At 42.5% G+C, this 144,179-nt stretch overlaps 6 protein-coding genes and 1 non-coding gene across 12 annotated transcripts in view; 2 read left to right on the top strand and 5 right to left on the bottom strand.

Annotated features, from left to right (window-relative positions):
* grb7 (growth factor receptor bound protein 7) overlaps positions 1–16,623 on the bottom strand; it is a 17,860-nt gene extending 1,237 nt beyond the window's left edge. Inside the window, exons 1-14 of one of the 2 annotated variants that reach the window (XM_014179126.2) lie at positions 16,402–16,623; positions 11,324–11,506; positions 10,881–11,001; positions 8,174–8,330; positions 7,777–7,898; positions 7,074–7,148; positions 6,592–6,729; positions 5,938–6,048; positions 5,747–5,845; positions 5,354–5,545; positions 4,773–4,830; positions 4,563–4,650; positions 4,319–4,412; positions 1–702 (exon numbers count right to left, since the gene is read on the bottom strand). The exon at positions 1–702 is cut by the window's left edge and continues 1,237 nt beyond it. In XM_014179126.2, coding sequence (XP_014034601.2) covers positions 556–702; positions 4,319–4,412; positions 4,563–4,650; positions 4,773–4,830; positions 5,354–5,545; positions 5,747–5,845; positions 5,938–6,048; positions 6,592–6,729; positions 7,074–7,148; positions 7,777–7,898; positions 8,174–8,330; positions 10,881–11,001; positions 11,324–11,496 — 1,575 coding nt within the window. In that variant the 5' untranslated portion in view covers positions 11,497–11,506; positions 16,402–16,623 and the 3' untranslated portion in view covers positions 1–555. Of the gene's footprint in view, positions 703–4,318; positions 4,413–4,562; positions 4,651–4,772; positions 4,831–5,353; positions 5,546–5,746; positions 5,846–5,937; positions 6,049–6,591; positions 6,730–7,073; positions 7,149–7,776; positions 7,899–8,173; positions 8,331–10,880; positions 11,002–11,323; positions 11,511–16,401 lie in introns of both variants that reach the window. The other variant, XM_014179127.2, reaches the window with a different exon arrangement.
* A 15,535-nt stretch (positions 16,624–32,158) lies between these two features.
* Positions 32,159–38,597, bottom strand: arf2b (ARF GTPase 2b). Its single transcript, XM_014179128.2, has 5 exons — positions 38,483–38,597; positions 34,594–34,746; positions 34,360–34,470; positions 34,104–34,228; positions 32,159–33,870 (listed from the first exon to the last, which is right to left on the bottom strand). The coding sequence occupies exons 2-5, from the start codon at positions 34,739–34,741 to the stop codon at positions 33,709–33,711; spliced, it is 546 nt and encodes a 181-aa protein (XP_014034603.1). The 5' UTR covers positions 34,742–34,746; positions 38,483–38,597; the 3' UTR covers positions 32,159–33,708.
* Positions 38,598–50,766: 12,169 nt separating this feature from the next.
* grnb (granulin b) lies at positions 50,767–78,748 on the bottom strand. 2 transcript variants are annotated; one of them, XM_014178869.2, is made up of 17 exons: positions 78,603–78,748; positions 78,327–78,428; positions 75,500–75,631; positions 75,033–75,170; positions 74,722–74,835; positions 67,924–68,059; positions 67,553–67,647; positions 67,182–67,311; positions 58,562–58,653; positions 58,302–58,449; positions 58,049–58,146; positions 57,554–57,805; positions 56,947–57,183; positions 56,180–56,449; positions 55,698–55,931; positions 53,806–54,063; positions 50,767–52,241 (listed from the first exon to the last, which is right to left on the bottom strand). In XM_014178869.2, the coding sequence occupies exons 2-17, from the start codon at positions 78,327–78,329 to the stop codon at positions 52,098–52,100; spliced, it is 2,481 nt and encodes an 826-aa protein (XP_014034344.2). In that variant the 5' UTR covers positions 78,330–78,428; positions 78,603–78,748; the 3' UTR covers positions 50,767–52,097.
* Positions 78,749–81,774: 3,026 nt separating this feature from the next.
* Positions 81,775–91,850, top strand: LOC106589322 (delta-1-pyrroline-5-carboxylate synthase). 4 transcript variants are annotated; one of them, XM_014179130.2, is made up of 18 exons: positions 81,775–81,959; positions 82,712–82,837; positions 83,724–83,875; positions 84,043–84,192; positions 84,435–84,539; positions 84,648–84,806; positions 85,369–85,459; positions 86,072–86,196; positions 86,451–86,595; positions 86,822–86,895; positions 86,985–87,084; positions 87,317–87,537; positions 87,650–87,787; positions 88,084–88,279; positions 88,382–88,503; positions 89,529–89,715; positions 90,305–90,400; positions 90,480–91,850. In XM_014179130.2, exons 2-18 carry the CDS (start codon positions 82,738–82,740, stop codon positions 90,683–90,685), a joined length of 2,367 nt encoding a protein of 788 aa, XP_014034605.1. In that variant the 5' UTR covers positions 81,775–81,959; positions 82,712–82,737; the 3' UTR covers positions 90,686–91,850. The 4 variants fall into 4 exon arrangements, with proteins under 4 accessions (XP_014034605.1, XP_045566166.1, XP_014034604.1 ...); XM_014179129.2 differs by lacking the exon at positions 81,775–81,959 and adding an exon at positions 82,011–82,460; XM_014179131.2 differs by lacking the exon at positions 81,775–81,959 and adding an exon at positions 82,011–82,460 and having other exon boundaries at positions 84,648–84,800.
* On the top strand, positions 87,882–88,012 carry LOC123731490 (small nucleolar RNA SNORA15). The gene has a single exon (XR_006762643.1). It is a non-coding gene; the product is annotated as a small nucleolar RNA SNORA15 (small nucleolar RNA).
* Positions 91,851–94,199: 2,349 nt separating the features above from the next.
* Positions 94,200–97,607, bottom strand: LOC106589323 (gamma-crystallin M2-like). The gene is made up of 3 exons (XM_014179132.2): positions 97,383–97,607; positions 95,168–95,410; positions 94,200–94,821 (listed from the first exon to the last, which is right to left on the bottom strand). The coding sequence occupies exons 1-3, from the start codon at positions 97,389–97,391 to the stop codon at positions 94,546–94,548; spliced, it is 528 nt and encodes a 175-aa protein (XP_014034607.1). The 5' UTR covers positions 97,392–97,607; the 3' UTR covers positions 94,200–94,545.
* A 448-nt stretch (positions 97,608–98,055) lies between these two features.
* On the bottom strand, positions 98,056–102,337 carry LOC106589324 (gamma-crystallin M2). Its single transcript, XM_014179133.2, has 3 exons — positions 102,278–102,337; positions 98,785–99,027; positions 98,056–98,382 (listed from the first exon to the last, which is right to left on the bottom strand). Exons 1-3 carry the CDS (start codon positions 102,329–102,331, stop codon positions 98,107–98,109), a joined length of 573 nt encoding a protein of 190 aa, XP_014034608.1. The 5' UTR covers positions 102,332–102,337; the 3' UTR covers positions 98,056–98,106.
* Between the last annotated feature and the right edge of the window lie 41,842 nt (positions 102,338–144,179).

Here is a 144,179-nt window from a genome sequence, read left to right on the forward strand (position 1 = left end):
GTTACTGCATGTGACTTCAAGCTGCAATTTGTAACTTTTCAAGTGTGCAACTGCAGCTCACAATTAAGGGTGTTCGCACCTCGAGCATCCCATTGGTTCCTGCATGAATGCCCGACAGGCGGGGGCGAAGGACACTGTCTACCGGTCGTCCCCGCCTCCTGCTAGCATAGCAGACGGGCGGCTAGAGCAATACCGTGTACTAGCTAACTTGATAGTTAACGACACAGCGTGCTAGCTAGCTTGTTAGTTAGCTAGCAAACAGTGTTGCTCCCGCCTCCCATGTACCGGAGTCGTCCTCAGGATTAGCTGGCTAAGCTAGCACACAGTGTCGTTCGCTCCCGCCTACCAAACACCTGCCCTCGCCATCTGGAAAACAGTGCCCGAAACACAGGGGCGAAGGACACGGTCTACCAGCGTACGGCTAGCTAGCTACAGTGAAACTGACAGCGTTTGAACTACTTTGCATATATACCTAGCCCAGTGGTGATGTGAGGTGTCCCTGGGGTCATAATGAGGTGTCCCTGGGGTCATAATGAGGTGTTCCTAACCAAGAGGTCAGAGGGCGACACAGACACAGGGGTGTTTGAGGCAGACAGGGAGGATGCCTTTGTTGATCTGGTGAAACTCCACCAGCTGCAGTAGGTCAATGAAGAGGGTGAGGCCATCGTCCATGGTGTAGTACTTCCTACCGCCCTCCTCACACTGCACAGAGAAATAAGAGTTTTATTGTGAAACCATCTATATGCTCATCTGTCAGGATCAAACAATTAGCGCAAAAACATACGAGTTAGATAACTAGCTGTAATCTGCATACCTGTCTGTACAACAACAACAAAAAAACTCAACTATCATTTTTATTATTTAACTAGGCAAATTCTTATTTACAAATGGACAGCCTACCAAAAGGCCTCCTGCGGGGACGGGGACTGGGATTAAAAATGCAGGACAAAAACAAACATCACGACAAGAGACACCACAACACTACATAAAGAGAGAACTAAGACAACAACATAGCACAGCAGCAACACAAAATGACAACATGGTAGCAACACAACATGGCAGCAGCACAGCATAGTAGCAGCACAAAACATGGTACAAACATTATTGGGCACAGACAACAGCACAACGGGCAAGAAGGTAGAGACAATACATCAGGCAAAGCAGCCACAACTGTCAGTAGGAGTGTCCATGTTCGAGTCTGAATGAAGAGATGGAGATAAAACTGCAGTTTTAATGTTTTTTTTCAGCTCGTTCCAGTCGCTAGCTGCAGCGAACTGAAAAGAGGAGCGACAAAAGATGTGCACGCTTTGGGGACCTTTAACAGAATGTGACAGGCAGAATTGGTGTTGTAGGTGGAGGATAAGGGCTGCAGTAGGCATCTCAGATAGAGGGGAGTGAGGCCTAAGAGGGTTTTATAAATAGGCATCAACCTGTGTGTCTTGAGACAGGTATACAGAGATGACCAGTTTACAGAGGAGTATAGAGACTATTATAAGACTATCATCTGCATACAAAATGGAGGAGAGCACTTCCTACTACCTACGACTTCATACACTGCACTCTGAGGTAGTTAGCAAACCAGGCCAAAGACCCCTCAGAGACACCAATACTCCTTAGCCGGCCCACAAGAATGGAATGGTCTACCGTATCAAAAGCTTTGGCCAAGTCAATAAAAATAGCAGCACAACATTGCTTAAAATCAAGGGCAATGGTGACATCATTTAGGACCTTTAAGGTTGCAGTGACACATCCATAACCTGAGTAGAAACCAGAATGCATACAATAGACATCAAGAAAGCCAGTCAGTTGATTATTGACATGTTTTTCCAACACTTTTGATAAACAGGGCAAAATAAAATTGGCCTATAACAGTTAGGATCAGCTTGATCTCCCCCTTTAAATAAAGGACACACCGTGGCTGCCTTCCAAGCAATGGGAACCTCCCCAGAGAGGAGAGACAGGTTAAAAAAGGTCAGAGATAGGCTTGGCGATGATAGGGGCAGTACCCTTAAAGAAGATAAGGTCTAAACCATCTGACCCAAATGTTTTTTGGGGGTCAAGTTTAAGGAGCTCCTTTAGCACCTCGGACTCAGTGACTGCCTGCAGGGGAAAACTTGGTAGCAGGGCAGGTGGAAAAAGAGGGAGACGCATCAGGGCTAGTCACATTAGACGAGGTGGGAGATGAGGAAATGTTGGATGGGCAAGGAGTCAAATAGGAATCCTGACTTAATGAAGTGGTGATTAAAGAGCTCAGCCATGTGTTCCTTGTCAGTAACAACCACATCATCAAGATTAAGGGATGTGAGAGCAAAATTGTGTTATAATGTTGTAATTGCATCAAAGGGTTATTTTATGCAACAGAATAAAGGGTTCTTATAACTCTTTTGTGTCTGTGTGAAAGTGGGCCTCTGGGAGATTTTAACACTGACAGGAGATTTACGATGTCTTTGGGTGATACAGCATTCCAGAGCATGAGTTAATGTTTCTGCACTTGGGTACTGGGGTGAGATGGCTCCAGTATGGAGTTGGGGGGGCCAGACCCTGGTCTCTACACAATGAGGACATTTTTTTACAGCAGATACTGTCTGCTGTGAATTATAAGTATATTTCATACAAATCTTAACCATGTGACCCATCCCATACATCTGTTGTAAAGTAGACTGAAGAAGGATGGACTTTGCTATAAAAATGCTGTGGCTCAAACCAGCTGGTTGAGTTCTCAGTGATCACCTCCAGGGGTGGTTACCGACCAGCTCTTTTACTGCACTAATTAAATAATAAAGTTTGATTGTTTTGAAGAACTCTAAAAGTCTCTCCTTTTGATTACAATAATTCCACCAGAGGGACATGGGCAGCTGTGAGGAGGAGGGTTCATTCTCCAGGTCTTTAACCGTTTTCCAGAACTTCTTGTGGTGTGTGAGAGAGAGTGAGAGAGTGAGTGAGAGAGAGAGAGAGAGAGAGAGAGAGAGAGAGAGAACTGCTCCTTAAAGTAACTAACTTTGGCCTTCCGGATAGTCTAAGTGCTATTATTTGTCATTTGCCTGAACGAGACTCATTCAGCATGAGTATGCGTGTGCCGAGCCTGTCGCTAAATGAAATTCTTGGAGGTGGAGTAACTCTGCAACATCGCGTTGAAACCTGGGGTGGAACCTGTTTTTAAATTCTAATTTTCTTGGTATGTTTGTTAACAATACCACTAATAATATTAAAAAAAGGTTCAAACGTCTTCGACAGAGGGGTTCAAGATGATTCTATACCAATTTACAGAGGCCAGTTCATGAAGGAAGGCTTACTCATTAAAGTTTTTTAGCAAGCATCTATGACAAATCTGGACATGTCGTTTCACTGAGCAGCCATTACGAATGCAGGCTGTAAAACAGTGATCACTAAGGTCATTACAGAAAACACCAGACTGATACCTATCAGGATTCGTTATGAGGATAACACTAAGGAGAGTAGCTTTCCTGGGTGTTTGGAGTCATACCTTGTAGGATTGGTAATAATCTGAGTAAGATTTAGGGATTCCCATTGCTTTAGGTCTTGGTCAGGTGGTTTAAGCATGTCCCAGTTTAGGTCACCTAGCAGGACAAATTCAGACTTAGTGTAAGGGGCCAGAAGAGAGCTTAGGGCAGGTAGGGTACAGGCCGGTGCTGATGGAGGACGATAACACCGAAGCAAAGAGCTATTTGAAAGTTTAACGCTTAAAACCAAATTTACTCTAACTTTTGATATTTAAGTATATTGCAGCAATTCCATTTACTTTTGATACTTAAGTATATTTAAAACCAAATACTTTTAGACTTCTACTTAAGTAGTATTTTACTGGGTGACTTTCACTTCGGTAAATTTCTATTAAGGGATCTTTATTTCTACTTAAGTATGACAATTGGGTACTTTTTTCACCACTGGTTATAATAGGATAGGAGGCCAAGAGTCTGTGTAACCAATAGAGAGCCAGAGTCCCGAGTGTGGGAACAAACAGTCTGTCCCACAATCGGGTAAACATGTGAGTTCATAGTCAACAAAGCACGCAGGAGTTATGAGGTAATGGGCTAGCCATTGTAAGTTCAGAGTCACTCGCCCCAACTGTGCATGTGTGCTGGAGGTTAGGGGGAAACAGGCCAGTGCAGATGGTGAACAGATCTCCAGGTGGAATCCAAGCAGCAGTGAAGCAGGCAACGGGAGTAGGTGTCACACCCACTTGGGATACAGTTTTATTTCATGTCTACCTAGTACAATTATGACTAGACTGTCCTTATAGCCTTGCTATCTCATAAGGGCAAGGTTCACATGATGGGGGAGAGGAAAGTCCACTCACAGGGATGACGAGGTAGTGTTTGGTCTTCAGCTTGTAACACAACGAGAGGACAAAACACTGGGCATGCTGCTGGCTCTCACGAATCAGGAACATCCTACACACACACACACACACACACACACACACAATGTGGTAGATGTCATCCAAGGTGAGCATGTTGTTTACAAACTAAGCTACATGCAAAGGAGCTACATTCAAAGGAGCTACATGCAAAGATGTGCCCACAACAAGCACACATACATACCCATCCACCAATCCCTGTTCCTCGATCAGCCTCTGGGCCTGCTTTCGCGACACACCACCGTGGAACCAGAGCTGGGTCCGGTGTATGGCTGTGTAACACACAAACCCACTCATTTACCATTTAGATCAATGATCTGAACAAATATATTCTGTTTGGGAAAAACTGTGAATGTGAACCAATTTGACACAGTATTTGTTTGACTGGACTCACAAGAGGGCCGAGATCCCGGGGTAAGGTTGGGTAGGCTGCACCTCAAGGCTTCTCTCCTCTGAGAGACAAGAGAGGTCATACGCACTAGTAACTCCAGACTGCTACACACAAATCCAACAACAACTTTGTTCTGTTTGGCTTGTCGTTATTCCTCCTGTGACCCTCTTAACCCAATCCCTATTTTTCTTCTCCTCGTCACCGCACCTCTCTTTTTCCATCTTGGAACGTCGCAGAATGACTTAAAATTCGATGATTGTATTCTGATTGAGGATTTTAAATCCCGGATTGGAGGGCTGCTGACCGCAGACTGTGCATGTTTTTAAACATGTTCTTTTATGCCCTCTTATGCACGGTTTTAACTTCCATTCATTGTTACGTTTTATGTGGTGTTGTGTTTCATGTGGAACTATATGTATGCTGCACTCTTGGCCAGGGCTCACTTGAAAAAGAGATGTAAATCTAAATGCGACTGTTCAGGTTAAATAAAGGATAAAATAATTTTTACAAATAAAAATACTACAACACGTCACCTATCTGTATCGTCACCTATCCAGTCGCATTCTCCACCCCACCATCCTCACCCTCCATGCCTGTCCCTCCTCCTTCTCCGCGCTCTGGGCCTCCCAGGCATTCTGGATGACCCGGCCCCCCGCCTTCCCTGAAAAGTCCATGGCGACCAGGCTGGCCTCCGACTCACACCGCTGAGACACAACCTCCTGTAGACGAGGTGCTGACTGGGACAGCTGGTAGTTACAATGCAGCTGCCTCCCATACTGCTCCGGCAGACACAGGAGGAAAAAGTAAAGGGTAAGCATGTGTATCTGTCACATTTTTATTATTTATCCACCATCTTATCCAGTAAGGGTATGCCACATTTTGTATGTTTTTATTTGTGTTTGTTTTGGCATGAATCTGCTTCCATAATAAAGTTCGGGTCATGATGCAATGATAGCCAAGTATTGGGTTCTCCTCACCTTGAATAGTCGAAATGCAGAGGTCCAGCAGGTGCGCGTTTGTTCGTTCTCCGCACACAGCAGCTTCAAGTCCTGCGCACGAATACGGTCTTTGCTGGGCTACACACAAAGAAACGTGTATGCAGCCTATTTCAGAACAATTTCGAAACATTGCTCTCTTGAATGAAGCCCTGGACGGTTGTAATGGTTACCTTGATGCAGAAGGTGAAGTCCACAGGGGCACCGTAGAGCTTGCGGCTGTTGGTGATACTGTAGACGTTCAGGTCTTCCAGGTCAGCCACGTACTGGAGGTGACGGGGCTCCTAGGACACACAGACCATCAGAGACAGACAATCAGACCGTCACACCGACCAAGCTATCCGTCGATGGGGCATATTGAAACAATATACTACAAATATCTTCATACCTGTACAGTAACTATGCCGCCCCAAGTCGTTTAACCATTGATTTAAAATGGAAAGCGTAAAACTAAATTAAATGGCCGTTAAATAGTGGAGGTTAATAAAAATGGTGGATCCCATACACTTACCACAAAGGCCTCGTGTGCTAAGTTTGACGTATTGTACATTACTCTCCGTTACCCTTTTTTGGTGTCGTCATTAGCACAGTATACATGATCCCAATTTTAGCTCCAAGACTTCACCAATTTGAAAAAACTAAAAAAGTAGATTGTGCTTATTTATTGAACCATGACACACACCGTAGTTTAGAAACTGTGCATAGTGCTAAAACAATGAAGTCATTTCTGAAATCCACCATCTTCATGTACCTTTGCCATTTCTTGTAAATTACTTTCAGTTCCTGGATGTTCTATTTCTGTCAAAATCTGGTGCTCCATGGCTGACCTTTGATGAGCCTTTGGTGGAGCAGTAGAGGCCTGAACGTCGGAGGAAGAAGTAGACCTTCTTCCAGGCTTTGCGGCTGGGCTCTCTGACGTGGAGGAAGCCCTGGATCTCAGGACATGTCCCCGACTGCAGCAGATTCTGGATAGAGGCAAGGAAACAACATCTGGGTCAAATCCAATGCACCTTTGTCTAAACCGAAGAAAAGCATAGAAAAATCAACAAGGTTAAAAATGTAATCACTTCAACTACTGAACTAAAAACCATTCCAAAAGACTGTTTCTGTACATCCTCTGACATAATGGAAATGTCATTCTCAATATCTGCCAATTCAATTTGTTTCCTGATACACTTCCCTGGCAACCTGATATAGGGGTTCACATCTAGTTTCTCCTCAGCTAGAGTGAAACCTAACATACACAACAAAGGAGAAGCTATACCAGAGCAGTAGGCCTTGCTCTATTTCCCTACAATAGGCTGCTTACCTGGATGAGTTCTGCTGAGGTCATTCCCTTGGTGACATCAGCACTGTCTGAGATCATGTGCTTGGGGAAGAACAGCTGTAACAGGAAGCTACAGTTGTAAACCAAAGGGCTATTTCAATAACATAAGGCCTCTCTAGAGCCTGTATGGAGGGTTATGAGCAATGGCTTGAGTCTTGATAGCAGTGTTTCAAGGGGGTTAAGGCAAGACGTCACGCAAACAAAAGCAAATGTTTAAAGCCTGACAAAAAACGTTTATTTTGCCCACTGTCTGTTAAGAGACGCACACCTGTGCGAATCAACCTGCCTACCATGCTTAGAAGTAAAGAAATAAAAAATGTTTCTAAAATATTGTGTGTGTGCGTGCGTGGGTGTATGAAGTCAGCCGTGTTAACGAACAGGATGAGCAACGTGAATGTGATAAGAACACAACGTTAACACCGATTCTACTAGGACATCCAGATGCCGGTGATTATTAACATACTAACCCGTTGCTCACACGTCTGACTAACATCTGGCATAACATAAGATCCTATCAGAATCATTGTACAGAATGCATGTTAGAGCATCTTGTATGCTATACTATTCATCACCATCCCTTTCCAGCCATCTAAGCTGATCTCTGTGTGACCATGCATTTGGCTTGGAAATGGCTTCTCTTCCTAGACAAAATGGTGGAGGATGCAGAAGAGCTCAGCAGGCCTACCACAGGTGTCCTGAAGAACTCATATTTGGCGTAGTTCTTGCGGAACAGAAGCTTGGTGTCGCTCTCGGAGGGCCAGGCAGCCTGCACCTCCACCACCACCTCGTGGTCCTCCAGAACTCGCTCTGGGGGGGGGGGAGAGAAATACTTCACACAGTGTAGGACAGCTACACTGGAGAGCTACTTGGTATGCAGGCTCTCAAGTCAGAGTGAGTCTGAAACCAAACCAACTGAGGCTGTCCGAATATGGACACCGTACTCCAGTTGTCTCATCTTGTCAAAACTTTGATGTCGACTCGCCTTTAGACAACCCACGAGCATTCCAAAAACAATTGCAAATAATTGGAATGCCAATGGCATTTGCTGGGCAATGTTTGGACAGTGTGCAGTCCAGTCTTACCCAGGCCCAAGGCTGAATGCAGCTCGATCAGAGCCCAGTTCTCCTGGTCGCTACAGTGGGTTGTCTGCACCAACAAATGGCACACGTCCCTGGCTGTGGCCCTGGGTATCACCCACAGGGACCGACTGTGACTGTCCTCGCCGAACACCTTGATCAGCTAGACCAGAGAAGCAGACAGAGAGACACTACATTGAGAAAACAGAGTACATTGCGTAATATTCAACGAACATACACATGCATACCAAGACAAACACAAAAGAAAACAAATCCAAAATCAAGGCAAAAATTACATAATGAAAAGAAATTAGAAGGATTAAAAGAGATCATAGATGAACTATAGGAACGCACAGCAATAGGCCAATTCTGGAACTGTCACATTATAAAGCTTAACCAGGGTGAGAGACTGGGTTTCTGATGGCCAGAATCAGTCAACAGCTTTTATAGTGACAGCCAATAATAATCCTTTATTTAACTCCCTTGACACTTCACCCTCCCCTTGAACTTGTCTTGTTCAATCTCTCCCGCTCCCGCTCTCTTATTTACAAGAACTCACACCTCCTCTGTCCCTCCTATCATGTTCCAGAACCGGTCTGATGGGATTGGCACACGGCCTAGCCCGAGCCCCCAAGGCCTGAGAGGAGAGCCAGGTACAGGTTAAATTGAGGACTTGTGACACCCCGACGCAGCCTCTAGCTCAGTCTCTCTCCTCAGCCAACTCCAAAACCAGTACCAAAACCAGTACAACCGGATTTAAACTTCACCTGTTATTTAGCGAAAGCAGACTCCTTCCCGCAAGAGACGAAGACAGGCCAGACAATGGACAAATGCTTGGAGTCTCGTGGGCAGTGTTAAGTAACGCGTTAGAGTACTCAGATTACTTTTTGGTGGTAACGAGTAACTTAAAGCGTTCATTTTTTTATTTAAGTAATCAGTTACTTTTACAATATTTCCTTTGTTGGCGCAAATTTAAAAAAATGAAATCCCTCTACCTAGGCTGTTGATCACACTCTCTTCCTGTTTCTGCACAAACGTTGTGGTGGGTTTCTGGCATGGTAGCCAGCAGATAGATAGCTAGCGAGATGGCAGAGACAATCGCTGTTATCGTGGCAGTATTCACATTACTTTGAATTGGTAGAAGAAAAGGACAGACGTGACTCCTCGAATCTTGACTGACGCTACTTGCAGGATTCACACGCAAACACAGGATCATCGGGTTCAGGCGACTGCCCCATTTATTGCCTGGTAATAAAGCAAACAGTGTAGCTAGATAATCAAGTAGGGCTCAGTTGATAAGAATTTAAATTTCTCCTGCTCCGTCTTCGCCATAAACAGAAAGGAAAGGGAACAACAATTACACAGTTCACAGACCAGTACATATCGGTGGGTAAAACAGCTTGGTAGCCAGTTGTTCTTGTATTTGAACTCTCATTTTACTTTGCCCAGTTGGTTTTATACAGTATACGCATTTACATATGTATAAATAATTCAACAAAATAATTTATTTAAAGTATTGTAAAGGAGAGATTGCGTCTGTCATTATTAGTTGAGTTGGTATAGTCCAGAGCTATAGATTAGGCTGCGGAGGATTTAGGCCAGGGGGGCAACTTTGGTTTTAGAAGTGGGGGGGCGTAATTATTATATATTCTTTTTTTTTCAGTCAGATAAACACTCCAAACAGCCTACCCGACCACTCGAAGGTGGCCCCATGGTCCTAAAGCACACACCGTTGCCTCGTTAATATTATCATTGGAATGTGATACAATGGGAGACAAAAATGCAATTTCAGAATGTGGGGGGGAGACATGTCCCCGTCGAAAGTTGCACCCTTGGTTTAGGCTACGCAAGCCATTCAAAGGTAGTGTGCACCTTTTACTGGCCATAGGAATGAATGACTAACACGCGTAAGGCATCTTCAGAGGGTTTTCTGTTTTTGGTAACGCAAAAGTAATATAACAAGTTACTTTTCATAGTCAGTAACGTTGTAGCATAAGTTCCTTTTTTAAATGATGTTCTCCAACACTGCTCGTGGGGGATGTTTGCACATTCTTTCCGAGCAAGGTATCAATATCCGCTGAATTCATCCTTTCAGCAAAATAGCTTAGTTAAATGTTGAACATTTTTGCTCTGATGTTTGCAATAGCCATGGGGCAAAACAAAACCAACCTGTACCTAGTAGCTAGGTACATACAGTACATTAAACACATAAGTATGGCATTTTAAACAAACAAATAAGTCATCCAGACAATGATGGATGGTGTCACAACATGGTGGAATTTGTCTGTGCAACTATACCACAAGTAAAGATGCTGTGGCAGTAATTGGAGGAACAAGGTGTGTTTTTGTTTGTCTTTATGTGTGTGTGTGTGTGTGTATTAGAATGTGCTTGTGGCACGCTTGTATGTGGTGAGTGTCATGCCCTGGAGCATCTATTGCATTGTGACAGTCTGTCGCCTAGCGTTAAATACGCACAAGCATACCCAGGGGACTCTGCCAATCAAATTAACCCCTGCGAACCACTCAGTCAATAACATGAATCCATTCTATCCCCTCTGGAGGCCCCTCTGTCAGACCAGTCAAATGAACTTATACTGTATTCCAAAGAGGCAATGTTATCAATGTGACAGTTCTACCTACCCATTGCCAATCAAATTAATTCAGAACAATATCCCTGAAGATTGCATAGCCAATTACGAGCCCTTGATCTTACATGCGTGTCACTTCTCGGCGGTGAGAGAGAGCCAATCAGGACTGGGGATTGAGAGGGGCTGCACAGCTCTGGAAAGGGATTGGGTATAGAAGGAACAGAGAACCGTTCCACGGTATTCATTCTGGAAAAATGTGAAGAAAAAAAAACGTTTTAAATGGAATAAGTCAATCGCAAATACAATACAAATGGATACAACAATGTATAAAAAGAATAACATTCACACAATATAACCAATACATTTCAATTAAAAAGGGTCTGTCTATTTTAAGGAGTCTTTTGTAACCTTCATAAACAACAGGATGTGACATATGACTCAATATCCGAACATGACTCATTGACTTCTGTGCCGGTAGCAAGTATAAGACGTGTCAAATGCTATTGAGTCAGTCACTGTCAACCAATGGAGTCATGGCCATTGTGTAAGTTAAGTCAGGTAGCCCTACCTGCTTCTGTGGATGACGAGGGGCTGGGAGCGGCGAATGGGGGGAGGAGGAGGGTTGGCCACCAGAGGAGCCAAGGTGATTGTGGAGCTACCCAGCAGCTCACCCTCCCCACCAGAGTCCTCTTGTCTGTCAGAGCCCTCGAAGACCTCCGCCCATTGCCCTTGGACCTCCATTAAAAATGACCTGGCTCAGTAAGTGAGTGAGAAAGTATCTTAGTTATCACATGCAGTATTTTCAAGAGTTAAGCCAGAGTTTTGTGACCAAAAAAAAAACATTTACAGCCAATGAGCCATGTGCCTAAAATAAACAAGGAAACCAGTATTTCTATAGTGCGTGACAGATTTCACAACATGTATTAATGTCTAACACCTTCTTGCTCGGTTTCAGTGTTATGACAATGTATTAGTCACAGAAGCAACAGTTGAGAATGAAAACGTCACACCTGCTCCCAACTCCGTGGCATCCTCAACCACAAAGCTCTCTCTCTCGTTCAAATTGACAAGCTATATCCTTTGCTTAGTGTTGCTATGCAGAACATAGCGCTTATAATGATCAGAAGAATGCTGGCAGACATTCAGTTTTGAAAGGAACAAATTGCCTGAATCAGGCAGGCAGACTAGACTGGGTGAGGTGCAGCAATTGTTTCAGTGGAAGGCAGAGTTACAGGGCTCCCGCTGAGTGGACAAAGGGCCATTGTATGGAGAAGATGTACAATGTGTATCAGGTGAAGCCTGCTGCTTCTCTTTATTTGAGCGCCAATTATCAAATTACATTTTATTGGTCACATACACATGTTTATCAGATGTTATTGCGGGTGTAGCGAAATGCTTGTGTTTCTAACTCCAACAGTGCAGTAGTATCTAACAATACACCCAAATCTAAGCAAAGGAATGGAATTAAGAATATATAAATATATGGACGAGCAATGTCAGAGTGGCATAGACTACGATACAGTAGAATAGAATACAATATATTCATATGAGATGAGTAATGCAAAATATGTCAACATTAAAGTGACTAGTGTTCCATTAATTAAAGTGGCCGGTGATTCCTAGTCTATGTATATAGGCAGCAGCCTCTAATAAGCTACTGATGGCTGTTTAACAGTCTGATGGCCTTGAGATAAGTTATTTTTCAGTCTTTCGGTCCCAGCGTTGATGCCTCTGTACTGACCTCGCCTTCTGGATGATAGCCGGGTGAACAGGCAGTGCCTCGGGTGGTTTTTGTCCTTAATAATCTTTTTGGCCTTCCTGTGATGTCAGGTGCCGTAGGTGTCCTGGAGGGCAGATAGTTTGCCCCCGGTGATGCGTTGGGCAGACCGCACCACCCTCTGGAGAGCCCTGCGGTTGTGAGCGGAGCAGTTGCCGTACCAGGCGATGACACAGCCCGACAGGATGCTCTCAATTGTGCATCTGTAAAAGTTAGTGAGGGTTTTAGGTGACAAGCCAAATTTCTTCAGCCTCCTGAGGTTGAAGAGGCGCTGTTACGCCTTCTTCACCACACTGTCTGTGTGGGTGGACCATTTCAGTTTGTCAGTGATGTGTACCCAGAGGAACTTGAAGCGTTTCACCGCCTCTCCACTACGGTCCCGTTGATGTGCATAGGGGGGTGCTCCCTCTGCTGTTTCCTGAAGTCCACAATCATCTCGTTTGTTTTGTTGACGTTGAGTGAGAGGTTATTTTCCTGGCACCACACTCCCAGAGCCCTCACCTCCTGTAGGCCGTCTCGTCATCGTTGACAGCCCATCAGGAAGTACAGGACCCAGTTGCACAGGGCGTGCTTCAGACCCAGGGCCTCGAGCTTAATGATGAGAATGGAGGGTACTATGGGGCTGAATACTTAACTATAGTCAATGAACAGTATTCTTACATTGGTATTCCTCTTGTCCAGATGGGATAGGGCAGTGTGATGGTGTGTTTGTGTGTGTATATATGTTCTTAAATACACCAGCAAATAGTATTACATAATTAGGTCACAAGACTTAATAAAAAAATAATCCTCCGAAAAACATACTGTTACTCCTGATACTGACTCAAGGGTGGACAAATACTTGGAAACTGATTAGTTGGCCATCAATCAACAAAGAGATAAGCAAACAGTGATGAGATCACCCACACAAGAGAGCAATAAAGTTAGCTGCCACTTCACCTGTGCACCCTGCCAGAAAGGTTCAGTACATAGAGTCCAGACAGACAGAAACTCCAGACAATTGTCTGTGGCACTGGCATGTACTGACTGTGTCAACAACACATACTGATACTCAGACACATGTCCTCATCCTGTCTATGGTAAATAAAGGAAAAGAGAAAGAAAAAAAGAAAGACATTTTGAAATGTAAAATCGGTAGGCAGGTAGACTAGCCCAGCGATTCCTTTTGAGATAGCGAATTCATCAGAGGCAGCAGAGACAGCGTCAAAATCTGAACACAACTATGACTTTAGAGTGCGATAAAAATAGCACACAAGTTATTTTACTATGACTGCTGCAGCGCATGGCTGGACTAACTACATCTCGGGCCCAGGGAAATTCCCCACATTTTGCCATGGGACAGAGAGAACATTTTGCAATTTAAATCTTAAATGACAGTGTAAAACTTTTTTTTTGGGGGGGGGAATACAAGTATTGAGTTGAATACTGGATCAGTGAATCGAGTAATGTGGATCCCTGTGAATCGCCCAGGCCCTATCGTGCATCAAGGGTAGCCTATTGTACTATTACGTTGGATTTTAATTGTACCACCTAAATTTGTTTGACATAAGTACTTTACACCACTGCCAAGAGTTAAGTAAAAATACTTTAAAGTACTACTTACGCTGTTTTTTGGGGTATCTGTACTTTACTATTTATAATTTTTGCCAACTTTTACTTCACTACATTCCTAAAGAAAATAATGTACTTTTTACTCCATACATTTTCCTTGACAAAAGTACTCCTTACATTTGGACAGGAAAATGGTCCAATTCACACACTTATTAAGAGAACATCCCTGGTCATCCCTACTGCGTCTGATCTGGCAGACTCACTAAACACAAATAATTAATTTGTAAATTATGTCTAAGTGTTGGAGTGTGCCATTTGGCTATTCGTCAATAAAAAATTAAATAAACAGGAAAATTGTGCAGTTTCGTTTGCTTAATAAGGAATTTGAAATGGTTTATACTTTTACATTTGATACTTAAGTACATTTTCACAAAACCATTTACTTTTGATACTTAAGTATATTTAAAACCAAATTCTTTTACTGAAGTAGTATTTTACTGGGTGACTTTCACTTTTACTTGAGTCATTTTCTATTAAGGCAACTTCACTTTAACTCAAGTATGACAATTGAGTACTTTTTCCCACCACTACCCCTTGGCCAAATTCATTTAACATCCCACTGGGAACACCACGTCATTTCAACATGGAAATGTGGGTCATATTTGGTTGACGTTGATCAATGAGATTTCCACCTTTATTCACCCGCTCAAAAAGTGCCAGAAGTTTGTTGAATTCCCAATGTAATATCACTATGCTTACAACCATCTACACTGAACAAAAGTATAAAACACAACATATAAAAAGTGTTGGTCCCATGTTTCATGAGCTGAATTAAAAACTCCCAGAAATGTTCCATACACACAAAAAGCTTATTTCTCTAAAATTTTGGGCACAAATTTGTTTACATCCCTGTTACAGAGCATTTCTCCTTTGCCAAGATAACCCATCCAACTGACAGGTGTGGCATATCAAGAACCTGATTAAACAGCATGATCATTACACAAGTGCACCTTGTGCTGGGGACAATAAAATGCCACTAAAATGTGCAGTTGTGTCACACAACACAATGCCACAGATGTCTAAAGTTGAGGGAGCATGCAATTGGCATGCTGACTGCTGGAATGTCCAACAGAGCTGTTTCCAGATAATTGAATGTTAATTTCTCTACCATAAACTGCCTCCAATGCTGTTTTACAGAATTTGGCAGTACGCACGCCAGCCCAGGATTTCCACATCCGGCTTCTTCACATGCGGGATTGTCTGAGGGGTAGTGGGGGGTGCTGAGGAGTATTTCTGTCTGTAATACAGCCCTTTTGTGGGAATAGCTAATTCTGATTGTTTGGGCCTGGCTGCCCTCCCAGGCCCACCTCTCAGCCTATGCCCTGCCAGGCCCACCCATGGCTGCAGTCATGTTAAATCCATAGATTAGGACCTAATGAATTTATTTCAATTGACTGACTTCCTTATATGAACCGTAACTCAGTAAAATCTTAGAAATTGTTGCGTTTATATGTGTTAAGTATAAAAGCACAACCAAATTCTAATGGAAAAACAATGTCAGATTTTTGGTTTAGTTGTCATCTAAGTGTGTTATCACTGCGCGTTCAACCATTTAAAAGGAGAATGTTAGACGTTAAATGTTTTGTATGTATGCAACAACTTCATGCGTTATCACTGTGCCTCATCTAATAGCACAACCAAATAGCCTGGATTGCAGTTGAGTTCACTTCTAAAATTACATATCGCAAGTGATCAATGCTGTTCGAGATTCTGGCAGATTTTTATAGTAATTGTTAAGACCTGCAACTTTTGCATGCGATCTTGAACATACACGCTTTTTATGATTACATAAGACATGTGGAGTTGCATTAGGCTAACCTCAAAATGTAGACACAGATGTTACTCATTTTTAAGGTTGACTAAATACTGTTACATTCGTTTGCAAGATAACTTTACGCTATGGCTATTTACTGTATGACACAAGTCATATTTAATTGTGTTTGGTTGACAACGCAACTAAATATCAACATTTAAAGCATATGTAGAATAGCTTATGCTCAACCTCAAATGAAGCTGTACTGGGATACATTTTCCTATCCTACTAGGAATTTCATTGCACGGTGGAGAAAAACGGGTAGTTGTCTTTCATGTTGAGAACACTACTGTCAAACTATATATAATTTGCACCTCAGCCGTCAACAACAGGGCTGTGTTACCAGTGCAACTTTAGATCACGCATCGCTCGCATATTCTAATATGAAGCGCTTCCTCGCCATATCTGGTCCAGATACTGCGCCATTTCAATCCAATAAATTTACCTTATAATTGGGTTTGGCGAGATGTCAGCTGCCGGGCATATTGAACAACCACTACCAGCGAATTTCAGCCACCTCTTCCTTCGGACGTAGTAATGTTTTCAGCTTCCCCGCAACCGTAACTTCACTTGTGCCCTTACCACACACACTTGGGAGGAGCGTGTCGTGCAAGGTGGTAGGTAAACTACACACACCCCTTTCTTCTAAGGTAAAGTAGGCTAAATGTCCTTCCTCGCCTATTGGGAAAAGTTCCAGAAAGTAGGACATATTGTTCAAATAATGACAGATTCACAGATAGGATTGGTCACATTGAATATTTTTGTAACCTTGTGTGTAACCCTTCACAATTATTTCAAATCAAATCAAATTTGATTGGTCACATACACGTGATTAGCAGATGTTATTGCGGTGTAGCGAAAGGCTTGTGCTTCTAGCTCCAGCAGTGCAGTAATATCTAACAAGTAATATCTAACAAATTACACAACATATACCCAATACACACAAATCTAAGTAGGAATGAATTAAGACTATATACATATGGATGAGCGATGTCAAAGCAGAATGGACTAAGATACAGTAGAATAGTATAGAATGCAGTATATACATATGAGATGAGTAATGCCAGATATGTAAACATTAAGTGACTAAGATACCGTAGAATAGTATAGAAAACAGTATATACATATGAGATGAGTAATGCAAGATCTATAAATATTATTAAGTGACTAAGATACTGTAGAATAGCATAGAATACCGTGTATACATATGAGATGAGTAATGCCAGATATGTAAACATTATTAAAGTGACTAGTGTTCCATTCCTTAAAGTGGCCAGTGATTTCTAGTCTATGCCTATAGGCAGCAGCCTCTAATGTGCTAGTGATGGTTGTTTAACAGTCTGATGGCCTTGAGATAGAAGCTGTTTTTCAGTCTCTCGGTCCCAGCTTTGATGCACCTGTACTGACCTCGCCTTCTGGATGATAGCCAGGTGAACAGGCAGTGCCTCGGGTGGTGTCCTTGAAGATCTTTTTGGCCATCCTGTGACATCGGGTGCTGTAGGTGTCCTGGAGGGCTGGTAGTTTGCCTCCAATAATGCGTTGGGCAGACCGCACCACCCTCTGGAGAGCCTTGCGGTTGCGGGCATTGCAGTTGCCATACCAGGCGGTGATACAGCACGAAAGGATGCTTTCAATTGTGCATCTGTAAAAGTTTGTGAGGGTTTTATGTGACAAGCCAAATTTCTTTAGCCTGCTGAGGTTGAAGAGGCTCTGTTGTGCCTTCTTCACCACACTGTCTGTGTGGGTGGTCCATTTCAGTTTGTCAGTGATGTGTACGCCAAGGAACTTGAAGCTTTCCACCATCTCTACTGCGGTCCTGTCTATGTAGATAGGGGGGTGATCCCTCTGCTGTTTTCAGGCACCACAGTCCCAGAGCCCTCACTTCCTTCCTGTAGGCTGTCTCGTTATCGTTGGTAATCAAGCCTACTACTGTTGTGTCGTCGGCAAACTTGAGGATTGAGTTGGAGGCGTGCGTGGCCATGCCGTCATGGGTGAACAGGGAGTACAGGAGGGGGCTGAGCACGCACCCATGTGGGGCCCCAGTGTTGAGGATCAGCGGAGTGGAGGTGATGTTTCCTACCTTCACCACCTGGTGGCGGCCCCTCAGGAAGTCCAGGACCCAGTTTCACAGGACGGGGTTCAGACCCAGGGCCTTGAGCTTAATGATGAGCTTGGAGGGTACTATAGTGTTGAATGCTGAGCTATGGTCAATAAACAGCATTCTTACATAGGTATTCCTCTTCTCCAGATGGGATAGGACAGTGTGCAGAGTGATGGAAATTGCATTGTCTGTGGATCTATTGTGGCGGTAAGCAAATTGAAGTGGGTCTAGGGTGGCAGGTAAGGTAGAGGTGATTTGATCCTTGACTAGTCTGGCAGCAGAGCACACTGTTAGCCACCCTGCCAGCTTAGTGGAGTCTGCCACTAGCATAGTCAGTGTAGTCAGCTCAGCTATCCCCATTGGGACCGTGTCTGTTCCTCGATCTAGGTTGGGCAAATCTAAACATGGCGGTGTTCGCCTTAGCAATCTCACTGGAATAAAGACTTCCTCTGTTCCTGTCATTATTGAAAGAGACTGTGATATCTCACATCTCAAAATAGGGCTACTTAATGTTAGATCCCTCACTTCCAAGGCAATTATAGTCAATGAACTAATCACTGATCATAATCTTGACATACGATGTGATTGGCCTGACTGAAACATGACTTAAGCCTGATGAATTTACTGTGTTAAATGAGGCCTCTCCTCCTTGTTACACTAGTGACCATATCCCCTGCGCATCCCGCAAAGGCGGAGGCGTTGGTAACATTTACGATAGCAAATAAAAATGTACCCCCAAAAAATAGCTGCTTTTTCATCTTTTGAGCTTCTAGTCATGAAATCTATGCAGCCTACTCAATCACTTTTCATAGCTACTGTTTACAGGCCTCCTGGGCCATATACAGCGTTCTTCACTGAGTTCCCTGAATTCCTATCGGAGCTTGTTGTCATGGCAGATAATATTCCAATTTTTGGTGACTTTAATATTCACATGGAAAAGTCCACAGACCCACTCCAAAAGGCTTTTGGAGCCATCATCGACTCAGTGGGTTTTGTCCAACATGTCTCCGGACCTACTCACCGCCACAGTCATACTCTGGACCTAGTTTTGTCCTGTGGAATAAATATTGTGGATCTTAATGTTTTTCCTCATAATCCTGGACTATTGGACCACCATTTTATTACGTTTGCAATCGCAACAAATAATCTGCTCAGACCCCAACCAAGGATCATCAAAAGCCGTGCTATAAATTCTCGTACAACCCAAAGATTCCTAGATGCCTTCCAGACTCCCTCCACCTACCCAAGGCTGTCAGAGTACAAAAATCGGTTCCACCTAACTGAGGAACTAAATTTAACCTAGCAGAATACCCTAGATGCTGTAGCACCCCTAAAAACCAAAAACATTTGTCATAAGAAACTAGATCGCTGGTATAAAGATAATACCAGAGGCCTGAAGCAAGCTTACAGAAAATTGGAACGGAAATGGCGCTATACCAAACTGGAAGTCTTCCGACTAGCTTGGAAAGACAGTACTGTGCAGTATCGAAGAGCCTTCACTGCTGCTCGACCATCCTATTTTTCCAACTTAAGTGAGGAGATTAAGAACAATCCCAAATTTATTTTTGATACTGTTGCAAAGCTAACTAAAAAGCAGCATTCCCCAAGAGAGGATGGCTTTCACTTCAGCAGCGATAAATTCATGAACTTCTTTGATGAAAATATCATGATCATTAGAAAGTAAATTACAGACTCCTCTTTAAATCTGCGTATTTCTCCAAAGCTCAGTTGTCCTGAGTCTGCACAACACTGCCAGGACCTAGGATCAAGAGAGACACTCAAGTTTTTTAATACTATATCTCTGTACACATTGATGAAAATAGTCTTGGCCTCTAAACCTTCAAGCTGCATACTGGACACTATTCCAACTAAACTACTGAAAGAGCTGCTTCCTGTGCTTGGCCCTCCTATGTTGAATATAATAAACGGCTCCCTATCCACCGGTTGTGTACCAAACTCACTAAAAGTGGCAGCAATAAAGCCTCTCTTGAAAAAGCCAAACCTTGACCAAGAAAATATTTAAAAACTATTGGCCTAAATCGAATCTCCCATTCCTTTCAAAAGATTTTGGAAAAAGCTGTTGCGCAGCAACTCACTGTCTTCCTTAAGACAAACAATGTATACGAAATGCTTCAGTCTGGTTTTAGACCCCATCATAGCACTGAAACTGCACTCGTGAAGGTGGTAAATTACATTTTAATGGCGTCAGACCAAGGCACTGCATCTGTCCTCCTGCTCCTAGACCTTAGTGCTGCTTTTGATACCATCGGTCACCACATTCTTTTGGAGTTATTGGAAACCCAAATTGGTATACATGGACAAGTTCTGGCCTGGTTTAGATCTTATCTGTCAGAAAGATATCCGTTTGTCTCTGTGGATGGTTTGTCTTCTGACAAATCAACTGTAAATTTCAGTGTTCCTCAAGGTTCCGTTTTAGGACCACTATTGTTTTCACTATATATTTTACCTCTTGGTGATGTCATTCAGATACATAATGTTAACTTTCACATTTATGCGGACGATACACAGCTGTACATTTTGATGAAACATGATGAAGCCCCAAAATTGCCCTCCCTTGGAAGCCTGTGTTTCAGACATAAGGAAGTGGATGGCGGCAAATGTTTTACTTTTAAACTCGGACAAAACAGAGATGCTAGTTCTAGGTCCCAAGAAACAAAGAGATCTTCTGTTGGATCTGACAATGAATCTTGATGGTTGTGCAGTCATCTCAAATAAAACTGTGAAGGACCTCGGCGTTACTCTGGACCCTGATCTGTCTTTTGACGAGCATATCAAGAATATTTCAAGGACAGCTTTTTTCAAACTACGTAATATTGCAAAAATCCAAAACTTTCCGTCCAAAAATTATGCAGAAAAATGAATCCATGCTTTTGTCACTTCTAGATTAGACAACTGCAATGTTCTACTTTCCGGCTACCCGGAAAAAGCACTAAATAAAACTTCAGTTAGTGCTAAACACGGCTGCTAGAATCTTGACTAGAACCCCCCAAAAATATTATATTACTCCAGCGCTAGCCTCTCGACACTGGCTTCCTGTTAAGGCTAGGGCTGATTTCAAGGTTTTACTGCTAACCTACAAAGCATTACATGGGTTTGCTCCTACCTACAGTGAGGGAAAAAAGTATTTGATCCCCTGCTGATTTTGTACGTTTTCCCACTGACAAAGAAATGTATAAATTGATTTGCATTTTAATGAGGGAAATAAGTATTTGACCCCCTCTCAACCACAAAGATTTCTGGCTCCCAGGTGTCTTTTATACAGGTAACGAGCTGAGATTAGGAGCACACTCTTAAAGGGAGTGCTCCTAATCTCAGCTTGTTACCTGTATAATAGACACCTGTCCACAGAAGCAATCAATCAGATTCCAAACTCTCCACCATGGCCAAGACCAAAGAGCTCTCCAAGGATGTCAGGGACAAGATTGTAGACCTACACAAGGCTGGAATGGGCTACAAGACCATCGCCAAGCAGCTTGGTTAGAAGGTGACAACAGTTGGTGCGATTATTCGCAAAAGGAAGAAACACAAAAGAACTGTCAATCTCCCTCGGCCTGGGGCTCCATGCAAGATCTCACGTCGTGGAGTTGCAATGATCATGAGAACGGTGAGGAATCAGCCCAGAACTACACGGGAGGATCTTGTCAATGATCTCAAGGCAGCTGGGACCATCGTCACCAAGAAAACTATTGGTAACACACTACGCCGTGAAGGACTGAAATCCTGCAGCGCCCGCAAGGTCCCCCTGCTCAAGAAAGCACATATACATGCCCGTCTGAAGTTTGCCAATGAACATCTGAATGATTCAGAGGACAACTGGGTGAAAGTGTTGTGGTCAGATGAGACCAAAATGGAGCTCTTTGGCCTCAACTCAATTCGCCGTGTTTGGAGGAGGAGGAATGCTGCCTATGACCCCAAGAACACCATCCCCACCGTCAAACATGGAGGTGGAAACATTATGCTTTGGGGGTGTTTTTCTGCTAAGGGGACAGGACAACTTCACCGCATCAAAGGGACGATGGACGGGGCCATGTACCGTCAAATCTTGGGTGAGAACCTCCTTCCCTCAGCCAGGGCATTGAAAATGGGTCGTGGATGGGTATTCCAGCATGACAATGACCCAAAACACACGGCCAAGGCAACAAAGGAGTGGCTCAAGAAGAAGCACATTAAGGTCCTGGAGTGGCCTAGCCAGGAGCTGAAGGTTCGAGTTGCCAAACGTCAGCCTCGAAACCTTAATGACTTGGAGAAGATCTGCAAAGAGGAGTGGGACAAAATCCCTCCTGAGATGTGTGCAAACCTGGTGGCCAACTACAAGAAACGTCTGACCTCTGTGATTGCCAACAAGGGTTTTGCCACCATGTACTAAGTCATGTTTTGCAGAGGGGTGAAATACTTATTTCCCTCATTAAAAGGCAAATCATTTTATAACATTTTTGACATGCGTTTTTCTGGATTTTTTTGTTGTTATTCTATCTCTCACTGTTCAAATAATCCTACCATTAAAATGATAGAATGATCATTTATTTGTCAGTGGGCAAACGTACAAAATCAGCAGGGGATCAAATACTTTTTTCCCTCACTGTATCTTTCCGATTTGGTCCTGCCGTACATACCTACGCATACACTACGGTCACAACACACAGACCTCTTTACTGTCCCTAGAATTTCTAAGCAAACAGCTGGAGGCAGGGCTTTCTCCTATAGAGCTCAATTTTTATGGAATGGTCTGCCTATCCATGTGAGAGACGCAGACTCGGTCTCGACCATTAAGTCTTTATTGAAGACTCATCTCTTCAGTAGGTCCTATGACTGAGTGTAGTCTGGCCCAGGGGTGTGAAGGTGAACGGAAAGGCACTGGAGCGACAACCGCCTTTGCTGTCTCTGCCTGGCTGGTTCCCCTCTCTCCAATGGGATTCTCTGCCTCTATCCCTATTACGGGGGCTGAGTCACTTGCTTACTGGTGCTCTTCCATGCTGTCCCTAGGAGGGGTGCGTCACTTGAGTGGGTTGAGTCACTGACGTGATCTTCCTGTCAGGGTTGGTGCCCCCCTCGGGTTCGTGCCGTGGGGGAGATCTTCATGGGCTATACTCGGCCTTGTCTCAGGGTAGTAGGTTGGTGGTTGAAGATATCCCTCTGGTGGTGTGGGGGCTGTGCTTTGGCAAATTGGGTGGGGTAACTGTATATCCTGCCTGTTTGGCCCTGTCTGGTGCTATCGTCGTGTCTCTCGACCCCTCCTGATTCAGCCTCCAGTATTTATGCTGCAATAGTTTGTGTCGGGGGGCTAGGGTCAGTCTGTTATATCTGGAGTATTTTTCCTGTCTTATCCGGTGTCCTGTGTGAATTTAAGTATGCTCACTAATTCTCTCTCTCTTTTTCTCTCTCTCCTTCTCTTTATCCTTCTCTCTCTCTCTCTCCTATCACTCTTTCACTCTCTCTCTCTCTCTCTTTCTCTCTCTCTTCTCTCGGAGGACCTGGGCCTAGGACCATGCCTCAGGACTACTTGGCCTGATCACTCCATGCTGTCCCCAGTCCACCTGGTCATGCTGCTGCTCCAGTTTCAAATGTTCTACCTGCGGCTATGGAACCCTGACCTGTTCACTGGACGTGCTACCTTGTCCCGGACCTGCTGTTTTGGACTCCCTCTCTACCACACCTGCTGTCTCTAACTCTGAATGATTGGCTGTGAAAAGCCAACTGATATTTACTCCAGAGGTGCTGACCTGTTGCACCCTCTACAACCACTGTGATTATTATCTGACCCTGCTGGTCATCTATGAACATTTGAACATCTTGGTCATGTTCTGTTATAATCTCCGCCCGGCACAGCCATAAGAGGACTGGCCATCCCTCAGAGCCTGGTTCCTCTCTAGGTTTCTTCCTAGGTTCAGGTCTTTCTATGGAGTTTTTCATAGCCACCGTGCTTCTACATCTGCATTGCTTGCTGTTTGGGGTTTTAGGCTGGGTTTCTGTTCAGCACTTTGTGACATCGGCTGATGTAAAAAGGGCTTTATAAATAAATTTGATTGATTGATTGTCTCTCAAAGCACTTCATGATGACAGAGGTGAGTGCTACGGGGCGATAGTCATTAAGTTCAGTCACCTTTGCCTTCTTGGGTACAGGAACAATGGTGGCCATCTTGAAGCATGTGCGGACAGCAGACTGGGATAGGGAGAGATTGAATATGCCCGTAAACACACCAGCCAGCTGGTCTGCGCATGCTTTGAGGACGTGGCTAGGGATACCGTCTGGGCCGGCAGCCTTGCGAGGGTTAACACCTTTAAATGTTTTACTCACGTCGGCCACGGAGAAGGAGAGCCCACAGTCCTTGGTAGCGGGTCGCGTCGGTGGCACTGTGTTATCCTCAAAGTGTGCGAAAATGTGTTTAGCCTGTCCGGAAGCAAGACGTTGGTCTCTGCGATGTGGCTGGGTTTCCTTTTGTAGTCCGTGATTGTCTATAGTCCCTGCCACAAACGTCTTGTGTCTGAGCCATTGAATTGCGACTCCACTTTCTCTATACTGACGTTTAGCTTGTTTCATTGCCTTGTGGAGTGAATAACTACACTGTTTATATTCTGCCATATTACCAGTCACCTTGCCATGGTTTAATGCGGTGGTTCGCGCTTTCAGTTTGCGTGAATGCTACCATCTATCCACAGTTTCTGGTTAGGGTAGGTTTTAATAGTCACAGTGGGTACTACATCTCCTTTACACTTCCTTATAAAAACTCAGTCACCGTATCTGTGTATGCGTCTAGATAATTTTTTCGCAAGCTACCCAGAACATATCCCAGTCCATGGGATCAAAACAATCCTGAAATGTGGATTCCGATTGGGCACTTCCTGTTTGAGTTTCTGCCTATTGGACGGGAGGAGCAAGATGGAGTCGTGGTCAGATTTGCCGAAAGGAGGGCGGGCCTTGTAAGTATTCCGGAAGTATAAATAGCATTGGTCGAGAGTCTTAGCAGCACAGTTGTACAGTCGATATGTTGATATAACTTCGGCAGCTTAATCCTTAGATCTGCTTTGTTAAAATCCCCAGCTACAATAAATGCAGCCTCAGGATATGTTGTTTTCAGTTTGCATAAAGTCCAGTGAAGTTCTTTGAGGGCCGTCAAGGTTTCGGCTTGAAGTGGGATGTAAATGGCCTTGGCGATGACGGAGGAGAATTGTCTTGGGAGATAATATAGTCGGTATTTAATTGTGAGGTATTCTAGGTCGGGTGAACAAAATGACTTGAGTTCCTGAATGTTCCTAGAATTTCACAATGAGTCGTTAATCATGAAACACACCCCAGTTGCAGCCTACTTGTAAAGCTGTGAAATGCTCAAATGAAATTGTATTTATCACATGCGCCGAATACAACAGGTGTAAACCTTAGTGAAATGCTTACTTACAAGCCCTTAACCAACAATACAGTTAAGAAAAATAAGTGTTAAAAAAATAGATAAGGAAAAAATGTAAATAACAAATAATTAAAGTGCAGCAGTAAGTAAAATAACAGTAGCGAGGCTATATACAGGGGGTACCGGTACAGAGTCAATGTGCGTGGGCACAGGTTAGTCGAGGTAATTGAGGTAATATGTACATATAGGTAGTGTTAAAGTGACTATGTATAGATAATAACCAGAAAGTAGCAGAGCTTAAAAGATGGTGGAGGGGAGGACAATGCAAATAGTCTGGGTAGCCATTTGATTAGCTGTTCAGAAGTCAATTTTTAGGGCCTTCCTCTGACACAGCCTGGTATAGAGGTCCTGGATGGCAGGAAGCTTGGCCCCGCACTACCTTCTGTAGTGCCTTGGGGTTGGAGGACGAGGAGTTGCCATACCAGGCAGTGATGCAACCCGTCAGGATATTCTCAAAGGTGCAGCTGTAGAACTTTTTGAGGATCTGAGGACCCATGCCAAATCTTTTCAGTCTCCCGAGAGGGAATAGGCTTTGTAGTGTCCTCTTCACGACTGTCTTGGTGTGTTTGGACCATGATAGTTTGTTGGTGATGTGGACTTGAGGCTCTCAATATGCTCCACTACAGCCCCGTCGATGAGAATGGGGGCGTGCTCGGTCATCCTTTTCCTGTAGTCTACAATCATCTCCTTTGTGTTTATCACATTGAGGGAGAGGTTGTTATCCTGGCACCACCTCCTCCCTATAGGCTGTCTCATCGTTTTCGGTGATCAGGCATACCCATCGTCGGCAAACTTAATGATGGTGTTGGAGTCGTGCCTGGCCATGCAGTCATGTGTGAACAGGGCGTACAGGAGGGGACTGAGCACGCACCCCTGAGGGGCCCCCGTGTTGAGGATCAGTATGGCAGATGTGTTGTTGCCTACCTTTGCCACCTGGGGGTGGCCCGTCAGGAAGTCCAGGATCCAGTTGCAGGGGGAGTTGTTTAGTCCCAGGGTCCTTAGCTTAGTGATGAGCTTTGAGGGCACTATGGTGTTGAATGCTGAGCTGTAGTCAATGAATAGCATTCTCACGTAGGAGTTCCCTTTGTCAAGGTGGGAAAGGGCAGTGTGGCGTGCAATAGAGATTGCATCATCTGTGGATCTTGTGGGTCGTTATGCAAATTGGAGTGTGTCTAGGGTTTCTGGGATAATGCTGTTGATGTGAGCCATGACCAGCCTTTCAAAGCATTTCATGGCTACATGAGTGAGTGCTACGGGTCGGTAGTCATTTAGGCAGGTTACCTTAGTGTTCTTGGGCACAGGGACTATGGTGGTATTACAGACTCAGTCAGGGACAGGTTGAAAATGTCAGTGAAGACACTTGCAAGTTGGTCAGCGCATGTTCAGAGTACACGTCCTGGTAATCCATCTGGCCCTGCGACCTTGTGAATGTTGACCTGTTTAAAGGTCTTACACACATCGACTATGGAGAGTGTGATCACAAAGTCATCCGGGACAGCTGATTCAGTGTTGCTTGCCTCGAAGCAAGCATAAAAGTAATTTAGCTCATCTGGTAGGCTCGTGTTTCTGGGCAGCCCTCGGCTGTGCTTACCTTTGTAGTCTATAATAGTTTGCAAGCCCTGCCACTTCCGGCGAGTGTCAGAGCCGGTGTAGTATGATTCAATCTTAGTCCTGTATTGACACTTTGCCTGTTTGATGGTTCGTCTGAGGGCATAACGGGATTTCTTATAAGCATCCGGAATAAGGTCCCGCCCCTTGAAACGTCTGCTCTACCCTTTACCCGTTAGCACAGTGCGGATGTTGCCCGTAATCCATGGCTTCTGGTTGGGGTATGTACGTACGGTCCCTGTGGGGACGACGTCATCGATGCACTTATTGATGAAGCCAGTGACTGATGTGGTGTACTTCAATGCCATTGGAAGAATCCCAGAACACATTCCAGTCTGTGCAAGCAAAACAGTCCTGAAGCTTAGCATCTGCGTCATCTGACCACTTAAAAAAATATATATATATATTTATTTTAAAGGATTTTCTTTTGCAATTTAGTACAAAACAAAAGCACAAAAAAACAAAAAAGAACATAGCTGCCAGACATATGAAATGAAGTAGAGCAACAATGACAGTTACAACAACAGTAAGTGTTCCTAGTCAGTTTTCACAGTCAGTCTCTGTCCAGACGGTCCAGAAACAGACCCCAAACCTTGAGAAATCTGCTGGAGGAGTTGGTCCTAAAAAAAACAAATATTTTCCAAGTTAATGGTGTTAATAATTTCTGCTAGCCATCTACTGAACAAAGGGGGTGGGTGACTTCCATTCTGTGAGGCAATTTTTTTTTGCAGCCACCATTCCAAACATCAGAGACTGTTCCTCATAGGTCTATCTTAGAACAGACTCTGAGCAGCCAAAGAGAGCGAGTTCTGCATCAGGATCAATGGCCCTCTCATATACAGTTGAAGTCGGAAGTTTACATACACCTTAGCCAAATACATTTAAACTCAGTTTTTCACAATTCCTGATATTTAATCCAAGTAGAAATTCCCTGTTTTAGGTCAGGTAGGATCACCACTTTATTTTAAGAATGTGAAATGTCAGAATAATAGTAGAGAGAATGATTTCTTTCAGCTTTTATTTCTTTCATCACATTCCCAGTGGGTCAGAAGTTTACATACACTCAGTTACTATTTGGTAGCATTGCCTTTAAATTGTTTAACTTGTGTCAAACGTTTCGGGAAGCCTTCCACAGGCTTCCCACAATAAGTTGGGCGAATTTTGTTCCATTCCTCCTGACAGAACTGGTGTAACGGAGTCAGGTTTGTAGGCCTCCTTGCTCGCACACGCTTTTTCAGTTCTGCCCACAAATTTCTATGGGATTGAGGTCAGGGCTTTGTGATGGCCACTCCAATACCTTGACTTTGTTAAGCCATTTTTCCACAACTTTAGAAGTATGCTTGGGGTCATTGTCCATTTGGAAGGCCCATACGCGACCAAGCTTTAACTTCCTGACTGATGTCTTGAGATGTTGCTTCAATATATCCACATCATTTTTCTTCCTCATGATGCCATCTATTTTGTGAAGTGCACCAGTCCCTCCTGCAGCAGAGTACCCCCACAACATGATGCTGCCACCCCCGTGCTTCACGATTGGGATGGTGTTCTTTGGCTTGCAAGCCTCCCCCTTTTTCCTCCAAACAAAACGATGGTCATTATGGCCAAACAGTTCTATTTATATTTCCAAAAAGTACGATCTTTGTCCCCATGTGCAGTTGCAAACCTTTGTCTGGCTTTTGGAGCAGTGTCTTCTTACATGCTGAGCGGCCTTTCAGGTTATGTCGATATAGGACTCGTTTTACTGTGGATATACACTGCTCAAAAAAATAAAGGGAACACTTAAACAACACAATGTAACTCCAAGTCAATCACACTTCTGTGAAATCAAACTGTCCACTTAGGAAGCAACACTGATTGACAATACATTTCACATGCTGTTGTGCAAATGGAATAGACAACAGGTGGAAATTATAGGCAATTAGCAAGACACCCCCAATAAAGGAGTGGTTCTGCAGGTGGGGACCACAGACCACTTCTCAGTTCCTATGCTTCCTGGCTGATGTTTTGGTCACTTTTGAATGCTGGCAGTGCTTTCACTCTAGTGGTAGCATGAGATGGAGTCTACAACCCACACAAGTGGCTCAGGTAGTGCAGCTCATCCAGGATGGCACATCAATGCGAGCTGTGCCAAGAAGGTTTGCTGTGTCTGTCAGCGTAGTGTCCAGAGCATGGAGGCGCTACCAGGAGACAGGCCAGTACATCAGGAGACGTGGAGGAGGCCGTAGGAGGGCAACAACCCAGCAGCAGGACCGCTACCTCCGCCTTTGTGCAAGGAGGAGCAGGAGGAGCACTGCCAGAACCCTGCAAAATGACCTCCAGCAGGCCACAAATGTGCATGTGTCTGCTCAAACGGTCAGAAACAGACTCCATGAGGGTGGTATGAGGGCCCGACGTCCACAGGTGGGGGTTGTGCTTACAGCCCAACACCGTGCAGGACGTTTGGCATTTGCCAGAGAACACCAAGATTGGCAAATTCGCCACTGGCGCCCTGTGCTCTTCACAGATGAAAGCAGGTTCACACTGAGCACATGTGACAGACGTGACAGAGTCTGGAGACGCCGTGGAGAACGTTCTGCTGCCTGCAACATCCTCCAGCATGACCGGTTTGGCGGTGGGTCAGTCATGGTGTGGGGTGGCATTTCTTTGGGGGGCCGCACAGCCCTCCATGTGCTTGCCAGAGGTAGCCTGACTGCCATTAGGTACCGAGATGAGATCCTCAGACCCCTTGTGAGACCATATGCTGGTGCGGTTGGCCCTGGGTTCCTCCTAATGCAAGACAATGCTAGACCTCATGTGGCTGGAGTGTGTCAGCAGTTCCTGTAAGAGGAAGGCATTGATGCTATGGACTGGCCCGCCCGTTCCCCAGACCTGAATCCAATTGACCACATCTGGGACATCATGTCTCGCTCCATCCACCAACGCCACGTTGCACCACAGACTGTCCAGGAGTTGGCGGATGCTTTAGTCCAGGTCTGGGAGGAGATCCCTCAGGAGACCATCCGCCACCTCATCAGGAGCATGCCCAGGCGTTGTAGGGAGGTCATACAGGCACGTGGAGGCCACACACACTACTGAGCCTCATTTTGACTTGTTTTAAGGACATTACATCAAAGTTGGATCAGCCTGTAGTGTGGTTTTCCACTTTAATTTTTAGTGTGACTCCAAATCCAGACCTCCATGGGTTGATAAATTGGATTTCCATTGATTATTTTTGTGTGATTTTGTTGTCAGCACATTCAATTATGTAAAGAAAAAAGTATTTAATAAGATTATTTCATTCATTCAGATCTAGGATGTGTTATTTTAGTGTTCCCTTTATTTTTTTGAGCAGTATAGATACTTTTGTACCTGTTTCCTCCAGCATCTTCACAAGGTCCTTTGCTGTTGTTCTGGGATTGATTTGCACTTTTCGCCCCAAAGTACATTCCTCTCTAGGAAACAGAACGTGTCTCCTTCCTGAGCGGTATGACAGCTGCGTGGTCTCATGGTGTTTATACTTACGTACTATTGTTTGTACAGATGAACGTGGTACCTTCAGGCGTTTAGAAATTAGTCCCAAGGACGAACCAGAGGTCTTGGCTGATTTCTTTTGATTTTCCCATGATGTCAAGCAGAGAGGCACTGAGTTTGAAGGTATGCCTTGAAATACATCCACAGGTACACCTCCAATTGACTCAAATGATGTCAATTAGCCTATCAGAAGCTTCTAAAGCCATGACAATTTTCTGGAATTTTCCAAGCTGTTTAAAGGCACAGTTAACTTAGTGTATGTAATCTTCTGACCCACTGGAATTGTGATACAGTGAATTATAAGTTAAATAATCGGTCCGTAAACAATTGTTGGAAAAATGACTTGTGTCATGCAAAGTAGATGGCCTAACCGACTTGCCAAAACTATAGTTTGTTAACAAGAAATTTGTTGGGTGGTTGAAAACGATTTTTAATGACTCCAACCTAAGTGTATGTAAACTTTCGATTTCAACTGTATTATTGGTCCCATCTGTGACATGCACTTATGTCAAAAGCTTTAAAACGGGCAGCGAAGATGGTCAAAGTATTCCAACTGACAGAACAAAACAATTCACTTCAACTACAATAACATTCTCAGTAACGATTACAGATATTTTTCTTCTTGCTATGACTGTGATATGCGATTGTTTATCTTATTTGGCTGCACTGACTAAGTCGCTCTAGATAAGAGCATTTGCTGAGTGACCAACATGTAAATGAAAAAATAAACACTTGAGCTCCGCCCCTGAACACATACAAATTTGGTCGGTACAGATCAGATCCAAATCTGAACTAATCATAGACGTCTAGGCTGTTTCACTAGTTGAACATCACATTATAAACTGTGAGGTTCGAGGCCTGAATGCTGATTGGTATGACAAAATATAAATTTTTACTGCTTAAATTATGTTGGTAACCAGTTTATAATAGCAATAAGGCACCTCTGGGGTTTGTGATATATGGCCAATATACCACAGCTAAGGGCTGTGTCCAGGCACTCCGCGTTGTGCAGAAGAACAGCCCTTAGCCGTGGTATATTGGCCATATACCACTCTGCCTCGGGCCTTATTGTTTATTATAGTGCGGCAGTTTAGTACAGAACAGTAGAGCTTTATTCAGTAAAGTACAGTAGTTTAAGTCAGTAAAGTAGGGTACAATAGTTTAATTGTACTTTACTGTATTGTACTATACTCTCTTTACTGTACTGTAATGTACTGTCCAAACTTGTGAAACATAGATGTCTATGATTGGTTCAGATTTTGTCCGGTCCAGACCAAATCTGAACCAATTATAGACATCTATGTTTGGGCAAAAAATGTCTGTGGATGTTGAAATCAAGGCCGGTCCAAATCTGAACCAAACATAGACATCTATGATTGGTTTGAGCCGGACCAAAAATCAACGTTCTTGTACGTTGAAAACAAGGCCGGTCCGGACTGCACCAAAAAAGATACGTTGCAGTTGGTAAATGCTTTGTGGGATCTATACATTTTTTTCTTTAAAGCTAAATTCTACTCTTCCCACTGTCACACAAATCATCTCATTGTCAACACAAGTTGTTCGGATCAAATCATATCATTTAATGTGTTCAGGAAAACCCCACAGAAACAGTTGCAGGGGAAAACTTACAGATTTACAATCATTCTTAACAGAAGTGCCAGCATAACCTCCAGTCACACAATTTAAGAGGGCGGTTATCCCCCCGGCCCATGCCCTCTGTAGTCCTTCTTACAGCTCTTGGAATGGAGGTACTGGTACCAATACCGGTTGGTCTTAGTAACTCAAGTATGAAGCACTCAGACCCTTGAGCTAGGCTTATTTTCTTCATTAGCCTAGCCCTAGCATATTTGGTGCTTTTCCTTCATCACAGCCACAAAATTAGCAAGAAGCTGGGTACAGCCAACCTCTGAGACAAGAATAATAATCTCTTGAACATTTCCAGGTAGAACACAAAATGTAGAGCGTTTACACCCTTGAGGGTACACTACGTTTAATATACAAGATTTGTCATACTGCTCAATTGCATTTGGTTCAGCAGTTGAACAAACAGAAATGCTAGAACTAGAGACAACAGACATGGAACATTTCAAGGAATAAAGTTTGAAGCTTCTGAATGTCAACAGTCGACCAGCCCAATGCAGCCTATGAAAACAACCATGTGTTGAAATGCTCAGTTGAATAAATAGGTGACAAATTGAAAATGCAGGAACAACTTTTGCCATTAGGACAACCTTTGCTTTAAATTCAGTCAATAAATTTGGTCAAAATGTGTCAAGTTTTCACAATTCAAAAATGACCAAAAAGGAAGTCGTAACATTTACCGTTTTAAAATTCAAAGCGAATTTTAACCTTAGAGGGAGAATATTTCCCTATGGTTGTTGGTTTGTGCTTCATGGTCTCTCCCTCTCTTGCAGGGAAATTGGTAGTGTTCGCTAGAGAACCATTGCTAAGAGATGTTGGTAATATAATAATAAAAAAAGAAAAGCATGGTTTTCAAATGATGCAAAGAACAACCAAGAGTGGAAGGAGATCTTTTTGATTTGTTTCAACCTGATACAGGTCACGATGTCGTTTTATCACAGGTGGGGTTAGGTAAGGTTTCAAAACAAACACGTTAAAATGCAAGGCCTATTATTCAGTCTCAACACTGGTGGGACAAATAAAGTTAAATATCTACCAAGGACAGAGAGGTGAACCGTTTGCACTCTTGCTCTTTCTTTGCCTTGTAAAAACCATGCTTGGTATGGGGAAGAGGGGATCGTGCAAGACAGAGTTGGCCTGGGTGGGATGTGGTGGGGTGGCGCTTGAGGAGCCAGACCACCATTTCCACCGGAGGTGTGTTAAAGGCACGCCAGGGTTACTCCCAATCCCAGCTAACAGACACAGGGACTCCTTCACACCCACACACGACTGCAAACACACAGAACACACACACACAAGCAGCACAGGCTAGAGCCCCAGGAGTAAGGTTTGATACAGAAAAAGAGATGAAGGATGAGGTTTTTGGAGAAAGATTGTGGAGAGAGGAGTTCCGAAGGTCCAGGGGCTTGGAACCGGTGCTGCCATCTTGTCAGACAGAAAGAAGGGGGGGGGGAAATGGTGGAATGGATCATTTCTGGTTCTTGAGCTGGTTGGAGAGCCAGTCGAGGCCCTCGTAGAGGCCGTCCCCGCTAGTAGCACAGGTGGCTTGGATGTACCAGCTGCGCTGGCGGAGAGCGTGGAGCCCCAGCTTGTCTGTGATCTCCGCAGCATTCATTGCATTGGGAAGGTCCTGAGAAAGGGTTCAAATGATTTATCCTCTACCACACTGTGCAATTATAATATCTTACTCAAGCCCAGTGATAGCGCAAGGGGTTGGCAATGCAAATAATGATTATGTGTGCATGATCAATGAGTACGGTCCACTCACATAATGTTTAGCAGGAGAAAAGAGCACTACAAGGAGGTAGGGCAGTCAGAATTCAGATATGAACACCCTCCTTTGCACAAAGTAAACAAGCTCACCTGTTTGTTTGCAAAAACGAGCAGCACGGCATCTCTCAGCTCGTCCTCTGCGAGCATTCTCTGCAACTCCTCCCTCGCCTCGTTCACTCGCTCCCTGTCGTTGCTGTCCACCACAAAGATAAGCCCTGCAGAGGTACACAGTTAGATATTGAGAATGTGACACTGGTTCTCTGACTAGCGAGCCTTGTTCTTGTAATGATGGGGCCATCTATGGACCACCGTTGCCAACGCTCTTCAAAGCGCCATTGGATCTTACCTTGAGTGTTCTGGAAGTAGTGGCGCCATAACGGCCTGATTTTGTCTTGACCGCCAACGTCCCACACTGTGAAGCTGATGTTCTTGTATTCTACCGTTTCAACATTAAAACCTGGACAAAGAACACAGAATGTTACAGAGGCATTAATGAGGCACATATTCCATACGTAGCCTAATCTGGCAGTGGAATTCCTTTTGGTGATAGGCTAATGCTTTCAAGGAAAATTGTCCTTACCAATTGTAGGAATGGTGGTGACAATCTCTCCTAGTTTGAGTTTGTACAGGATGGTTGTTTTTCCGGCAGCATCGAGTCCAACCATGAGAATCCTCATCTCCTTCTTGCCAAATAGGCCCTTGAACAGGCTTCCAAACATATTCCCCATGGTAACTTATGTGAGGAGAAAGAGGAATGCAAGGTGAAATTAGGTAATCAGTAATGGTACATGTTTACATTTCTAACGGAATACTATTAGCTATGTAAATTCAAGGGGGCAGATAAGTCTGCAGAAATGAACTCCCAACCACCAACATATTCCCCAAACCCAACAGCCTGTTATGTAGTCTACAGCTTTAGTTAGATGTATGACTGTGCATGCATTCAGTGCATTTAGCACGTCAGAGCTAATGCCGCATTCACTGGCTAGTCGGAACTAGGAAACGTAGACATTTCCGACTTGGAAACTCATTATAGAAAGATGAGTTTCCTCACTTGAAAGTACCAGAATTAACCAAATTAAATAAGGTTCAGAGCACTCGGTGGTCCCGCTCTGTGAGCTCGTGTGGCCTACCACTTTGCGGCTGAGCAGTTGTTGCTCCTAGAGGTTTCCACTTCACAACAACAGCACTTACAGTTGACCGGGGCAGCTCTATAAGGGCAGAAGTTTGACAAACTGACTTGTTGGAAAGGTGGTATCCTATGACGGTGCCACGTTGAATGTCACTGAGCTCTTCAGTAAGGTCATTCTACTGCCAATGTTGGGCTATGGAGATTGCATGGCGGTGTGCTCGATTTTGTACACCCGTCAGCAATGGGTGTGGCTGAAATAGCCGAATCCATTAGTTTTAAGGTGTGTCCACATACAGTACCAGTCAAAAGTTTGGACACACCTACTCATTAAAAGGGTTTTTCTTTAACTATTTTCTACATTGTAGAATAAGAGTGAAGGCATCAGAACTATAATATAACACATATAGAATCACATAGTAACCAAAACAGTGTTAAACAAATCAAAATATATTATATATTTGAGATTCTTCAAAGTAGCCATCCTTTGCCTTGGTGACAGCTTTGCACACGCTTGGCATTCTCTTAACCAGCTTCATGAGGAACGCTTTTCCAACATTCTTGAAGGAGTTCCCACATATCCTGAGGACTTGTTGGCTGCATTTCCTTCACTTTGCGGTCCGACTCATTCCAAACCATCTCAATTGGGTTGAGGTCGGGTGATTGTGGAGGCCAGGTAATCTGATGCAGCATGCCATCGCCTTCTTGTTCAAATAGCCTTACACAGCCTGGGGGTGTGTTTTGGGTCATTGTCCTGTTGAAAAACAAATGATAGTCTCACTGAGCGCAAACCAGATGGAATGGCGTAGTTGCAGAATGCTGTGCTAGCCATGCTGGTTAAGTGTGCCTTGATTACTAAATACATCACAGTGTCACCAGCAAAGCACCCCCACACCATAACACCTCTTCCTCCATGCTTCACGGTGGGAAACACATGTGGCGATCATCCATTTACCTACTCACAAAGACACGGCGGTTGAAACCAAAAAACTCAAATTTGGACAGATTTCCACCGGTCTAATGTCCATTGCTCGCATTTCTTGGCCCAAGCAAGTCTCTTCTTCTTATTGGTGTCATTTAGTAGTGGTTTCTTTGCAGCAATTCAACCATGAAGGCCTGATTCGCGCAGTCTCCTCTGCACAGTTGATGTTGAGATGAGTCAATTACTTGAAGTCTGAAGAATTTATTTGGGCTGCAATTTCTGAGGTGCAGTTAACTCTAATGAACTTATCAGCTGCAGCAGAGGTAACTCTGGGTCTTCCTTTCCTGTGGCGGTCCTCATGAGAGCCAGTTTCATCATAGCGCTTGATGGTTTTTGCAACTGCACTTGAAGAAACGTTCAAAATTCTAGAAATGTTCCAGATTGACTGACCTTCATGTCTTAAAGTAATGATGGACTGTCGTTTCTCTTTTCTTATTTGAGATGTTCTTGCTATAATATAGACTTGGTCTTTTACCAAATAGAGCTATCTTCTGTATACCACCCCTACCTTGTCACAACACAACTGATTGGCTGAAATACATTAAGGAAAGAAGTTCCTCAAATTAACTTTTAACAAGGCACACCTTTTAATTGAAATGTATTCCAGGTGACTACCTCAAAGTATTATTTTTATTTAACTAGGCAAGTCAGTTAAGAACAAATTCTTATTTACAATGACGGCCTACCCTGGCCAAACCCGGACGACGCTGGTCCAATTGTGCACCGCCCTATGGGACTCCCAATCACGGCCGGATGTGATACAGCCTGGATTCGAACCAGGGACTGTAGTGATGCTTCTTGCACTAAGAAACAGTGCCTTAGACTGCTGCACCACTCAATGAAGCTGGTTGAGAGAATGCCAAGAGTGTGCAAAGCTGTCATCAAGGCAAAGGGTGGCTACTTTGAAGAATATAAAATATGTTTTGATTTGTTTAACACTTTGTTGGTTACTACATGATTCCACGTGTTTTATTTTAGGCTGGGTTTCTGCACAGCACTTTGTGACATCAGCTGATGTAAGAAGGGCTTTATAAAGACATTTTATTGATTGATTTCATAGTTTTGATGTCTTCACTATTATTCTACAATGTAGAAAATAGTACAAATAAAGAAAAACCCTGGAATGAGTATGTGTCCAAACTTTTGACTGGTATTGTACTTTTATGTATATATTTCAACAACAAAAAATTGGGGTTGGGGGTTAAAAAAAAAAAAACTCCAGGCCACTCCTGAACTTCTAAAACTAGACAAAGTATGTAGAAATTATAATGAACCTATACGTTTTCAAATAACTGCACTTTATCAGCCAGGCAAATTGCTTTTGACTAACAAATCAGTCCAGAAACAAAATCAGTGTGGCTCTGCTGAATTTTTAAAACCCAATGTGGCCCACAAAATTATTGCCCACCCACGTTAAGTGCACATGGCATAAACTACTGCCTTGTTTAACACAATTCGGAACCTACGAGTTAAAATTTGCATACGCTTTTTTCCGTGGAGCTTCCTATTGGTTGATTCTGATACTTTCCAACTGGAAAAGTCGGACCTCTGTCTCCGACTTTCCAAGTCGAAAATATCCCGAGTTTCCTTCATCGCTGCATACAACCTGCAGTACAATTGATGTCAGCTGACAGGCCACTGCAAGCTGCTTTGAGCCTATCAGGGGTATGAGCTCGATAGCTGGAGTTCTGGGACAATAATCATCACCATAATGTAGTCATTATTTTGCCAAGTTTGTGATTGCTCCTCCGCCCGAGCTGCAATACTCTATGCAATTATGAATACACCTACGTTAGCAATGCGATCCAAACAGCACGATTAGTACTGGCCGAGGAAGGCCTCCCGCTTAGCTAAGCCTGAATGCTTCCCATCAGATCTAGAAAGCAACATACAATTGTGATTCAAGTATAAAACATTTACTTCGCAACAGTCGTACCCGGTAGACAGTGAACTGGACGGCCGACAATATTCTTATTCTAGCTAGCTAAAGCTAAACGAAGAAGCTTAGCTAATTAGCCAGCATGGGCGGATGCTAGTTAACAGACAACCATAACACAACAAACTGAGGATCTCAGGTATTTCATACGTTGACCGAACGTGTCGTTTTACACACATTTGGTACCAATCGTATGCCAAAACTATGGTCAGCAAATGGCCTGAAGGACGAGGCAATGTTAGTTAACTTAGCAATAGCATATGTAGCTAGCTAATGACGCGTCAGATGTAGAGGAAATGATGACGTCATTTGAGCAAGCGGAAACGGGACATTTTTGTCCGATTTTAGTTCACTCGAACATATACATTATTGTATGTTAACATAACGTCATGTACGCTGTTATGTAGGTATGATATATTCACCTTAGAACACGGCTTCTCGATCTTTCGTCTCTTTCAGTCACTCCAAAATGGCGGTTTGCGCAGCTCATGAGACACCGGTGTGTGGGCAATTCCTACTATTAATCTTATCCAATCATATCGCCCATTATATTTAAAGCCCCCTCCTGTTATACCATGTTATCCAATCACGGGGCCGAAAGGATTCGTAGACAAGGAAGTGAAACTAGCTACACATTTTAGCCAACTACTTTTGATTCTCATTGTCAATGCAAGGTGTGCAGTGGCAGATAATAGATTCGGATCAATGCAGTAAGTAGTAGAATCTTCTGTCATTCAACTCAATCTGCACTGACTCTTCAGTGAGGTGATATATCAGGGTGTCTTCTTTCCCAAATCCACAGAGCTTGTTTTAAACACAAACTTTACTGAAGTATTCCAACTCAAAATAACAGATGTTAGTGATGAATTATTCTCAACATGATGGATTGTCTTCAAAACATGAATGGTATGCACCATGCCTACATCACACAGATAAAAGGCAGAATTGCTGAGGGACACAGATCATCGTATTGTTATGAGTAACTATACTTATTATCGGCAAAATATTTGTCAGAGAAAAAAGTCCATGGATCTGTAACCGATGTGATCTTACTTCATTACACTTTTGCATTGTGTTTTTAAAGAAAGGAGGTAGATATGTATAGGGATAAGGTGACTAGGCATCAGTATATGATAAACAGAGTAGTAGCAGCATACATTGTGTGTGTGTTTGTGCGTGTAGAGTCAGTATAAATGTAAGTGCATATTATGTGTGTGTGAGCAAATTATGGAGTGATTGTTTTTATGTGTTGGAGTGTCAGTGTATGTAAGTGTGTAATGTCCTGTGAGTGTGCATCAAGACAGTGCAAAAATAAGAATAAAATATATGGGTCAACTCAGATCGCTAACAAAATGGCTACATGGACTATGTAGTTCGCTATTTAGCAGTCTTATGGCATGGGGATAGAAGCTGTTCAGGAGCCTGTTGGTGTCAGACTTGATGGAGCGGTACCGCTTGCCATGCGGAAGCAGAGAGAACGGTCTATGGCTTTGGTGGTTGGAGTCTTTAATGATTTTCCGGGCCTTCCTTTCACACCGTCTTATATAGAGGTCCTGGATGGCAGGCAGCTCGGTCCCAGTGATGTACTGGGCCGTCTGCTAAACCTTTTCAACCTCCTGAGGGGGAAGAGGCACTGTCGCGCCTTCTTCACAACTGTGCACAATTATATGGACCATTTTTATATAAGTTCTTAGTGATTTGGAGACAGAGGAACTTGAAGCTCTCGACCCGCTCTACTGTTGTCCACCATCAGCTCCTTGGTCTTACTGACGTTGAGGGAGAGGTTGTTGTTCCGGCCCCACACTGCCAGGTATCTGACCTCCTCCCAATATATTGATGGCTGTAGATTCATGATTCATCACTCGCTTGTCAATATCAGATTGGGTATTTTGTAATCAAAAATAACAATTACAAAAATAGTACAAAATACAATAAATGTAATTACCTGACGATACACACAAGGAAGCAAATTAGATGTGCAGGACAACAGTATGTTAAAGGCTGTAGGTTCATGATTTGTCTGTTAGCATGGAAATAACTGTGAATTAGCAGGGAGCTAATGCGGCCATTACAATTAAGCATGCTAGCTAACTCACTCAATAACATACAAAAGCATATCCCTGGAAGCCCCCAATATCTAACAGGTAACACACACACACATATATATATATATATATATATACATACATGCATACATACATACATACATACATACATACATACATAGAGTACCAGTCAAATGTTTGGACACACCTACTCATTGAAGGGTTTTCATTTATTTTTGCTATATTCTACATTGTAGAATAATAGTAAAGACATCAAAAGTATGAAATAACACATGGAATCATGTAGAAACCCCCCAAAAAGTGTTAAACAAATCAAAATATATTTTATATTTGAAATTCTTCAAATAGCCACCCTTTGCCTTGATGACAGCTTTGCACACTCTTGGCATTCTCTCAAACAGATTCATGAGGTAGTCACCTGGAATGCATTTCAATTAACAGGTGTGGAATACATTTGTGGAATGTATTTTCTTAATGCATTTGAGCCAATCAGTTGTGTTGTGACACAATAGGGTATACAGAAGATAGCCCTATTTGGTAAAAGACCAAGTCTATATTATGGCAAGAACAGTTCAAAAAAGCAAAGAGAAATGACAGTCCATCATTACTTGAAGACATGAAGGTCAGTCGACACGGAAAATGTCAAGAACTTTGAAAGTTTCTTCAAGTGCAGTCACAAAAACCATCAAGCGCTATGATGAAACTGGCTCTCATGAGGACCGCCACAGGAAAGGAAGACCCAGAGTTTCCTCTGCTGCAGATGATAAGTTCATTAGAGTTACCAGCCTCAGAAATTGCAGCCCAAATAAATGCTTCACAGAGTTTTAGTAACAGACACATCTCAACATCAACTGTTCAGAGGAGACTGTGTGAAACAGGCCTTCATGGTCGAATTGCTGCAAAGAAACCACTACTAAATGACACCAATAATAAGAAGAGACTTGCTTGGGCCAAGAAACATGAGCAATGGACATTAGACCGGTTTAAATTTGTCCTTTGGTCTGGAGTCGAAATTTGAGATTTTTGGTTCCAACCGCCATGTCTTTGTTTGACATGATGTGGGTGAACGGATGATCTCCGCATGTATATTTCCCACCGTAAAGCATGGAGGAGGATGTGTTATGGTGTGGGGGTGCTTTGCTGGTGACACTGTCTGTGATTTATTTAGAATTCAAGGCACGCTTAACCAGCATGGCTACCACAGTATTCTGCAGCGATACGCCATCCCATCTGGTTTGGGCTTAAGGGGGACTATCATTTGTTTTTCAACAGGACAATGACCCAACACACCTCCAGGCTGTGTAAGGGCTATTTTACCAAGAATGAGAGCAATGGAGTGCTGCATCAGATGACCTGGCCTCCAGAATCCCCCAACCTCAACCAAATTGAGATGGTTTGGTATGAGTCGGACCGCAGAGTGAAGGAAAAGCAGCCAACAAATGCTCAGCATGTGTGGGAACTCCTTCAAGACTGTTGGAAGAGCATTCCAGGTGAAGCTGGTTTAGAGAATGCCAAGAGTGTATAAAGCTGTCATCAAGGCAAAGGGTGGCTATTTGAAGAATCTCAAATATAAAATATATTTTGATTTATTTAACACCTTTTGGGTTACTACATGGTTCCATATGTGTTATTTCATAGTGTTGATGTCTTCACTATTATTCTACAATGTAGAAAATAGTAAAAATAAAGAAAAACCCTTGAATGAGTTGGTGTTCTAAAACTTTTGACCGGTAGTATATTTTAGATTCTTCAAAGTAGCCACCCTTTGCCCTGATGGCAGCTTTGCACACTCTTGGCATTCTCTCAACCAGCTTCATGAGGTAGTTAACTCCACAGAGTTTCTCTGTAGAGATGGGAGAACCTTCCAGAAGGACTGCCATCACTGCAGCACTCCACCAATCAGCCTTTATGGTAGAGTGGCCAGACGGAAGCCACTCCTCAGTAAAAGGCACATGACAGCCCACTTGGAGTTTGCCTGAAGGACCCTCAGACCATGAGAAATCAGATTCTCTGGTCTGATGAAACCAAGATTAAACTCTTTGGCCTGAATGCCAAGCTTCATGACTGGAGGAAACCAGGCATCGCTCATCACCTGGCCAATACCATCCCTACAGTGAAGCATGGTGGTGGCAGCATCATGCTGTGAGGATGTTTTTCAGGGACTGGGAGACTAGTCAGGATCGAGGGAAAGATGAACGGAGCAAAGTACAGAGAGCTCCTTGATGAAAACCTGGTAAAGGTTCACTTTCCAACATGCAGGAGTGGCTTCGGGACAAGTCTCCGAATGTCCTTGAGTGGCCCAGCCAGATCCCAGACTTGAACCCGATCAAACAACTCTGGAGAGACCTCAAAATACCTGTGCAGCGACGCTCCCAACCTGACAGAGCTTGAGAGGATCTGCAGAAAAGAATGGGAGGAACTCCCCAAATACAGCTGTGCCATCATCAATCTACACACAATACCCCATAATGACAAAGCGAAAACAGTTTTTTTAGACAATTCTGCACATTTATAAAAAAAAGAAGGTAACCCTTAGTTGCATAAGTGTTTAAAAAATATCTATATTTTTAAGCCTATGGTAGGCCTACGGTATATGGAAAAATGTTTTTTTCAATGACGTGACTCTCTGCCAATAATTACATTTAGAGGGTTGGAGGAATCTACATTAATATCTAAGGGGCATTTTCTGTTTGGATCTGTGAGAATATCTAAGGGGCTTTTATATAATTCAAAAATTATAATAATAATTGCTTTGTTTAAAAAGTAACAATAGAGATTTTGTTTTCATTTAAAATAGACAATTCTTGAACATGGGGTGAGACATTCTCACTCATTTGTAAATAAAGACAGTTTGTTATTTAGAATGATTTATTTCTGGAGAAACCTAACTTGATTATTTATCAGACATCACTTGCTTATATATTCAGTCAACACATCCTAAGAATATCATGGCATATTTGAACATTTTTGTTTCTCCATGCTTGTTTCAGAGCAGCGTGAAACGGTCCACAGCGGGAAGGCTATGTATTCTGTGCCCACTCGTGGTATCTCTCTTCAGTTACACATCCTTGGAATAGCAGAACAGGGTAACGGTCCGGGCGGCCTGGCTGTGCCTGGTGAGCAGTTGGTCAAGTTCTGTTGTCAGAAGAGGAATGGAAATGTCAGGGTGAACCGAAGACCTGATGAACCCACCAGGTATGTTGACTCTGCCTGTCGGAGGTGGAGTTCCAGAGCTCACATGTGTGCCTGGCATGGATTGTGACTCCATCTCGATCCTCGCCCTTTTCAACGCGTGAGTGAGTCAATGATTCGTCTGACAAACAAATAACTTCGTCCTGCAGGCCCAGGCATGGATCAAAGCTGGCGAGACATTCAATAACGTCATCTCTACAGACGAATCAACCGTGGCCCTTGAGCAATTTGCTCAAAATTGCTACAGAAAAAAAAGGAAGAAGATCAAGAAGATTAACGAAAGCATAAAGATGTTGATGAAGAAATGCTGTTTTGAGTTTGAAATGTAACACTTTAGAGTACTTAAGCATTGAATACATTGCAAGTTGAGGGATTTTCACAACAGTAGCCGAGCTATAAAAAGTATATTGTCCTGCTAATAGGAAACATTTGCATGATGGGCTACATTCTTTATTGTAACCACAATGTCACACATAATTTGTATCTACCTTTCCAATTACTTTTAGAGTTTGGGATTTACAAATGTGTGCTTTTAATTATTAGTTACATTGTTTTAGTTTGAATGTGCAGACTTTTTTTCTTTAAATGATTGTTTTATGTAGGATGCTACATTTTTGACCAGTTGCAATTGTAAGTAGGCCTAATAAAAAAATCCTACTTCTATTAGGCTGTTAAGCCTCATAGCCTACCTCAGCCAGTTAAGCTATTTTATATACAGCTGAAGTCGGAAGTTTACATACACCTTACATACATACATACACCATACACTCAGTTTTTCACAATTCCTGACATTTAATCCTAGTAAAAATTCCCTGTCTTAGGTCAGTTAGGATCACCGCTTTATTTTAAGAATGTGAAATGTCAGAATAATAGTAGAGGGAATGATTTAGTAGAGGGAAAGATTTATTTCAGGTTTTATTTCTTTCATCACATTCCCAGTGGGTCAGAAGTTTACATACACTCAATTATTATTTGGTAGCATTGCCTTTAAATTGTTTAACTTGGGTCAAATGTTTCGGGTAGCCTTCCACAAGCTTCCCACAATAAGTTGGGTGAATTTTGGCCCATTCCTCCTGACAGAGCTGGTGTAACTGAGTCAGGTTTGTAGGCCTCCTTGCTCGCACACACTTTTTCAGTTCTGCCCACAAATTTTCTATGGGATTGAGGTCAGGGCCTTGACTTTGTTGTCCTTAAGCCATTTTGCCACAACTTTGGAAGTATGCTTGGGGTCATTGTCCATTTGGAAGACCCATTTGCGACCAAGCTTTAACTTCCTGACTGATGTCTTGAGATGTTGCTTCAATATATCCACATAATTTTCCTGCCTCATGATGCCATTTATTTTGTGAAGTGCACCAGTCCCTCCTGCAGCAAAGCACCCCAACAACATGATGCTGCCACCCCCGTGCTTCACGGTTGGAATGGTGTTCTTCAGCTTGCAAGCGTCCCCCTTTTTCCTCCAAACATGATAGATTTGGTCGTGTTTCTTGTCACAAGCAAGTCTCTTCTTATTATTGGTGTCCTTTAGTAGGCCTATCTTCTGTATACCACCCCTACCTTGTCAAAACACAACTGATTGGCTCAAACGGATTAAGAAGGAAAGAAATTCCACAAATTAACTTTTAACAAGACAACCTGTTAATTGAAATCCATTCCAGGTGACTACCTCATGAAGCTGGTTGAGGGAATGCCAAGAGTGTGCAAAGCTGTCGTCATGGCAAAGGGTGGCTACTTTGAATAATCTCAAATATATAACATTTTTGTATTTGTTTAACACTTATTTGGTTTCTACATGATTTGTTTTCTACATATGCGTTATTTCATAGTTATATAAAAACAATTTTTACCCCTTTTTCATAATATCCAAATGGTAGTTACAGTCTTGTCCCATTGCTGCAACTCCCGTACGGAGAGGCGAAGGTCGAGAGCCATGCATCCTCTGAAGCACACCCTAACCCGGATGACACTGGGCCAATTGTGTGCCGCCTCTTGGGTCTCCCGGTCGCAGCTGGCTGTGACACAGCATGGGATTGAAACCAGATCTGTAGTGACGTTTCTAGCACAATTTTATTTATATATATAGAATGTACAAATTATCCATTGGATTATGATAATTTTCTGGTAAAATAAAGTTGAGGTACAAAAACATTAGACTTTTTAAATGTTTTTATTTGACCTTTTTAACTAGGCAAGTCAGTTAAGAACAAATTCTTATTTACAATGACGGCCTAAGAACAGTGGGTTAACTGCCTTGTTCAGGGGCAGAAAGACAGATTTTTTACCGTTACTGATAAAAATGTTGGACAGGTAACTAGTAACTGTTATGGATTACATTTAGAAAGTAAACAACTCAACCCTGTAATGACAGGGAAGGCCGTGGATCTAAACAATCCTCACGCACAGACAACGCTTCACAGGTTATCTGTGTCTGTGTACTCTCATAACCTTATGAACCACTTGGACTAACTTAACCACAGGTACAGTATCTAAACTATGTTTCATAGGTTTACGGGTTTCCAATGTGTCTTAGTTCGTCAGTTTTGGAAAACAATAAACCTTATCCCAAAGTATAACTTGTAAAGTTGTCCATTTTCATATTTGTTCACTATTATGTGTGGTTCCAGTGCAAAGTTGTAGGAATTTCAGAAAGTAATCCTGATTCTTGTACATGCACCACTGTAAAGTTCCCGTTCCCTGTAAAGTTAGGCATTCAGATAAAACCCTCAACCTTCAAATCTAGAATCTTACTGTGTGAGAGCCTTGACATCTAAGCCCTCTGTACACCTAAGGTACAATAATGGCCAATCTACAATGTCTACTTCCTGTTACCTTCATTGTCGGCCAACACCCCCTCCCTAGCCCTAATAGAAATGAAACCTTTAACTATGGCTATGGCTGTCATTCAATTTTGTCAGCCAGTGATTGTCAAGCAAATAACTGCCGGTCTCACGGTAATTGACCATTAATTAACAAACATTTAGCATCTCCTGGCTTCCACCCATAGCCAATCAAGCCACCAATCAAGACCTTTGGAACATCTACATTTAAGAAAAAGTCTGGTCCTAAAGCACCCCATTGCCTTGTTTTGTATCACATTCCAATGATTAAACTGAAGAGGACAAAATGCAATTTCATAAATGTGGTGGGGACATGTCCCCCCCGTCCCCGGTGAAAGTTGCGGCCCTGCTAATAACCATAAGCAGCATCAGAGTTTGGAGATGCCTGTTTGTCTGTTGCCAGTTCGTCTTGTCTCCAGCATGTTTTTTTCCGTACTCCTGTTTCTCTAGTCCCTGTTTTCTAGTCCTCCCGGTTCCAACCTTTTCTGCCTTCCCTGACCTCGAGCCTGCCTGCTGTCCTGTAGCCATCTGACTCTGACCTGGTTTACAAACGTCTGCCTGTCCTCGACCTGCCTCTTGCCTGCCCCTTGTCTATGAATACGTATCAGAGACTCGAACCATCTGCCTCCTGTGTCTGCATCTGGGTCTCGTCCTGTGTCGTTATAGGTTTTAATGACAATAAAACAAATAGGTAGTAATCCAACCTGCCGGAAAGGCAAAGCAGCTGCTCCTTTTCTATTTTTGTATTTAATTTTTTAGTGGGTAGATCAGCTTTAATATTGCAGTTAGATTGTAGCTTCCATCTATGTAGTTGACTGCATCATGTCCAATCCCCCATATTTTTGGGGGTAAAATTCTGTGAGAAGTTCTCTTTGTATTAGTAGAGACAGACGGAGTACTTTGGCCAGTTGGACTTAGCTACTTGTGTCTGTTCTGTGAATGTGTGTGGGATTCTGTGTATGTTTGTGTGTGCTGTGTTCCAAGTGTAACCAACCAGCTTTCTGCTGACAGGCCATATGTGGGAGTTATGAGAACTTCCACCCCCGGGCCTGAACCCCAGAAACACACTACTGTTACTGTACTCCTCTAGGCTCGGTACTGTCTTGAGTCTAGCAGTTTTACTGTCATAATATTATTTTCTTCAATGTGTCTTTTGACTAAGCAGGTAGTCTGTTTTTTAATTTGGGGTTAAATACATAAACAAACGCATACATACACCTCCCGATATCTAACTGGCCTCCAATCTCTGTCCTCATTTCATTCTGTTGTACAATCACCTTCAAAGATATGTTGTATTGATACCTATGGCATGAAATACATAGGTATAACATGGATATAACATCAATAAATAAACAACAAAGTAAGAATCACAATGGAGCGTGAAGGGAGAATAGTAGTATTGAGTCTGATTGATCAAAAAGTGCAATTTAGTCCACTAAAACATTTAAGCGGAGTAAGTGAAGCTGGTAAAAGTTATGGCAGATTGAAGTTAAACTTTTCATACAAATCGGGTAGTTAGCACTGGTTCATTAAAGCTTCCCATCCCATCCAACAAATTCTGATCCTCAGAATTCCCATGGGAGTTGGCAACATGCCAGAGGGGGTGTCATGAAAAAGCACAGACCACCCATGAGACATTTTCTCTGGCAACATCTGAATGGAAACAAACCAATGAAGAGGCGCTCAGGAGGAGCACACATAAACAGGTCAACGAGTTCCATCCGTGTTCTGTTCGAGTGCCCTGGGATCTGTCTATGTACTTGCAAAAGGCTTTGTTTAGACTTGGAAAATGTCCGTTGTCAGAAGTCCATCTCCGTGGCAGTCAAATTGAATTATGCTTCTAACCATTCAGGATAAGGTTGTACATTTTGTACCTTAATGAGAGAAGTACAACTGTATCAATCATATTCTACACTTTAAAAATCATGAACTGAAATGACTGGAAACCGTACAGACTGTGGCTCTTTACAATGGTGCCATGTGGCAGAATACAACAGAGGGTTGTAAAAGCCAAAGGGCCCATGGGCCAGAGAATTACAGTGCTGACGTGCCTCATAGGAGTTCAAACCCCTAGAGTCGATGTCCGCGCCCTGTGGAAATCTAATTAGCGTAATACAAAAAGAGCAACTGCCTTTCTAAAGCAATGAATCCCATTGAAAACGGCCTATGTGGGATCGATATGAGTCAGAAACAGTTATTCTAGTGTCAAAATTTACTACAAAGTGAAAATAGGATGATTTTGGTCATAAAGTCAGTCTCGTCTAAAACGAAGTTTGGAACATCCGAGCATCACAAAGGGTTGGGTTTTTATTTGAGGATGCCTTCAGAAAGTATTCAGACACCTTTACTTTTTCCACATTGTTACATTACAGCTTTATTCTAAAATTGATTAAATACAAAAAAATCCTTAGCAATCTACACACAATACCCCATAATCAAAGTGAAAACAGGTTTAGACATTTTTGCAAATGTTTTAAAATAGAAATACAAAATTACCTTAAGTATTCAGACCCTTTGCTATGAGACTAAATTGAGCTCATGTGCATCCTGTTTCCATTGATCATCCTTGCGACGTTTCTACAACTTCATTTGAGTCCACCTGTGGTAAATTCAATTGATTGAACATGATTTGGAAAGGCACACACCTGTCTATATAAGGTCCCACATTTGACAGTGCATGTCAGAGCAAAAACCAAGCCATGAGGTCAAAGGAATTGTCTGTAGAGCTCTGAGACAGGATTGTGTCGAGGCACAGATCTGGGGAAGGGTACCAAAAAAATGTCTGCAGCATTGAAGTTCCCCAAGAACACAGTACCCTCCATCACTCTTAAATGGAAGAAGTTTGGAACCACCAAGACTCTTCCTAGAGCTGGCTGCCCAGCCAAACTGAGCAATCGGGGGAGAAGGGCCTTGGTCAGGGAGGTGACCAAGAACCCGATGGTCACTCTGACAGAGCTGTAGGGTTCCTCTGTGGAGATGGGAGAACCTTCCAGAAAGACAACCATCTCTGCAGCACTCCATCAATCAGGCCTTTATGGTAGAGTGGCCAGACGGAAGCCACTCCTCAGTAAAATGCACATGAAAGTCCGTTTTGGAGTTTGCCAAAAGGCACCTAAAGACTCTGACCATGAGAAACAAGATTCTCTGGTCTGATGAAACCAAGATTGAACTCTTTTTGGCCTGAATGCTAAGTGTCATGTCTGGAGGAAACCTGGCACCATCCCCATGGTGGTGGCAGCATCATGCTGTGGGGATGTTTTTCAGCGGCAGGGACTGGGAGACTAGTCAGCATTGAGGCAAAGATGAAAACCTGATCCAGAGCGCTCAGGACCTCAGACTGGGGCGAAGCTTCAGCTTCCAACAGGATAACAACCCTAAGCACACAGCCAAGACAATGCAGGAGTGGCTTCGGGACAAGTCTCTGAATATCCTTGAGTGGCCCAGCCAGAGCCCGGACTTGAACCCGATTGAACATCTCTGGCGAGACCTGAAAATAGTGGTGCAGCAACGCTCCCCATCCAGCCTGACAGAGCTTGAGAGGATCTGCAGAGAATGGGAGACACTCCCCAAATACAGGTGTGCCAAGCTTGTAACGTCATACCCAAGAGGCCTCGAGGCTGTAATTGCTGCCAAAGGTGCCACAAATTACTGAGTAAAGGGTGTGAATACTTATGTAAATGTTTTTTTTTATAAATTAGCAAAAATATCAAAACTGTTTTTGCTTTGTCATTATGGGGTATTGTCTGTATATTGATGAGGAAAATAAACATTTTATTCCATTTTAGAATAAGGCTGCAACCTAACAAAATTTGGAAAAAGTCAATGGGTTTGAATACTTTCTGAAGGCACTGTACATATCCCCACTAACATGGGGTGAACAGCTGCGGTGATTGCGCTCTATCCAATCGCATGGACTGTTACAGACCTGCCCAGCAGCCTGTTTACATAAGACAACACTTTGCACATTTTTCACTTGCGAAATACTGCACCAAACCTGAGATTTAAAAATGTTATTAGCAAAAGAAACACATGCCAATCAGCGGGTTCAGTGGCTCTTTAATAAGCTAGATGGGTTTTTTGTTGCATGGGCTGCGTCTCAATCCAGCGCATCCGCCGATTTTGGCCTTCCTCATTTGCGGTGAAGGATAGCAGAGCTAAAAGTGGTGTTTGGCAGACCAAAACATCCCAAAAATCAGTTTTGCTCTACAACTCCCTTGGGACTCAGTACCACCGATCTGCCAACTTATGTCTGTAGCGTCCAAACAGTTTGGGATACACACTAATATTTCATTTAACTAGGCAAGTCAGTTAAGAACAAATTATTATTTACAATGATGGCCAAACCCTAACGATGCTGGGCCAATTGTGTGCCGCCCCATGGGACTCCCAATCATGTCCGGTTGTGATACAGCCTGGAATCGAACCAGGGTCTATAGTGATGCCTCTAGACCACTGCACCACTCAGGGGCCCTGAGTATGACCCCTCTATGATAAGGTGAGACTCTCACAGAGAAGTACATAACTTCTGAGGGGTGAAAGGGGGAGGGCAGAAGTGCATAGGAAGTTCAGCATCCTTTCCTAGGGTATATCCATAAACCATAGCCTCCCAGGTTCAGACAAAAACATGACTCATCCATTGTTTATTATTGTACTATAGTGCAGCTCAACACAAAATGGTTTTCCCTACCGAAGAACAAAAACAATTTTATTTCACCTCAGTGGCATACACTGACACAGAACTCCCCTTCAAAAGATAAAATATATGATAAAGAAACTATAATTAACCAAGAAACATGTCCTTCGTTTAACATGACATTCATGTAAAAAAACAAACAAATCCAAAACAAAACTATAGAGTACAGATACAAATTTGGGACATTAGTCGGGAATGGGATGAGAGCTATGTGCTCACTGGTATTGTTTGCATTGACTTTCAAAGTATTATTACTGGTTAGCATTACAACGGCTGGTAGAACAGAGTGCTTAGTATCAATTTTGTTATCAACTAACATTGTACTAACCAATCATACTGGATTCACTTCCCCATCACCTGTTCAAGCACCACAAATTGCATGTAGAAACCATTAAACTGGGGTTTACCAATAATTCCTATACTGAAAATCAAAAGTTTATCAACAATGGGCATTATGACATCAAGAAAAAATGGCTATGACTTAAGGGGTTTGAGTGACAGTATTTGTTATTTTAATGACAGAAAACTGTCAGAGGCTGGACCATTTTGATGTTCACAGAAAGTGATGAACCCAGGCCAGAGGGCAAAACATACATACATTTTTTTTTTATTAAATCGAGCAAAAAGTTCAATCAAAGTAACACTGTCGGCTGATCAATGGCTCTGTAGTGCATCCAGAAAGAACGATATACTAACGCTCACTAATGCTAGGTTGTGCCTGCAGCAAAGAAACATGAAAAATCAGCTCTCTTGTACTATGTAGCTGTGTTCTTGAAAGAGTTTGGAATAAAATACATTTTTGATACATCTTAAAGCAGGCTTATTCTGGAGAATGATAATTCTTGTTCCAAGAGAGTATAATACATTCATCTTTCTCATTTGCATAGAGAAAATGGCATATGGGGCAGTAGTAACAAGCGTAAAGACATTGAGACAAACCTACAAGCTAGCTGCTTTAAAATAATAAAAAATAAAACTTTGGGATGGGCATTGGATGGAGATGCTGAATTCTCTACTTCCAACCATTTCTATTTCCTGTTCTACCCCAATTGAACCAAATCAAATCACTTACACAAAAAAAACATACAAAATAAATCTCCTGTCCCTTGTCCAGTGTCCATAAGGTTGTTTGTTCCTCTTATGGAATGTTCTGCAGGTTAGGTTGTGTGCTGGAGTGAGGAACATCAGATCAGTGCTGCATCCTGATTGGCTCAGAGTCCAGATCAGTGCTTCCCGATTTAGCTCAAAGTCAAAACGGAACAAAGTCTTTCTTTTTGTCATGGCTGTAGAACATGTCCCAGGTCAACTCAGCCTGCTGGGAGCAGCCTCCCCGCTCCAGGTCACATGTGTATCCCATGGGGCAGCAGTGCCTGGTGTCCGTGCAGCATATGGCCTGTGAAGAGAAAGCGAGTTTAAAGGATTAGTTCTGGATTTTACAACTCGATGTTAGATGATTCCTCACTCTGAAAGCAGTCTATGGGTCAGTAGAAAATAATCCATGGTTATGTTCTTTAAAACAGCCACCACAAACTTCAACTAACTTTAGCCACCACAACCTAACAATCAATGGAAGTAATTGGGGCATTTGAGCATATATATATATATTTTTTTTTTTACAGCATCAGAGTCTCAGACGCCTCTTCCTGATTGGCTAAACAACCGTACGTGCATTTACTACTTTATGCACAATTGTTTTACGTAGCTGCTGCTCCCTCTGCTGCAGCTTCCCCCTCCCTTCCTGTTCTCACTCACCCCGCCGTGATGATTGGACGTCTGTCTTGTGTAAGCAATGACTGTATACATGAGTGGACAAAGCCATCGATCAAGTGACATCAGTCATTCCTATATGAAGATTCAATAGCGCATTAAAGCCAAATGAAGTTGATTAAGATGATGTCTCATGGAAACCTAACATGCGCAGTTTGAGCTACTCCAGGAAGAGAAGTTGCAGGCTAGCTCAGTCCTGCCCCGTCATTGAGTAATTCAAGTTGAAGGCCGACTAGGGTACTGCAGGATGCCATGAGCAACTCAATTATCGGTATAACAGCCTTGTATTCAAAGTCAGGGGAACTGCAGTGGGATCACCCCAAAAATGTTATTTTGTAACCCAAAAACCCCCCAAAAATATATACTGTCAAGGAGGTGTGTAAACAAAACTCCTTAAAAATTTGGCAAGACAAGAAGTTGGGGTATGGGGGAGACAAAAATACTGATACCTACATATAAAAACATTTTTGGATTAGCCAAATAGGAACTGTTCACATTGGAATTTTGTTGTGTAGACAGGGTAGGCTAAACGTTACATGTAGACTACGTACATTGTCACATAGGCAGGAGCACGGAACGGAACGACGCCATGCCACTTCTTCGAATGTTACTGGTTTAAATAAATTGGAGCAAAGTTGAATCAATATCTCACAAGATCACTTAATGACAAATGAATATAAAATACCAATATCACAGCGTAGCATAACTCTTATGTTAGACTAAAGACATCAGGCAATTCCTTATGAGATTTTAAGAGGAGTGTGCTCATGTGCCTAAAACTCATTGCACACCACTGTGGTTTGATTGAAACAAAATACAGACAGGCTAGCTTATTCACACCATCTGCTCTAAAAGTCACTCACGAAATAGTACTTCTACATTATGAAGGGAGGGGGAGCAGCTGCTATGTAAAAAAAAAAAATGTGGGTAATGTAACAAATGTACAGAACGTTTTAAGGTTGTTTAGATATGGGGAAGCGGTGTCCCGGAGGACAGGGCAGTTCAATCTGGTCGCGCAGCCTCAGCCAAATTTTTTGTTTTTAAAGGCTACATTTCCTTTATGTACCAAATATGGAGTTGATTTAAGAACATCTCAACTTGTCAAATGTACACACATTTCCCATCTACATCAAAATTCAAGGTTCCATATTTCAAGTTAGGATTTTCATTCCAAGTAACCGTTTCACTACCTTTGGTGCAGGGCAGCAGGACCATTCTGTGGGTGAGGTCTTACAGCAGGTTTCCAGTTTGGGACAGCTGTACTCTCCAGTGCTGTCACACTTCACATCTATACTCATCTCTGCTGCCCTCTGCTGGGACTCTGCTACCTTTGTCAGGGGCACCGTACTGAGGACTATAGCCTCTACCAGTTTCTCACAGGTCCCAGTCTGCATGTTGCAGCTGTAGCCCTGGGGGCAGCAGTGCTCATGGTCTGTACAGCAAACAGCCTGTGGATTGGGGGCGAGAAGGAGAGAGTCAACAAGATGCGTCTGTGGCGAAACGGGGAATTCAGAAAGTAGTCAGACCCCTTTTTCCACATTTTGTTACATTACAGCCTTACTCCAAAATTGAATAAATTTTTCCTCATTAATCTACACACAATACCCCATAACGACAAAGCAATAACAGGTTTAGATTTTTTTGCAAAATTATTATTATTATTATTTTTTTTTAAAACAGATACCATATTTACGGTAAGTATTCCCTTTGCTATGAGACTCGAAATTGAGCTCAGGTGCATCCGTTTTCCATTGATCATCCTTGATGTTTCTACAACTTCATTGGAGTCCACCTGTGGTAAATTCAATTGATTGGACATGATTTGGAAAGGCACACACTCGTCTATATAAAAAGGTCCACAGTTGACAGTGCATGTCTGAGCAAAAACCAAGCCATGACGTCGTAGGAATTGTCCGTAGAGCTCCGAGACAGGATTGTGTCGAGGCACAGATCTGGGGAAGGATACCAAAACATTTCTGCAGCATTGAAGTTCCTTAAGAACACAGTGGCCTCCATCATTATTAAATGGAAAAAGGTTGGAACCACCAAGACTCCGAGCTGGCGGGCGGCCAAACTGAGCAATTGGGGGAGAAGAGCCTTGGTCAGGGAGGTGACCAAGAACCTGATGGTCACTCTGACAGAGCTCTAGAGTTCCTCTGTAGAGATGGGAGAACCTTCCAAAAGGACAACCATCTCTGCAGCACTCCACCAATCAGGCCTTTACGGTAGAGTGGCCAGACGGAAGCCACTCCTCAGTAAAAGGCAAACGATAGTCTGAGAATCCAAGCGGGCTATGAGAAACAAGATTCTCTGGTCTGATGAAACCAAGATTCAACTCTTTGGCCCGAATGCCAAGCTTCACGTCTGGAGAAAACCTGGCACCATCCCAAAGGTGAAGCATGGTGGCAGCAGCATCATGCTGTTGGGGATGTTTTTCAGCGGCAGGGACTGCGAGACTAGTCAGGATCGAGGCAAAGATTAACAGGGAGCAAAGTACAGAGAGATCCTTGATGAAAATCTGGTTCAGAGCACTCAGTACCTCAGACTGGGGCGAAGTTTCACCTTCCAACAGGACAATGACCCTAAGCACACAGCCAAGGCAACGCAGGAGTGGCTTCGGGACAAGTCTATGAATGTCCTTGAGTGGCCCAGCCAGAGCCTGGACTTGAACCCGATCTAACATCTATGGAGAGACCTGAAAATAGCTGTGCAGCGACGCTCCCCATCCAACCTGACAGAGCTTGAGAGGATCTGCAGGGAAGAATGGGAGAAACTCCCCAAATACAGGTGTGCCAAGCTTGTAGCGTCACACCCAAAATGACTCAAGGATTTAAATCGCTGCTTCAACAAAGTACTGAGTAAAGGGACTGAATACTTATGTAAATGTGATATAACATTTTGTTATAAATTTGCTAAAAGTAAAATAAAATAAATAATATTGTCTGTAGATTGAGGGGGGAAAAAAACAATTTAATCCAGGCAGTAACGTAACAATGTGGAAAATCTCAACGGTTCTGAATACTGTACGAATGCACTGTATATAAATCCAATCCATTATCACAGAAAGTCAATGGCGACGCACCTTGACCAGGGGACAGCAGCCCCATTCGCCCGTGGGCAACTTGCAGCAGGTGGCCCCCGAGGCACAGCTGCTCTTGTCGTCACACTTTACGTCTTTCAACATGGCTCCCTCAGTCAGGGCCTTCTCTTTGCGGTACCAGGGAATGGTCAGGGGGCCCTTAGTGCAGGAGGTCTTGTGGACATCACAGCTGTAGCCGCTGGGGCAGCAGTGGTCTCCGTTGGCACAGCACACCGCCTGGGGAGGAGCAGACCATTTACAGAGAGGTCATACAGAGATTACTAGTGTATAAATCACTACTTCACCATGTCATTTCAGCCAGCCTTATGCTCCACAAGGAGCAAAGAGAAGTAAGTAACAATTAACCATTTTTAGCATTTTCAGCTGCAAATTTTCTGTTACATTGCCATTGCTTTGTTCATCATAAATAATAATAATATCTTGAAAAGTTGCCACGGCCAAAGTCCCCAGAGTAGCCTTCTTACCTTTGGCAGGGGGCAGCATCCCCACTTGCCAGACTTGTTCATGAAGCAGCAAGTGGTATATTTGGGACAGCTGGTGTGGGGGTCACACATGTTCTTGGCTAGGGGGAAGGAGGGGGCACTGGCTTGAGGAAGCACTCTGTGCAGGAGCAGGGCTGGCACCTTGGGGATCCAGGGCAAGCTGAGGGTCCCAGCTTTGTCACAGGTCTGCTCGGCCACATTACACGTGTAGCCTTTAGGGCAGCAGTGCTCGTGGTCATCGCAGCACACCGCCTAAAGGGCAACAATAACATTATTTCAAATCCTAACTTAAGCATTAAGAGCCCTTGTTTTGCAATCACCAAAAATCGAGGCTGGTATTCACAAAGAGGCGTGCTGAGCCCACAGGAGGTTTGTGGCACATTAATTGGGGAGAACGGGCTTGTGGTAATGGCTGGAGCGGAATAGAATGGTACCAAATACAGCAAACACATGGAAACCATGCGTTTGATGGCATTGCATTCACTCCGGCCATTATCAGGAGCCATCCAAATATTGACATAATAACCATCATATCAGAGTAAACTTGGAATTTAACCCCAAAAATGTATTTTAAGCGTACTACGTCACCACACACAGCCTTTTATCTGCAACAAGTCAATTTGATGGAAACATCTCTGGTGGGAAAATGCTCATATTGTTTTTATGAGAATATTCGCATGAAAATCTGTCGCTGATTGAATGGTAAGATCGTTATTGAAACCACCAGATGGGGGGAAAAGTTAACTCACATGAGGTAGAGGACAGCATGCCCACTGTCCTGAGTTCTGTCTGCAGCAGGTGGTGCCCCCGGGGCAAATGGTCTGTTCGTCACACTTCTCAGTGGCCAGTTGTGCCTGGGTGGTGAGTGCTGGCACCTTGGTGACCCACGGCATGTTGAAGCCTAAGGGGTCATCGCAGCTACTGGCCTCCAGGTTACACACAGTGCCGTGGGGGCAGCAGTGGAGGTGGTCATCGCAACACACAGCCTGAGGGCCACAGAGAACGCACGGAGTTGTTATTACATGATGTAACAGCTAGGCTACCTTTAGGCTATGAACGTGATGCTTATTTGCCTCGGATTTAATGAAAATGACTCACAGAGATGATTGGAAACAAGGACTATTCATAAGTGTATCAAATTAGCACCACTTGGAGTGACTGTACAGGGACAGTAGTGTTTTCCCAATTAGTCAATTCAAGTCCAGTTACTTTAGGAATAGAATTTAACATGGACGTCATTTAATCAATTACAACCGGAGGTTAGGTTACCTAAAGTGAACTAAAAGGTTAGACCCTTAACAAGGACTGGACTTGGAAAATAAGTCAGTGGAGGGGTAAATGTGGAAATGTTCATACATTGGGCAGGGGGCAGCATGCCCAGTTTCCTGTGGTGGTCTTGCAGCACGTGGATTTGCCCGGGCACAACGTGGATTTGTCACATATGCTGTTGGGCAGCGGCTCCTCCTGCGACACATAGCTAAAGGCGGGCACCTTGTCCAGCATGGGTACCAGGGCAGAGCCCGAAGAGGGGTCATCACACGTACTCTCTGCCAGGTTACAGATGGTCCCGTGGGGGCAGCAGTGGAGGTGGTCATCACAACACACAGCCTAGGGGGAAGTCAAAGGAATTAGTGCGGGGGGGGGCTCAGGAGGCGTCTACAGTGTATACAGCGTTTCTGTTCTCATATCTGTAATGCTACAAGACAAATTTAACACCACTGACCGTAAAAAAAGAGCAGCACTCACTTTCAATATTAATAAATGAACTTAACTCAGGTCAGGGTCTCAAGGGCTGAGCACTACTGTCAAGAATTATTGCTGACACACACATACACAAATTGTTTACAGTACCTTGGGTAGCGGGCAGCAGGCCCATTCTCCATTTAGTAATTTACAGCACGTGGTTCCATCAGCGCAGGCCACAGAGTCGTTGCAGGGCACAGCATTGACTGAAGGCCACAGAGCACACACATTCACATGTTAATGTATGGACATTACACTTCTGTCGCTATGCAACTTTTCATCTGGAATATTCCCACTGAGTCTGTTGCAAATCGATGTTAACATCATGCGCCAACGTTTGATGTGTAACGTTGTCTCTGACCTGTGCTCTGTAGGGATGTCGTGGTCAATGTGGCGGGGAATTTGACAGCCATGGAAGTTTGGCCGTGTTCAGACACACAGGTGCTCTGTTCCAGGTCACAGGTGGTTCCCTCAGGACAGCAGTGGATGTGGTCTGGACAACACACAGCCTGAGGAGAGCAAGAGGGGACTTGATACAGCTGAATCAAACAGGAGCTGATATTTCCTGGCAGCTGAATATGGATGTGTGGTGAGTTATTGGGTTGAGAGCAGATGACTCACACTTGGCATAGGGCAGCAGCCATAGCTCCTATCCCCCAGCAGGCAGCAAGTGGTCTCATCAGGACACGATGACACCTTGTCTGGGCAATCCACTAAAAAGAGATGCACATAATTCTTATTATTTTCTTAGAGGACTACAAGACTGCATAACCACCGATTCAGCTGGAAAATTACAGGTTTACACTACAAAATCAACTAGCAACATTCAGTAGCCAGGGATTAGGGGGGAGAAGCGGTTGGTGTTAAATTAATATTTTAATGCTAAATTGTAATTATTTCACCTCCATGGCCTATTTATTGCCTTACCTCCCTACATTTGCACACACTGTACATCGATGTTTCTATTGTGTTATTGACTGTACGTTTGTTTACCCCATGTGTAACTGTTGTCACACTGCTTTGCTTTATCTTGGCCAAGTCACAGTTGTAAATGAGAACCTGTTCTCAACTGGCCTACCTGGTTAAATAAAAAAAATAATCCATATATTTGTTATCAAGGTGCTATCACTCTTAATAGTACGCCTGCGCAGTAGTCTCACTGTAGATAGACCTGGCCTGAGTGCGATGGCAACTATGTACGGTAGAAATACGGTGAAGTAACCCTCGTTAAACTGGAACCTTGTCGTTGTTTCATTTCGAGTTAACATTGGTAGCAGAGGATGGTTAATAACTACAATCTGACACCTCGCTTCGACGAGAAGAGGTCGTATGAAAGTTGGAAAAATGTCATTTGAATCCGGACACGGGTTACTAACCTGGACAACAAAAAGCAAGCACTTGCGGTGGTATTATCACTCGAGGGAAGAGCGAGAGATACAGCACTGGAAATATCCCTGGAGGATTTGAACAAGGATGACGGTGTGTGAACTTTGATCAGAGCACTGGGTCTGTGTTTCTTAAAGAGAAAGACAGTGCCTACATAGAATATTAAAAAACGGGCAGTGTTACTGGAGACATTTCAGTTGCAATGACGGACTACATAATTGCTTTCGAACAGAGGTACAATAGGATGCAGTGGTTAGGAAGACATGGTTCTCCCTGGATGCAGTGTTCGTTTTCAAGTTAGTAGATACTACCTGGACGGTAGGGAGAAAGAGTTGGCTTTGACTGCTTGTACTTTGCTGACATTTGCTTCAATGAAGTCGGCACTAAAGATACTTTTGGGTGAAAAGACGTCTGCCGCGCAAATAACAGATGGAATGCAAGTGAGTGACGCGGCATATTACACTGAGCAGCAGAGAAAAAAGGTGCCAACAAGTCACGTTCTCAAGACAACTGGTCGAGGGCGCCATTTCCCGGAACAAATCCAATGGACAGGCATGGAAGGAGATCAACATTTTCTATTTGTCAAAGCACTTACCATTGGGTTAAAGACCGTCCTCATAAAAATGAACAAGTTAAACTAACAGAGGAAAATTTAAACAGATAGAGCAGTGTAACATTACACTGTTTTCAAACAAATCTGCTTCTAATACAGATCTCTTTATAGTTGAATCCTTAGGATCTGCTATGATTGATACTGCATGTACAAGCACAGTGTGTGGTGCAAAATGCCTTGCTAGCTATGTCAGTGAACTAAATATGAAAGGAGTACAAAATATGATTGACACACCAAGCAACAAAGTGTTCAAATGTGGATATGGGAGAATCGTCCATTCTACCAACAGAGTCAAGATACCAGCAAAAATGGGTCAGACTAAGAGTCACATTGAAACATAGGTGGTCCCTGTAGATATCCCCTTACTATCCTGACTGGTTGCATCACTGTCTGGTACGGCAATTGCTCGGCCTCTGACCGCAAGGCACTACAGAGGGTAGTGTGTACGGCCCAGTACGTCGCTGGGGCTAAGCTGCCTGCCATCCAGGACCTCTACACCAGGCGATGTCAGAGGAAGGCCCTAAAAATTGTCAAAGACCCCAGCCACCCCAGTCATAGACTGTTCTCTCTACTACCACATGGCAAGCGATACAAAAAGGCTTCTCAACAGTTTTTACCCCCAAGCCATAAGTTTCCTGAACAGGTAATCAAATGGCTACCCGGAGTATTTGCATTGTGCCCCCCCCCACAACCCCTCTTTTACACTGATGCTACTCTCTGTTTATCATATATGCATAGTCACTTTAACTATACATTCATGTACATACTACCTCAATTGGCCCGACCAACCAGTGCCCCCGCATATTGGCTAACCGGGCTATCTGCATTGTGTACTCGCCACCCACCAACCCCTCTTTTACGCTACTGCTACTCTCTGCTTATCATATATGCATAGTCACTTTAACCATAGCTACATGTACATACTACCTCAATCAGCCCGACTAACCGGTGTCTGTACGTAGCCTTGCTACTGTTATAGCCTCGCTACTGTATATAGCCTTGTTACTGTTATTTTTCACTGTCTTTTTTACCCTTGTTTTTATTTCTTTACTTACCTATTGTTCACCTAATACTTTTTTTGCACTATTGGTTAGAGCCTGTAAGTAAGCATTCCACTGTAAGGTCCACACCTGTTGTATTCGGCGCACGTGACAAACTTTGAATTGATTTATTAAGCAAAGCTTCCCTCAAGAAGGCAGGGGCTGTACTAGACATAAAAAATGACAAGGAAGTGATGTTTAAACAACCAGTGACCCTTGAACTTACTACCTCAGGCTACTATTGTGTAAACATTTTAGACAAAGACATCAGAGTCCATGTAAAAATGAAATTCTGACAGACAGACACAAGAGCAAATGGAGATTGACAGTCCCAGAGAACATGAACACAGAGGAACAAAGTATTAACTTCAAACAGTTTTGACATGCTACAGTTGAGACTTTAGAAATTACTCAGCAGTTCTGGGAATAATGAAGAGTGTATTTACATTCTACGGCAGATAGTTAAGTTGTGAGACTTGCCAGAAATATACAGCAAACCTAAGCTGTTGGTTTGCCACTGGCTTCCAAGTACAATGAACCAGTGGCTGTAGATCTACATGAGCTCGGACCAAGTGTGTGGCACCTTCACATAGTCGACCACTTCACACGCTTCAGCGTTGGAAGCATTGTGAATACAAAGAAACCCAGTGAAATCATCCAGCATTTCATTCATTCCTGGATAAGTGTGCCTGGCCCTTCCCATAAATTGTACAGTGACAATGGAGGAGAATTCAATAATAAGGAACTAAGAGAAATTCAATATGGAAGTAAAGACAACTGCTGCATACAGTCCATGGAGCAATGGACTTCTGGAGAGACATAATCAAAACACTCGCAGATATCATGTTGAAAGTGCATGGGTGGGACCGCACCTTTCAGCACCACATGCAGCGAGAAAAGCGTTCACTGAAGCAGAGTGTTCAGAGAGAATTCGCAGGGCTCTGCGTAAACAGCTACGACCCACCGATGAGAAGTACGAAACTGGAAACAAAGTGTACTACAAACGAGTTGACTGTCATGAGTGGAAAGGACCAGGAGTAGTCATTGGCCAAGATGGTGTGGTGATATTTTTGAGTCACGGAGGCACCAATGTCAGGGTGCATCACTCAAGATTGCAGAAAGTAAATGATCAACAAGATGGAGGGGCTGTTGCTGAGAATCAGCCTCCTACTGAAAATGACATTAAAAAGACAAACCTACCTGATGTTGCATCCAATGATATGGACACAAATTGACACAGGAAATGGAGCAGTGACCTTCAACCATGACAAAGGTAATACTGTTGAGGGTTCAAATTAGGAAAATGTTCAACAGCCACATGTGTTAAGACAACATGGTTGTTCCAATCTGAAAACTCGAGAAGCTTAAATACAGGGACAGAGAAAGTGTTACTCCACACACAGCAACCGTCATTGGACAAGCACGAAAAGCCAAAGGAAAACACCAGAACTGATACAACTTGCAGTACTCTAAACCCCCCCCCCCCCCATTAAAAAAAGGGGACCTAGTCAGTTGTACAACAATGCATTCAACTGAAATTAGTCTTCCGCATTTAAAACATCCCTTCTGAATCAGAGATGTGTGGGGGGCTGCCATAATATCGACATCATCGTTGCCCGGGGTACAGTGGGTTAACTGCCTTGCTCAGGAGCAGAACGACAGATTGTTACCTTGTCAGCTCGGGGATTCAATCCAGCAACCTTTCCAGCTACACTTTCTGGGTCAACAGGGTCAGCTGACCTGATCTCATTGAACCAATGGAAAATCGAGAAAAACAGAATGAGATTTAAAATGATGTACTTGAAACAAAGGACTTGTCATTTGACTCAGTTAAACTACATAAGCTCAGTAATTGGAGGAAAATGTTAGTGTTTGAGGAAGTCAAAGATGGCGGAAAGATGGCGCCGAAGAGGATAGCGGATGTTTTACATGCCCGTAACCAATTGTGCTATTTTGTTCTTTTTTCTTGCGTAGTTTGTAACTTATTTTGTACATAATGTTGCTGCTACCGTCACTTCTTGACATCAGAACTGGGATTACTCACCACGAACTAGAAGAAGCTTTTTCCTTTAACGAGTGCGACGAGAAAGATATACCGCTATCCCGGGAACAGGCCCAGATCCGTCATTTGGGTGAAGAAAAGACGAAGGAAAAGAGGACGCAGATCGGGCTGCCTTTTGAGAATCCGTAGGCGAGCGAGTAAACTCCCATTGCCATCAATTCTACTTGCTAACATGCAATCACTGGAGAAAAAAATTAATAAATTGACCTACGATTATTCTACCAACGGGACATAAAGAACTGTAATATCTTGTGTTTCACCGAGTCGTGGCTGAACGACGACACAGATAATGGAGCTGGAGGGATTTTCCATGCACCGGCAGAACAGAGAAGCTACGTCTGTTCCTTTTTAAAACTACTTTTTTCAAATCATCGTTAGTCGCGTCATGCATTACAATGTATGTATTAAAAATCTAAACACATAGCCCAACACCCATTTGTAGAACAACTAAAGTTACATTAATAACTCTAAATTAAACACTCAACACAGAATAGCCGTAATGTGCGCACTCCCTCAAATCGTTTGGCAAAAATATCCTTTCTATTTTATTCAGCTTTGTTCAATTGCATTCTTCATACTATAAAATAATGCCACGGAATTCTAAGCATATCTTGTCTGCTAAATGAACTAGTGTAGCTCACAGCGATTTGGCATAGCCAGATCAGGACCTAACATAAGGACAACTCCGAGTATGCCATTCTGTTCTTCTGAAATAGACTACATTTTCTTCATATCATGCTTCTTTAGACCTGTCTAAAATAAATAATGATATTACATGGATTTATTGTACTTTTTAAAATGTAGATGTTCCAAAGGTCTTCATCAGTGGCTTGTAGGCTGTGTGTGGAAGCCAGGAGATGCTAAATGTGTTGACGTTAATTAACGGTCAGTTACCGTGAGACACAGTTATTGGCTTGACAGTCACCGGCTGACAATTGTGACCAAAATTTGTGTGCGAAGATTAACCATTTTGTATTACTCAAGCTGCACCTTTCCATTACGGAGCACAATACCGGATGCTCCCCTTTTAGTCAGACAGTCAGCAAGCTGTTCCTTTTGTGGCCGACCACAGAATCCGCTGGATTCTCTGCTTCAAATACGTTTGTTAATGCTACTAATCTCGAGACGAAGTCTTTTCTCTGTGACAGACTTGGTTGGCTTCACAGCATCAACTAAGAAGTAGTTGTCAGTGACACAAACTACAGGTAGAATGTGCCGTATTGTCTCACCAGTGATAAGCTCTGAGAACAGAGTTGCCAGAAAGATGGCATTGTCAATTACATCCAAAAGAGCAAGAGTTTCTCAGGCAAGTTTGCTTCGGACAATCCTTCTGATCCTTTTTGACTGCCAACAGAAAGGTGAGAATCTTCCTCCTCCTATTAACACGATTTAGATGTCCACCTTGTGTCTCCATCTGTAAGGTTCCCTAGGGAAGCATCACTGAAGACAACTCATTTCAGAGTCATCTTTTGGAACATGCTGAAACTTTAGTCACTTGATGTGATTTCAGTTTACAAACTACTTTCTTTGCCTCATGAATGATTTGTATAGTGGTGTGTTTTGTGTTGGATGCCAAGTTGTAGCCATCTAACATTTTAAAAATCAGGTCTACTTTGTTGCATCAGTATTTTTCCATCAACTATAATAAACTCTATGCCAACATAACAAAAACTATCATGCTCCTCACGGCCGACCTGAAAAACAACTGAGGTGTGGAATCACAGTTGTAGCAAAGGTCTGTGAGCCACCCCAGATGAAGTCATCAACATGACAGACAAGTACTCCAGTCATATTGAAGTCTTGGTCAAGCCAATAGAAGACTGCAGGATCCACTTGTGACATTTTTCCACCTGTATTCAGCATTGTTGCCTTGACTTTGTTGTACCAGTAGAGTGTGGCTGTAATGCATCCGGGAAAAAAGCCATGCCTTTGTGTGGCTGTAATGCATCCGGGAAAAAAGCCATGCCTTTTGCTGCCAGTGGCCATTGTGCTGAGCGCTCCGAATCACCTCTCACTCACATGGCTCTCCATCACGTGATCGGATCTTTCTCGCAGGCTACAAATCAAGAGACACGTCGGGGACACAACTGTGCACGTCCTTATCCAACTCTGAGGTGCATATTGAAGATATTGGAAGAACTTTCCACATTTACATGTCGTCAGCCAACAAAATGAGTAGGCCTAACGAACAACAAAAGCACTAACCTATATCAATCTACTGTCCCCCATAGTATTCAAGTTCACCTATTCTATTCTGTGCAAGAAATAAATATTCCAAAAATAGTCTGGGACAGTTGTGCGATAGTTCCCAAATTAATACAACCACTAGCATCCCCAAAACGTTTTTACGCAATGTGTCAGACGCAATAGATAAGAACGTTTAGCTTAAAATGTTGATAAACTATTAGGCTATTTCTTCACATTATAAGCGCAGCAATGCACACTTGGTAGGAGGCTATAAGCGCGGGAAAAAACTATTGACTGCATATGCCTTTTATTATAAAGGCGCATTTTTTTAATGGTGAAAATTATCTTCCCAAACTTCAAATTCACACTCTGCTTATGTATGCCAGTTAGGCTTTACACCCCTTGTAAAGCTGATTAATGTGTTTACATTTTAAAGAAGTTATTTGGCCACTTTAGTTGTGATACAAACCTTATCAAAACATAGGCCTATTGGCTAGGTAACATGAGGTGTGCGACTCGAAAAAGTGGCGGGAAAAACAGGCTTTGTTTCTTATGCTGGGCATCATTCATTCAAGTAATGTTGTCACCCATCAGACTAGTCTTGATTTAAATCTTGTCTTTACATATACTAAATAATATGTGTGAAATGTGTTGTGTAGGCAACAGCCCTACACACAACCCATTTGTAATGAGTAACTTCAATAAAACTTGGGACATTTCATTATTTTGTTGATGTTTTATTTGTCTAAGCCTCTAAAAGGATCGGACCCTTTTTTTTAATTTTAGCCTAAAATGACATGCCTGCCTGTAGCTCAGGACCTGATGCAAGGATATGCATATTCTTGATACCATTTGAAAGGAAACACTTTCCACAAGTTTGTGGAAATGTGAAATTATGTAGGAGAATATAACACAGATCTGGTAAGATAAAACAAAAAAAAGCATGCATTGTCAAAAAAAAAATTATCTTTGAAATGCAAGAGAAAGGCCATTATCATTTAGGGGTGTAGGCGCAATTTAGATTTTGGCCACTAGATGGCAGCAGTGTATGTGCAAAGTTTCAGACTGATCCAATGAACCATTGCATTACTGTTCAAAATGTTGTATCAAGTCTGCCCAAATGTGCCACATTGGTCAATTGATACATTTTAAAGTACATAACTATAGAGAACATACAAAAATTATATGGTAATATTTTTTTTATAGTTTACACACACCCAGGAATGTCATACATAATGGATAATTAGCTTCCCTACAGAAAAAACACTAACCTTCCCACATCTAGATATGGGGGGTGGGTGTGGGGCCAGAGACAGCAGGGGTTCAAACTATAGAACCCAGTTCCTACATTTGAATATAAAAATGTATTTATTTTATCAAACAAAACTATGCTACATTCTCTCTCTGGGACCCTCAGGATGACAAATCAGAGCAAGATTACTGAATGTAAGTACATTATTTACCGTCAGAGGTGAATGTATCAAGCCAGTTGCCGTGACAAAAGTTTTGTTGTTGTGCACTCTCTTCAAACAATAGTATGGTATTTTTTCACTGTAATAGCTACTATAAATTGGACAGTGCAGTTAAATTAACAAGAATGTAAGCTTTCTGTCCATATAAGACATGTCTATATCCTGGGAAATGTTCTTGTTACTTACAGCTTCATGCTAATCACATTAGCGCACGTTAGCTCATCCGTCCCGCGTGGGGGGGTTGGGTTGTGACACACCGATCCCGTAAAAAAGTTGGAGATTGTTATGTTCATGTTTTAAGTATCCCTATATTTCTGTTATTACGGTGTCATCACTATTATTAGTACGCATGCACAGTAGTCTCACTGTAGATGGACCTGGCCTGAGTGCGATGGCAACTATGTACTGTGGAAATAGTGACGTAAACGTTGTTCAACTGGAACCTAGTCGCATCATTTTGCATTAACAGTTGGTGCCTCACCATCGTTGGGGACGGCAGGGGTCTTCTTAGCCAGTGGGGTCTGTGTGTTGGGGGAAGTGCATATATCATGCTCCAGGTCACAGGTTGTATTGCCCGGGCAACAGTGGAGTTTGTCGGTACAGCACACAGCCTGTACAGAACACACGTTGATTAAACACGTAATTCATCAGTTTTGAAATGCTCAACCTCTTCATGTCCCCATTTCTCTTTAGCTACCCTTTCCTCATGTTGAAACACTCTTAGACTAAGAACTGTCCGTCACATGTATCTTACACAGACAGTGTGCAACACATATCGTGCAATACACAGCTGAATAAAATGCTTGAGATTATGTGACCCAGGGTCTTCTGTACTGCCCCAGTTCCACTCACCTCCAGGTAGGGGCAGCAGCCATAGTCGCCAATGGTCAGCAGGCAACAGGTGGTTCTGTCTGGGCATCTGCTCGTACCACCTGGGCAGGTCACTGCTTATCCAACCACCAGGAACAGACAGACACATGGGGAAAATAAATATTAATAAGAGAACGGTGTTGTGTTCATTAGGCACCAAACCGAAGGCAACAGAATGAAAAGGAATAAACTGTGGACTTTTCCAATAGAAAATATATTTTTCATTTGTAGCATTAATTATTATATATTTTTTTAAATCCCATTGTTTGCCCTAATGGAGACCAGCCTGGAACATAATTCAACAACAACTTCACGATGATCTTGTTGTTTATTTCTGTCTGTTCCTTCAGTACCCGTCTGCTTCTTCATTGCAGGCCCCTTTTCCCTCATGGCAAAGGTCTCCAGGGTGGGAGACACACACTTGGAGTGGGCTAGATCACACTTGGTGCCCTCTGGACAGCAGTGCATCTTGTCCTCACAGCACACTGCCTTGAGAGAGAACAGAAAACAAACATTTAGAATGCTTCAGAATAGGGTGTGGAAGGACCACCAGAGGGCAGGCTGGGCTCACGGATAGTAGCCCAACAAGGCATGTGAGACAAGGTAACCAGAGTCAATTAAGCACAGCTGACGGTACTAATGAGATATTCTCTTTCCCCTACAAGAGAGAGGATGGAACCAGCAAGAAGAGGGGAAGATAAACTATCTCTGGAGAATGGCTACGGAGAGAGAGGTGCTATCCAAGAAGACCCATTAAAACGGTGACGACCCAATATGTGATTGTTGTTATAGTTTGAAGATAATCGTAATGTGATCCTGTGTCATCTAAAGAAGAAGATGTATGTTGTTCCTTTGGAGATTCTCATTGACTGTGTTGGAGTGTTTGTATTGTCAGAAATCCCTCAATAGACAACTGTGTTGAATCAAGAAAACCTACTCTGGACTCGTTTATTCCACCTTTCCACTTTAGAGTGACACCAAATAACTTGGTCCGCTCACAGGTTATTAAATAGCAAATCCAACTCTGCCATTAGTTTTTGTTGTGTATTATGCAGAGATGGCAAAGATGCATTAAAATGTATCTCATTACAAAATAAAGTCTTCAGAGCTTTGTGGCCACTGATAACCCCCCCCCCAAAAAAAAAAATATATTTGGGCAGAATTGGTGTTAGAAATGAGATCTTGTTTGCATTACCATGACGTAATTAGAGGTGCGATGGAGGCGCAAAAGTGTGTGTGAAAGAAAGTTGAGGCACAGGACTCACTTCTCGAGTTCACTTCCCCCTTTTGGAACAAATTCACTGAAATATCCTCACTCTGGAAGCGCATCCTTGTGCTTCAACTTTCTTTTCAAGGTCTTCTGCCAACACCTCTCATGTCTTCACACAATAGTGCCATAAGACTTCTGATCAGTGGTGGAAGTATTAATTTATTCCCAGTACGGTACCCCCTGTGTGTGCACCCTCGTGTGCAATACCAAACATAGATTTACATATAGAATCCCTCTTCATTTAATAGGATCTCTGTGGGCATAACAGTAAAAATGTGTTGTTTATTACCTTTTAAATATCGCATTAACATAACCGGTTATGTTGTCATCTGATTGTCAAACAATTACTTCAGCAGGCTCCTCCTGAAAGCCTGGCTACCTGCGCACGTTTGCCCACTCTAAAATAAATGATTGAATCCATACAGTGCACCCGCCATTTGACGAATGAAAAGAGACGTCTGTGACAAGACACCAAGAAGTCTTGTCATTCATTTGGCCTACATTTGAAACCAGGGTTGATGCGTCCACTGTCCGCGCACGCCTCCGTCACTCATCTCTGCCTTGTTATCGTCGAAACACACCGCATTATGGATCGTATTTCACACGTTTTCAAGTCCATTTTGGAAATGTTTCATGCGGGTGACATGCGGTAATGATAAATAGATTACAGTTCTTGGCATCTTTGTTTAATTGTCGTCATAGGCTCAACATAACGTTGATGATGTGGTTGTTACAAGGAGCACATGAATGAGCTCTTTAAAATCACCAGTCAGGATTCCTATTTCGACTCAGCCATGCCTCATTGCCCGTCCAACATTTCCTCATCTCCCACACATTCTAATGCGACTAGCCCCGATGCTCCTCCCTCTTTTCCCCCTGCCCCGCTACAAAGTTCCTCCCTGCAGGTAGTCACCGAGGTGCTAAAGGAGCTCCTTACACTTGACCCCCCAAAAAATCTGGATGAGATGGTTTAGATCCTTTCTTCTTTAAGGTTGCTGACCAAGCCTATCTCTGACATTTTTAACCTGTCTCTCCTCTCTGGGGAGGTTCCCATTGCTTGGAAGGCAGCCACGGTGGTCCTTTCTTTAAAACAGGGAGATCAAGCTGATCCTAACTGTTATAGGCCAATTTTATTTTGCCCTGCTTATTAAAAGTGTTGGAAAAACTTGTCAGTAATCAACTGACTGGCTTTCTTGATGTCTATAGTATTCTCTCTGGTATGCAATCTGGTCTCCGCTCACGTTTTGGATGTGTCACTGCAACCTTGATTCTAAGCAATGTTGTGCTGTTATTTTTATTGACTTGGCCAAAGCTTTTGATACGGCAGACCATTCCATTCTTGTGGGCAGGCTAAGGAGTATTGGTGTCTCTGAGGGGTCTTTGCGCCTGGTTTGCTAACTACCACTCAAAGAGTCAGAGTGCAGTGTATAGTCAGTACCCCAAGGCTCGATCCTAGGCCCCACGCTCTTCTCAATTTACATCAACACAGCTCAGGCATTAGGAAGCTTTCATCCATTTATACGCAGATGATACAGTCTTATAATCAGCTGGCCCCTCCCCGGATTGTGTGTTAAACACTAATTGCTATATCTGAGGGTTTAGAGCTTGAGGTAGTCCTCATACAAGTACTTGGGAGTATGGCTAGACGGTACTGTCCTTCTCTCAGCACATATCAAAGCTGCAGGCTAAGGTTAAATCTAGACTTGGTTTCCTCTATCGTAATCGCTCCTCTTTCACCCCAGCTGCCAAACTAACCCTGATTCATATGACCATCCTACCCATGCTAGATTACGGAGACATAATTTATAGATCAGCAGGTAAGGGTGCTCTCGAGCGGCTAGATGTCCTTTACCATTTGGCCATCAGATTTGCCACCAATGCTCCTTATAGGACACATCACTGCACTTTATACTCCTCTGTAGACTGGCCATCTCTGTAAACCTGTAGCAAGACATACTGGTTGATGCTTATTTATAAAACCTTCTTAGGCCTCACTCCCCCTATCTGAGATATCTACTGTAGCCCTCATCCTCCACATACAACACCCATTCTGCCAGTCACATTCTGTTAAAGGTCCCCAAAGCACACACGTCCCTGTGTCTCCTCTTTTCACTTCGCTGCAGCTAGCGACTGGAACGAGCAGCATTCAAAGACTCAATCATGGACACTTACTCAGTTGTTGCAGCTCGCGTGATGTATTGTTGGCTCTACTTCCTGTGTTGTTGTCTGTGCCCCATAATGTTTGTTCCAAGTTTTGTGCTGCTGCCATGTTGTGTTTCTACCACGTTGTTGTCATGTGGTGTTGCTACCACGTTGTTGTCATGTGGTGTTTCTACCATGCTGTGTTGTCGTCTTAGGTCTCGCTTTATGTAGTGTCTCTTGTCGTGATGCGTGTTTTGTCCTATATTACATTTTTTTTTATCCCAGCCCCCATAGGAGGTCTTTTGGTAGGCAGTCGTTATATATAAGAATTTGTTCTTAATGGGCTTGCCTAGTAAAATAAATCGGTACGGCGTACCCCCACTATTACGTACCGGACAGTACCGGCTTACTTTCACCCCTCTTTCTGATACCAATGCAGAAAATGTGGGTGATATGGGACCACAAAACTGTGAATTGCTATAAAACGTAGAGTACTTCAAAAATACAAAGTACCATTCTCTGAAGTATCGTGTTACAAATTACATAGTGACTTATTCCAACGCCTTCAAATACAAATGTCCCCAAAAAAATAGATCCTCAAAAAGGAATTGAAATACATGACAGAAATAGGCCTACTGCCCATCTGTTGTTGAGGAATATTTACTCTATGCTTATGGTAAATCATATATTCATGCTCATGTTAATTCTTAATCTGAACAATAAAATGAACTTTTGCTGAATAGTAAAATGCCTATGATCGGTAACTTGAGGGTAACCAGCTTTGCAGAACTATCAGAAGAACCAAGCGATAACATGATGTAGTGAGGGTAATTGGCAGAAAGCCCAGAATAGTGTGTGTGTTTGAGAGCAGGTGCTGTGGGAACACAAACAGTTTCTGCAAGAGATAGACACTCCCTATAACTGTAGTGTATGAACAAAGGTTTATGCAGTCCTACTTTAGATGTGTCTGGAGTGAGTCTCCCTTGCTGCAGCTTGTAATAAAGTAAATTAACAGTTCTTTCTGATATTTGCCACAACACTGTATATCCATACCCAAGTCAACTACATATGCCACCTGGGACAGGGTAAGCAGTTTCAAATGATTAATACAGTAAGTAGCATTTTGCCCCCTGAAGTGTTAACCTCTCTGGGCTAGGCGGGACGAATTCGTCCCACCTACGCAACAGCCAGTTGAATCCGGTGGCGCCATTTTCAAATACCTTAGAAATGCTATTACTTCAATTTCTCAAACATATGACTATTTTACAGCATTTTAAAGACAAGACTCTCGTTAATCTAACCACACTGTCCGATTTCAAAAAGGCTTTACAACGAAAGCAAAACATTAGATTATGTCAGTAGAGTACCCAGCCAGAAATAATCAGACACCCATTTTTCAAGCTAGCATATAATGTCACAAAAACCCAGAAGACAGCTAAATGCAGCACTAACCTTTGATGATCTTCATCAGATGACACACCTAGGACATTATGTTATACAATACATGCATGTTTTGTTCAATCAAGTTCATATTTATATCAAAAACCAGCTTTTTACATTAGCATGTGACGTTCAGAACTAGCAGGAGTAGTAACCAGATTAAATCGGGTACGTTTTTTATCCAGCCGTGTCAATACTGCCCCCTAGCCCTAACAGGTTAAGCATTACAATCACATATTTACAATAACAATTCTGAGACAGAGCGAGAATTTCACAAAGTGAGCCCACTTTTGCAAGTACTGTAGAAAAAGTCAAACGTATTCTGTATTAACTGAATGTAGCTAACTCATTAAACCCTTGATTCCACTTAGTGAAAAGCACCTCCAGCGGTCACGGTGACTCACTTCCTTAACTATGTTTAATCTGTTGCCTAGTAGTCAGGTCAGGTCACTTTCTACGCAAATGTATGCCCTGTTAACAGCTGAAGCCAAGCATAAGGGGCATTGAAACTTAACCTGTATTTTCACGGCTGGATAAAAAACGTACCCGATTTAATCTGGTTACTACTCCTGCCCAGTAACTAGAATATGCATATAATTATTGGCTTTGGATAGAAAACACTCCAAAGTTTCTAAAACTGTTTGAATGGTGTCTGTGAGTATAACAGAACTCAAATGGCAGGTCAAAACCTGAGAGATTCCTTTACAGGAAGTGGCCTGTCTGACCATTTCTTGAACTTCTTTGCCATCTCTATCTTTTACAAAGGATCTCTGCTCTAACGTGACACTTCCTACGTCTTCCATGGGCGCTCAGAGCCTGGGAAAAACCTGAATGTCGTCATCCCAGCCCCAGGCTGAAACACATTATCGCCTTTCTCAAGTGGCCGATCAAGGGACTGTGGGCTTAGGCGCGTGCCCTGGCCGCCCCCGTCTTTGTGATTTTTCCTCTGTTTGCCGAAAAGGAGATTCCCGGTCGGAATATTATCGCTTTTTTTACGAGATAAATGACATAAAAATTGATTTTAAACAGCGGTTGACATGCTTCGAAGTACGGTAATGGAATATTTAGAAATTTGTCACGAATTGCGCCATGCGCACGACCCTGATTTACCATTTCGGATAGTTTCTGGAACGCACGAACAAAACGCCGCTATTCGGATATAACAATGGATTATTTGGGACCAAACCAACATTTGTTATTGAAGTAGCAGTCCTGGGAGTGCATTCTGACGAAGACAACAAAGGTAATAACATTTTTGTTATAGTAAATCTGATTTTGGTGAAGGCTAAACTTGCCGGGTGTCTAAATAGCTAGCCCGTGATGGCTGGGCTATGTACATAGAATATTGCAAAATGTGCTTTCACCAAAAAGCTATTTTAAAATCGGACATATCGAGTGCATAGAGGAGTTCTGTATCTATAATTCTTAAAATAATTGTTATGCTTTTTGTGAACGTTTATCGTGAGTAATTTAGTAAATTGTTAGTAAATTCCCCGGAAGTATGCTAGTTCTGAACGTCACATGCTAATATAAAAAAAGCTTTTTTTTTATATAAATATGAACTTGATTGAACAAAACATGCATGTATTGTATAACATAATGTCCTAGGTGTGTCATCTGATGAAGATCATCAAAGGTTAGTGCTGCATTTAGCTGTCTTCTGGGTTTTTGTGACATTATATGCTAGCTTGAAAAATGGGTGTCTGATTATTTCTGGCTGGGTACTCTGCTGACATAATCTAATGTTTTGCTTTCGCTGTAAAGCCTTTTTGAAATTGGACAGTGTGGTTAGATAAAGGAGAGTCTTGTCTTTAAAATGCTGTGAAATAGTCATATGTTTGAAAAATTGAAGTTTTTGTATTTTTGAGGAATTTGTAATTCGCGCCAAGCCTATCATTGGATATTGGAGCAGGTGTTCCGCTAGCGGAACGTCTAGATGTAAGAGGTTAACATGTTATTTTATGACGCTCGAGAAGACTGGAGGGACTTGAGCGGATGGATCAATTCTCTCAAAAGGGTCGCTGGGGGTATTTTAGCGTGCATTGTCGACAGTTGCAGAATCATCTGAAAGATCTTTGCAACACATTACAGTGGTGGTTCCCAGGTGAACATTGTACAACCATTGGCGAAGGATCCGAGGCAAGTTAAACGCAAAGATCCTCATTTTGACAAGACCTAAAATATGCAAACCTCGACTGTATTATTCACGTCCCCTACAGACGTCGCTGCAATTTAAGACTGTCAAAATTGCACTCAGAGGACTTCAAGATAAGGAATAAGGGACAAGTGTGTAACGTACCTTGGCCAGCGGACAGCAGCCCCAGGAGCCATCTGGGAGTTGACAGCAGGTGGTGTCGTCCGGACACTCCGACTCGCCGTCGGGACAAATTACTGCCCTCACTCCCTCCACCATCTAAATGGAGAGACAGGCAATGCATACCAACGAGGGTTGGGTTGACACATACATCCCATTCACGCAACTAGAGTTAAATAACATTGTTGAAAAGGCTTACAAGAATCATTAAGAAATATAATCTATATTAAACAAAACAGACACTATAGTTTATAATACACAAGAGATACGGAGAATAAATGTTGCATTCTCTTTACCAGAGGGCTGATGATGTGTTGTGCGGGGACTCTTCTGACCCACGGCAGAGAGACTGTTTTATTGAGGCACTTGGAGTGGACTAAGTCACACACTGTCCCCTCATAGCAGCAATGCAGGTGGTCGGAACAGCACTCAGCCTGGAGACGGGTTTAAGACAGTGTGATCTTTGAAAAAGTCATGAGTTGGCAGTAAAACAGTCCATTTTATAGCGATGTTACAACATTCCAATGACTAGAACCCCCACAGAATTAGCAATACCATCAAAACACTGTGTTGCTGATGATGGTGTTGCTGGGCTATGGCGATAAAATGATCTTTGTTCTTTCACACTATGGTGATGAATAAGCATTTTCACACTACCAGTTCAAAGCAGGGTCAGCTGGACCGACACCCTGTCCTGCATACCTCATTTAACCAAGCAATCACTCACATACAAAATTTAGACGACCGGGGACTAATCTCTTACATTTGGTAATGGACAGCAGCCATATCCACCGCTGGGGGTCTTGCAGCAGGTGTTCTCGTCGTCACACATCCCACCATCGGGACAAATCAGGGCTGAGGTCAGGCCTAGGAGGGCCAGACATACCACCCCTATCTGCACAGTTTTGAGAAAAGGGGTTAAGAAAACCTAAGACCGTGTGCTCGCGTTGTTGACGAAGTTAGCTATTACCTCGTGCACATAAAAAGGTTTCTTGAAGCCAGGTACAGTTAAACTGCAAAAATGTTGAATTTATTTGAATAAATAGAAAAATTCAAATGACAGGTTAAAAATCAGGCTGTGATCTAAAAGGCTAAAACAGGGATAAGTTCAAAAAATGTTAAGAGCATAACAAGTAGCAAACAAATGCTCTCCATCATTGCTGGCCCTATAACAAATGAACAAACACAATGAGAAATGTCTTTAGGTCATCCTCACACGGTTGTAGATTTGACTTATTCTGCTACGTAAATAGGTGGTGGTGATGAATAACGTTGTGCACATGGTGAACCATTGTTTCAGCAGTAGGCCTAGACACGGTAGACGAGTTTGCCCAGTCTAGGAAAGTAGAAATCTATTCATAACTCCAAACATTTACTCTGTGGTTCATGTACTTTCAAAGCAAATATTTATACATACTGCATCACACTGAAAATGTAATCTCCAATCTAGGTCTTTATATCTACATGGCACAAAACGTTCATATCTAGTTTGTTATCTGTGGATGTATTAACCTGAAAATGGCCTACTTCACTCTGATTCAGAGTGTTTAATAGTCGCATGTACAGCTGTCATGTCAGAAGTTTATATACACCTTAGCCAAATACATTTAAACTCAGTTTTTCACAATTCCTGACATTTAATCCAAGTAAACATTCCTTGTCTTAGGTCAGTTAGGATCACCACTTTATTTTAAGAATGTGAAATGTCAGAATAATAGTAGAGAGAATGATTTATTTCAGCTTTTATTTCTTTCATCACATTATCAGTGGGTCAGAAGATTACATACACTCAATTAGTATTTGGTAGCATTGCCTTTAAATTGTTTAACTTGGGTCAAACGTTTTGGGTAGCCTTCCATAAGTTGGGTGAATTTTGGCCCATTCCTCTTGACAGAGCTGGTGTACCTGACTCAGGTTTGTAGGCCTCTTTGCTCACAAACACTTTTTCAGTTCTGCCCACAAATTTTCTACGGAATTGAGGTTAGGGCTTTGTGATGACCACTACAATACCTTGACTTTGTTGTCCTTAAGCCATTTTGCCACAACTTTGGAAGTATGCTTGGGGTCATTGTCCATTTGGAAGACCCATTTGCGACCAAGCTTTAATCTTCCTGACTGATGTCTTGAGATGTTGCTTCAATATATCCACATAATTTTCCTACCTCATGATGCCATCTATTTTGTGAAGTGCACCAGTCCCTCCTGCAGCAAACCACCCCAACAACATGATGCTGCCACCCCCGTGCTTCACGGTTGGGATGGTATTCTTCAGCTTGCAAGCCTCCCACTTTTTCCTCCAAACATATCAATGGTCATTATGGCCAAACAGTTCTATTTTTGTTTCATCAGACCAGAGGACATTTCTCCCAAAATTACAATCTTTGTCCCCATGTGCAGTTGCAAACGGTAGTCTGGCATTTTTATGGCGATTTTGGAGCAGTGGCTTCTTCCTTGCTGAGCGGCCTTTCAGGTTATATCGATATAGGACTCTTTTTACTGTGGATATAGATACTTTTGTACCAGTTTCCTCCAGCATCTTCACAAGGTCCTTTGCTGTTGTTCTGGGATTGATTTGCACCTTTCGCACCACAGTACGTTTATCTCTAGGAGACAGAACCCGTCTCCTTCCTGAGCGGTATGACGGCTGTGTGGTCCCATGGTGTTTATACTTGCGTACTATTGTTAGTACAGGTGACGTGGTACCTTCAGCCGTTTGGAAATTGCTCCCAAGGATGAACCAGACTTGTGGAGGTCTACAATTTTTCTTCTGAGGTCTTGGCTGACTTCTTTAGATTTTTCCATGATGTCAAGCAAAGAGGAACTGAGTTTGAAGGTAGACCTTGAAATACATCCACAGGTACACCTCCAATTGACTTAAATGATGTCAATTAGCCTAGCCATGACATCATTTTCTGGCATTTTCCAAGCTGTTAAAGGCACAGTAAACTTCTGACCCACTGGAATTGTGATACAGTGAAATAATCTGTCTGTAAACAATTGTTGGAAAAATTACTTGTGTCATGCACAAAGTAGATGTCCTAACCGACTTGCCAAAACTATAGTTTGTTATTAACAAGAAATTTGTGGAGTGGTTGAAAAACGAGTTAAGGACTCCAACCTAAGTGTATTTAAACTTCCGACTTTAACTGTACCAGGTTGCAGGTGTGATTGCAGGGTATAGTGAAAATCTTAGGCTTCGAGCTCCAACATGCAGGACTAAGGGATACACAATGAAGGACTAAGGGAAATACAATGAAAATAAAACAATATAAATAACACTATATACATAACTGTGGCAATGGAGAATAAATAAATGGCTATTGGGGTGGAGGCAGAGTAAAGACTTGACGGTATGGGGGGGAATGACCATAGGGGAGCAACATGACCATTGAAGGGGTTTGGGGACCTACTATCTATCACACACCAGAAAAATTATGTAGCATGAATGTTGTGTGGATTTTCAGCACATTCATCTCATCTCAAAGTAATGTAGCTAATTTAGTTAAATAGTAAACAAGTATGCTAGTTACAATTATTTTAATTTCGTCTAAACCAAACTTTAAAATCTATTGATCTAAAGAATCTCATACCATTGTGTTCAGAGAATCTGAGAAGAGCAAGAGGGCAGATGAGGGAATATCGTCAGATGTGTTATTCAAGTTGGGAACTGCAATGCATAGTCTTCATATAGTCTAAAGATAGAGGCAAGAAAACAAGTCCATCATTATTAGCTGATCAAAACAATGAATGACAGAGCTGACAGTTGTCGCTAGCTAATTTCGCTAGCTAGCATAGCAAGTTAATAAGCATAAAATAAAACGGGTTAGGCGTAACGTAAGACAACATTAATTACATGTGTTATTTACCTTCGTTAGTGTGCGATGTAAAAGCTCAAACTAGTTAAATAATCTTTCATTCGAAGCGACACTGGAGTATTTTGCAATCTGTAGTGATTTTTTTTTTTTTTCTTCCAACAACGGTTATCACATGACATTCGCACCTTATGACCAAGGGCCTGTTCCAGGGTCGTGTTTACATCAGTCGCGCTGCACACAACTCTGGAGAATTGACTTCTCAGAAACATCAATAAAATAAAATGATTGCTAAATATCTTTGTCAATAGTGTAGCTCAGGGTTGCCCAAACTCGGTCCTGGGCCCCTCCCTGAGTGCAACTTTTGTTTTTTGCCCTAGCAATGCACAGCTGATTCCACCCTAGATGTTCCAGAGAAGATGGTTGACGTTTTACATGCTCCTAACCGATTGGGTTTTATGTTCGTTTTTTTGCGTTGTTCGTAACTTTTTTTTAAATTATTATTTTGTACATAATGTTGCTGCTACCGTCTCTTATGACAGAGAAGAACTTCTGGACATCAGAACAGCGATTACTCACCACGAACTGGCAGAAGCTTTTTTTCCTTTAACGAGTCCGACGTGAACGACATACTGCTTTCCCGGGGACAGGCCCAAATCCCTGTCATTTGCGTGAAGAGATGACAGAGGAAAAAGAGGACAGAGGTCGGCTGCCTTCTGAGAATTTGTAGGCGATCGAATAAACTCCCACTGCCTTCAATTCTTCTAGCTAACGTGCAATCATTGGAAAATAAAATTGACGACCTACAAGGAAGATTAAACTACCAACAGGACATTAAAAACGGTATGCTTCATGGAGTCATGGCTGAACGAAGACATTATCAACATACAGCTGGCTGGTTATACTCTGTATCGGCAGGATAGAACAGCCGCATCTGGTAAGACAAGGGGTGGCAGAATATGCATATATGTAAACAACGGCTGGTGCACGATATCTAAGGAAGTCAAGGTTTTTCTCACCTGAGGTAGAGTATCTCATGATAAGCTGTAGATCACACTATCTACCTAGAGTTTTCATCTGTATTTTTCGTAGCTGTCTACATACCACCACAGACCGATGCTGGCACCAAGACTGCGCTCAATGAGCTTTATTTCGCCATAAGCAAACAGGAAAATACTCATCCAGAGGTGGTGCTCCTACTGGCCGGGGGACTGCAGGGAAACATATCTGTTTTACCAAATGTATATCAGCATGTTAAATGTGCAACCAGAGGGGAAAAAAATCTCAAGACTACCTTTACTCCACACAGAGACACGTACATAGCTCTCCCTCGCCCTCCATTTGGCAAATCTGACCATAATTCTATCCTCCTGGTTCTTGCTTACAAGCAAAGATTAAAGCAGGAAGCATCAATGACTCGGTCAATAAAAAAGTGGTCAGATGAAGCAGATGCCAAGATACAGGACTGTTTTGGTAGCACAGACTGGAATATGTTCCAGGATTCTTCCAATGGCATTGAGGAATACACCATTGGCTTCATCAATAAGTGCACCGAGGACGTGGATCCGTAGCATTCACGTCTGTAGCCATGAAGTGCTTTGAAAGGCTGGTCATGGCTCACATCAACACCATTATACCAGAAACCCTAGACCCACTTCAATCTGCATACCGCCCTAACAGATCCACAGATGATGCAATCTCTATTGCACTCCACACTGCCCTTTCCCACCTGGACAAAAGGAACACCTATGTGAGAATGCTGTTCATTGACTACAGCTCAGTGTTCAACACCACAGTGCCCTCAAAGATCATCAATAAGCTAAGGACCCTGGGACTAAACACCTCCCTCTGCAACTGGATCCTGGACTTCCTGACGAGCTGCCCCCAGGTGGTAAGGGTAGGTAACAACACATCTGCCACGCTGATCCTCAACACGGGGCCCCTCAGGGGTGCGTGCTCAGTCTCTTCCTGTACTCCCTGTTCACTCATGACTGTACGGCCAGGCACGACTCCAACACCATCATTAAGTTTGCTGATGACACAACAGTTGTAGGCCTGATCACTGACAATGATGAGACAGCCTATAGGGAGGAGGTCAGAGACCTGCCGCCGTGTGGTGCCAGGACAACAACATTTCCCTCAACGTTATCAAGACAAAGGAGATGATTGTGGACTACAGGAAAAGGAGGACCAGGCACACCCCCATTCTCATCGATGGGGCTGTAGTGGAGGAGGTTGAGAGCTTCAAGTTCCTTGGTGTCCACATCACCAACAAACTAACATAGTCCAAGCACACCAAGACAGTCGTGAAGAGGGCACGACAAAACCTATTCCCCCTCAGGAGACTGAAAAGATTTGGCATGGGTCCTCAGATTCTCAAAAGGTTCTACATCTGCACCATCGAGAGCATCCTGACTGGTTGCATCACTGCCTCGTATGGCAACTGCTCGGCCTCCGACCGCAAGGCACTACAGTGCGTACGGCTCAATACATCACCGGGGCCAAGCCTCCTTGCCATCCAGGACCTGTATACCAGGCGGTGTCAGAGGAAGGCCCTAAAAATGGTCAGACTCCAGTCACCCTAGTCAGACTGTTCTTTCTGCTACAGCACGGCAAGCAGTACCGGAGCACCACGTCTAGGTCCAAGAGGCTTCTAAACAGCTTCTACCCCCAAGCTATAAGACTCCTGAACATCTAACGAAATGGCTACCCAGACTATTTGCATTGCCCCCCCCCACCTCTTTTACACCACTGCTACTCTCTTTTATTATCTATGCATAGTCACTTTAATAATTCTACCTACATGTACATATTACCTTGACCAACCGGTGCCCCTGCACATTGACTCTGTACCGGTACCCCCTGTATATAGTCTCGCTATTGTTATTTTACTGTTGCTCTTTATCTACTTGTTACTTTTATTTATTTTTGATTTTTTTTAAACTGCATTGTTGGTTAGTGACTTGTAAGTAAGCATTTCACTGTAAGGTCTACACCTGCTGTATTCGGCGCATGTGATTAATACAATTTGATTTGGTTCAAATAATCAAAGCTTGATGATGAGTTGGTTAATTGAAACAGCTGTGTAGTGCTAGGGTAAAAATTAAAACGTGTGAGGTGTGAGGGGATGGTGGTTAAAATTAAGATAACCTGGAACGCGCCCAGTCGTTGCCTACAGCTGATTCCTGACCAATCACTGCGCTAGGTGTATGGCTCTGTAACTTCCGTTTACGCCCAGCTATTCGTTCTGTTTACCCCCCGCCCAACTGTCATCGCTTCCCTCTCTATCACGGCCCGAAAGAGAAGAGAACACCTGTAATTTCAATGAACTAAATCACTGCGCACATACGGTAACGTCTGAGTGTGTTGTCGCGGGTGAAGTTTTGCAAGAATTTGCAACGAATTCTGGTGGTGAGTGAGTGAACGCACACATAGCCACCTGACCTGTATAGTAAGTAGCTAGCTAATGCTGGAACAGCCATGTGGTGGTGCCGGAGCCTCTGCTGTCCGAGCATGATACAGATCAGTCTGCCTTGAGCTGCTCAGTGACAAGTTGTTGACAATGACAGCTTTGAGTGGGTGATAGTTCAAACAAAACATATCATCTGTCATTCTTGAGAAGAGACCGACATGAGTTGCTCTGCCTTTTTTTCCCCAATAAGGGGGACATAATAAGTGATCCTGCAAGGGGCAGGGATAGTTTCATCAGCAACAGAAAAGCACATGAAAGGGAGGAGTTTCTGTGATTTAGACTGGCTTCAGCTCTCCTATTGGTTGAGGGCAGGCCTTGTTTATACTGTACGGAATGTGGAATAGAAAGGTTGGAGAGTAGTCCTTTTTTAAACGAGATGGGCTTGATAGACGTGGCTGCATAACAGACACACAGGACTTGGAGGATAAGCAAGTATTACTGTGAGTTTTTCTGTTCTTTATCCACATGCAAAAATACTGACCTTATGCCATTCTATCTATAAAAACCTTTTATTTAATTATGCAAGTCAGTTAAGAACAAATTCTTATTTACAATGACGGCCTACAATAAAATGTCATCCTTTTGGAACTTTTAAATGTTGAGCTGTGATTTGAATTCTTCAAGTTCAAGAAATGAGAACATGGAACATTGAAGATTTGATAGTGATTAAATGATTCTCTCTCCTCTCTAGCTGTTGGAAGTGCGGGTCAGTTGACCATGCTGCTACAGAGGCTGTCTCTGTGCGCTGGGCTCCCCTTGGGCCCTAGGACTAAAAGCACCATCATCTGCCCTCGTCTTGCTAAACCACTGACACAAGGCAAGTGGGACTGGCAAACATGCATACATTCACATACCCACACACATAATACAGGCCTACATGCATACATACAGTAGGCTACTCCAGTCATTGAGGAGCGGTATAGATATCTATGTAGGATACATTTAGAAAATAGTAGGTTATTATTCCAGTGATTTTTCAATTTCAATCGTTTCTGTAGCTTGGGATTTTAGTAATGGCATGATAACTGCATAGCATATGTAAGCCTTAATATGGGACCACAAGTCAGTGATGTATTTGTTTGGTTTCTTCTCTCAAGCAAGAAGGATAGCCTAGTTCCCTAAATTGATCAAGTCCTAATCGTTTAATGCTATCATCTTGCATACCTGTGCATGCTTGTTTATCCTCCTGGTGCAGGATAAACAAGATTGATTGCATCAAGATAATGGAGGCATATCCCTTTCTGGCCATCCTCTCTCTTCGTTTCTGTTACCCCAGACTTTGACTCTCACACTCACTCACACACGCGGTTGACTGCACTTTAGTGGAGAGATGTGTGCAGTCAGCGATGGCTTTGCCGGGTTGCTGTGCTGATGTGGCAGTTTGCACCCTGTGTTTTTCATCTCCGTGGATACCAGGGAATTTAGGAGGGGGGTGAGGGGGTCCTGGCTGCTCTGTTTGTCTAACTCTTTATATAATCAATGATGGAACAAAACCGAACCCGGCACACACACACTTACCACATGATCTTACTGGTAGGAGATGTACTGATGTGTGTGTGCGCTAATGCTGGTTAGGCACAGTGTTTATGAACATTGCCTCAAGTTAACCAAGGGAAGCAATAAGGATACATTTTATAAAGCGCTCGACCAGTGCTTCAGATTGGCACCACCGTAAGGCAGGGTAGTAACTTGTATTCTTTCAGTGTCCCTGGCGCGTGCCAACGGTAACTCCTTTGCTCATCGTGGGGAGCTCCGCCAGGCCAAGAGGATTGTGGTCAAACTGGGAAGCGCCGTGGTAACCCGGGGTGACGAGTGCGGCCTGGCGCTGGGAAGACTGGCCTCCGTTGTGGAGCAGGTGAGGAAGGTCAAAGGTAAAAAGGCTGACGGGGGAACAGGACCTTCACTCAAGACATGACTTAAAGCTTGTATTTTAACAGTTGTCTGCTTACTGTAGTTTATTCGTTGTTGCAAGGCTACTTGAGAGGCTTTAAATGTGGGTCACTGAGATAGTTTGTGTTGCAGGTGGCCATGCTACAGAACCAGGGCAGAGAGATGATGATCGTCACCAGCGGGGCGGTGGCCTTCGGCAAGCAGAGACTGAGGCACGAGATCCTGCTGTCCCAAAGTGTCAGACAGGCCCTGCACTCTGGACAGAACCAGCTCAAAGACATGGTGAGACCAATGCCCATTATCCACAAAGCCTCTGAAAAGGAGTGCTGATCTAGGATCAGTTTTTGCCTTTTTGATCATAATGAATAAGCTTACATGGAAAGATTAGCACTCCTTTCTGAGAGACTGTGGACACGGGCCCAAATCTTATACAAACTGCTCCAAAATATGGTGAAATCAACTTTATTATAAAAAAATCTATTCATATCGTTCCTCTCTCTCTCAATCTATCTGTCGGGTTTCAGTCAGTACCAGTTCTGGAGGCGCGGGCCTGTGCGGCAGCCGGACAGAGTGGCCTGATGGCCCTGTATGAGGCCATGTTCACGCAGTACAGCACATGCACTGCACAGGTATGCACACTTTCTCTATGTATTTGAATTCACACTGTTACCCAGCACAATTACCTCTCAATAAAGTTGTATTGAATCGAAACAGGATTTGCTCTGATTTAATCCCAGGTCCTGGTCACCAACTTGGACTTCCATGACGACCAGAAGCGGCAGAACCTAAACAGCACATTACAGGAGCTGCTCCGCATGAACATTGTGCCAATCATCAACACCAACGACGCCGTGGTGCCCCCGCCTGAGCCCAACAGCGACCTCCAGGGGGTAAACGTGGGTACAGAGCACAGGGGGGTCCGGAGAGGGCAGGACAGGGGCGAGGGGTGTGTATAGCGGTGTAGTGTTAGCAGCTAGCATACTACCATACGGCTGGTACTCTTCACCGGCTCGCTCTACCTGCCCGCTACTCCTCCTTTCCTCCCCCCAAAGGATGTGCGTGCAGGGAGGGCTGGGGAGATGGGAGAAGGTAATTCCCTTCTATATGGTAGCCGACTGGACCTAAAAGCGTGGCTGTCTGGTCTCACTCCTGGAGGTAGACGCATGCTTCTTTTCTCCTTCCGTAAGCTTAGGCGGAACGAGCAAGAAAAACACACTAGTACTAAACAACTAAAGTTTGTAGTGCCAGTAGCTTTGCTAACCCACACAGTAGGAAAGCCAATATCAACGATAGCCAATCTAGCGGTGCTTCACTTTATAATAAAATGCTTGGATTTCAATGACACGTTTTCTTTTACGCTGACCTCAATTTCGACTGACACAACACTCTATTACTTTTACCCCGTCAATTTCGATGTCTTTCTGTGAGACTAAGTCGGTGTGTTTTCCTCCACGTTAGGTCATCAGTATAAAGGACAATGACAGTCTGGCTGCACGCCTGGCTGTGGAGATGAAGGCAGACCTGCTCATCGCTCTCTCTGACGTGGAAGGTAGATTGCTCACACAGCAACACATTAACACCCATTAGGTAACGCGCCATCTGCCTGCACTCTGGCTCAAAACAATACGCGGTAATTTAGGAGCATTACTGTAAGAGGGGGAACTACAGAGGGGTATACTGCAAAGTAGGATCAAGGAGTTAGCCAGCTAACTTGCCTAAATATTATGAAATAACTTTACTTTTTTTTTTTTTTAAGATACAGTAAGCTTTAAAATGGGCATGGTCTTATTGACTCAACTAAAAACACGTATCCAAGTTTAGCTTTCTTAATGAACCAGAAATCAGTAGTTATTTCTGGTTGTTCATCCTACTTCGTGGGTATACCCCTCAGGTCTTTTTGGTTGTGTTCACTCGGCACTGAATGGAAGAAAACGGACTTAAACTGGCCGTGACTACCTGGACTTGTACAATAGGAAATACTCATTTTTGTTTTCTGTCGGAACCTTTTTTTAAATGTCTTCCGTTATGTACCATAATAAACACGACCCTGGTTGTATTTGGCATTCACTGATGGATTGGACAGGGAGGTAATCTTTGTGCATGTTAGGCTAGCACCAAAGGAAACAATCATGTAAACATAGTTACCTCCTATCTCTTGTAGGACTGTACGACAGCCCTCCTGGATCGGATGACGCCAAACTCATTGACATCTTCTACCCTGGTGACCAGCAGTCGATCACCTATGGGACAAAATCCAGGGTGGGTTTAGGAGGCATGGAGGCAAAGGTAATTACAAAGACAAGCGTAGATTAGAAATGAAAACTGTGTCGTTCACTACATGTAAGAGTTGAGGACTACACATCTGTAATCAGGTTTTAAGAAAGTCTTCGTAATTAGTTACAGACTTTGGAGCTCTGTGTGTCAGAGTGATATTTGGCATCAACCCTCAGTGCAAGTCTTTCCATTGGGGGCCAAATCCTTACTGGAGAAACAAGTGGGGAATTCAAAAAGCCTACGTGTATTCCCACCTCTACCCCCAGGTAAAGGCTGCCCTGTGGGCCTTACAGGGGGGCACGTCAGTAGTCATCGCCAACGGCACCCACCCCAAGGTGACGGGTCACGTGATCACTGACATCGTGGAGGGCAAGAAAGTGGGCACCTTCTTCTCCGAGGTCAAACCTGCCGGTGAGTTCTACCGGGGTCATCTCTTTGGGACGGACACCGACGATGAAGGTTATTAGAATGATGATGATTATGACAACAATGAGCATAATGGTGAGGATCATGGTGATTGTAGTTCTTCTAATGAAGACGATTAGGATTATGATCACGCGTGTTGATGTCCAATGGTCCCTTTTGCTGTTTTGTATCTGTCGTCTGTGCTCATCCGCGGTAACGTGACCATCTCCAGGCCCCACTGTGGAGCAGCAGACTGAGATGGCCCGAAACTCCGGCAGAACCCTGGCAGCCCTGCACCCGGACCAGGTCAGACACTCATACACAGTTATACAGTATACGTGATCCCATGTGTGTCTGCAGTTAGTTAAATCTTTAATGAATCGTTCCCACCCCAGAGAGGCGCGATCATCTGTCACCTGGCAGACCTGCTGGTTGAGAAGAAGGAGGAGATCCTTGCTGCCAACAAGACGGACATGGACCTAGCAGCCAATGCGGGTGACTATTCCCGTCACGTCCGTCTTATCTCTCTGATTGAATCGATGGTATTTGTCAAAACAGGTCCTACTCGTAGGGACGTTTTACTCACCAACATCCCGTTGTGTGACTATGATATTTGAGGGTGCTGTTGCATTTGAAGGTGTATAAGAGCAGCGCTTGAGTAGTTGAAGGGATAGTCAGGGGTTTTCAACTACATCTAATTTCTTTGTGTTCTCCATCCCCCTATCAGGCCAGTTGTCGTCAGCCCTGCTCAATCGTCTGAGCCTGTCCCCGGCCAAGCTAAATAGCCTGGCTATTGGGCTGAGACAGATAGCCGTGGCTTCTCAGGACAGCGTGGGCAGAGTGCTGCGTAGGACCAGAGTAGCCCACAACTTAGAGCTGGAGCAGATCACTGTGCCCATAGGAGTACTGCTGGTCATCTTCGAGGCCCGCCCCGACTGCTTACCGCAGGTAATGGGTTTGTGTGTGCGTTTGGGCTCGTCTATCTTTTGGTAAGATGGTGTTCGTGCTGGTGGTTATGCAATTCTGTGGGTAAAAGGCTATTGTTCTCATTTGTGTGTAGGTATCAGCTCTAGCCATAGCCAGCGGTAATGCTCTGCTGGCGAAGGGGGGTAAGGAAGCAGCCAACACCAACCGCGTCTTACATGAGCTGACCCAGGAAGCACTGGACATCCATGGGGTCAAAGAGGCTGTACAGCTGGTAATCATAGCTGGGAAAAAAACAGCCCATTTAAGAAAAACATCATGGAAGATATTTAAATACCATAATTTATACTGAAATCGTAGAACACTAGGTATGGGCAAATTCTGTGTTATTCTGCCAGTAGTAAATATAGTCAGACACCATCCAAAAGAATCCTTTCATTCCTCCTTTCCTAAGGTGAGTGCTATCCTGTACGTACTCAGCGGAGAATTGAAATCAATGTAGCACAGTGTATTCCCCCTACAGAAAAAAGAAATCCCAGAATGCAGTAGGGTTTATTTTGCGTGTCCCAGGTGAATACCCGTGAGGAGGTGGAGGACCTGTGCAGACTAGATAAGATGATAGACCTGATCATCCCGCGAGGCTCGTCTCAGCTGGTCAGGAACATCCAGAGAGCAGCCAAGAGCATCCCAGTGCTGGGCCACAGTGAGGGCATCTGCCACGTCTACGTTGACTCGGAGGCCACCATCGACAAGGTCATCAAGATCGGTCAGTGGGACAATACACGCAGACACACCTGTCACACACACACATTTTCATTTACTACCAATGAAGGAGAAGGCGTGATTGATTGACGTTTTCTCTCTCCAGTCAGAGACTCTAAATGTGACTACCCTGCGGCCTGCAATGCTATGGAAACGCTGTTGGTGCACAGGGATATCCTCAGGACCACTCTGTTTGACCAGATCATAGACATGCTCCGCACCGAACGGGTAAGACCACACACACACACACACACACACACACACTCAAATACGCAGTTACAGACACATTGACATAAACAAGTGATATTATCCTCCTCTTCATCTCCTCTTAAATACAGGTTCAAATCACTTGGCTAAATAAGACACAGTAATGACCGACTGGCTGCTTGTTTGGTGGAATGGTTGGTTACATTTGACTACAACTTCAAATCAAATATTTATTTTCTTTCACTGAGGTGGATGGGTTTACACATGTTGATTAACTGCGTTTTTCATGGCTCATTGTTAACGGTTTATGCTAAAACCCAATTCACAAAAATGAACATTTTACAATCCAATTGATGATAATCATAACAGAATTACTTCCAACTATCACTAAAAATGTTTGTTGTGATTCGCTATGACAGATCTATCTATGGCAATCTATGGAAACTTTGGTAATTTATAATCTTAACTTTGAAAAAAAAATCTATTCATATAAAATACTCATTTTTTTTTTATTGATCTGTATAACTGTGTCCATATTGCCTAAGAGTCTCTCTAGCAGATAGATCATATGGTTAAAGAGAAAATAGCCTGATTAATGAAAAAAGAATCTCATCAACAATGACATCATTTGCAATTATTTCTGCAACTCTTCCAACTACTGACTTTTCACAACTGCCAACGGTTTGGCGTCTAAACATTTACAACAGACATATTGACATCGTAAAATCAATTAAAGCATGTTAAAATATAAAGGATATTTCATGCTGAAACCCTCATATTAAACACCAATGGTATTCACTAAGTTGATGGGCTATATTTAGTCATGTTTTACAGCTTTGTCGTTCTATTCTTTTGTTAATTTAAAGTAATCTTATTTTATTATCTTTGTCAGTTGTGAAAATTCTGTGTAGTTTACTGGTAAACTTAAAAGTTACCGGTAATATACCCTCCCTTTGCAACCCTAGATCCACGCAAACTCCCCGATTTGATTAATTGACCGATCGCCGAATGTAATGATAACCCCCTTCCCAATGTGACCCTTTTAGGTGAAGATCCACGCTGGCCCCAGGTTCGCCTCCTACCTGACCTTTAGCCCATCGGAGGTCAAGTCTCTGAGGACAGAATACGGGGATCTGGAGTGCTGCATCGAGGTGGTGGACAGCATGCAGGAGGCTATAGACCATATCCACAGATATGGCAGCTCCCACACCGACGTCATTGTTACTGAAAACGGTAGCTATGACTGTCTGGCTATGTAATAGTTGTGAGAAGTTTCTCTCTTTCTTTTGTCTTCACCTTGATTCACCCAAGTTAGTCTGGGTGAGAGAGACAAAATCTCTCTTTCAAGAGAGACCTGTCCGTCTCTTTTCCCCCCTTGTCCCTTTCTTCCTCTCTTTCTCTAATAAGTAATGACAGCATTTTTTTGGCTTCGTGTAAAACCTCCCCATGAGACTACTTTGAAGAGGACAGAACTGATTTGAATGTAAAATAGGTTTTGCGAAGGGATCTTTGTTATTAATTTATATGTAGTGATATGATTGATATTCTTCTTGAATGTTATTCTCCCCTCAAGTTTTATAATACATTTTGATGGAGTACTTTACTGACAATATCTAAGATGGGTTGAATTATAGATGGATTTCTAGTTGGTTCCGTGCAGAGGACAGAGCATTTTCTGTCTTTGTTCTACCATCTAGTGGCCACAGATTGTATAATATGTCGATCTAAATTGAATGATCCGTTGTGTGTAATAGAGGAAATATAGCTGAGAGATGATGAGAGATGATGACAATGATGGTAGCTGTGATGATGATTCTTACAGAGGACACAGCGGAGCAGTTCCTGCAGCAGCTGGACAGTGCTTGTGTGTTTTGGAACGCCAGTTCACGATTCGCAGATGGATACCGCTTCGGACTGGGTATGCATCGTTTAAAAAAAAATGTATCACTGACTTCCTGTTCAACTATCTCACTCACTCCCTGTCTCACTCCCTCTAGGTGCTGAGGTGGGCATCAGTACAGCTCGTATCCATGCCCGGGGCCCTGTGGGTCTTGAGGGTCTCCTCACCACCAAGTGGGTTCTGAGAGGAGACGGTCACACTGCAGCGGACTTTTCTGAACACGGCACCTTGAAGTACCTCCACGAGAACCTGCCAGTCACACAGCCACAGCCCAGACAGATGGCTGCCCAGCGTGAGGACTGACAGAGGACCTCCGAATAAGAGACACGCTCAACCACTTCCCCGAGAGCAAAGCAATCCCCTGGTACCAAAAAAAAACACTCTCATTGTCTTATTCATTCAGTCTGGATCAGAGTTTACATCGATTTTAAATCTACCTCTGCTCTCAAACGTTTAATTGCGGGGTTTACCTCACTCAGTATTCCAGTCACTGCTTGTTCATGGGACCTACCTGTGACCAAGCAGTGAATCCACTCATTATAGGTAACATTGACCCTGTTGGACTGTAGAAGGTCTCACATCCTTGGTTCAGGCCTTAATCGGTCTAGAAAATATTATACACAATAGGGATGAGTTAGTTACCTATACGCTCTCCAGGACACACACCTAATGGGAATTGTTGCTTAAGCTATTTTACATCAGCGTTATTATCACTATCAAGAGGTTTCCCCTCTTGGTTTTAGTTCCTTTTGATTGGTCTGTTGTGCTGTACACTTATGAGTGGCTGCTCAATCAGGTCAGACCCTTACCCTGAAAGTATTGATTTGGTCTCACACAAGAGACTAACGTTTACATTTACTCTAATTAGAAGTGATACAATTGCACAACCAAACCAGTTTTTATGCTAGGTTTAAGACTAAACCTAATTTGGGAAAGGTACTGATGTGTCATTTTTATATAGTGCTTGAAGTATAGGTCTTCATGGCCAAAAATTGTATGAATTGCTGTTAACATTACTACTGCAATCCTTATTTATATGCGGTTAAATGACTAGTGATGAACCACTGGATAAACAATATTTAAGTCTTAAATGTCTTTTGTCATAAAAATATGAGATTGATGAATAAGAAATTGACCCGATCTGATTCGTAAGCCTTCAAGTTAGATTTTATGTATAAGACTTTATGTTCTTCTTTTGAATGCAAATGATTTATTCTCCTGCTTTTTTCATGCTGTCTATTAATGTGGAATTTACAGTGCCCAGAGCCTCTGTCAAACACAAGAGCAGTAATTGACAAGCTGCTTCCCATCTCATCCAAGGGACTACTGCCTTAAGATACAGTGCCGTTGTAACATTCCAGCCTATGAGCTTTATATCTGATGTCAAGTAACGCACTCTACAGATCAGTTCAGGTTTTTTGTAATTCATAGACCGTATTGTAGAATAAAAGTTTTTGTTGAATATGAATTGGATTTATTTTGTATGGGATTTTACATGCATACCACCACTCTTTCTACTTCCACAAATAACAAATTAGCACCAAAGAAGTCATACTGATCTGAAAACAAACGTCTAAAAATACTTTTTAATGGTTCTCATCTGGGAATAGGACTTTGCTGTAAGTGGGGCATGGAAGATTGAAGACAATACTATAGAGGTTTAATTATCCAGCTATCAGGAAAGAAAGCGGGAAAGAACTGAGACTAATAATGGAATCACAGAGTATATTCTTCTGTGATTTTTCTACTCGCAGATAAAGAATTCATCCTCCAAAATGCACTACTTACCCTTCAATCAGCCTCCCATCACAAATACAAAGGGTTCATAGATGAAGAATAGACAGGGTCTACTCAGATCTCACTGTTTTTGTACTCTTTCTTTGGAAGGAGCTTGATATTTGTAATGCGAAGAATGACTTGCAGAGGTAGAGAGTCTGATACATGGATGTTGAATATTAAGCTGGTCTAGAATGGCCAATTGAGGGATCATGCAGCTTTAGGCCTATTCGATGAGAGATCATGTAGCTTTTGGCCTAGTAGGTTCCTATACGTGTTTATTTCATTACCATAAAGAGGTAAATATACTGGAACACATACAGTACATAATGTACATGGCTGATACTAGATTGAGATCACTGCATCATATCCTCCGACATGAACTTCCATTTACGACAGACGTCAAGCACCCTGTGAATCTCCTGTCATCTTTTCTCTGACGTTTCTCCGTTTAGGCAGAGCCAAATCCCATGTTGCACACTGTTGACACACTGATGACCGTGGGGATTGGAGTCCACATATATCAGAGGACGCAGGGCAAATGACTGGACTTTTACAGCAAAGTCAACAGTCCTTTAATTGAACATTACTCAAGGCCAAAACTCATATTTCTTATTTTGCTTGATCTTAAGAGACTCTCAAAAGTGTTCCCTGCTGAGCTTCACATTTTTTTTAATCAATAATTAACGGTCAAAGTTATTTATTCATGTGTATCTTTGCCAATTATGGGCGTCTAATTAACAATTTCAATAATTGATATTTATTTCTGAAAGGGTTTCGTATCTCTGGCTGATGAAAAATGCATGAGCAGGGATGCAAACGTGGTTTTGTTTTTTTGGTTCTGAGAGGGCTTGATGCTCGGGGCTAGTACCAGGACACTTTGACTCTTCCTCTTTGAGTTGGCGCTATCCCTGTGATGTGGGTCTAATACGGGCTTCTTTCATGGACCCCAAGCGCCTGCTCGGCCCCATGTGATCTCATAAAAACTCCTACAAGACTATCCTCATATAGCCTTTTTTTTTGTTCTTTAATAACCGTCTTCAAAGAATAATATCAGTTTCCATGATCATTTTGCTTTGTGTATGGGGGGGGGGGAGATCTCATATCAGTCTGCAGAAACTGGTCGAGTTGGACCTTGGTGAATTTCCCTCTGTGGCTATCCAACTCCATGGCTAATGTTTGAAACTCCAAAGAATTACCGTTAACAAAAGTATGCATAAAAGTGTGTTCCTGTAACCTCTTGATAATGAGGGTAGTTTAGAAGGATCGGACCCTTTTCTCAATTTTCGCCTAAAATGACATAACCAAATCTAACTGCCTGTAGCTTAGGACCTGAAGCAAGGATATGCATATTATTGATACCATTTGAAAGGAAACACTTTGAAGTTTGTGGAAATGTGAAATTAATGTAGGAGAACACATTAGATCTGGTAAAAGATAATACAAACAAAAAAAAACATGCGTTTTCTATATATTTGTTCCATCATCTTTGAAATGCAAAATGAAAGCCATACATTGAGATAGGATCCTAGGTGTCATTTAGATGTTGTCCACAAGATGAGATCAGTGTGTGAAAAGTTTCAGTGAACAATTACATCGCTACACAATATCTGCCAGGAGTTTGCCCAAATGTGCCGAATTGGGTGTGGAGCCAGAGACAGAGGTGGGGTCAAACTGTAGAACCCAGTTCCTACATTTGAATATTAAAAAAAAAATTCTAACAAAACTACATTTTATCTCTGGGACCTTCAGAGGTGAATCTATCAAACCATTTGATTGTGTTTTGTTGTGTTTTGTTGTTGTTCACTATCCTCAAACAATAGCATGGTCTTTTTTGGCTGTAATAGCTACTGTAAATTGGACACTGCAGTTAGATTAATAAGAATTGAAGCTCTCTGCCCATATAAGACATGTCTATGTCCCGGAAAGTTTGCTGTTGTTTACAACGTTTTCTAGTCACATTATCGCATATTGAGCAACAACTGTCCCGGTTTAGGGACACCGATGTTGTAGAGGTTAATAACAAAAAAAGGCCCTTTGGTTGACTTTGATCAAGTTTTCATTTATTTTGCTTCTAATAGAACAGGAGGTTGAGGGCTGGCAAAGCACATCATTCTGCTCTGTAACAACAAAAGCCAGAGAGTCCATCACTGTTACCATACGAGCATTGCCTGGGCCCCGAGGTCTACTTTCCCAGTCTAAGCAAAGCAGCAAAGACCCAACACCAACTGGTCCAAAACCCCCAATCACGTTAATGTGATTTCAGGGTCAGAAGACCACAGTAGATACACAACAGTCAAACAGTGCTAGCAATAAAGGGTAGGGGTACAGTACAGGATTTATAATAGGGTTGCATTAAGGGAGGATGAGGGGGTCTCAGTTGACCTTCAGGGGGTCTCGGTGACCCGTCTCAGGGAGCCGATGGTGGGGCTGGAGCTTCCCCACTCGCTGTGCCTCCTGTACTCGCCAGGACGAAGGAAGTACTGACGACCCCTGTAGTGGGGGTGCTCGTGGAGGATCCAGTAACCCTCCATGACGTTGGCGGAGGAGATGTCTCGGCTGTGGAAGCGCTCGTGAAGGTCGGGGCAGTCCTCCATCACCTCCATGTTCTGACCCCCGAAGTCAGAGCGCTCGTAGATCTTCATCCTGTAGTTTCCATGATACTGGGAAAGAAGAAGACAGACGAAATGGAGAATGGATATAGTAAATTATACTGTTGACTTGACAAACAATAATGGTAAGGTAAATGTTCCATAAAGAGAATGAAACATAACTTCAACCATAAAGTTTGTGAAGAAGAAATGTACCATGTGTTTTAAAACAAGGGGTTCAAAATAGGGTGGCATTTGTGAATCTATTTGTCATAGCCTCAGCCAAATGTCGGTAAGATTCTCGACCCAAGCAATGACAGTAAATGCTAAGATAGAAAAAATCTGTAGACACTGCGGCCCTCAACTCAAGGGACTGAAAACTATGTGGGACTGAGGACACCTGATGTAGTACACTCACAGGGGGCACCATACGGCAGGAGCGGATGCAGTCGTTGAAGCCAGCCCATCGCTGGTAGTCGGGGTACTCGCCCTTGTTCAGCATGTATTGGTAGCCAGTGTAGTTGGGCTTCTCGTAGGCCACCCAACAGCCACTTTCCACCTTTATGGAGTTACAGCGGCTGAAGTGGTTGTGCATCTCAGCACAGTCGCTGCTGCACTCATAGTGCCGGCCCTGGAAGTTCTTATCCTCGTAGAAGATTATCTAGAAGAGAGAGATGGAAACTTAAAATGATACATGCATGATAACACATATTGAGGAAATGTTTTACAACATATCACAGAATAAAAACAGAATTCCATTTTCATTCAAATGATTTTTATCATTAACTGCAATCCAATATACACAATTTATGATGTATGATTGAAATAAACCAAGCTTATCATCATAATATATATGTTTAGTACATGTGACTAAGAAGAGAGTGTTATTGGACCAGTAATAAATTATCCACTTCACATTTTCATCTCCCAAAAACCACACATCCCTGAGGCCCCAAGCCCTGCCCACAGGTGATACTTCATTGTTGCACGCACTTCACCTGTCACAGGTGATGCTGCTCATCACCACGTGACCCATTTGATGTTCATTGTTTTGAAAGGCTAGAAAGTATGCCAGCAATTTAGTAAAATAATTTTTAAAGTCAACAGAAAGCAAGCAAAACAACTCGACAAGAGGAGCAAATGACTTCCGTCTTCTGGTTTCGTTATACATCTGGAAAATTTGATTGCTGACAAGCAAAACATTTTGGGACTATGTCAACAATGGGCTAATGAAACAAATACCATGGGGTTTTCCTTTAAGTTTAACTGTATAACTGAACAAGTGAAAAACGTTTGTAAAATGTAAAAAGACACGCTACTTACACAAGTAGGCGCCTAGCATGTATTGAAGTCCACATAGGTCTAAATGTGAATTAAATTAATCTGTTAATTTACAAAATGTGAACGTACCAAAAGTGTTAATTTTAAAATACAATTATAATCTACTTAATGTGTTGCAACATGTATATGTTTTATCGGGCCACAGTTAACCCATTCATAGACGCTAACTGCTTAAGCGCCTATTGAATATATTATCTTCTGGTTGGGGGAGTTTTGTTAAGTTCCCCGACGCTCATTCTGAACGTTAAAACGCGTCACTTGTGGTACGGTTTTGGAAACATAAGGAATATATCTTTCATATCAGTTAGAAATAATGATACAAAAAAGAATAAATTACTACACACCTTGTTTACGGAAAAGAGAGCTAATTAGCTATCTAGCGTGCTCCGAACACCTGTGTGTAAGGGACACGCTCTTTTCACGCCACTTTGATTCAAAGTCATTTTCCTAACCTTAACCTCAGTCTCCTAACCTGCTACGAAAAAGTCACTTCAGTATGGAAAAGTGTCTATTTCACGTAAGTGTAACTTGGGAGGAATTGTAGTTCGTCAACTGGAGGCGCACACACCTTGTGGATCTGTGCTAAACTGCTACAGTGAGTCTATCTTTATTATTAGAAAATTATTTCTCGCAGATGTGAACGATAAGGGGCATGGCAGCATATATATTTCGAAAAGGTTTGAAAGCGATGATTATTGACGTTTCTAAACGCTAAACAACGTCGGAATTGAAGTTGACATGGTGCCAACGTTGGGCAAATGTAACGGCTGAAAACCCTACTGACGGAGAAGGGTTTTCGAGAGCTAGGCCGCAGTGTGCAATTAGCAGAAACAGAAATCAGGTGTGCCAACTCTCACCCCAGTAACGTTATGATTCAACCAAGTAAACAAACACTATTTTGCCCATATAGTTGATTATTATTAATAATGATTGATAATGATATTCTTAGGTCTTTTGTCCTGGCTAAAAAATGCATTATGTGGGGGATGGTGTGCCATTTGACATTGCTGCCTTTGAGGCATTTGTGCGGCCCTCCTTTGTCCTGTCCACTCATACTTGCACATGAGCTTTGAGCCTTTGAAACATTCTATTCAACATCTCCTAAAATCCCCATCCATTATCATTAATGGCCATTAATTTCTGCATGAATTGCAAGCTAATTAGTTATTTATAATAGTATCTGGCAAATCCAAATATGAAACATGTATTCTGATGGTGTTTATCATAGAAAATAGTTAAATGAGCCTCATTCCTGTATTTCCCTGTGAAACGCATAGTGTGTTCATACTTACCTTTCCCATTGTGACTGTATTTAGTTCGGCCCGGACTGGGTAGTGAGCGTTACTGGACCTCTTTATAGACACTGCAGGGATCAGGGCTTTGAAAATGTGGCACAAAGCTTTGTCGCGTCAGCACAATGTGCTCTACAGACTACAGAAAACTATAGGACTGGCCCACAGCAGCAGCTCTTTGTCTCTGTCAAAAGAGCTCTCTCTCTCTCTCTCTCTGGAAAATACTATAACTGCACTTTCCCAAAGTCCCACAATAAGAGTTGCCACATCTGCCTTTATTGGCATGGAGGCTAGCAATGTATAGACAGACAGAGGTTGAAAATGACTATGGCCTCCTAAACAGCTTTTGAATAGATTTGAACGTGTTGCAATGAGTTTCTGATTTGCAGTTAATTCAGTCAATCAGTTAGTTAATCAATAATATACTTAACAGTATATTTTGTATGGTAATTTGGTTGTGCTTATGACATGCTTGTTCACAACTGATTTGTGCAGAAAACCTTTAATGAGGGTGCAGCCAACTTTTAGGGCATCTAATTTCCCTGTCTAATAACCACACAGTTTATCCAAAACTTGGCAATTGCTGACACTTAATTATTAACACACAAGGTAACATTGCTATTGGTTTTTCCAATGATTTGAGATAGAAAGAAAACCACACAGAGAAGCCATGTTTAAAAACCAGCACGTTTAATCACTTTGTTACAGTCCAGAGGTGAGAAGCTCACAGGCCACTCCTCATTCTCCTGAAGGAGCCCACCATGGGGTTGTGGCAGCCCCAATCGCTGCAAGCCCTGTACTCGCCGGGGCGGAGGAAGTACTGACGACCCCTGTAGTTGGGGTGCTCATAGAACACCCAGTAACCTTCCATGACATTGGAGGAGAAGATGTCACGGTGGCGGAAACGCTCGTACACATTGGGGCAGTCGTCCATGAACTCCATCATGTGACCAGACATCTCAGGCCTGTTGTAGATCCTCATCCTGTAGGCTCCTCTGTACTGTTGGCGGAAGAGACAGAACGGAGGGGATAGAGAGGACAAGAAGGGAGTAGTAGAGTTTTGTACACTGGGTGATCTAAGCAGAGGTAAACATACATACATTTCTACAGATTTTCAGTCAAACTGTTCAAAACAGCAGCATAATATATTTTTTCTTAACTGCCAAAAACACTGAGCGATGATGAATGGAATGACAATGAATAAAAGTCTTTGGGGGGGGGGGGTGGAGCCCATTCCTTTAAAAAATGACTGGATCTCCTTGTGGACTTCGCCACGGAGACTTTCATGCTTTGACTCCTCTCCTTATCTATCAATGACATCAAGGGGCTGGTGATTGATGCTGATTTCTAAAGCACTGTTTGATGTGTGGCAGGGTTAACCCTATCAGTTTGATTGACTTACGGGGGGGAACATCTGGCAGGAACGGATGCAGTTGTTGAAGCCCATCCAGTGGTGGTAGTCTGGGTACTCGCCCTGGTTCAGGATGTACTGGTAGCCATTGAAGTTGGGCTTCTCGTAGGCCACCCAGTGACCGCCGGTCACCCTGATAGAGTTACAGGAGTTGAAGTGCCTGAAGGTGTCGGCACAATCGTTGTTGCACTCATAGTGGCGGCCCTGGAAGTTGTGGCCTTCGTAAAAAATTATCTATGGAGAACAGAAATGTATAAAATTGTTTATATATAGAGTTATTTACTGTAATTTCCAGACTATTAAGCGCACCTGAATATAAGCCGCACCCACTGAATTTAAAAAAATATATTATTTTGAACATAAATAAGCCGCACATGTCTATAAGCCGCAGGTGCCTACCGGTACATTGAACCAAATGAACTTTACACAGGCTTTAACGAAACACGGCTTGTAACAAAAATAAATAGGCTTTAACGAAACACGGCTTGTAACAAAAAATAAAAAATTTGCAGTAAGCTTTAGTTGTCTTTTTGCACTGAGTCAATTCCTCACGCTGCTGTTTCCAACGTCTTATCATCGACTCATTAAGACCAAGCTCCCGTGCAGCAGCTCTATTTCCTTTTCCAACAGCCAGATCAATCGCCTTCAACTTGAAAGCTGCATCATATGCATTTCTCCGTGTCTTTGCCATGATGAGGGTGACAAAATGACTACCGTAATCAGAATGATGGGAAGTTTGAGAGCGCTCGATTTAATCTAAACAGTAAACAAAAAAGCTGTTTGACCTTAACCCGTTCGGCAATTTCATTGGTCTACTGAAAGCTTCATGCCGCCAAAAAACTGAGCATGTCACAGAATGTGTATATATATTTTTTTTTATTATTTGAAAGCGGGAAAAATCCATATATTAGCCGCGTCATTGTTTAAGCCACGAGGTTCAAAGCCTGGGAAAAAAGTTGCGGCTTATCGTCCGGAATTTACGGTAGACTGAGTCAAGGATGACGATAGTAAAAGGCGAATGACTTGACTGAAAGCAGTATTCATGGATGTGGTGTTGATCGGCCAATAGGGAACACATTTCACTGCACCTTTTATATATTCTGTAAAATATGTAAGTGACGCAGACAACTTTATTTGAACTTTTGAGAAAGTTAATGCAAGGCACAACAGTTGAGTTTAAATTAGAAACCAACATTACTATACTAGTACTAGTATGGTCTCCATAGGTTAGGGCCCCAAATCAGAGATTTGAGAGCAGTTTTTTCTCCATTAATATTTTAAAGATGCACTCTCAAACTTTTGTATAATTTCAGCCAGTAGTTTTGAAAGTGATGCTCTTGAGCCAAAAAAGGTAGGGTCCCTGTTTTTTTGTGTACTACGCCATACAATTGTGTACTACGTCATTCATTTTGTGTAATATGTTACAAAATGCTTCGTATGATATACGAATTTTACAATTCCTGTGATATTGCACAAATTGGATTTGTAACATATGTTACGAATGTGTTGTGCTCCTGGAGTGCATCTAAGGATCTACGGGATCAGTGTCCCTATACTGGGACAGTTGTTTCTAACATGCGCTAATGTGACAAGAATGACGTTGTAAGTAACAGCAAACTTTCCAGAACATAGACATGTCTTATATGGGCAGAAAGCTTACATTCTTGTTAATCTAACTGCACTGTCCACAGTAGTTATTACAGTGACAAAATTGCCATGCTGTCGTTTGAGGAGAGTGCAGAACAACCAAAACATTTAATCACGGCAACTGGTTTGATACATTCACCTCTGACGGTAAATGTACTTACATTCAGTAATCTTGCTCTGATTTGTCATCCTGAGGGTCCCAGAGATAAAAGGTAGCATAGTTTTGTTTGATAAAATCAATTTTTATATTCAAATGTAGGAACTGGGTTCTACAGTTTGAACCCCTGCTGTCTCTAGCCCCACACCCACCCTGCCCAGCCATTTAGATGTGTGAAGGTTAGTGTTTTTTCTGTAGGTAAGCTAATTATCCATCATGTAGGACATTCCTGGGAGTGTGTACACTTAAACTTTGTACCATATCATTTTTGTATGTTCTCTATACTTGAAAATGAATCAATTGACCAATTTGGCAGATTTAGAAAATATTGTGCAGTACTGCAATGCTTCACTGGATCAGTCTAAAACTTTGCACGCACACTGCTGCCATCTAGTGGCCGAAATCTAAATTGCACCTAAACCCCTAACACGGAACCCAAACCGGCTGCACGCGTGCGCCATCGTGCATACATTTATTTTGTCCCCCCCCACACTAAATGCGATCACGACACGCAGGTTAAAATATCAAAACAAACTCTGAACCAATTACATTAATTTGGGGACAGGTTGAAAAGCATTAAACCTTTATGGCAATTTAGCTAGTTAGCTTGCACTTGCTAGCTAATTTGTCCTATTTAGCTAGCTTGCTGTTGCTAGCTAATTTGTCCTGGGATATAAACATTGAGTTGTTATTTTACCTGAAATGCACAAGGTCCTCTACTCTGACAATTAATCCACACATAAAATGGTCAACTGCATCGTTTCTAGTCATCTCTCCTCCTAGGCTTTTTCTTCTCTTGACTTTAAATTGCGATTGTCAACTTTCATCAATTAGGTGCATTACCGCCCCCGACCTCGTTCGTCTTTCAGTCACCCACGTGGGTATAAGCAATGAGGAGATGGCACATGGGTACCTGCTTCTATAAACCAATGAGGAGATGGGAGAGGCAGGCCTTGCAGCGCGATCTGCGTCAGAAATAGAACTGACTTCTATTTTAGCCCTTGACAACGCAGACGTTCGTTGGCACACGCGAGCAGTGTGGGTGCAGTAATAAAATAATATAGATTTCAAAATTTATTTTGCAATGCTCGCGCACGCGATGTAAGGGATATTATGGCATTTCTCTTGCATTTCAAAGATGACAGAACAATTATTTTTTCTGAAAATGCATGTTTTTTTGTTTTGTATTATCTTTTACTAGATATAATGTGTTATATTCTCCTACATTAATTTCATATTTCCACAAACTTCAAAGTGTTTCCTTTCAAATGGTATCAATAATATGCATACCCTTGCTTCAGGTCCTAAGCTACAGGCAGTTAGATTTGGGTATGTCATTTTAGGCGAAAATTGAAAAAAAGGGTCCGATCCTTCTTAACTACCCTCATTATCAAAAGAGGTTACCTGTTCCCTTTTTCCCGATCCTTAAAATTAATTGACCTTTTCTTTGGGTTCCTGGTTTATCCTATGGAGTATAGATAGTCCCTCGCATCAAGTCCTTTCATGTACTGGTATTAGTTCCACGACTGAAATCTTTGACAAATCTTTGACAGCTTCATAAACTGTATGCGTAGCTTACTTGCCAAATCGCTTCACTATACGCCTTAATAGCATTTGTTGCTCTACATAATTTTATCAGCAGTCATCAAACAAGTAACCGAAATGTGTGTTCGCTCATACCTTTCCCATGGTTGGAGGGCTTGATGTTGGCACCGTAGCCTTCAACAGGGTCATAGGGCCTTTTATACTCTTCTACTGACAAGAGTGCTCTGTTGCGTCACTGACCATTCCCATTGTCTCTCAAACCATAGGCTAATCTTTTTCCCGCAAGTGCTAGTTTACCTATACAATATATAACATCCACCCCCTATGGCTGCCCCATTCTATGTTTTCTGTACACAGACCCTTGTTCAGCCATGGCCTAGTGATGCACCCATTGAAACATCCCACAAAAGGCCTTTAGGTATGTAGTGTGAACAACAGAATATTTAACATTTACAGGAGGTGAGACGGTTCATGCACTCTCTAGTAAACAAAACAAAGCCATATCTTCCACAAATATGTGGGGTTGATATGAAAAAGATTATTGAACGTTGATAATAGAATGTTATGAAAATGCAAATGGTTTATCAGAGTTTATTTCAGTGTGGGTTCATGTTTTCCCTTTCCCTGATCGCAGGTCACAAAGTCTTGGTTGTGTTCTGTTCATAGACCTGTGTGTGTGTAAGTGATTCTGATGGTATTGATTGAATCAAGCTCTTGTGTTGATGTAATCTAGAGTGATATGTTCTCTTTTTGCTTCCATAGCCTGCAGACCTACTATGATGCCATGTACAGATAACTGTGGTGTGTGTGTGTGTGTGTGTGTGTGTGTGTGTGTGTGTGTGTGTGTGTGTGTGTGTGTGTGTGTGTGTGTGTGTGTGTGTGTGTGTGTGTGTGTGTGTGTGTGTGTGTGTGTGTGTGTGTGTGTGTGTGTCAAAAGGAGGGCATAGTTGTGTGTCTGAGTCTATGTGAAAAGCAATAGTGCTTTGGACTTCTGTCTTTGGCTTGTAAAACATACCCCAGAGCGGAAGGGGAAAAGCCAGAAAGAGTTGCCCTTGTGTGTTCTGTTCCCAAAGCCCAGCTGATGCTAGAAAGGTCAGTCTCATCCTTTAACCTTTCATGAGGATAAAGAGCCCATGTCCTCTCTCTAAAATTGTATGCTTCTTTCTGCTTCAACTCTGCAGAAAGACAATGCTTTCTGAAACACAACAGCCATTCTGTTCCCGGGCAAAAACCTGCTACTCTGGTAGTTTCTCTAACCAAATGTGACTCCTGTTGATAAGCTTTCTTCTTTTTTTTTATCAATCATTGCCTTGAAATTCCCATAGGCTTCAATAGATGTAATGTTTCAAGCAGCTCTCTTTTTCCACAACTTAAGTAGCTCATTGATATCCTTTTATCACATCGTGCAGTGTAATTGTATCTGATTTATCAGATGGTTTGGCTTCTTTGTGTTTTATTAACGTTTTTGGGCAACATAGAGTAAAAAATGTGACCAAATTGAGGTCTTGGGTGTATAATAGGACTGTCTTAAACCGACTCTTCATCATTCTCGTTACAATCATCTTCGTTTTTTTGATAAAGCTTTTGGACTGCATCTTCATCATTGTCGTTACCACCACTATCATCATCCAGTACTTTCCTGAAACCTAATAGGTCTGAATATTTATTATCATACCCATCATCATAGCAAGTCAACCACCACCATCTTTGTTGTTGTCAACATTTTTACCATCAGGGACTGTTTCCAACATTTCCACTCATTAGTTCTGATTTCAGCATCTGTGTGTTTTGCAAAGGGGAACCTAACTTCAGAGGTTCTCAAATGATCATCTTTAGCAGCACTACAAGACTTCTCCTCCCCAACCTGAAGGGAAAGCAACATCATATGTCACTGCCTGCTTTCTCTGGGAGGAGGAGACGACTCCCCCAGAGAAGCCAGTAGAACAACCACCTCAGACCCGGGCCTCAACACCACAGAGTGGATAAACTCTGGTGCCCAAACAGTCGACACACCTACAAACAAACCCTGGCCACACCTTATATAGCCTCCATCCCCCTTGTTAAGGTTTTTGTCTTACTATTTCCTTTTTATTTAGCAAATATTTGTTGTACTTTTTTTATTCTGCATTTTTGGGAATGGGCACGTATTCAGTGCTCATATTCCGTGCACCAATAAAATTTTATTTAAGAGGCATCAAATCAAATGTTATTTGTCACATGCGCCGACTACAACAGGTGTAGACCTTACAGTGAAATGTTTACTTACAAGCCCTTAACCAACAATCCAGTTTTAAGAAAATACCTACAAAAAAAGTAAGAATAACAAATAATTAAAGAGCAGTATTAAATAACAATAGCGGGGCTATATACAGGGGGTACCGGTACAGAGTCAATGTGCGGGGCACCGGTGTCAAGGTAATTATGTACATGTTGGTAGAGTTATTAAAGTGGCTATGCATAGATAATAACAGAGTAGCAGCAGCAGTGGGGAGGCAATGCAAATAGTCTGGGTAGCCATTTGATTAGCTGTTCAGGAGTCTTATGGCTTGGGGGTAGAATCTGTTTAGAAGCCTCTTGGACCTAGACTTGGCGCTCCAGTACCACTTGCTGTGCGGTAGCAGAGAGAACAGCATATGACTAGGGTGGCTGGAGTCTATGACAATTCTTCAGGCCTTCCTCTGACACCGCCTAGTATAGAGGTCCTGGATGGCAGGAAGATTGGCCCCGGTGATGTACTGGGCCGTACGCACTACCCTCTGTAGTGCCTTGCGTCCGGAGGCCGAGCAGTTGCCATACCAAATATTTTCCGTCTCCTGAGGGGGAATAGGTTTTGACTGTCTTGGTGTGCTTTGACCATGTTAGTTTGTTGGTGATGTGGACGCCAAGGAACTTGATGCTCTCAACCTGCTCCACTACAGCCCCGTCGGTGAGAATGGGGGTGTGCCTGGTCCTCCTTTTCCTGTAGTCCACAATCATCTCCTTTGTCTTGATCACATTGAGGGAGAGGTTATTGTCCTTGCACCACACAGTCAGGTCTCTGACCTCCTCCCTATAGGCCGTCTCATCGTTGTCGGTGATCAGGCCCACCACTGTTGTGTCATCAGCAAACTTAATTATGGTGTTGGAGTCGTGCCTGGCCATGCAGTCATGAGTGAACAGGGAGTACAGGAAGAGACTGAGCACGCACCCCTGAGGGGCCCCCGTGTTGAGGATCAGCGTGGCGGATGTGTTGACAGCTTTGCACACTCTTGGCATTCTCTCAACCAGCTTCATGAGGAATGCTTTTCCAACAGTCTTGATATGCTGAGCACTTGTTGGCTGCTTTTCCTTCACTCTGTGGTCCGACTCATCCCAAACCTTCTTAATTGGGTTGAGGTCGGGTGATTGTGGAGGCCAGGCCAGGTCATCTGAAGAAGCACTCCAACACCCTCCTTCTTGGTCAAATAGCCATTACACAGCCTGGAGGTGTGTTGGGTCATTGTCCTGTTCAAAATTAAATGATAGTACCACTAAGTGCAAACCAGATGGGAGAGCGTATCGCAGCAGAATGCTGTGGTAGCCATGCTGGTTAAGTGTGCCTTGAATTCTAAATAAATCACTGACATTGTCAACAGCAAAGCACCATCACACCTCCTCCTCTATGCTTCACGGTGGGAACTACACATGCGGAGATCATCCGTTCACCTACTCTGCGTCTCACAAAGACACGGTGGTTAGAACCAAAAATCTCAAATTTGGACTCATCAGACCAAAGGACAGATTTCCACTGGTCTAATGTCCATTGTGTTTCTTGGCCCAAGCAAATCTCTTCTTCTTGTTGGTGTCATTTAGTAGCAGGTGACTCTAAAGAACTTATCATCTGCAGCAGAGGTAACTCTGGGTCTTCCTTTCCTGTGGCGGTCCTCATGAGAGCCAGTTTCATCATAGCCCTTGCTGGTTTTTGTGATTGCACTTGAAGAAACTTTCAAAGTTGACATTTTCCGTATTGACTGACCTTCATTTAAATATACACTGCTCAAAAAAATAAAGGGAACACTTAAACAACACAATGTAACTCCAAGTCAATCACACTTCTGTGAAATCATACTGTCCACTTAGAAAGCAACACTGATTGACACATAATTTTCACATGCTGTTGTGCAAATGGAATAGACAACTGGTGGAAATTATAGGCAATTAGCAAGACACCCCCAATAAAGGGGTGGTTCTGCAGGTGGTGACCACAGACCACTTCTCAGTTCCTATGCTTCCTGGCTGATGTTTTGGTCACTTTTGAATGCTGGCGGTGCTTTCACTCTAGTGGTAGCATGAGATGGAGTCTACAACCCACACAAGTGGCTCAGGTAGTGCAGCTCATCCAGGATGACACATCAATGCGAGCTGTGGCAAGAAGGTTTGCTGTGTCTGTCAGCGTAGTGTCCAGAGCATGGGGGTTGTGCTTACAGCCCAACACCGTGCAGGACGTTTGGCATTTGCCAGAGAACACCAAGATTGGCAAATTCGCCACTGGCGACCTGTGCTCTTCACAGATGAAAGCAGATTCACACTGAGCACGTGACAGACGTGACAGAGTCTGAAGACGCCGTGGAGAACGTTCTGCTGCCTGCAACATCCTCCAGCATGACCGGTTTGGCGGTGGGTCAGTCATGGTGTGGGGTGGCATGATGCTATGGACTGGCCCGCCTGTTCCCCAGACCTGAATCCAACTGAGCACATCTGGGACATCATGTCTCGCTCCATCCACCAACGCCACGTTGCACCACAGACTGTCAGAGTGTTCCCTTTATTTTTTTGAGCAGTATATATTATTTTAAATGTAACCTTTATTTAACTAGGCTTGTCTTAAAGTAATGATGGACTGTCGTTTCTCTTTGCTTATTTGAGCTGTTCTTGCCATAATATGGACTTGGTCTTTTACCAAATAGGCCTATCTTCTGTATACCACCCCTAGCTTGTCACAATACAACTGACTGGCTCAAACGCATTAAGAAGGAAAGAAATTCCACAAATAAAATTTTAACAAGGCACACCTGTTAATTGAAATGCATTCCAGGTAACTACCTCATGAATCTGGTTGAGAGAATGCCAAGAGTGTGCAAAGCTGTCATCAAGGCAAAGGGTGGCTACTTTGAAGAATCTAAAATATAACATATTTTTGATTTGTTTAACACTTATTTGGTTCCTACATGATTCCATATGTGTTATTTCATAGTTTCGACGTCTTCACAATTATTCTACAATGTAGAAAATAGTGAAAATAAAGAAAAACCCTTGAATGAGTACGTGTGTTCAAACGTTTGACTGACACTGTATCAACGAATTGGTGAGGGCAATAGAACCGTCTGCAGCACCTGGCCTCACCCTACCTAGAGAAGGGTCCCCTCAGCAAGATGGTTCTGGGAATCTGTTCTGGGAATCCACAGAGCCCCTGGACAACAACACAGTTAGACCCAACCAAATCATGAGAAAACAAAAAGAGAATTACCTCACACATTAAAGAATTAATAAAAACAGTGTAAACTGGACTGCTATTTGGCCCTAAACAGAGAGAGACAGTGTCAAAATACCTGACCACTGTGACTGACCCAAAATTAAGGAAAGCTTTGACTATTTACAAACTCGTGAGCATAGCCTTGGTATTGAGAGAGGCAGCCGTAGGCAGACTTGGCTCTCGAGAGAAGACAGATTATGTGCCCAATGCCTGCAAAATGAGGTGCAAAAATGAGCTGCACTTCCTAACCTCCTGACAAATATTTGACCATATTAGAGACACGTTTCCCTCCAATTACACAGTTCCACAAAGAATTCAAAAACAAATCAAATTTCAATAAATTCCCTTGTATATTAGGTTAAATACATCCTACAGGGAGTAGGTGTGGGCCCTGGAAGTGTGGTCACTCAACATCAACAAAACAAAGGAGCTGATTGTGGACTTCAGGAAACAGCAGAGGTAGCATCCCCCTATCCACATTGACAGGACCGCAGTGGAGAAGGTGGAAAGCTTCAAGTTCCTCGGCGTACACAACACTGACAAACTGAAATGGTCCACCCACACAGACAGTGTGGTGAAGAAGGTGCGACAGTGCCTCTTCATCCTCAGGAGGCTGAAGAAATGTGGCTTGGCGCCTAAAACCCTCACAAACTTTTACCAATGCACAATTGAGAGCATCCTGTCGGGCTGTATGACCACCTGGTACGGCAACTGCACCGCCCTCAACCGCAGGGCTCTCCAGAGGGTGGTGCGGTCTGCCCAACGCATCACCGGGGGCAAACTACCTGCACTCCAGGACACCAACATGCACCCAATGTCACTGGAAGGCCAAAAAGATCATCAAGGACAACAACCACCTGAACCAATGCCTGTTCACCCTGCTGTCATCCCAAAGGCGAGGTCAGTGCATAAAAGCTGGGACTGAGAGATTGAAAAACGGCTTCTATCTCAAGGCCATCAGACTGTTAAATAGCCATCACTAGCACATTAGAGACTGCTGCCCTATATACATAGACTTGAAATCACTGGCCACTTTAATAATGGAACACTAGTCACTTTAATAATGTTTACATATTTTGCATTACTCATGTCATATGTACAGTATATACTGTATTCTAAACTATTCTACTGTATCTTAGTCTATGCTGCTCATCCAAATATTAATTCCATTCATTTACTTAGATTTGGGTGTATTTTGTGTATTGTTGTGAAATTTTTTGATATTCTTGTTAGATATTACTGCACTGTTGGAGCTAGGAACACAAGCATTTCGCTATACCCGCAATAACATCTGCTAAACACGTGCATGTTATCAATAAAATGTTATTTCATTTTATTTGAAATATCACAGTGTGCCATCACAGCAGCAATATGTGTTACCTGATGCCACAAGAAAAGGGCAACCAGTAAAGCACAAACACCATTGGGTATACCCAATCTTTATCTGTTTATTTATCTTCCCTTTTGTAGTTCAACTATTTGCACATTGTTACAACACTGTGCATAGCCAATAATATAACATTTTAAGTTTTTCCATTGAGGAAAGGGGGGGGGGGGACTCCCGATGGGACTCCCAATCACGGCCGGTTGTGATACAGCCGTCTGTAGACCGCTGCGCCACTCGGGAGGCCCATACATATAGTGCAATATGTTTAATCACAGAGGAGATGACAACACTATTAGCCCACTGACAGTCAGAAAGGGGCCTTGGAGATTGATTTGCACCCTGCAGTTCTGAGAAATCAAAATGTTGACAGACATCAGCCTAATGCTGGTTAACTCTTAATTTTTTTAATCTTAAGGGCTTGGGAAAGAAAGAGCCATACCACATAGTCGAAACCTAATTAAAGTGAGCATATAACATCCTGCAAAACAGATTAGTAAAAACAAAGAGACATTGAATTGCACAAAAAAAAAAGAATTTGGCTTCAAATTACAAATCATGATGTATTTAACTCCCTGTCAAAAATCATCACAATAGCCTGTCCACAAAATATTGCAGGCAGAGATAGGACCACTTAAGTAGGCCTCCAATGTGGCCCTTTCTAAGCAGTAATTTAAAAAACAAAAAAAAACGCTACCGTGCTGACTCTGCTGAGGTGTAAACAAGGGGGCTGTATGAATTTGATGGAGTCTTCTCTTCAGAATTCGCTAATCTGGTGTTGAAAACGCAGCGTGATCAGACAGTGCTAGCCAAAGCCGCCCACGTCGGAAAGAGAGCGAAGACCTGTTTTGCTAAGAGATCATCCTCCCCATTCTTCCGTTAAAAAATCTCCAGGCTGCCTCTCTCTCTCTCTGTCACTGCCAGCGCGCGCTCTCTATCGGAATTGCCAGACGTGGACGCAGGAACTGCTATGAGCTCGTGCCAGAGCCGGGATTTACCGATGCGTCTGATGTGCTCCATCTTTTTGCTTGGGGATAATTAAAAGAGGAAATGGTACTGGAAGAACAGAACAGAGGAGGAGATGGAGAGGGGGCTGAGCAAATGTATGCAGCTGTCATTTAATTTAAAGTAGTTCACATGTTGTTTTTCCCCTCAGTGTGACTTTGCTTAACTTTTCTCACCTGAGGATTTCGTCCAAAACAACACATAGGTGGACATTTTAGCCAATGTGGGGGGGGGGGTAGGCTTAGGCCTAAGCTTTATTATAGGCTTACAATGCAATCTTCCTGAAATAACCATGTAGACTACTTGGAAAGGCCTAGTCTACAATCCAAACACATAGCCTGAACCTTGTACCATGAACTAGGCTAACTGAATAGTAAACCCACGTCTTCCTATCCAAACATTCACGTCAATTTCACCTGTGGGAATAGATCCTAAATGCACTCTGAAAGTGTTTCCCCATCTCTAAACTCTATAGTTTTGATGTGACATGTCTCCCATGCCCCAAAGCTTTCAGTAGCCTATAAAGAACAACGTTTCACCGTTTGATCCATGCACCGTTTTTTAGGCCTAGCCTACACATGACCAAAAAGTTCAAATTCTCTTTATCTCTCCTCTTACAATACACCTCACATCTCTAACTTTCACCAATCCCTAAATGTATAATCACATGTGATGCCATTTCTTTCTTCCCCAAAGTTGTCTTCAAAGCAAATGTGTTCTAACAACAGTTAGTGACAAGTGTGCCAACGGAGAGGCGGGAAATCAGCCGTTGCGCTTGCTATCAATTATTGATCGCGTCGCCCCTGACCAGCCAGCAGACTTCTTGTGATAATGAAATACATGAATAAAAAAATACAAAATTGACAAAGGTCAGCCCCATTGTTGTGTAAAGGCGTATGAGTCTGATTGACTGTCTGCACATTTTCCTAATTCGATAGTGCGGCAGAACAAAGGAGGGCCCTTCTTATTGCCCAAGGCCACTTGCAATTTATTTAGAGGTCTGTCCCAGCAGGTAACAATACTGAACCAAGCCACTCAGGATAATCATAGCTTTGAGGTGTCACCACCCCATAGGCCACACACAAACACACACACATGCACGATTAAGGGGGACATCCATATTAGGCTGATTAGATTCAATTGGTACACAGGGGTGTATTTTGCACTCAAATTCTGAATAGCCTCTGAGGAATACCCACCTTACCTAGGCCAAATGTTTGTTTTATAGAATTTATTTATAGTTAATTTCGGAGCCATGTTCTGATTTCCAATAGGCCCATATCTGCTGAAAATACCACGTCAATTCTTCCCCCTAATTAAATAAAAATGATAATTCGTTGTTTACTTTGAATACAGTAGCCCTGGCCTGATAAATTATAGGCTGCCCGATACAAAGCAGTTGAATAGCATAACCTGCAGTTAGAAAAGAGGGACAAAACGTTCAGTGTCACAAGAAAAAATATTATTGGATATTAGAAATGAAAGGAAAATGCTTTCTATTGAAAAAAAGTTATTCACAACGGAATTCTCGGAATAGGTTACATAATTTAATGGGGGTAAACATATTTGAGCAGGTGCGAGACATATCTGGGAGTGGAAAACAAGTTCCATTTTCGCAGGAGCATAGTGTTTTCTTTGTAGTAGGCTACATCTGCATGGCACCTTGATACGTTATTTTAGAAAGTGTGTTTGAAAACCCGTCCTGTGTACCGCATTAATAATACACGACAGATAGCATATTAAAGGTGCTCATATTCTGCATCCGGATGCACTCCGGTGCTTACGAGCATGTGCCAAACACAATAGGGGTCTCAGATCTCTTCCCCATAGGAACCCGTCAAAAAACAAAAGGATGAAATACCACACCAGTTTTACTCGCCTGACGTATCTTTTATCTCTCAATTTCCAAATTACATTTAGGAAGTTATTTCAGAACTGTTTTTAATAATCAGAACCCAAGAGAGACAAATATTTTAACATTTTTGCAAGCACTGCTTTGAATTCAGGTAGCACCTACCTCTGTAATATAAGTGTGTCGTTGAGTACAAGGTCTTCTACTAATATTAGTATTGTAAATGTAGTCTGCCTACATTATAAGCATAGCCTAATTGGCTGCGTTTAAACATGCAGCTCAATTATGATCTTTTTTTCCCCACTAATCGTTATTTTCACCGATCGCATCAGATCTTTTCAAAACAGATCTTTTTCAGAGCTGATCTGATAGGTCAAAAGACCAATTAGTGATAAAAAATATCATAATTGGGCTGCCTGTCTAAGCCATAGTGGTCAAAATTATATGTCTAGGCTTACTAGGTGTCATGTTTTGAGAAGAGGTACGAACTTAACAACATTGTAAACAGTCTTCCTTTTTGCTTGCATTGTAAAACATCTGTTTTTAATTCACTATTTATTATTTTATGCAAATAGGCAAATTTACTACAATTTATTGGGTAATATGTTTCATAGGCCATTTCAAAATAGGAGATTTAGGATTCAGTAATGTAGCCTACTATTGACTGATTGTACAGGTTATGACACATGTTTTATATTAAATAGGTATATTTGGATCAAGACTTTTCTTCTTAAAGCACCATAAAAATATAGAATGTTTTTTTTGTCTCATATTAAGAGGAAGATGGAATATGTAGGCTAGGCTACAATCAATTTATTTTAAATAGAGGTGAATTTCAAAATCATGGTTATCTTACCTTGCTGCTGTCCTCCCATAACTGTGAGCTATTCAATCTCTTTGTTTTAGAGATTGAATAGTCTCCGATTAATTCATTCAAAGTCTGTGATGTGGCATCACTTTCCTCTCACAGTTTATTTTTTTTTGTCCTCTCATTTGTGGAGCAGAAACGCTTGATGTGGAGGGGTGAATAATATAATAATATTGCTTTTAGGGGTTTATCTTTTTGGTGAAAATGACAGATGAGCCAGACCATGTGTTTCACTCAGTACTCAGCGCTCAGTAAAACACTACCAACTGCATTTGTATGGAACCTCCTCTTTTTTGAGATTAAAATAAAAAAAGTACATTGGTCAACGTTTTATTGCTCATTGTAGAATTCAATGACATAATCCATTTGTGATCTATGTGTCATCAAGACTCCAATGCTGTGTTGCAAGTTTATGGTTCCAACTTGTTACAATGAGCATTCTTTACCATTAGAGGGCACTAGAACCCAAAACATAGGCCTTTCTCAGATAATCTGTCTCCTGCCTTTATACCTGAGGCAGTTTATGGAGAGAGAGTGAGACTTTGGGCACTCAGTCACAGATGTATATTTGCTGAGTTAAACATGGAGTACATATATGTGTGTCCTCCAGGGTAGATGTAGGGACCACACGGCACAGATCTGTGTTTACTTGCGCTGTGGTCCTTCTCTTTGCACAAAATCCTATCAATGTGTGCAGACACGGTTTTGCTCAGTGGAGGTGGCACCAGATCGTTTTAACCAGCCACTGAGAGAGAGGTGACCTGTCACCCAGAATATAACAAGCAAACTTTTGCTGTCACACTGGCTGCCACAAGACTGTTTATCTATGGTACAGTATATGCTCACCAGACTTGGTTCAAATGCTATTTCAATTACTTTAAATACATTTGGAAGTAAGTACTTAGATATTTTTCATAAAAAAATTGTTGGATATTGGAATGTATTTGGAAATATACTTGGAAAGTATTTGAAAATACTGAAATACCCTGTCTCAAATACACTCCCATACATTTACCCTAGGTAAAAGTATTTGAAAATACTTTCAAAATAGTAGGCTATATATAGGAAATTATTAGAAAATACTTCCAACAGAGCCACATTATTTGAAAATTATAAAATACACAGAAAATAAGTATTTAATAACAAATACACATGTATTTGAAACCAGGTCTGATGCTCACATGATGTACAGTATATACAGTCACCTCCAAAATTATTGGCACCCTTGATAAAGATTAGCAAAAAAAGACAGTATAAAATAAATAATACAAATACTGAGCTATATTGTATGCTCAAAAATGTTGAAAAATGTTATTATTTTATTAAAATTAAAATGCACAGATAAAGAGATTTTGTTTAAGAATAAAAATAAATAAAAAGACAAGGGTCAACATTTTTGCCAACCCTAAAGTGTCTCAGCAATAAAATCTGACAAAATGTAATCTGCATTAAGTTTATTTCAGTTTATGGAACAGTATTGAGGCCTTCCATTGCTTCCTGTTTCACTGGGGTATACAAATTAGGTAACACGTGTAAAAATCTATTTGTCATCCATCAACATGGGGAAAGGCAAAGAACTCACAAATGAAAAGAGATAAATGTTGGCATTGGCAATGGGTTCAAAAAATACCTAAAGCCTAAAAAATAAATATACTTCTTACCACTATTAGGGAAATAATTAAGAAGTTGAAAACCACTTGCTTTCTCTAACAGGCAGGTTTATCTTGTCCCCACGTACAATGAGGAAGATCGTTCTGGAGGCAAAGAAAAATTCAGGGGCCACAGATGGAGAATTACAAATTTGGTCGCATCTTGGTGTCACCAAGTCTCTAAATCTACAATTAGACGCCACCTCCATGTCAATAGGCTCTTAGGAAGGTTTGCCAGAAAAAAATGGCTTTAGTGAGAGCAACCAACAAATGTAAATGCCTGGAGTTTGCTAAACTGCATTGGCACTATGATTGAACCCGAGCTCTATGGTCAGATGAGACAAAAATAAAGGTCTTTGTCCACGCAAACCAGCGGTGGGTTTGGAGTTGAAAGGATGCATATGCAGAAAATAATACCATCCCTACTGTAACATATGGTGGTGGATCTCTACTATTGTGGGGCTGTTTTGCATGTTAAAGGTCCGATGCAGTGGTTTTTATCTCAATATCAAATCATTTCTGGGTAACAATTAAGTACCATACTGTGATTGAAATTATGAAAATGGTTTTTTTTTTTCTAAAGAAGAAAAATGAAACAAAAATAGCTTCTTGACAAAGAGCAATTTCTCAAGCAAGAATTTTGCTAGGACTGTCTGGGAGTGGTCTGAGTAGGGAGGGGAAAACTAGCTGTTATTGGCATCAGTCAAGTAACTAATTGGAATGTATTAGTGGTCCTAGTGATGTCGTCCCACTAAAACAGGCTGACAATTCAGTGGGCCTTTTCAAACAGCTCTTACAATAAAAGGGCATTATCATGATTTTCACAATTTCACAGTATTATTTCAACCTCAAAGTATGGATATATACAGTTGAAGTCAGAAGTTTACATACACCTTAGCCAAATACATTTAAACTCAGTTTTTCATAATTCCTGACATTTAATCCTAGTAAAAATTCCCTGTCTTAGGTCAGTTAGGATCACCACTTTATTTTAAGAATGTGAAACGTCCGAATAATAGTAGAGAGAATGATTTATTTCAGCTTTAATTTCTTTCATCACATTCCCAGTGGATCAGAAGATTACATACACTGAATTAGTATTTGGTAGCATTGCCTTTAAATTGTTTAACTTGGGTCAAACGTTTAGTGTAGCATTCCACAAGCTTCCCACAATAAGTTGGGTAAATTTTGGCCCAGTCCTCCTGAAAGAGCTGGTGTAACTGAGTCAGGTTTGCAGGCCTCTTTGCTCGCACATGCTTTTTTAGTTCTGCCCACAAATTTTCTATGGGATTGAGGTCAGGGCTTTGTGATGACCACTCCAATACCTTGACTTTGTTGTCCTTAAGCCATTTTGCCACAACTTTGGAATTATGCTTGGGGTCATTGTCCATTTGGAAGACCCATTTGCGACCAAGCTTTAACTTCCTGACTGATGTCTTGAGATGTTGCTTCAATATATCCACACAATTTTCCTACCTCATGATGCCATCTATTTTGTGAAGTGCACTAGTCCCTCCTGCAGCAAAGTACCCCCACAACATGATGCTGTCACCCAGGTTGGGATGGTGTTCTTTGGCTTGCAAGCTTCCCCCTTTTTCCTCCAAACATAACGATGGTCATTATGACCAAACAGTTCTATTTTTGTTTCATCAGACCAGAGAACATTTCTCCAAAAAGTACGATCTTTGACCCCATGTGCAGTTGCAAACCGTAGTCTGGCATTTTTTATGGCGATTTTAGAGCAGTGGTTTCTTCCTTCCTGAGCGGCCTTTCAGGTTATGTCGATATAGGACTCATTTTACTATGGATATAGATACTTTTGTACCTGTTTCCTCTCACAAGGTCCTTTGCTGTTGTTCTGGGATTGATTTGCACTTTTCGCACCAAAGTACGTTAATCTCTAGGAGACAGAACGCGTCTCCTTCCTGAGCGGTATGACGGCTGCGTGGTCCCATGGTGTTTATACTTGCGTACTATTGTTTGTACAGATGAACGTGGTACCTTCAGGTGTTTGGAAATTGCTCCCAAGGATGAACCAGACTTGTGGAGGTCTACAATTTTTCTTCTGGGGTCTTGGCTGATTTCTTTAGATTTTCCCATGATGTCAAGCAGAGGCACTGAGTTTGAAGGTATGCCTTGAAATACATCCACAGGTACACCTCCAATTGACTCAAATTATGTCAATTAGCCCATCAGAAGATTCTAAAGCCATGACATCATTTTCTGGAATTTTCCAAGCTGTTTAAAGGCACAGTTAACTTAGTGTATGTAAACTTCTGACCCACTGGAATTGTGATACAGTGAGTTATAAGTGAAATAGTCTGTCTGTAAACTATTGTTGGAAAAATTACTTGTGTCATGCACAAAGTAGATGTCCTAACTGACTTGCCAAAACTATAGTTCGTTAACAAGAAATTTGTGGAGTGGTTAAAAAGCAAGTTTTAATGACTCCAATCTAAGTGTATGTAAACCTCCGAACTCAACTGTATATAAAACACAGGAAACCACGTTTTTGACTGCACTGGGCCTTTTAAGGTCAACAGCATCATTAACCTTTATTGTTTGTTGAGTCACAAGCTTGATGTAATCATTGCGTGCTAGGAATATGGGACAAATACTAAACTTTTGATTACTTTAACACACATACAGTGCATTCGGAAAATATTCGGACGCCTTTTTCCACATTTTGTTACGTTACAGCCTTATTCTAAAATTGATTACACATTTTTCTCTCATCCATCTACACACAATAGCCCATAATGACAAAGCAAATAGTTGTTTTTTTGGTGCAAATTGATTCAAAATTAAACATTAACACAAGTATTCAGACCCTTTACTCAGTACTTTGTTGAAGCACATTTGGCAACAATTACAGCCTTGAGTCTTCTTAGGTATGATGCTACAAGCTTGGCACATCTGCATTTGGGGACTTTCTTCCATTCTTCTCTGCAGATCCTTTCAAGCTCTGTCAAGTTGGGTGGGGACTGTCGCTGCACAGCTATTTTCAGGTCTCTCCAGAGATGTTTGATCAGGTTCAAGTCCGGGCTCTGGCTGGGGCACTCAAGGACATTCAGAGACTTGTCCCGAAGCCACTCCTGCGTTTCCTTGGCTGTGTGCTTAGGGTCGTTGTCCTGTTGGAAGGTAAACCTTTGTCCCAGTCTGAGGTCCTAAGCACTCTGGAGCAGGTTTTCATTAAGGATCTCTCTGTACTTTGCTCCGTTCATCTTTCCCTTGATCCTGACTAGTCCCCCAGTCCCTGCCGCTGAAAAACATCCCCACAGCATGATGCTGCCACCACCATGCTTCACCGTCGGGATGGTATTGGCCAGGTGATGAGCGGTGCCTGGTTCTCCAGACATGACGCTAGGCATTTAGACCAAAGAGTTTAAATATTGGTTTCATCAGGTGCCTTTTGGCAAACTCCAAGTGGGCTGTCATGTGCCTTTTACTGAGCAGGGTCTTCTGTCTGGCCACTCTACCATAAAGGCATGATTGGTGGAGTGCTGCAGAGCTTGTTATCCTTCTGGAAGGTTCTCTCATCTCCATAGAGGAACTCTGGAGCTCTGTCTTAGTCACCTCCCTGACCAAGGCCCTTCTCCCCGATTGCTCAGTTTGGCCGGGCGGCCAGCTCTAGGAAGAGTCTTGGTGGTTCCAAACTTCTTCTATTTATGAGGCCGCTGTGTTCTTGGGGACCTTCAATGCTACACTTTTTTTGGTACCCATCCTCAGATCTGTGCCTCGACACAATCCTATCTCTGAGCTCTACGGACAATTCGCTCAACCTCCTGGCACTGTCAACTGTGGGACCTTATATAGACAGGTGTGTGCCTTTCCAAATCATGTCCAATCAATTGAATTTACCACAGGTGGACTCCAATCAAGTTGTATAAACATCTCAAGGATTGTCAATGGAAACAGGATGCACCTGAGCTCAATTTAGAGTCTCATAGCAAAGGGTCTGAATACTTATGTAAATAAGGTATTTCTGTTTTTTATTTTGAATAAATTTGCTAGCATTTAAAAAAAACAGTTTTTACTTTATCATTATGGGGTATTGTGTGTAGATTGATGAATAAAAACATGTATTTAATCCATTTCAGAATAAGCCTGTGACATAACAAAATGGGGAAAAGGGGAAGGGGTCTGAATACTTTTCCAATGCACTGTATAAGTGAATTTGTCCCAATACTTTTGGTCTCCTTAAATGAAGGGACTACGTACAAAAAGTGCTGTAATCTCTAAACGGTTCACCCAATATGGATGAAAATACCATCAAACTAAAGCTGAAATCCAAAGTGATTGAGTAGAGAGATAAAACAACGCAACATTTGTCACTGTCCCAATACTTTTGGAGCTCACCGTAGCTCAGTATTTGTGTCATTTACTTTATACAGTATTTTGTTTCTCGTCTTTATTAAGGGTGCCAATAAATTTGGAGGTGACATATATATATATATATATACACACACACACAGTCAACCCCACAACAATGGGCGGTTGGCTTTGTACCAGTATGCAGCTCAGTGTGTTTTTGAACTGTGAATGTGGATGCTGATTGAGAGATCTGTGGAAAACCTGCAGGACTGCAGAGATGGCAGTTCTCCCATGGAGAGGGGCTCTGTCCAGGCTTTTGTGCTGTTGACCGTTTACTCCATTCATTTAGCTTCGTTTTCTCACATGTGCAAAAGCACCAGTGTGGCCAATTCATCATTCAAAGTATGTCCTCAAGCCAGTTTATCTGTGCTCATAGCATGCCATATGTACTGTGTGCCATATGCATTCAGTCAAAATTCTGGATATGGAATAGCTGGCTAGCAAGAATGCTCTTGTCGTACATCATTGAGGACCACATGATGTATCTGAATTAAGTCATCCATGTTCCCTCAGGATGCTCCCTGCATTGTTGGAAAATGACCCGTAAGTAAGCATTTGACTGTTTACACCTGTTGTCTACGAAGCATGTGGCAAATAAAAATTTGATTTGATTCATTGAAAACTCACATACTCTCTTGTATAGTCTTTTCTGTAACAAAAAGGCCGATTAAATTGGTTGTTGTATGTGTTTGCCGGTGGGAATCAATTGTAGGCTAGTGCCTTAAGATGGTAAGATGGGATAAAGCAGTTGTCATTAACGTTAGTGTGTGCAGTTGTTTAGTGTCTGTGGATATGGTAGTGAGATGCACAGGATGGCTGACTACATGCGAGAGAGAGAGAGAGAGAGAGAGAGGTCTCAGAGGAGTTAAGAGTAGCGCTCCCCATCCCTGCACTACAGCTGATAGAGGTCTTCAACACAATCCCTGGAAAACCCACCGCCCCACTCACTCACTGGGGACTTTCAAACAAATTAAAAAAGCAATGGAACGACGAGGGAGAATCCAATGCCTATTCCCACCATCAAGACCCACATTCCTCTTCTTGTGCTTTTAACTTTTGTTTTCTCTCACTATCTCTCTCTCTCTCTCTCTCCCTTTATCTCTTTTTCCCTCCGCAGTGTTGTTTTCTTAGTTTGCTTTCCACTCGTACTCCTCTGGCAGTCGCAGAGCGCTGCAGCCACTTTCAAAGGCTCGGCTGTCACGCACCGGCTTTGAGTCGCGTTTGAATTTTTAACGTACATGTTGTCAGTGTGCCGTCAGGAGTGATTGACAGGTTCGTCCCAGAGCAGCACCGGGCTTGGCAGGCTGGCTGTCTTTTGTCAGAAGCAGCTGAGGAAAAGCAACAAAGGAAGGAGCATAGGAGGGAAAACACACATAGGCCTGAATAAAACACTGCTCTTACCCATTTCTCAATAAAGACCAAATTAGATTAAACCTAAGGCAGGCAGTCGTCAGTCAGACTTGGTATTTTCCGCCCTTTTGTTCTTCTAGTATTGTTTTGATGGTAGGCCTACTGCTCAATAGCTCTCTCAACAGGACACAAACGGAGCTCAGAAAGAGTTGCTTATAGCACTGGATGATATTTACGCTGTTCGTTATAAGCGATGTGCCATATTGATTTACTTGACTGATTTCAGTTCAGCCTACACTCACCTCGTTTTGTAGATATGAGCTATAGCCTCAGAATGGCCTTGTTCTGAATAAGAGACTGCTTAATACTTTGATAAGGGCTGTGGATGTAAAGCTGTTACTAGAAAACAGAAATATAAGACTAGTTCCTAGGCACATGATGGCACCCGCTTTACCCATAGGCCTACTAAGAAATAATCAATGGTCAAAGAGTTTATTGAATCGAGGGCAACAACAGCAAGCATAACATGATTGCTCAATAGCGTATATACTTGGCATCAATAAGATTGAGAAAGTCATCCAAAGACAGCCAGCCATACATTATAATGCTGTCAGGGCAGAGATTCAGCAGGAGGCAGAAGGTTCAGGTGCATACGTGTCCATATTTATTTACAATGCTCAAGTACAGCAGGTGATAAAGATGGTGAGGAATACACTTAGACAAAATACTTACTTGCCTTCATTACAAAACAACAAAACTAGCTGAGCCTCAAGCAGGTGTACCCTGTAGCTTCCATAGGTATTACAGGTTGGATGTGTACCTGGCTCGATCCCCACTTGAATTCAAAACCAGAACTGAATTGTCACCTAAAACAGGCTCATGCCCGAGGACGCTCCCTGGAAGATACCAACAGGCATGGCAACATGCAAAAGAATTATACAAATGCAACTGGCATTCTCATAATAAGCACATTACTTAATATTGCATCTCAGTAGAAACACGTTCTCTGGAGTGATGAATCACGCTTCATCATCTGGATACCAGCAGAACGCTACCTGCCCCAATGCATAGTGCAAACTTTCAAGTTTGGTCGAGGAGGAATAATGCTCTTGGGCTGTTTTTCATGGTTCGGGCAGCGAGGTCCATGCAGAAATGGTTTGTCGAGATCGGTGTGGAAGAACCTGACTGGCCTGCACAGAGCGCTGAATTCATCGAACAGAGCCCTGAACTCATCGAACACCTTTGGGATGAATTGGAACGCCGACTGCGAGCCAGGCCTTATCGCCCAACATCAGTGCCCAACCTCACTAATGCTCTTGTGGCTGAATGGATGCAAGTCCCCGCAGCAATGTCACAACATCTAGAGGAAAGCCTTTTCAGAAGAGTGGAGGCTGTTATAGCAGCAAAGGGCGGACCAAGTCCATATTAATGCCCATGATTTTGGAATGAGACATTCGACAAGCAGGTGGTCCACACACTTTTGGTCATGTAGTGTATGATCCGTGAACCGTATATGATACAAAAACATAATCATACTCCTTATAGTGTGCTCTAAATTATGGAGTATGTCTAGATTCTGAAATACACATTTTCCAATTAATTTCTTCAACATTAAACATATTGATATGAATATCTCAAAAGTACCCTTTTTGATTTAGCAATTTTTTTTCATATATCGTTTGTAACAATATACTCTTCAAAAATGTCAAATTTCCAGAGTGGGCTTTCTGGTACATTTGAAGGTATGACCCATTTTTATACATATAAATTGACATTATAAGTCATTAACCAATCACAGCTCTCCTTTAGGATTGCATATTCAGCAAATAACCAGCAGAGGGAGTTCCCTTTTAAATATTTTTTTTATTAAGAGCCTAAGTTATCACCATTCAATCTACTCATAACATTAGGAATAATAGGCTTGCATTTGTCTTCAAATGCGATGATAGAGGCATGCATACGTTTGGTATAAAGGTTCCTTTTTATGGTGGAAAAATAGATTCCCCAAAACTTGAAACTCATGCTATACATGCTAGTTGCTAGACTACAAGCTATCTAGCTAGCAAAGTGTTGTTGTTAACACCTGGTTAGCATAACAGCTAAACTAGACTTGAAATTGATCAGACTTGACTTACCCGTGATGAAATGATCCAGGCAGACCCGTTACTGACAGCTGTCTGGGTTCAGGTCTTGACGGGTAAAATGGTTTCTTTGCTTTTCTGACAGTTATTGAGTCTTATCTTGGTTTCACCAATGGTGTTTCATGTTTGCGGAGAATCTGTAAACATATTTTTCCCCGTTGTATTTCCTGCCTTGTAAGAGGAGCCAAATGCTCTACAGAAAATGACCATGGTGATGAATCAGTTTTAGGCACTGTTATCATGCAGTTTGGGGTAGCCACTTGGCTGTTGTTGTCAGAAGAATGAATGCGGTAGTCTTCCAACATGGCCGCCAGGAGGCATCGCACGTCAACTGCTATTCACTGTGTTGGTGGTGCACATAAAATTTATCATAACTTCAAAAGTAGCAGAAAGCCGGCTCTGGAAATGTGATGTACTTGTAAAGTATATTGTGTAAAATGTAACTAAATCAAAAAGGGTACTTTGGAGATATGAATATTTTTAATTTAGTATAAATTTATGTGATTTTTTTATTTCAGAATCTAGACATACTCCATATTTTAGAAGACACTATAAGAAGTATAATGACACCAAGATGTTGTCTGAATTATGTACGGTTCACGGATCATAGGGTCTTACAGGAAAAAAAATCTTGGTCTAAGAAGGCCTGAAATGGCCACTTTCATCACGATAAAAAAATACAAATTGTGATACAAATGTTAACTTCAGGATCGGTGTCCCATCCACAGGACGGTTAAGCTAACGCAGGCTAATGCGATTAGCATGAGGTTGTAAGTGTAACAGTATACCTTCTGTCTCTCTCCTCGCCCCAACCTGGGCTTGAACCAGGGACCCTCTGCACACATTCACAACTGACACCCACGAAGCATCGTAACCCATCGCGCCCCTTGCAGAGCAAGGGGAACAACTACTTCAGGTCTCAGAGCGAGTGACGTCACCCGATTGAAACGCTATTAGCGCGCACCACCGCTAACTAACTAGCCACTTCACATCGGTTACACTCACCCCCCTTTTGACCTCCTCCTTTTCCGCAGCAACCAGTGATCCGGGTCAACAGCATCAATGTAACAGTTTAGCTTCTGTTCCTCTCCTCGCCCCAACCTGGGCTTGAACCACGTTCCACTGGCATAGAATCACCCCACGGTAGCTAAGGACTGTGTCATGATTGCTGCTGTTTCAAGTCTTGTCAGTGCTGCTGAGCCACATCATCACATTTCCCCATGCTTTACAAGCGTTCTGTATGAGAGGAGTCCAAGCAACATCAGCCCTGAGAATTAGACCAGGCGTTTGCAGTGGATGTAGTTGTGAACAAGTTGTTCCTTTCAGCCAGTCAAGGCAGATGGGGTGATGTACATGTAAGCATAATGTGGGAGCTACTTAAGAGTGTCAGACATGTGACGGGGGGGCCTTGAGCCCCATCAGTGGTGAGGAGAGGAGGTGGGGCAGGGAAGGCATAACTAAGACCCTTCTTTGCCAATTGTACAATGTACAGTATTTAGACTGCCGTTTTTGTATTTATTTCATGTTTTATTATTGGCCCATCCACCAACTCCCCTCTCTGGAGGACAAAAATACATTTGTTTAACATTTTAGTTTTTTACAGGTATGTTGATACGTATACAGTACGAGTCAAAAGTTTGGACACACCTACTCATTCAAGGGTTTTTCTTTATTTTTACTATTTTCTACATTATAGAATAATAGTGAAGACATCAAAACTATGAAATAACACACATGGAATCATGTAGTAACCAAAAAAGTGTTAAACAAATTGAAATGCACTACTGTTCAAAATGTTGGGGTCACTTAGAGATTTCCTTGTTTTTGAAAGAAAAGCACATTTTTTGGTCCATTAAATTAACATCAAATTGATCAGAAATACAGTGGAGACATTGTTCATGTTGTAAATTACTATTGTAGCAGGAAACGGCTGATATTTTCATGAAATATCTACATAGGCGTAGAGGCCCATTATCAGCAACCATCACTCCTATGTTTCAATGGCACGTTGTGTAAGCTAATCCAAGTTTATCATTTTAAAGGCTAATTGATCATTAGAAAACCCTTTTGCAATTATGTTAGCACAGCTGAAAACTGTCGTCCAGATTAAAGAAGAGCCTTCTTTAGACTAGTTGAGTATCTGGAGCATCAGCATTTGGGGGTTCGATAATAGGCTCAAAATGGCCAGAAACAAGACCTTTCTTCTGAAACTCGTCAGTCTATTCTTGTTCTGAGAAATGAAGGTTATTCCATGTGAGAAATTGGCAGAGTTGCAATAGGCAGAGTTGCAAAGAAAAAGCCATATCTCAGACTGGCCAATAAATTGAAAAGGTTAAGATGGGCAAAAGAACACAGACACTGGACAGAGGAACTCTGCCTAGAAGGCCAGCATCCAGGAGTCGCCTGGATGCTGTTGTCGTTGAGACTGGTGTTTTGCGGGTACTATTTAATGAAGCTACCAGTTCAGGACTTGAGGACACAACATGGCATTGGAACACAGGAGTGATGGTTGCTGATAATGGGCCTCTGTATGCCTATGTAGATATTCCATAAAAAATCTGCCGTTTCCATCCACAATAGTAATTTACAACATTAACAATGTCGACACTGTATTTCTGATCAATTTAATGTTATTTTCATGGACCAAAAATGTGCTTTTCTTTTAAAAACAAGGACATTTCTAGGTGATCAAAAACTTTTGAATGGTAGTGTATATTTTATACTTGAGATTCTTCAAAGTGGCCACCCTTTGCCTTGATGACAGCTTTGCACACTTGGCGTGTGATGGCTTCGGGATTCTGTAAGGACCAACGCCGGACAGGAGAAGCAGGTACGGGGAGTCAAACATTCAATCAGGAACAGACATAGAACACGACAGGAACAGCGTCAGCACACGGGAAAACAAGGACATATGACAAACAATCCTGAAGCAGGGATCAGAGCTAGGAAACAGATAGATATAGGGAAGGAAATTACACAAGTAATTGAGTCCACGTGAGTTCATTGAGTGCTGATGCGCGTGACGGGGAAAAGCAGGTGTGCGTACTGTAGGTGGCTTGAGTGCGTAATGTAGGGAAACTGGCGCCATCGAGCGCCAGAGGGAGGAAGAGCGGGAGCAGGCATGACAGTCAGTCAATCCGGAACATTTCTACCTTCAAATGTCAAAGTTTCTTCAAGTACAATCATAAAAACCATCAATCACTATGATGAAACTGGCTCTCATGAGGGCCGCCACAGGAAAGGAAAATCCAGAGTTACCTCTGCTGCAGAGGATAAGTTCATTAGAGTTAACTGCACCTTAAATTGCAGCCCAAATTAATGCTTCACGGAGTTCAAGTAACAGACACATCTCAACATCAACTGTTCAGAGGAGACTACGTGAATCAGGCCTTCATGGTTGCATTGCTGCAAAGAAACCACTACTAAAGGACACCAATAAGAAGAGACTTGCTTGGGCTAAGAAACATGAGCAATGGACATTAGACCGGTGGAAATCTGTCCTTTGGTGTGATGAGTCCAAATTTGCGATTTTTGGTTCCAACCGCCGTGTCTTTGTGAGAAGCAGAGTAGGTGAACGGATGATCTCTGCATGTGTGGTTCCCACCGTGAAGCATGGAGGAGGAGCTGTGATGGTGTGGGGGTGCCTTGCTGGTGACACTGTCTGTGATTGATTTAGAATTCACACTTAACCAGCATGGCCACCACAGCATTCTGCAGCGATAAGCCATCCCATCTGGTTTGCGCTTAGTGGGACAATCACTTGTTTTTCAACAGAACAATGACATAAAACACAACTCCAGGCTGTGTAAGGGATATTTGACCAAGAAGGAGAGTAATGGAGTGCTGCATCAGATGACCTGGACTCCACAATCACCTGACCTCAGCATATGTGGGAACTCCTTCAAGACTGTTGGAAAATCATTCCAGGTGAAGCTGGTTGAGAGAATGCCAAGAGTGTGCAAAGCTGTCATCAAGGAAAAGGGTGACTACTTTGAAGAATCTACCATCTAAAATATATTTTGATTTGTTTAACACTTTTTTTGGTTACTACTTGATTCCATATGTGTTATTTCATAGTTTTGATGTCTTCACTATTATTCTATAATGTAGAAAATAGTAAAAATTGGTCGGTGTGTCCTAACTTTTGACTGATATTTATTTCATTTGTTCTCTTAACCCAGTCTTCTGAGGCTTCATCACAAACATCAGAACTGAACCCTGATGGAATGAAGTGCCCCACTTTCCAGTGTCAAATGGTGGCAGATTATTCTCGCCGCCCTAACCTTCTCCCAGTGTTGCCAGAACATTACAGTGACGTAGTTTTCACCAGAGGCCTCACGACTCAACTAAACTCTTCCATATTGGCACTTACTGCTTTTATTCTGAGGATCATCTTCCCCATATATTTTCTATATAGTCATACATTTTACATACACATAGACTGCTGTTGTAACATTAAGAAAAGTCTGAGAACTTTCTGAGATCATACTCTGTAAGAACTTACTCTTACTTGGCAATTTAAGTAAAATGTCTGTTGTTGTATCCCTTCTTTTGCAAAATGCATGCGTTTCTTTTTTTGTGGTGAAATTCATGATTTACTCCCCAAACAGTCTTTTTTTTTTGTGGCCAGGCAGTGAATCCGACCAGTCAAGTGTCTTTATAATTTGGAAGCATTCCATGTTGTGGATTTTTGTCCAAATGGATTTAATCATCTCGGCTGAATCATCTCAACAGTCTACGTCAACAGCCGTAGATTTCAATTAGCGGTGAAAGTGTACGCCTTGTAAAAATGACTTTTTTTTCTTATCTATTCTAGAGGGCCGCACATGATGGAGGAAGAGTGACTTCCACTCCCCAACTGAAAGGTTACGCCTTTCGTTCTCCCGGCATCTTTCTAAAATAACACATTTCTGCCCGTTTGATAACTCCTTGACATTTGACAGTCTTTTCAGACCAATCAGTCAGCGCTGACAGGTTTTTTTTTTTTAATGCTACCCGTCTCGAGGAGTAGCACTTGGGGAAAAACCGTCCTACCACTTTTCTCAAGCCTATCAAAGGCAGCCCTTCGCCACGACGATCAACATCTGATACCACCAACACTGCCATCAATGTTTTTGGACTTCTTTCATTTTTATTTATTTCATTTTTTCTCTTAACCCAGTCTTCTGAGGCTTCATCACGAACATCAGAATTGAACCCTGACGGAATGAAGTGCCCCACTTTCCAGTGTCAAATGGTGGCAGATTATTCTCGCCGCCCTAACCTTCTCCCAGTGTTGCCAGAACATTACAGTGACGTAGTTTTCACCAGAGGCCTCACAACTCAACTAAACTCTTCCATATTGGCGCTTACTGCTTTTATTCTGAGGATCATCTTCCCCATATATTTTCTATATAATCATACAATTAGACCTGATGTGCATTATCTACTGTATGGCCTATTATCCCGGAGGAGAGCGAGGGCTATGGGAACGCAACAAAGCTGTCATTCTTTGGTTACATAATTCATATCAGCCATATTCAAACAAAATTTAACATTGTCATTCATCTAGGCAGGCGTGTGTGTGAAAGCACAGATAACTCCAAAGTAATAAATTAATAACGCTCTACCATGGGAGCATGTGAATGAGCATGTTTAGTCATTCTGTTTGACAACAAAAGGAAACGGCCTTTTCCGGGGAGTGGAAATCAAATTCACACTGATATTGTTGCCTCCTCCAAATGAGTCTGAGCCTGTACTGGCAGTAAAATGGCTCAAATTAACTGTATGAGAGCAATTTTTGTTTGCCCAGAAAGAGAGGAAGATATTCAAGGAAAACAGTATGCAGTCAGAGCGTCCTTGTTCTTAGAAAGCATTGTTTGTTGAAGAAAACATGAGTTTATGATTGCTTATAAAACTTGTTAAAGGATTGGGAACCTTGAATCTGGAGGTAGCAGGAAGTGCTTGTTTATTTGTTGTTGCCTAGCATTGTAAACAACCAGCGCAATTATTTGAGAAAAGTTGCTCTGATACACTCAGGTGCAACCTCAGTACGAGCAATTTTCGGTGGTATAAATACAGTTGAAGTCGGAAGTTCACATACACCTTAGCCAAATACATTTAAACTCAGTTTTTCACAATTCCTGACATTAATCCAAGTAAAAAGTCCCTGTCTTAGGTCAGTTAGGATCACCACCTTATTTTAAGAATGTGAAATGTCAGAATAATAGTAGAGAGAATGATTTATTTCAGCTTTTATTTTGTTCATCACATTCCCAGTGTGTCAGACGTTTACATACTCTTAATTAGTGTTTGGTAGCATTGCCTTTTAAATTGTTTAACTTGGGTCAAATGTTTTGGGTAGCCAAAACACATGTTTCCCACAATAAATTGGGTGAATTTTGGCCCAATCCTCCTGACAGAGCTGGTGTAACTAAGTCAGGTTTGTAGGCCTCCTTGCTCGCACATGCTTTTTCAGTTCTGCCCACAAATTTTCTATGGGATTGAGGTCAGGGCTTTGTGATGGCCACTCCAATACCTTGACTTTGTTGTCCTTAAGCCATTTTGCCACAACTTTGGAAGTATGCTTGGGGTCATTGTCCATTTGGAAGACCCATTTGCGACCAAGCTTTAACTTCCTGACTGATGTCTTGAGATGTTGCTTCAATATATCCACATAATTTTCCTACCTCATGATGCCATCTATTTTGTGAAGTGCTCCAGTCCCTCTTGCAGCAAAGCACCCCCACAACATGATACTGCCACCCCCGTGCTTCACGGTTGGGATGGTGTTCTTTGGCTTGCATGCCTCCCCCTTTTTCCTCCAAACATAACGATGGTCATTATGGCCAAACAGTTCTATTTTTGTTTCATCAGACCAGAGGACATTTCTCCAAAAAAGTATGATTTTTTGTCCCCATGTGCAGTTGCAAACCGTAGTCTGGCATTTTTATGGCGGTTTTGGAGCAGTGGCTTCTTCCTTGCTGAGCGGCCTTTCAGGTTATGTCAATATAGGACTCGTTTTACTATATATATAGATACTTTTGTACCTGTTTCCTCCAGCATCTTCACAAGGTCCTTTGCTGTTGGTCTGGGATTGATTTGCACTTTTCGCACCAAAGTATGTTCATCTCTAGGAGACAGAACGTGTCTCCTTCCTGAGTGGTATGACGGCATAGGCTGTGTGGTACAATGGTGTTTATACTTGCGTACTATAGGATGAACCAGACTTGTGGAGGTCTACAATTTTTCTTCTGAGGTCTTGGCTGATTTCTTTTGATTTTCCCATGATGTCAAGCAAAGAGGCACTGAGTTTGAAGGTAGGCCTTGAAATACATCCACAGGTACACCTCCAATTGACTCAAATTATGTCAATTAGCCTATCAGAAGCTTCTAAAGCCATGACACAATTTTCTGTAATTTTCCAAGCTGTTAAAGGCACAGTCAACTTAGTGTATGTAAACTTCTGACCAACTGGAATTGTGATACAGTGAATTAGAAGTGAAATAATCTGTCTGTGAACAATTGTTGGAAAAATGACTTGTTTCATGCACAAAGTAGATGTCCTAACCGACTTGCCAAAACTATAGTTTGTTTACAAGAAATTTGTGGAGTGGTTGAAAACGAGTTAAACTTCCGACTTCAACTGTATGTACTTACTGTTTTTTTAAAGCCACATTTGTATCTAACCTAATGGAAGTGAACTGAATCAACTGTTTATTAGCACGGTAAATTCTCACGGAAACCACTTGACGTCACACATTTTTTTTCCGTAACTTTCCCTGGCTGACACTACCATTGCTCAAGTAAAAATGTTATCTCATCTAAATTGTTTAGGTCACTCTAACAAAACGATTCTGAGGTATGTTGATATAACAATTCTTCATTTTGAACAAGTTATATAGATAATCTAATTAAGTCAGATCTATTAACTTTTAATAGATCTACTATTGGGGGAGCCTAAAGATACATAGATCCATAATCCACTTGTTAAGAGATTTAAATTGTAATCAGTAAAATGAAGCAGTAAAATTTGAGTGTGTTGGGGGTAACTGCCCCCCCCGGTACTTGGGAAAAACACCCCTTTTCTAAAAGCAACATTTAATGAAATAACTAAAAAGTGTCAAATGTAGCCACTTATTTCCCTACATAGTTTATTCACCTAAACATTACCATCATCTACATACCAATTTTTACTGAACTTTGCTTTTTTTGTGTCAGTAAATGGACATTGTTCTTCGGGGGGTTACTCCACCCTATGCAAAAACATTTACTATATATATATATACACACACACACACACACACACACACACACACACACACACACACCACCAGACCTGGGTTCAAACACTATTTCAGGTATTTCAATTACTTTTCAATACATTTCTAAACAAGTATTCAGATAACCTTTATTTGAAGAAACAAGTAGTTGAATATTGGAAAGTATTTGGAAATACTCAAATACACTGACTCAAATACTCTCATGCATTTAACACAGGTATTTGAAAATAGTATAATACTTTCAAATACAATTTGGTTGACTATTTGGTTTCTACAAATAACCATTCAAATACTCAAATAAAAGTACTTGTTTTTGGCTGTGTATTTCAAAATATTCAAATACACAGAAAAAAGTATTTAAATAACATACTCAAATAGTCAGATACAGACACAGATACTGACAGAATTTGAATTTGTCTGAATGCTAGTTTGCACTTCATGTGAGGTGTGACTGAAGATTTGATTAAAAAGACAGAGAGAGAGACATGCCGACTTCCACTTGTCACAGACTCTGAAGTCAGCCAGGTGGCAAGTGTTTCTGAGAAGTCATATGAAATCCTTGTGAGAGGGAGTGGAAAAGGGAGACTGAGTGAGTGAAAGACTCTTATCCCTCCCAGATAGAACGGTTATGAGTAAGAACAATGCGCTACAGATAAACAAACCTTGCCATCTCAAACGGGAAGTCTCAGATGTGTACTGTACATTTGATATTTTATCATCAGCAGGGTTTTTGCTCTTATCGGCATGAAAGGCATCTTTCAGTGCGCTCCTCTACTATAGACAGCCTGCCACCACATGTTCTTACATACTTCATGTGCTCTTGTTTGGATGAGTGCACTGGATAATGGAGAGATTGCCTCTTTCTAAACGGAAGAAACTCTTCCTCTCCTTTTCTTTCTTTCCCTTTTGTCTGAGGCTGCTCTGACCCGTCTTGCACCAGGTGTAGATTTCCTTGATCCCTCTCTTACCTCCCCTGATCCCCAGCCCACCACCCGCAATGAATGATTCACTTGGAAGACCCCCCCCCCCTCCTATCACAACCAACCATACACTACAGCCAAGCTTCTGCCTCTCTGATCTCATTGTGTTGTGTAACACTTGAAAAACCTTTTGCGTTCCTCGTACTCTCTCTTTCTCGCGTGCTCTCACTCTCACTCCGAGTTACATTCAGTATTGACTGCTTATGCTTTTTAATGTTGTGGAGAGGGCCCCGGGCCTGCGGATGGGGGGGGAGCGTTCTTCTTGACACACTTACGCCCCCGTACTGAACTCTAGCTGCCAGCGCTTTCGCAAGTACAGAGACTCTCACACTCTCTCTCTCTCTCTCTCCTCTCTCTCTCTCTCTCTCTCTCTCTCTCTCTCTCTCTCCCCCCCCCAACTGGGAGTTCTTCGCAACATCGGCACCCAGGGTTCCTCCTCTCCAAAGATCACCCAACGGAAGATTATGACGCACAAACACTAGCGCAAAATATTCACACAATAACCCCTTTTTGCTTCAAAGCGGAGGCAGTTGAGTTTTGCAGAATTTTCTCAGGGGGGCTTGTAAGGCTTGTAGTGTAGAGTCACCCAAGAAAAGGCCAGGCCTCGGTCAAACCTGACTGGGAACAACAAAAGTGGTCCTTCTTCTCCTTTTCTATCCATCTGTCCGTCCATCTTTGTATCAGTCTTTGAGGCATTTTCTCTTACTCTCCATACTTCATCCTATCGATCCACTGTGGTATCTTTGGACGAAGTCTAGTGAGAAATGCATCAGACCTAGGATTAGACATTTTAACCCACACAATCTTGAAATGTGTATTAGGCTATTTGCAAACACAATTTCATTTTTTTGGGTTTGTCAACATGCATTATGCTGCATTAGAGAAAGCATCAACTTGCGTGGGTTTTCTAAGAAAATCTGAGTGTGGCGAAGTGAAATGTGTAAAGATGACTTCGTTAACTTCCAGTAAAGTATGACTGAGCCATACATACAGCACTGTGGGCTGCTTGACTCTGGTTCTCGAGACTACACATTTTATAATAGCAAATTCATCCTAATTTGACCCGCATCTGTTATCATATTCCTCAGTGTAATATGCACAGACAGATGGTAACTCGCTTAACGCACAGCGTTTGCTCTTGGTGTAGAATCAGTCCACCATGGCCAACATGAAAGGCAGTCTGAACACACAGCCCATGGTTGTTGTATAGTTGGGTTGTCTTGTCTTGTACCCGGGCTCTTTGATATCCAGTGATTGGCTCCTAACTGGCATTTCAGAAAGAAAACACTTTTCAAGCCCTGCACATATGCATAAAAAAAAATTGCATTTGATAGTAAGAAACGGTGTGCGTCCTCTACGGTAGAACAGAGAACAGCCTGTAATGGAGTGGGTTTGAAGGCTATTTGGTGTGTGTTTTAATGAACGCTGGTACACAGTCAGATCCATCAGTGTGGCACTTTGCGGTGACAAGGAGATGCTGTAATGTCACTGTTTAGAGATTATGCTACAAATTAAACAAGCGCTTCTGTCCTGTCATGCCCACAAGGGAATATATGTTACAGCCCCCCCTCCCCAAAAAATACATCTCCATCTATTATAGGACCAGATAGATTCAGTATGTTCTAACTAAATGGGATTCTAATGTGAAAATAGCCAGGGTCTGTTTTGCTCCTTCATCATCGAGTGTGATGACAGACGAAAGACGATGCTTTCACAGACAGACAAAGGAAAGAGGGGTCTTGTTCTGTGGTGGCCAGTGGGGGGCCACCAATGCTTCCCAACGGCCACCCCCTCTTAAATCAAAGGAAGACATCATTATGAGTCAATGACATGAGGCAGTTAATGCCCCTCCCTGCCTCCACCCCCAGGACTCCTTGCCCTCCCAGCCCTTGTTACTGCTGGCCACCGGCCGTCTAAGCCCAGGCCTAGACTGCGACTCAAAGGGATGGCCACTCACGCGTTATCGATCTGCCGCTCGATAAAAAGGTCACGGGAGCCCTCTGCTGTGGGGTCCAGCTCTGGGAGTAAGCCCATTCTCCCTCGCTCTATACGCTCCTCCACACACACACACACACACACACACACACACACACACACACACACACACACACACACACACACACACACACACACACACACACACACACACACACACACACACACACACACACACCGTTGTCCCTGCCTCTGCCTCAGCCACCTGGGGGATAAGCAAACAAGCTAATCATCTTTCTCTCCACACAAACACACACACCTCATGACTGGCTGACAAATGTCAGGGTGACTTGTATGGTATTTTAATGAAAATTATTTATTAATTGAACTGGTTAATTAGGTCCCTGAGGCCTGTACGCTAATTGCGAGCCACAGAATGGGCAAGCCAAGAAAGCCCAAACAAAAGAGGATGGCTCAAACAGACAAGCGCTCAAGAGTTAAGAGACACACACACACAGACACACAGACACACACACACACACACACATATGCATAAACACATTCATCCACACATAAATTAGCACACAAATAAACACACACAACTTTCATTTTCTACTCTTCTAGGGCTTCCCCTTCTCCTCGCATAATACTGTGACCTGCCAAATGTTCTCGCCTTCTTGATGTGCCGAGGAAGGAGAGAGACACGCAGCCACTGAAATCTGCCACATTGCACAAAGCATCTGTCTCCACACAACACCCTGCATTCATTAAGTTTGTACCAATTAGCGGCAATAACTTTGCACAAACATCAATTTGTGCTTCCCACTTTGAAAACCCTCCTAAAGTGAGAGTGTCCCTCAATGTTTCCCTTATGTCACCCAACTTTATCTTCCACAAAGTCACTTTTTAGCGCATAATTAGAGGAGAAATCTATTTCTTCTCCCATCTTCTCGCTGGCTCTGTCTTTGTCTTTTTTTATGTAGAGCACAGGAGTGCACCTTGAGAAGCAGCGTGCTTTGTCAAAAAATCACACCAAGGTTGTCTGAAAGACTTGTGAGAAGGAGACAGAGGCGGAGGTTGATTTTAGGGACCAGAACACAGACCTGTTTCAACAATTATCCCACACTCTGATAAGGAGCTGAACTCCTTGGATCAGTGTTTGGTTGAGTTAACAGAAAAGTTTGAGTCTTTTTGCCAAAGTCTTCTTGTGTTTTCTCAACTTTCACACCTCAGTAGTACAACAGTAGCTGAAGAGGTGTTGATATTGTCAGAAAAGGGGGCTCCCGAGTGACGCAGTTGTCTAAGACACTGCATCTCAGTGCTAGAGGCTTCACTACAGACCCTGGTTCAATCCTGGGCTGTATCACACTCGGCCGTGATCGGGAGTCCCATAGGGCGGTGCACAATTGGCCCAGCGTCGTCCAGGTTTGGCCGGGGTAGGCCTTCTTTGTAAATAAGAATTTGTACTTAACTGACTTGCCTAGTTAAATAAAGGTAAAAAAAAAAGTATTTAACAATTAAAAGCTGTTGAAGACACCACTGTGTGGCAGTAAGATTAGTGCTATCTGGGATCCTTGGGACGTGAGTGATTGGAGGTGCCGAATAGGCATTTTTTCGGTATCTTGTACATTTTTATTTAGACCTTTCTTGGAAGTACATACCGGCTGTAAGGGGAGTATATGTGCACTGTATGTATGGTGATTTAGTTTTCTTGTTCAAAAGTAAGTGAATATGTAGAGTAACTACATTGGTAGAACACTGGTTAACACTGGTTAATTAACATTGGTAGAACACTGGTTAACACTGGTCAACATATTGGTAGAACACTGGTTAAAAATGTCAAGCAGCACTCATTGCAGATAATGTTAATCTCCTGAATATGATACAGTACCACAATAAGGTCAATGTTTGATTTCAGGGGTAATTTTTGGAGCCCTTTGTAACAACCCGTCCTTAACATTCATAAGCATGCATGATCCCAGAAACAAGCACTATCGCAGTGTGATAGCCTGGTGAACACTTCTGCGTTGTTCAAGTAACCCCCCCACACCCCCCCCACCCCCAGCGTTTCCACGGTGCCCTCTGCAAACTCTGTCTCTGACCCACAATCCTTTACTCTTGAGGGAGCGGCCATGCTCTATTTCTGCAAGAAGAGAAGGCTGATGGAGCAAGGGTCAGGTGCCAGAGAGCTGGAGAAAGAATTTTCAAATAAACGGATGAATAAATAAATAGAAAAATTAACAGCTAAACAGAAGTCATCAGGGAAAACCAGAGATTGCATTGTAGTAAAGGAAAAGGGAATAAATTACACATTTAAATGTGATGTGTAAAATGCCTCTTCCGGTGTTTTCATGAAATTTTGAGATACTTTGATTCTCATAGTAACATGCCCCAGGGCACAAGAAACACACTTTTTTTTTAAAGTTGAGGATGAGAAAGCACAGAGAGAACCTGCGCTTAATTTCTTCTCAACGTCTGTTTCTGTTCATCACTCTTGGGAAAGGGCCTAGCTAGAACTTTTCTCGGAACGTAATGACACATAATCTTGAAGCAATAAAAAGCTAAAAGAAACTGCCGACGGTATGTGATTGACATTTTCAGTGGCGTCGTCCATCTGCAAAGCCCAGTTAATGATGTGATTTGGCTTTGAATGCGTGGCGCCTCAGAATCTTCATGCAACAACAAAAAAACCAACACAAGTCCTGCTGTTCCAATCCCCCTCAGACTAGCGCATATCGATCAGGTTGTTATTGACATGACACCTGGCGAGCCAGGCTTTAGCTATTGATAATCAATGCTATTTCTGCTGCAGATCAAAAACGGCATGGCGGCTTTCATGTTTGTAAACAGTATTGATTTGCATAATGACCTCAAAAATTAGTAGCCCAGATTAGGCAAGGACAAACCTGTTTCAGCGTTTGTTATGATGTATGCTGCACAGACCTAATAAAAGAAAACGAGCAGGGAACAAGACTGGGATTGGCATGACAAGTCAGAGCGTCGCAGTCGACACCTTTTTGGAATGACGCTGTTAATAAAAAAAACATTTTCAAAATTAAATAATAAAGTGACAACGTAAAACAAAAACACCCCCAGATCTTGGAAGGCAAAAGCGCTGATGCGTCACTTTTTACACAGATGCAAATTATCGCTGTGTGTCACAATCATTTATTCGTGAGAGGGCTGCCTTCCTCTTGGTGGGTTCACCTGTATGCACGGCATTGCTTTCTCTTTCTCTCCATCACGCTGCCGTTAAAGAGATGTCAGCCTCCAGGAGTGATGAAGAGACAGAGTTACTAAAGAAACGGCACGGCGCCTTTCTCCGTTCACGAGACTGGTCCAGTTAAAACCACTGAATTATGCATCCTCTGCCTGTCAGAGTCACAATATTACACGTATCACTGCATATCTCCATTTTCTGTCCTAATAAACACATGACCTCGTTGGGCTCCTGTCACGGCATAGTATAAAGTAGGCAGCTTGGGTATTGTGTCTGTGCCTCACAGTAGACGCCACTGTGTATGTTCAGCATGATCACTTTATTTTAAGGAATATCTACCAGGGTCTACTATACCTTCGTTTTCTCTTGGCATGAATTAAACGTGGATGAATTAAGACAATTACTCTAGTCACCTGTGATTGGAGGGAAATCCTCTGGTTAATTTCAGTTTATCGTAATGCCTTTTGGACTCCATCTAGGCACCGCTACAAAAAAAAACCTCACATAAAAGATGCTTCAACAAGGGTGAGATGGAGGCATATTCCGCACCAAGTCCCAGTTGTGGACCGTTATTTTATTATACACCTCAGCATTTCAGCGTGAAGCATTCCCCAACGCAAGATACTAAATAAAAACCCTGGGTTTATGGAAAAAATAGAGGGCTTATGGTGTCTGACAAGCTCTTAAATCTAGGACAGCCATCCCAAAGAGGGGTGCACTATACTCATTGCAGAAACATAAAAGCCCTTTTTTGTATGTTAGAGAGGGAGATGATGCGCTATCATTGGTCTGAGGTTCTTAACCACTAAAGCCTTCTTGTGCTCCCTGACACTTGTAAAGTGTAGCTCAGATGGATATTGTTGACTTTATAGGCAATTGAACCATACATGTTTATTCATTGTTTACATGTCATGTGACAGAAAATAATTTGGAGGGATGGGGCTGGATTTCACCTCTGGGTAAATTCAGATAAATTGTCTGATAGTATATATGGGAGAGTGGGGTAAGTTGAGCCAAAGGGTTAGTCAACTCTTCTAGGAAACAATACACAAAATGAATCATGTGACCAAATATTTAGGAAGAGGAAAGCAAGTTATTTTCACAAAGTTAAATGAATTCTATTGTGTTATAGTATTAATGATACTTGTATCTAAACCAAAGCAGATCATTTTAAGATTGTTTTATACATCAGTTGGGGTCTCTATACACTACAACATGAGATCCTAAACTTGTAGCTGTGTGGGCTAATATAGTCATAATGTTTGCCTTGGGGTAAGTTGAGCCAATGGCCACCATATCCCATACAAAGTATTATTACATTTTGTTTGTTTTATGCATAATATGCATAGTCTTTTTGCAATGTGTCATGCATATGAACTCAATATGTTTTTATTATTACATTATCATACCCTGTGTATACAAACATAAAACAAGCAGGGGTCTAGGTTCTTGAGAGAGCAGCCTAAGAAGTCCATTCGAACAGCGGCGAGGGTTGAAAAAATAGACTGAATGACACTGAAGGGGTACATTGACAAACCTGTGCAAAAGAGAGGCTATGATAGAGTAGCAGAGGCACACAAGGTTTTATCTGATGACATGGAGCCTGAGCTTGCTAAACAAGAATGTCAAGAACCACTTTCATGGGCTTAGTAGCCTCAAATGCAGAGAACTTGCCTCCGAATTGGCAAATTGAAGCAACATCCCCTTTCCCAGACAACTGGTCAAGAAATGGTAGGGTAAGTGATATTGAACAGAGAGATCTATATCTGAATGTAGGCATACATTTAAGATACTGTATACAATATAACATACCCCCAGTCCATGAATTAAACGTTGATCTACCAGCACCATCACCCACTGTCACAGGACACCCACTTACCCTAAGGCGGCGCAATGTACCCTGTCCCCATGATCAACTTACCCCATACCCGGGAGACCACTTTTTTTGGACAAGCTTTTTTTTCAAAACTTTTTGTGTTTACCTTCATTCGGATTATTCCTAGGGATACGCAACACCATGAAATATATGTAGATATCTTTGTTAGAAAGAATACACTATTTCCCTTGACGTAGTGATGGTGAATGTAAAAAATGGCTCAACTTACCCCACTCTCCCCTTATGTCAAACCGTACCAGTATCTAATCAGGTCGTATTATTGTTTTGAATGACCCCATCAGGCTTGTCTTCACCATAATGCCAACAGTTTTGTAGCCAGGGGTAGGCATTTAGCAATGGTAAAACACTGTGTCTGGAAGCATGCCCCCCCCCAAAAAAGAATGTGAAGGAAAATAATGTGAAGAAAAGGGGTACAATACTGAGGGCCAGACACAGGGACAGATGTTGAAGGAGGGCAGGGGCCTGGAATTGGGAAGCCTGAAGAGTTGATATAAAGACATGAGGGAGACAAGAGGAGATGGGGACACTGGAGGGAGAGACAGCAAGTGATTAAGGCTGGGGAGTGGGAGGAAAGAGTTGGAGAGGTTAGAGAGGGAGGCAGAAAAAGGGAGACAGAGTGTCGTAACGTCACTCAAAAAGACCATGTGTCGATACAGCAGATTGCCACAGCGAAATGGCTCTCCCAGACCTGCCTTGAGAAAACAATACCATATGTGCCTGCTTATTTACGAAGTGCTGACACGGGGGCCTGAAAGAATTAGTATTCTGTTAGGTAAATGTTTTCCTCTGGGCTCCCCTCTCTGCAACAGCTTACAGATGTTTCAGCCATGCAGAGAGCGTGAGCCTTTTCCCACTACGCTATGAATGAAAAAGTATGTAGAAAGTTCTCCCCTGGCCAAATTCTGACTGTGATCTATGACTTATAGCTGCATACACTTCTCTGTACTACCCCCAGCATCAGCATCAGAGTTTTGTCTGTCAGATACAATATTTAGTGCTGCTTCTACAGACCCCATTGCATATTTTTTTATGCCACAAAGTTTTCAAGTATTATGTTTAGCTGGCGACTGTCCAACAGCAGATGTGCTGGCAGTGACGTAACAGAGGGAGAGAAAGCTTACACCCCACGGCCCTGTAAACAGAATCATGCTATCGCAGGTGACAATGGCGTCTTGAGCTTTGTATGCAACGGAAAATGCTAGGAATGCACCCACCGTCCTGCAGGCTTAGATGGATCTGAAGACGTCAGGCAACATGGCTGCTAAACTCTGTTGCGGGCCGAGGGGAATTATGGAGACATAAAGCACTTTTACTATTTTTGCGTTTACACAACAAGGAATTTAGTTGATTGAGAATATTTGGCTTTTTTTTGTCTGTGATATTGGAGATGGAAGGTACTTTGTAAGTAACAGACACAGGCGCACACTCACACACACACACACACACACACACACACACACACACACACACACACACACACACACACACACACACACACACACACACACACACACACACACACACACACACACACAGAGGAAACGTAAAAGCCAACAACCCAATCTTGTTTATGAGAGTAGCGTTGGTCTTGCCAGACTGCCGGTGAAGAGGCTTGACTCCCATTATTAATAATAACTGACGAAGTCAGGCAGGGAAAACATTCTTATCAGCAGGCCAGATAAAACCCCTCCAGAGGTACCAGGGATCGAGAGCAGGTCTGCCGCTGGCCAAATAGAAAGATAATATCTCTTTGCACTGAGCTGAGCCAGTCGGCCAATCAGACCAGCAACACAAAAACGTTATACCGGGGAGATATAGAGAGAGAGAGGCAGAGACAGCTGACCTAGTCTGGTTTGGAATGTTTTTTGAGGGAAAGTGGATCTTGTCTGGCTTTTTGGAGACTGTCGAGAGGGGCTATACCAGGTCTGTTTTTTAGACGATATGGAGAGCACATAGACCGGACCTTGTTTTGAGAAGGTTCTAGAGGTGATAGTACTGTAGACCAAGTCTGGCTAAAGATGTCTACGAAGAGCATAATGTGGATTGAATAGTGTTAGCAGGTGGAAGGTATTGATTTAAGGGGGATATACATAGTAAATAGATGTTGATAGAGCAGCTAGAAGCCACCAGGCTATAGCCTATATGGATTGGCTGTAGCCGTTTAGTGAGGAGCCACCACAGAACAAAATCATAAGCATATTGTAATGAGAATACGCTGTTCAGCCTACAGCATGTAACATAGGGCACACTCTTAGAAAAAAAGGGTTCCAGAAGGGTTCTTCAGCTGTCCCCATAGGATAACTCTTTTTGGTTCCAGGTAGAACCCTTTTTGGTTTCAGGTAGAACCCCTTTGGAAAGGGTTTCACATGGAACCCAAAAGGGTTTTACCTGGAACCAAAAAGGGTTCTCCTACGGAGACAGCCGAAGAACCCTTGTCTGATAGGACAAGATGTGGCTTTCAATTTAAGCACCAACACACCCGATCCAGTCCATGCCTTTGGGTAGCTTGCTTGCACCATAAGTCTCACAGTATTCTGCTGCTCCAGTAGTACTTTTCAAGGAGGACTTTTTGCTTCTTGGTTTTTAGAATTTGTAAAAATGCGTAAGGCTTGAATTTTACATCAGTCAAATTTGTGATGTTCTCTCTCTCTCTCTCTCTCTCTCTCTCTCTCTCTCTCTCTCTCTCTCATTGTAATTTACATATTTATTTAGGAATTTTTTACAATTTATTTTTCATTTCCGGGAAATTACTTTTTCGGATGTTCGAGGAGTCCCAGATTTTTTTAATTGACCTTGTCTTTTCACAGTCCATGCTGTAATTCGGCATCAGGGCTTGACAAAGTGTGATGAGTCAAATGCACACTGTATGGATGGAGATATTAAAAAAAAACATTTTCCAATCTCTCCTCCTCCTCTCAGGGTTTCTGTTGTGTTGTCTAAGTCTATCGCTCTCTGTGCTATTCCTCTTTCTACTTTCCCTCTCCAGGTTATTGTGGTTTGCTGCGCTCTACCTGTCTTTGAGGGTTTGCCAGAGATGAGGGAGGCAAGATGTTCTCTCTCTCCTCATGAAACAATGGGCTTAGTCCTCAGGGTATACCAAGGGAGAGTCAACTGAACAACAGAAAAGACCATTCTACTGCACAGATATCTATGTGTCTGCCTATGTCTCCAACATGCACCGCACAGCGTGATTCATGCTGGTGGTGAGGGGCCAAAAGCCCTCTGACAGACAGGATGCAGGTTTATACGCTGATTTGAGCGATGTGGGGTGAAGAGGCTACACCTGTCATCACTAATCACAATGGCCTGGATTAAAGAGCAGGAAACGAGGAGGCTGAGCAGTACACATGATGAAAACGCACATACACATGAACACACGCGAGTGCAACCCGAATACGTATACACACGCAAATAACGCACACAGACGCGCGTGCGCACACACAGAGCATTGCCTGTGACAGATGTTGTCAGGAAGGAAGCACTTTCATTTCTTTCAATTATTTTATTTTGAAATGTCTACAGCCGTACACACTGTGGCCATGTCCCTGTATCTTCTTCTTTTTACCTCCTGATGGTTTTTTTAAATATTTTATTTTTTTTGTGAAATTTAAATGGAATAATTTGTGCCAACCAAGATTAGAAGGGAACTGGGAAAACGGGGGGACATTAGTAAAGATATAATTTTTTTCAGTAATGAGCTTTATTCTGTGTATAGCGCAGGCGAGAGGGGGTCTAATGATAACGTTAGTACAGAGAGAAGAATGGACTCTCAGGAGTCCACAGCCAGAAAAACCGCAGCTTTAGTCATCAGCATAACTCTGTTGCTCTATTTAATTATGCAGATTATCCCATTGGGCTCCCATCGCCTTCACTTTAACGATGACGTGGTGCGTAAACAGACGTGCCGTTATTTTTCTTTAGGATTCTTTCTTTTTCTCCCATAGCCTTGTTTCCTACTTGTGAGAAAGTTAATTATCTTAGTCATTAAAAAAGAGGTTTCACTGTCATGCAACTGACAAAAGGAGAAAGGGAGGATATGAAGACACAAACAAGAAGGAGAAAGGTTTATTTTTGCCTTCTGGGCTGAATCTCTAAAATGCAATCATCACATTTGATGAAGGATAAGAACTCAACTTGCCAACCTCTCATGTGTGCTGTGCAACATGATATCATTGAAAAGCGTCCATCTGGTATGTTTGCGAAAAAACATACCTTAAGAAACATGAAGCTTATGTGGATACATGGCATTCATTAGTATCACAATTTTGATGCCTAGAGATAAGCATCAGAGACATGATGCCTAAGTGAATACATTGCATTCAATTAGATTTACACATAGACATTCATAAAGTAGTTGATGCATAAGTCAATTGCATTCTTGTCTGTCGGTTTTCTCTCTCGCTCTCACTCTCCATTCTCTAATCCCACTCTCTCTCTTCTCTCTCCCTCCCTCCCTCTTTTTCTCTCCCTCTCTTTGCCTCCCTCTGTCTCTCTCTTAACCTCCTCTTTATCCCATCTCCTTATCTTCTCTCTCCCGACCCTTCTTTCACCCCTCCACCCTCTTCTCCCCCTCTCTCTTCTTAACGTAAAGACTTGAAACTCAGGACATTGTTAAGGAGTGTCCCCAGGAGGCAGTACATTGTGATTACAGGAAGTGACTTAATTGGGGATTATAGGAACTGTTTTGAAGGGTTGAAAAAGATAAATCTTCCCAAATTATACATATTTGTGACCAGGGGACTGTTATGACCCGACATTAAATTTAAAGTAAATCGGCCCCAATTTATTTTATTTATTATTAACAGTAAATCTGTCTCTCAATCTGTCTGCCTGTCTGTAAATGGATCTATGTCTGGGAGTCTGCCTGTCTGTCTGTCTGAGGTCTTTGTCCGATTTACCCATTTCCACTTTATCGCCAACTTTCTTGCCTCGAATGCAATGTATTGACATACGCATCCAATCAATTGATGCATATATTTTTGCATTGAATGCAATCTATGGACTTGCATAAATATCCAGTCTGTGGAGGTGGGAGAAAAGAGGGAGAGAGAAAAGAGACAGAGTCGACTCAATAAGGAAGGAGAGAAAGGGAATTAATAGGACAGAGGGGGTGCTGAAAGAAGTTAGAGAGAGAGAGAAACTGACAGACATGAATGCAATTGACTTGTGTCAACTACTTGATGCATATCTATCTATGGGTCAATCTAATTGAATGCAATGTATTCACTTAAGGCATCATGTCTCTGATCCTTTATCTCTAGGCATCAATATTGTGACACTAATCTTGCCCCCATTGAATGGAATGTATTTACATTAGTACCATATTCCTTGAAGTAGAAAACCTACCGGATTGACGCTTTTCTGCTGATACCAGGCTATGCAACAACAGACTTGAGCTATTTAGAGAATAAGCGGTTTCTCCCTTGTGGCCACCGGGTGGCGGTAGAGTACAAGGAACACGCACGCTTTGAAACGGCATCGGCACCAGCGCTCCATCACAAGAGACAATTTATTACTTTGGTTGCCTGGATCTAAGGAATTTACAAAAACTATGCCCGACAGGCACGGCGATTCATTGTTAACTTTTGAACGTAGGCTATAGTAATCTGATGTGATTTAAGATAATATTT

Source organism: Salmo salar, chromosome ssa28, assembly GCF_905237065.1.
Source record: "Salmo salar chromosome ssa28, Ssal_v3.1, whole genome shotgun sequence".
Lineage (NCBI taxonomy): Eukaryota > Metazoa > Chordata > Actinopteri > Salmoniformes > Salmonidae > Salmo > Salmo salar.

Coding starts and splice junctions, on each gene's coding strand:
- arf2b (XM_014179128.2), bottom strand. CDS start 34,741: ATGGGGAATATGTTTGGAAGCCTGTTCAAGGGCCTATTTGGCAAGAAG. Junction 34,471..34,593: donor CACCACCATTCCTACAATTG/GTAAGGACAATT, acceptor TTCTTTGTCCAG/GTTTTAATGTTGAAACGGTA. Junction 34,229..34,359: donor CTACTTCCAGAACACTCAAG/GTAAGATCCAAT, acceptor GTACCTCTGCAG/GGCTTATCTTTGTGGTGGAC.
- LOC106589324 (XM_014179133.2), bottom strand. CDS start 102,331: ATGACCCTGTTGAAGGCTACGGTGCCAACATCAAGCCCTCCAACCATG. Junction 99,028..102,277: donor GCCCTCCAACCATGGGAAAG/GTATGAGCGAAC, acceptor TGTTCTCCATAG/ATAATTTTTTACGAAGGCCA. Junction 98,383..98,784: donor CCTGCCAGATGTTCCCCCCC/GTAAGTCAATCA, acceptor TTCCGCCAACAG/TACAGAGGAGCCTACAGGAT.
- LOC106589322 (XM_014179130.2), top strand. CDS start 82,738: ATGCTGCTACAGAGGCTGTCTCTGTGCGCTGGGCTCCCCTTGGGCCCT. Junction 82,838..83,723: donor TGCTAAACCACTGACACAAG/GCAAGTGGGACT, acceptor GTATTCTTTCAG/TGTCCCTGGCGCGTGCCAAC. Junction 84,540..84,647: donor ACAGCACATGCACTGCACAG/GTATGCACACTT, acceptor ATTTAATCCCAG/GTCCTGGTCACCAACTTGGA.
- LOC106589323 (XM_014179132.2), bottom strand. Junction 94,822..95,167: donor CCTGCCGTATGGTGCCCCCT/GTGAGTGTACTA, acceptor CTTCTTTCCCAG/TATCATGGAAACTACAGGAT.
- grnb (XM_014178869.2), bottom strand. Junction 75,171..75,499: donor GCTGCTGTCCATTACCAAAT/GTAAGAGATTAG, acceptor ACCCGTCTCCAG/GCTGAGTGCTGTTCCGACCA. Junction 67,312..67,552: donor GCTGCTGCCCCTACCTGGAG/GTGAGTGGAACT, acceptor TGTTCTGTACAG/GCTGTGTGCTGTACCGACAA.